At 35.7% G+C, this 141,872-nt stretch overlaps 13 protein-coding genes, 1 long non-coding RNA gene and 1 pseudogene across 20 annotated transcripts; 5 read left to right on the top strand and 10 right to left on the bottom strand.

Moving 5' to 3' along the window:
• Window positions 1–8,159: 8,159 nt before the first annotated feature.
• LOC127793038 (uncharacterized) lies at window positions 8,160–25,909 on the top strand. Of its 2 annotated transcripts, XM_052323801.1 has the most exons (7): window positions 8,166–8,677; window positions 18,513–18,660; window positions 23,665–23,856; window positions 24,243–24,371; window positions 24,726–24,895; window positions 25,195–25,325; window positions 25,629–25,909. In XM_052323801.1, exons 1-7 carry the CDS (start codon window positions 8,443–8,445, stop codon window positions 25,683–25,685), a joined length of 1,062 nt encoding a protein of 353 aa, XP_052179761.1. In that variant the 5' UTR covers window positions 8,166–8,442; the 3' UTR covers window positions 25,686–25,909. The 2 variants fall into 2 exon arrangements, with proteins under 2 accessions (XP_052179762.1, XP_052179761.1); XM_052323802.1 differs by lacking the exon at window positions 25,629–25,909 and having other exon boundaries at window positions 8,160–8,677; window positions 25,184–25,321.
• A 2,670-nt stretch (window positions 25,910–28,579) lies between these two features.
• Window positions 28,580–36,717, bottom strand: LOC127792918 (WPP domain-associated protein). 3 transcript variants are annotated; one of them, XM_052323581.1, is made up of 6 exons: window positions 36,451–36,717; window positions 33,995–36,284; window positions 33,107–33,233; window positions 31,203–31,304; window positions 29,282–29,357; window positions 28,580–28,968 (listed from the first exon to the last, which is right to left on the bottom strand). In XM_052323581.1, exons 2-5 carry the CDS (start codon window positions 36,262–36,264, stop codon window positions 29,286–29,288), a joined length of 2,571 nt encoding a protein of 856 aa, XP_052179541.1. In that variant the 5' UTR covers window positions 36,265–36,284; window positions 36,451–36,717; the 3' UTR covers window positions 28,580–28,968; window positions 29,282–29,285. The 3 variants fall into 3 exon arrangements, with proteins under 3 accessions (XP_052179541.1, XP_052179540.1, XP_052179542.1); XM_052323580.1 differs by having other exon boundaries at window positions 33,995–36,717; XM_052323582.1 differs by having other exon boundaries at window positions 28,580–28,963; window positions 33,995–36,717.
• Window positions 36,718–38,013: 1,296 nt separating this feature from the next.
• On the bottom strand, window positions 38,014–43,890 carry LOC127792919 (2-succinylbenzoate--CoA ligase, chloroplastic/peroxisomal). The gene is made up of 10 exons (XM_052323583.1): window positions 43,483–43,890; window positions 42,929–43,001; window positions 42,049–42,214; window positions 41,838–41,933; window positions 41,625–41,722; window positions 41,252–41,445; window positions 40,947–41,074; window positions 39,326–39,714; window positions 38,873–39,087; window positions 38,014–38,727 (listed from the first exon to the last, which is right to left on the bottom strand). Exons 1-10 carry the CDS (start codon window positions 43,680–43,682, stop codon window positions 38,598–38,600), a joined length of 1,689 nt encoding a protein of 562 aa, XP_052179543.1. The 5' UTR covers window positions 43,683–43,890; the 3' UTR covers window positions 38,014–38,597.
• Window positions 43,891–54,558: 10,668 nt separating this feature from the next.
• On the bottom strand, window positions 54,559–59,445 carry LOC127793167 (WPP domain-associated protein-like). The gene is made up of 3 exons (XM_052323953.1): window positions 58,991–59,445; window positions 58,084–58,210; window positions 54,559–55,097 (listed from the first exon to the last, which is right to left on the bottom strand). The coding sequence occupies exons 1-3, from the start codon at window positions 59,443–59,445 to the stop codon at window positions 54,663–54,665; spliced, it is 1,017 nt and encodes a 338-aa protein (XP_052179913.1). The 3' UTR covers window positions 54,559–54,662.
• Window positions 59,443–60,586, bottom strand: LOC127792920 (uncharacterized). The gene is made up of 2 exons (XM_052323584.1): window positions 60,301–60,586; window positions 59,443–60,134 (listed from the first exon to the last, which is right to left on the bottom strand). Exon 2 carries the CDS (start codon window positions 60,068–60,070, stop codon window positions 59,528–59,530), a length of 543 nt encoding a protein of 180 aa, XP_052179544.1. The 5' UTR covers window positions 60,071–60,134; window positions 60,301–60,586; the 3' UTR covers window positions 59,443–59,527.
• Window positions 60,587–62,267: 1,681 nt separating this feature from the next.
• On the bottom strand, window positions 62,268–67,940 carry LOC127792921 (2-succinylbenzoate--CoA ligase, chloroplastic/peroxisomal-like; annotated as a pseudogene).
• A 2,801-nt stretch (window positions 67,941–70,741) lies between these two features.
• Window positions 70,742–73,076, top strand: LOC127792770 (uncharacterized). Its single transcript, XM_052323347.1, has 2 exons — window positions 70,742–71,391; window positions 72,692–73,076. Exon 1 carries the CDS (start codon window positions 70,939–70,941, stop codon window positions 71,362–71,364), a length of 426 nt encoding a protein of 141 aa, XP_052179307.1. The 5' UTR covers window positions 70,742–70,938; the 3' UTR covers window positions 71,365–71,391; window positions 72,692–73,076.
• Window positions 72,543–75,171, bottom strand: LOC127792769 (probable mannitol dehydrogenase). The gene is made up of 5 exons (XM_052323346.1): window positions 74,962–75,171; window positions 74,190–74,303; window positions 73,486–74,002; window positions 73,189–73,348; window positions 72,543–72,966 (listed from the first exon to the last, which is right to left on the bottom strand). Exons 1-5 carry the CDS (start codon window positions 75,063–75,065, stop codon window positions 72,758–72,760), a joined length of 1,104 nt encoding a protein of 367 aa, XP_052179306.1. The 5' UTR covers window positions 75,066–75,171; the 3' UTR covers window positions 72,543–72,757.
• Window positions 75,172–78,008: 2,837 nt separating this feature from the next.
• LOC127792841 (ADP-ribosylation factor GTPase-activating protein AGD12-like) lies at window positions 78,009–88,128 on the bottom strand. Its single transcript, XM_052323456.1, has 9 exons — window positions 87,937–88,128; window positions 87,220–87,318; window positions 84,908–84,989; window positions 82,940–83,015; window positions 81,823–81,986; window positions 81,548–81,689; window positions 81,162–81,278; window positions 80,666–80,761; window positions 78,009–78,450 (listed from the first exon to the last, which is right to left on the bottom strand). Exons 2-9 carry the CDS (start codon window positions 87,257–87,259, stop codon window positions 78,172–78,174), a joined length of 996 nt encoding a protein of 331 aa, XP_052179416.1. The 5' UTR covers window positions 87,260–87,318; window positions 87,937–88,128; the 3' UTR covers window positions 78,009–78,171.
• Window positions 88,129–89,240: 1,112 nt separating this feature from the next.
• Window positions 89,241–94,003, bottom strand: LOC127793100 (ferredoxin--NADP reductase, root-type isozyme, chloroplastic-like). The gene is made up of 5 exons (XM_052323884.1): window positions 93,772–94,003; window positions 93,588–93,644; window positions 92,054–92,386; window positions 91,449–91,668; window positions 89,241–89,921 (listed from the first exon to the last, which is right to left on the bottom strand). Exons 1-5 carry the CDS (start codon window positions 93,793–93,795, stop codon window positions 89,422–89,424), a joined length of 1,134 nt encoding a protein of 377 aa, XP_052179844.1. The 5' UTR covers window positions 93,796–94,003; the 3' UTR covers window positions 89,241–89,421.
• A 4,504-nt stretch (window positions 94,004–98,507) lies between these two features.
• Window positions 98,508–112,036, top strand: LOC127792992 (nuclear transcription factor Y subunit A-7-like). 3 transcript variants are annotated; one of them, XM_052323718.1, is made up of 6 exons: window positions 98,508–98,644; window positions 101,437–101,499; window positions 110,078–110,220; window positions 111,044–111,145; window positions 111,267–111,419; window positions 111,618–112,036. In XM_052323718.1, exons 2-6 carry the CDS (start codon window positions 101,472–101,474, stop codon window positions 111,804–111,806), a joined length of 615 nt encoding a protein of 204 aa, XP_052179678.1. In that variant the 5' UTR covers window positions 98,508–98,644; window positions 101,437–101,471; the 3' UTR covers window positions 111,807–112,036. The 3 variants fall into 3 exon arrangements, with proteins under 3 accessions (XP_052179678.1, XP_052179676.1, XP_052179677.1); XM_052323716.1 differs by having other exon boundaries at window positions 98,519–98,644; window positions 111,255–111,419; XM_052323717.1 differs by lacking the exon at window positions 98,508–98,644 and adding an exon at window positions 98,803–98,970 and having other exon boundaries at window positions 111,255–111,419.
• Window positions 101,506–106,871, top strand: LOC127792994 (uncharacterized). Its single transcript, XR_008021252.1, has 2 exons — window positions 101,506–105,845; window positions 106,684–106,871. It is a non-coding gene; the product is annotated as an uncharacterized LOC127792994 (long non-coding RNA).
• Window positions 112,037–112,154: 118 nt separating the features above from the next.
• LOC127792993 (uncharacterized) lies at window positions 112,155–114,686 on the bottom strand. Its single transcript, XM_052323719.1, has 2 exons — window positions 114,432–114,686; window positions 112,155–112,598 (listed from the first exon to the last, which is right to left on the bottom strand). Exons 1-2 carry the CDS (start codon window positions 114,618–114,620, stop codon window positions 112,410–112,412), a joined length of 378 nt encoding a protein of 125 aa, XP_052179679.1. The 5' UTR covers window positions 114,621–114,686; the 3' UTR covers window positions 112,155–112,409.
• A 3,695-nt stretch (window positions 114,687–118,381) lies between these two features.
• On the top strand, window positions 118,382–135,761 carry LOC127793108 (homeobox-leucine zipper protein HOX32-like). Of its 2 annotated transcripts, XM_052323892.1 has the most exons (18): window positions 118,383–118,921; window positions 123,564–123,723; window positions 123,990–124,099; window positions 124,198–124,288; window positions 124,379–124,474; window positions 124,610–124,723; window positions 124,839–124,922; window positions 131,696–131,851; window positions 131,950–132,024; window positions 132,105–132,211; window positions 132,425–132,614; window positions 132,697–132,882; window positions 132,995–133,075; window positions 133,176–133,310; window positions 133,635–133,957; window positions 134,747–134,858; window positions 134,964–135,113; window positions 135,224–135,761. In XM_052323892.1, exons 1-18 carry the CDS (start codon window positions 118,728–118,730, stop codon window positions 135,368–135,370), a joined length of 2,511 nt encoding a protein of 836 aa, XP_052179852.1. In that variant the 5' UTR covers window positions 118,383–118,727; the 3' UTR covers window positions 135,371–135,761. The 2 variants fall into 2 exon arrangements, 1 of the variants encoding a protein (XP_052179852.1); XR_008021270.1 differs by lacking the exon at window positions 135,224–135,761 and having other exon boundaries at window positions 118,382–118,921; window positions 134,736–134,858; window positions 134,964–135,112.
• Window positions 135,762–136,669: 908 nt separating this feature from the next.
• LOC127792842 (protein IQ-DOMAIN 12) lies at window positions 136,670–139,087 on the bottom strand. The gene is made up of 6 exons (XM_052323457.1): window positions 138,912–139,087; window positions 138,505–138,710; window positions 138,114–138,398; window positions 137,774–138,004; window positions 137,533–137,664; window positions 136,670–137,436 (listed from the first exon to the last, which is right to left on the bottom strand). The coding sequence occupies exons 2-6, from the start codon at window positions 138,577–138,579 to the stop codon at window positions 136,957–136,959; spliced, it is 1,203 nt and encodes a 400-aa protein (XP_052179417.1). The 5' UTR covers window positions 138,580–138,710; window positions 138,912–139,087; the 3' UTR covers window positions 136,670–136,956.
• Window positions 139,088–141,872: the final 2,785 nt, after the last annotated feature.

Genomic DNA, 141,872 nt, shown 5'->3' with positions numbered 1-141,872 from the left:
TGTACAAATATATAATTGGGTCTTTTTCTCTTGAATTAAATCAATAATAATTCAGTATAATTACCAACAAGCTAGGTATCTTTACTTAAAATAATTTTATTTTATTATTTTATTTGAATATAAGACTAATTATGCGGAGGAGACGTAGAACTTAGACAAAATAAGAGTGCAGTGTAATCAAAGTGGGGTTGATAGATTAGAGATGTGGCCATGCAACTGCATTATTTTGATGTGATCGTTTACCAACTAAGCCTTTTAAAGTCCCTTTGTTTGGACTATGGACATAATGGACTCTCTTCTCCTTTTCTTTTCTGTGAAAATGATGTATCATGTTGTTGATGGGAACCTTTTATTTACATATAATTGAAATATTCAAATATTATATTATCTAATTTAATTGAGTTTCATATTTAGATGAGTAAATGAAATTAAGATTGTTTAATTTAATTTAAGAGAGAAAAATATACTAATGTGTCCAAATAAAAACTTTTAATTTCTTGATAATAAAAACTAGCAGTCATTACACATGATAACAGTTGGTAGTTTAGCAGTCTGAGAACTTTTTTGTGTTCCTTAGACTTGAATTCACATCTTAAATTCATTGTACTTATAGTATGACCTAGGCTGATAGTGATAATTAAAATGAACAATGAATGCAGATAGTATATTATTAAGGTTGTTCTCAACGTTGATGATTTCCCTTTGTTAAGCCAAAATTTTACCAAAACGACGAAAGAAACTACTCCAATGTAGCTCGCCATCTAAATAGTGAAGTCCAAAATCCTTGTCATTTTTAACAATTAATTATCGTTGTCCACCACAACTCTTGTCATCTCTTTCCAGAAGGTCATCATTGCAGCCATTGCCATCACCATTGTCAGTGTAATTGCAATTGTCACCTTTGAAGCACGAAGCTTTGTTAGAAAAGCCGAACACGATGAAGCACATTGTAATTGATTTGTCATTGAATTTGAAAATAGCTATTGAATCAGGCGATCAAACATGACAAAAAATAATAGACTCATAGTCGAAGAAGACGAAAAGTCACAATGAAAGAGGAGACGAACATATTTGGTGGAGATGATTAGTCACGACAAAACTCATGGAATGGCAACTTCCTCTTTTTTAAAGTATTGCTTTGTATTCCTATAAAAATAAAATCTCAATTTCACTTGATGGTTGTTTTTTCTAGTTGATCTCGGAGGAGCTGGTTTTTTTTGTTTTTTTTATTTCTGCAATTGCTTTGTGTTTTTTTTTTTTTTATTATTTGTAGTGCTTGATCTATCTTTGATGGAATTTGTTTTTTTGCTTGAGAACTGCTCTTTGTTGTGAAATTTGTATTTTTTTTTTATTTGCTTTCGTTGTAATTTGCGTTGTCTTTCCATAATTAGGAGATATCGCAAGTATTGCATGTATTAGGTTTTAGCCTCTTTTTTTTTTTTGGCCTCGGATGGAATATTTCGTTAGTTTTGTATTTTTTTGTCTTTCTCTTGTTCCATTAATATCTTAGTTGAAGTAAAATTTTTCCTTTTGCTTCAAAGAATTTGATTAAATGCTTTTGTAATTTAGTTTTATGTTATTGAAGATAAATATGATTTCATTTCTACATTTAAAATTTAGATTCTTACTCATTTCTCACGTGTTGATGCAATTTACGCAATCTGACCAATTGCCTTTTTATTGTCATGGAAGAGGATAATAATGAATGTTATTACATAAATTTGTTCAACGATGACCATAATATTTAAAATGAGTATGCAAATGTAACGACCACTTCATGCTAACCTAATTCATCATAAGCTAGCACTCAAAAAAAGATATGAACGAAAAATTTTAAATTTATTATTGTGACCACTAGAATACAGTCGTCAGAATATGATTATTGAAATATAATTTTTAATATATTAAAATTTTAAATTTATTATTATATAATTAATTTTAAAAAATTGTTAAATAATTTTATTTAAAAAATAGTAAATTGATTTTAAAAATATATTAAAATATAATGCAGTAATACTTATTATTAAATTATAAAATAAATATTAAATTTTTATAGTAATAAAAATTAGAAATAAGGCAACAAAAATTAGAATTAAAGTTTAGTAATTAATAAATAAAAAACGGAATCAAAGTAGAATAGGACGTGGTTTGAGTAAGCATAATTTTTTAAGTATAAAAAATAAATAATAAATTATTTATAATATAATAAATAATAAAATAAAAAATATAGTTGTCCAAAGAAATCTTATTATAGAGATGAGGTGAGATGAGATAATATATCTGTATGATGAGTTAAGAGAACAAAGAATAAAGGAGTAAAATTCATTTTCTCACTTCATTTTATTTTTTAGGATTAAAAGGTGAAATTTTTCATCCCGAAAGCTCCCGCAGTTAAGTCCCAAAATTTCTGTAAGGGGTTAAATCGCGGAATCCAATTATGAAATTTGAACACGAGATTATTCACTGACTATATAATAGCTAAATTCATGATTCTTTGAGACCAATACATATATGATTTCAACAGCTAAGTTATTATCATGGGAGCCACTCCACTCTACTCCATTGCTTGCCATGGATGCTGCCGAGTGTCAAGTGTCACATAATCTAATCCACTTGCAATTCAATATGGATAGATAGAGGCCCATTTATTTGGTTAGTTAAAGCGACGGATGAATAGAAAGTTAGGAACGTGGATGGGATTTTGACTACATTAATTGCCGTAGGTTCAATTCCCTGTTGCGTAGCTGCTCCTATAATGGAAGGCAGCCCTTGTGCACGCATTAAGAGATTCCAGACAAGCTCCATCCTTACCCTGCACATTCAAATATGAGTTTTATATTATTTTATTTTATTATCATCAATTAATATTTATTTAAAAATATAAATTAAATTATACCCTCTTCTTTAAAGTGGACTTTTTATTAATTCTTTAAATTTAAAGCAAAATAAAAGAATACAAAAATATAAGCAGATTTTATAATATTTAAACTAAAATATATAGTTGCATTATGTCTCTTCTCTTGAAGTATTTATTATCAAAAAATGAGATATAATTACTATTATCAGAGTATCTAAGATAGATTAATTAGTAGATGGACTGCATATTCATTGACTATTATGAAAACAAATAAGGAAAGAAAAAGATTGACAAATAGAGTTGAGGGAAGGTTAGTTTCTTGTAAGGTTGCCAATATGACTCTGTAAATTGGGTCGCACTAGAAGATCAAAGCATATATCAAACCTCCCTATCTTACAAGCTTAATTAATTTTTGGACCCTACTACATATATGGACGAGATGTATAACCTCAATGATTAACTCGAATTTTATCCGATAATGAATTCAATCAGACTTTATAAATTAGATTTCATCATCAATCATCGGGTTTCATCTTAAAACCTGACTAAGTTTGCTTCATGAAGCCCAATTGGAGCTTCATTCAGCGGCGACCATAAAAAATTAAGTAAGGACATTTTTGAATTTGGGCGCATTCGATCATTCTTTTGATAATCAAATTGTTTGTGTAAGTAACATTTTTTTTTAATTTTTCTTGCACCGGCAGTATAAACTCTATACTCAAATCTCTTGTGTTGACATAAAAAAATATATAGTCAATATTGTATCAATGCTTATATATAAAGGATTATATATATATATATTAACTGAATATTAGAAAAAACAGAGATTTACCAACATTTAATTTCTAATATGGGTGTTTTAATTCGTCTAGATCAGATCGAAATAAAAATGACACAAAATTTGAACTAAAGACCAAATCAAATAAGGGCAAAACAAAACCGAATCAAACTAATTAGGTCTGAGTCTAGGATAATCCTATTACCATGTTGCATTGTTTACTAGCTATTGTTTTTTGTAAGTAGTGTTTATTAAAATTAGTAAGATAAGACTTTATCAAGATAATTTATCTGTAAAATTCAAAATAATTATCTGAAAGGGGAAGAGATAAATTTATTTTAAAAATTTAAAATAATAAGTCATGTGACTTTTTTTCAAAAAATTTAACAAATATAATAAAAAATACTTTTGTTTGAAATATTTTTCATATTTTATATTTTTTAGTCTATAATTTAATTAACAAATATTATCTTATTATATACTAGAAAAAAAAATAAAAGATAGCATGAAATTGTCAAAATATACATATATATATTTTGTAAATAAGATATATTAACAGAAAAACTAAAAAGAGTCTACAACCACCAGAGGGGCAAAGCCCCAATAAAGCAAAATCTACAAAAAAAAAAAAAATAAAAAAATCGAGGCACAAAACCAAACAAAAAAAATATAGGGAAGGGACATAGATGAAAACAAAGCATCACGCCGACTCCTTAATCATTGCGCCAACTGCAACATCCACTTGATTGGCCTTTAGCTCTAGCAAGGGCATTTTTCTTCTTCCGCTAATGCTTAAACTGGGACTTGGACTTCACTGGGACGAGCTCTGAACTCGAAATCTCAAATCTATCATCGAAAGAATCATCTTCTGTCTCATTTTGATCCCTCCGACCCCTGTGTTCAACATCCATAGGCTTCTCGTCCACCATGACCTGACACCCCTGGGACTTGGACTTGCATGTTTGTTTTGTAATAAATAGATTTATTTTAACATATTGATTAGTAAGATTTAATGTTTTGTAGGTATTGATATATATTTGTGTGGAGAAATTTTGACACATATTTTGAAAATTATAATTATTAAGTTGTGATCTCAAAGCATTGATCAGTGATCGATTAGACATTTTATAACCTCGTATCATTGTTGAGTGATGCATGCCGAATGCACCAAATAATAAAAATTATTCTATCTATAATTAATAGTAATGATAAGTAAAGTTTGATTCTCATAGAGTAATCAATTAAATTTAATATCACAATATATCAATAAAAATAAAAGAAAATGCGAGGGGGGTTAATGATATAAATTAATTGATAAAAGAATAATTTAAAAGAAACATAATTGAGTAACAAAATTTAATTGGAGACAATATCAATTTAAATAAAATTACTCACGGTTACAAATTGATTAGTGATTTCTACTAGATATATTTTTCTATAGTCAAATATTTAATCAAAGAGTATCAACATGCGAGACAAATTTTACTTTCTTTGATTTAATTAACCTGGACCTAACATTCAAATTAATCATTATCAATAAATCAATTGGTATTAAGTGATTCTCATGAATTTACCAATATCATTACGAGCTAAGGAGAAGTTAAAGATGAATAATAATCTACAAGTATTAGATTATTTAATTTATTCTATGTTTCTCTTAAGTAGAGATGGCAAAATGGGCCCGGCCTGGGACCGGGCTAGGGCCAGCATTTTGCTGGCCCATTTAAGGCTGGGCCGATTTGGCCCGGCTTGCTTGGCCCGCTAATCGGCCACAAACCCCCTCTCAGCCTCGCCTCTCGCCCGCGCCCCTCGCTCTCGCCCTCGCTCGCCCTCTGTCTCGCCCTCGCCCGCACCCCTCGCTTTTGCCCTTGCTAGCCGTCGCCGTCGCCCTCGTCTCGCCGTCGTCCACGCCCCTTGCTCTTGCCCTCACTCGCCGCCCTCGCCCCTCAGTCGCCCTCGCTCCTCGCTCTCAGTCTCGCCCCTCGCCCTTTCTCGCTCACGCCGCCTGCCTCTGGGCTAAAAATGGTATAAAAAAAAGAAAAAAAAAAATTGGGCGGGCCCGGGCTAGGGCTAGCAATCTGCTGGCCCGTTTTTAAGAGGGCCGATTTGGCCCGGCCCACTTGGCCGCGGGCCACTTGGTGGCGGGCCGGGTTGACCCGGCCCGGCCCATTTGCCATCTCTACTCTTAAGTAAGCAACAGAAATTAAGATTATGATTGTTTTGCTTAATTGTTACTTCAACTGAATATCATAACAATTATGGATTATGAATTCAGTTTAGCTGTAGACCACACAATTTAATTATTTAATAAACCTTTTTAATCAATTAAATCATACAATCATTAATCATGAAATACAAATAAACACATATATTTGATTAAAAAAAATAAAATTAAAAACAGAATCTCACAAATTTACCAATCATTTTTAAATTTCTTGAATCAACTAAAAAATTTAACCAAATATAATGAAACAAAAAAATACAGAAATGTAACATATTAGACTACGTTATCTCTACTGCCTTTCAGTTCTCTAAAATAATAAAAATACATTTATTTTGTCATTTTTAAAAATACATTTTTGAAAACAAGAAACATTTTTGTAAAGAAAACCCAAAATAAAAAATATTATTTCACTTATTTTTAGTCAAAACAATTTTTAAATTCAAAACATAGAAAACACAATCCATTTTTCATGTTTTGAGTCTAAAAAAGAAAAAAAAATTCTTAAATTTTAAAAATAAAATTATATATTTATTTAAAATTTTAAAAATATAATATATCTATATTATAATTAAAAATATAGAATAACATATAAAATATTATTAAGTATATTATACATATTACATATAATAATATTTAATATAAATTATTACTCACATGTAATTTGTTATTTTATTTTAATAGTAAAATTTTATTAAAAAGAGTTAATTTTATTATTTAACAATTAAATTTATTAAATAAAATATCATAATTTTTTTAAAAAATTTAAAGTAAATGTATTTTTTAATTTTTTGTTTTAAGAAATAATTATTTAAAATGATAAAAAATATATATTTTTACTTTTTAAAAATTAGATTATCAAAATAAAAAATAAAAAATAAATTAAAAACTTAAAATTAAAAATTAAAAAGCCCTATCTTCCTATCCTTTGGTCCACGTTGCTGTGCGTCTCCGTCTCTCGCCGCTGTGCTGCGTCTTCTTCTGTTAATTCCGTCTCAAGCCCTCTTAATTCCCCTCCTTACAATATATATATATATATATATATACCATGCACCAAGCGCCTGCCCTATTCCTCCATTTATTATGCAAGCGGCGCTTCCTGGGCCTTCAGTTTCTTGCTTCAATTAGCCTTTAATTTTCACTTTATATTATAATATATAAGTGGGCCTCCAATATCTCTATGGGCATCTCCAAGTCCGGTGCGCCTCCAAGCATATATTATATATTATAAATCAATTCCAATTTTAATTTGATTTTCACGGCTTCTTCTTTATAATTGCTTTTCTTTGCTTGAATATATATTATAATATTATTATATATATAAAACAAACATGCTCATTAATTTTTTTTTAATTTAATAATAAGCAGGTCACATCCTTTAGTCTTCAAATTTCATTTTGCAATTGTAGCTTCTAAATCATTTTAAATTGTGTCAATTAATTTCCTTTACCTTTCTTACAAAAAGATATTTAATATATATAATTTATATAAATATATTTTTTAAGTAAAAGAAATAGTACAAAGAAAATTAAATAAAAAATGTATAACGATAAGGACAGTTTTTTATTTTTATTTTTAAACATAATTTATTAAACTTTGCCATTGTTGTCTTATATATATAAAAAATATCAGAAATGAGCATTATAAAATATAAAATATATTAAATAGAATAAATATAAGAAGAATAAAAATATAAAATTATGAATTTATATCACTATTCTTCTTTTTTATAATGCGACAAAAATCAAGAATAACAAAAAAAAAATTATTTAATTATCATCCCACGTGTAGATGTAGGAACAAAAATACTCCCAAACAATTTATAATTTATTTATCTACCATTTCTCATTTGTTTTAAAGGTTGATTATAAGAGGATAAGCTGTATATAATATTTAAATTTGAGGATAAGTTTATAAAATTTTAAGATAAAATATAACCCATTTAAAACTAAGATAAACTAAATACTTAAGTTGGATAAAATATCCATTCCCTCCGTACTAAATAATAATAATTAATTTTAAAAAATAAGGAGGAGCCGAAAGATTAATTTGCCCCTGCATAAACATTTGAGCAACTGATGGGTTTGACATTTTCATATAAGGATAAAGGAGTCTTTTTCAAATTTTGACCCCTTTTATTATTATTATTATTGTAATTATTAAACTATTTGTTTTAAAATAACAATTAACATTTAGCCATTATATATTAATGCAAATCTGAGGAAAGTCAAAATAGAGGATTTTGGGTTGGACTCATGATTTCCGCAAAATCAATTTGGCAAAAATATTGTATCATTATTCTTAAATTTTTTGATTTAGATTAACATCAAACGATAACTCGACGGTAGCGCCGATCAAGGCGCCGCCACGAACCACCGTCCACGCAACACCGGGCAGTCTCCACGCCAAAACAAACTTTTGATTCGCGCGAAGTGTATTCCGCCCCCCCAAAATCTCTCTGCTCTATCCCCACGATTATCATTTTTTATCAACTGTAGAGAGGGAAAACGAACCGCAGAGAGAGAGAGAGAGAGAGAGAGAGAGAGAGAGACGAAGCGTCTTGGGGGGTTTCCTGTTCTTGAAGCGATGGCGAGCAAGTACAAGAATGGCGAGATTTGGGGATTCGAGAAGGAAGGCTTGGCTAATGGTGGCTCTGAGCTCGACGATGATAAAGGCAGTGTGATTTTGGGTCTGGACGGCGGCGCCACCTCCACCGTCTGCGTGTGCCTCCCACTCCTCCGCGCTGTGCCGGACGCCGATCTCCCTCTTCCGATTCTCGCTCGCTCCGTCGCCGGTTGCTCCAACCACAACAGTGTTGGGGGTAACTGTTTTTTTATGTGCAAGTCAAATTGGTCAAGCACACACGCACGTATATATATGTATTTTTAGTATATTTCTTGTTGCCGTACGTTTCATTGATTAGAATCAGTGTTTCGGTCTCCAATCAGATGGGTTTCTGACAGGCCATGGCTTCACTTGGACTTGAATTGTGAATTGGTTTTGGTTGTATCCATTGCATTTTCTATCATGGTTTGAATGGATTTAAGCATACATCGTGTCTTCCAATTCTAACTTTTTGGTTTACTTTTTCCCCCTATAATACATTTGATTTATCAGAGACCACCATTGCTTGAAGCAATGACAATGGTTCACAAAAACTTGCAAAGTGAATTCATGTGGTAACTACTCCGTGCAATGATAAAGTCCTGTATTTGACAAGTCCTCTTGCCATTTCAAATTAATAGGATCCACCTCTAGGTATTGGTCTTCACTCTTCATACATGATAGACAAAACTCTTTAAAAGATATTTGCATTAATCTAACTTCTTGTTTTTTTGTCACCTCTGCTTTACCCACATAGATGATAAATTCAGAACAAAAAGCGCATCCCTAGTGCACGAGGTTTGCCCCATGATAAATACAAAATAATGACAAAGATTGCATATTGGCCGTGAAGTCCTCTTCCTTTGGTCCTGCCACTTATTATGTCTATTTTTAACCATGCTCATTCAAAGACAATATATATACACTGCATGAAATTCATACATGTATATACACATATATAAGTTTCAGATGATACTTCAATGGAAAATTTCATCCTAAAACACCCTTCTTCATTTCAATCTTGTGTTTGCCTCTATCTAGTTAACGAAAAGGCCTATGTCTTTAGCAAGCAATATCAATATGACGCAGCGTGTAGCGCGAGTGTAAAGAAAATACACAAAAATAAACGCTTGAAAGAACAAACTTCAATGGCCGAAGCTTGGCCTTCAAGAAGACGTAAAAACAAGACTGTTTTACTAAGAAAACCCAAATAGGTTACTTAAATTTGTATTGAGAAAAACTTGATTACAAACTCTAGATCTTAGGCATATTTATAGTATTTGGCTAGTCCAAATTCATTTAATATTTGTAAACAAAATCTAACTAAAATCCTAATAGAAATAAATTTTAAGTAAAAGTCAACTAGAATCCTAATAAAAATAAAACCCTAATCAAACATAAAGTAGAATTCTAAATCAAGTAGAAACATGAAGTAGAATCCTAAATCAAGTAGAATTCTAAAACTTAAGAAGTATTAAAATATTGTTCCGGTGTGGTCAGGTCGGCTTTGGGCCGGGTCTTGATTGGTGACCGCATCATTCACCTCCACATGAGAAGAATTTATCCTCGAATTATGATCTGGGTATGACAACTCAACATCCGGCAAATACAAAGAAAGATCAGCAACATTGAATGTTTTGGAAATACCTATATGATTAGGCAAATTCACAATATAAGTATTATCATCGATCTTCTTTGTAATCTTGTAAGGATCATACTTCTTTGGTTTGAACTTGTTCTGCTGTCCTGCTGGAATCTGTTCTTTCTTCAAGAATATCATGACTTCATCTCCAATCTCAAATACCTTGCGCTTCTTATGCTTGTTAGCTGCTACTTTGTACTTCTTATTCGCCTTGTGCAACTTTTGCTTGACATCTTCTTGAACTGCTTGAACGTGCTCGACTAAGTCACTAGCTGCAACACTGAAACATGGTACCTTTGGCAATTTTACCAAATCTAATGCATGATTAGGAACTTTCATGTATACAATGGAAAATGGTGATCTTCATGTTGAGCTATGCATGGCGTTGTTGTATGCAAATTCTGCTTGAGCGATCATTGTCTTGGCTTATCTTTGCAAACACTGCGAATCAGATTTTTCAAGGTACGATTCACCACCTTCGTCTGTCCATCAATCTGGGGATGTGTTGTGTTGCTGAAATTCAAAGATGAATCGAACATCCTCCACAAGGTAATCCAGAAGTGACTCAAGAACCTTGTATCATGATCCGAAGTAATAGTTTTAGGGACTCCATGTAGTTGAACAATCTCCTTGAAAAATAGTTTGGTTGTAGCTATTGCATCTGTCGTCTTCTTGCATGGAAGAAAGTGCGCCATTTTGGAAAATCTGTCAACCACTACAAAAACAGAATTCATACCTCGTTGGGTTCGCGACAGACCCAACACGAAGTCCATAGACAAATCTTCCCAAATAGCATTGGGAACAGGCAATGACATGTAGAGACCGGCGTTAGAAGATTGCCCTTTAGCTGTTTGACATATATAACATCTCGCCAAAATAATAGAAACATCTCTCCTTGCTCTTGGCCAATAATACCTTCCCATAACAGCTTCAATAGTCTTGTGTCTGCCAAGATGCCCTGCTAAGCCATCACCATGCAAATCCCGAATAATTTTCTCACGAAGGGATGTGCAAGGGATGCACAATTGATTTCCCTTCATGAGAAACCCATCATGCACATAGAAATCTCCTGACGGTTGTTGAGACATGCATTGTTTCCACACGTGTTTGAAATCATCGTCTGTAGCATATAATTCTTTCAAGCACTCAAACCCAACAATCTCAACACTAAGGGTCTTGATCAAATCCACACGCTTACTTAAAGCATCCGCCACTCGATTATGCTGTCCTGACTTATGCACAATTTTATATGGAAATTTATCAATAAAAGAAGACCATCTAGCATGCATATCACTCCTCAATTGCCTTTGGCTACTCAAGTACTTAAGAGCTTGGTGATCCGTGTAAAGAACAAATTCTTTGCCAATCAAGTAATGTTCCCATGTTTTAAGAGCCCTCACCACTACATAAAACTTCTTATCATAAGTAGACCAACTTTTTTCTGGCTTCGCACAACTTCTCACTGAAAAATGCAATTTGTCTCTTCTCTTGGGACAACACAACTTCTATACCCACTCCACTCGCATCACATTCAACTTCAAACTACTTGTCAAAGCTTGGCAAAACTAAGACAAGAGCGGTACATAACTTCTCTTTTATCAAGGTGAAACTTTGCTCTTATTCTTCATCCCAATGGAGCTTTCCTTTCTTTAAACACTCAGTAATTGGAGTCACAATACTACTAAAGTGTTTGATAAATCGCCTATAGAAAGTTGCTAACCCATGGAAACTCCGCACATCATTGACATTTTTAGGGGTTGGCCACTCTCTAATAGCTCACACTTTTTCCTCATCTACCTTTATGCCCTCTTTGCTTATAACAAAGCCCAAGAACAACAAGCTCTCACTCATAAAAGTGCACTTCTTCAAATTAGCATAAAGTTTGTTTTCCCTCAACACTCTCAACACATCCCGAATATGCCCCTCATGCTCATTAATAGACTTACTGTATATCAAAATATCATCAAAATACACCACAACGGATTTACCAATGAAAGGGCATAATACTTGATTCATTAGTCTCATGAATGTGCTTGGTGCATTGGTTAGTCCAAAGGGCATGACTAACCACTCAAACAACCCATCTCTTGTCTTGAAAGCTGTCTTCTACTCATCTCCAGGTCGAATTTTGATTTGATGATAACCACTTTTGAGATCAATTTTGGTAAAAGTCACAGCCCTATCAAGTTGATCAAGCATATCGTTGAGCCTAAGAATTGGAAATTTGTACCCAATAGTAATTTTGTTGATGGCTCTACTGTCAACAAACATTCTCCAACTCCCATATTTCTTTGGTGTCAATAATGCTAGCACTGCACATGGACTCATGCTAGTCTAAATGTGCCATTTTCTCAACAATTCCTCTACCTGCCCACGCAAAATCTCATTCTCCCTAGGACTCATCCTGTAGTGTGGTAGGTTAGGCAAGCTAGCACCAGGAACCAAGTCAATATGGTGTTGAATATCCCTCATAGGAGGTAGCTCATTAGGCAACTCCTCAGGAACCACATCATGAAATTCGTCCAACAATCCATGCACCTCCACTGGAATTTGATTCACCTTTAATGGCTCACTCACTCTCTCTCAAGTGAACCTCTTGAGTTTCCTTACACTCTCTCACAAACTCAATGTGCTTATGTGTAATGGTAAGAAATTTCGCCCCTCCACTTTAAAAGCTTTGGTTTGGTTCTTTTCTACTATGGGTAACAAAGTATAACGCACACATTTTTTCTCAGGCTGATATGTGTTCTTTCTATCCGAGTGCTTAACATCCACATTAAATTGCTAAGACCTCCCAAATAAAATATGGCAAGCATCCATATCAACAATATCACAATAGATTTCGTCGGAGTACTTACCAATAGAGAAAGGCATCCTGCAGCGTTCATCCACATGTATGCCACCAACTTCTTTGATCCATCAAATCATGTAAGGGCTTGGATGTTTTTCAGGAGTTAACTGTATCTTCGCCACCACATCTCTTCCTATGATGTTCTCCTCACTTCCATTATCAATAATAAACTCAAAAATTTTTCCTTTCACTGTACACCTCATGCAAAAAAGCCTATGCCGTTGAGTAGTATCTTCATTCTTTTAAGATAGCATTAACTTCCTCACTACACAAGTATACTCCCCATGTCCATAATCTTCTTCGTCATCCACCTTATCAGGCCCGCAATATACTTCCTCTTCAGCAACATCTTCCTCCTCCCTTTCTACAATGTTAACTGTTTTCCTCCTTGGGCAATCACTAGATCGATGCCAAACCTCATTACACTTGAAACATTTAAAAAAATTAGGCTTTGCATAAGGATTAGGGGATTTTGGAAGATTAGAAGTAGTACCTCGAATGTTTCCCCCCATTGTAGCCTTATTAGGGTTGACTATATGGGGTAGATTGGAGGGTTGCGCTCCCTAAACCGACTTGCCTTTATCAAAAGCTGCTTGTTTATTTTCATTCCCACTATATCGATGATAGTTGTCATTACGAGCTCTCTCACTTAACATTAACTCAGCCTTTAAAGCTAAGTTCCTTGCTTCTTGCACACTCAGAATCATCTGAACCCAATTTTATCATGAATAATAGGCTTCAATCCATTCAAGTAATGAGTTGCTTGTTGATTATCACTTTCTGACAATTGGTTTCTCTCCGCCAATTGCAAAAACTCAGAGGTATATTCGTTCACACTCTTCATTCCTTGTGCACATATTTGATAAGCTTCAAACGTATATTGTTCATAGTCAGGGGGTAAAAACCTACCTCTTAACAGCTGCTTCATTCGTCTCCATGTCTAAACTGGTTGTCGGCCTTCCCTCAATCTCGTCTCTCTCAATTTCTTCCAGCAAATAGATGCACCGTCCTTCAATCTGTAAGCCTAACTTTACTTGTCGTTCATCTAGGACCTCCATGTATTCGAAAAAAACGGCCAACCTTTGTGATCCAATCCAGAAATCCCTTAATATCAAGATCTCCACTAAAGGTAGGAATATCAACTTTTAGTTTATACTCATCGTTGCCCCAATGGTTGTGTTAATGCGCATTCCTCCTAACCCCTCTACCACCAGGGTTAGCTATTGTTCGACCAAAATCATCATCTTCATCGCTATCTTTAATCACTGGTCTTCTAGGATTACCAAGGACATGATTAATGTGTGATCTTCCCGCTCTGGCTTGATTCATCCCATTATTTAGGTTCCTGCCATTATCAACTCATAGTAAGGTGCCCAATTGGTTGCTGATTTGCTCCAATCGCTACTGGATGGTACGAGTTACTTTCTGTTGTTTTTCGATTGCTCTCCAAACCGTGGACAACACCTGATCATCGTCACGAGGCTGGTTGTTACTGTTACCTTCAAGATTGGCCATTTGATTGGTTGATTAACCATTTTGATACCACCTGACGCAGCGTGTAGCGCGAGTGTGAAGAAAGCACACCAAAATAAACTCTTGAAAGAACAAACTTCAATGGCCAAACCTTGGCTTTCAAGAAGGCGCAAAAACAAGACTGTTTTGCTAAGAAAACCCAAATAGGTTACTTAAATTTGTATTGAGAAAAAGTTGATTACAAACTCTAGATTCTAGGCATATTTATAGTATTTGGCTAATCCAAATCCATCTAATATTTGTAAATAAAATCCAATTAAAATCCTAATAGAAATAAATTCTAAGTAAAAGTCAACTAGAATCCTAATAAAAATAAAACCCTAATCAAACATGAAGTAAAATCCTAAATCAAGTAGAAACATGAAGTAGAATATTAAATCAAGTAGAATTTTAAAACTTAAGAAGTATTAAAATATTGTTCCGGCATGGTTGGGTCGGCTTTGGGCCGGGTCTTGATCGGTGACCGCATCACAATATGGCAAGTTGTATGAATTACGGTCACTTCTTGTCAACTTCTTTCTTTTTTGGTCCTATGTGGTCAGAATTGTTGACTCATCATTCTTTGAATATTTCTAGTTCCTTAGGAATTTGTGGGTTTATGAATGTCTTTAGTTTTAAATAAAAGAAATGTAAAAGCAGATATTAATTATGAATATCATGTAGAAAAAACATCATATGCATACAAAATGTAAAGGACCTCAAAATATGTGTCACCTCCTGAAAGGAGTTTTAGAATGACCTTATTGTGCATACTTTTCTTCTTTTTTCTCACAATTTTTTTTTCTCACATTTGAAAGTTATGATGGTAGCAAGGGCAACATTCTTTATCATGTAATAAAAGAATGATCTCAGTCAGCTTCTATACAAGTCATGCAGTGGAACTCTCATTGTTTCTCAGCTTATTGTTTATGTAATTAATTGCTTTTATGGAAGCATGCAGCTAATGGGACTTTGCTTTTCCCTCCTATACTAGGTGATAGAATTAAACTCTTGAGCTCCCTTCACACGCCCCCTACCCCACCCCACCTGCAAACACTCGTCCACTTCGGCCAATCCCTAGGAAATCGACTCTTGGTACTTCATGTAAGGACATTGAATTATGATTATTGAATCCATACATATGTGGACACCTTTACCTTGACATAGGAAATATGAAACCTGAATGTATTGAAAAAGAAAAAAGTTTTCATTTCATCACTCAAAAAGGTGTAATTTTAGCTTGACCTCAAGAAGGATAAAACCTTTGTTTTTTTCACCTTATCTTGTTCTATTCTCCTTTTCTCCCTTGTGGTGCTTTATTATCATTCCCTTCTTTTTCCCCCCTCTTGTTGGGGCCTGTGTTATTCTCCTAGAAATTTGAACTCCTTATTTGAGTATCAGAAAAAGCTGGACTTTGTAGTCATCATGTATTTGAAATTGGCTTTGCATTGGACCGTGTGTCTCATAATGGAAACAGTATAGACGCGAACATCATGTTGGGAGATAGAATGAGACACATGCTACTATGAAGGGTCCTACATTTTGTTTAGGACGTGAGTTATAAATATTAAGCATAATAAAATTATATTACCAATTTATTTTTAGAATTGCAGTACTAGAAAATATATTTATCATTTTAATGATTATAATACACATGCTACTATGCTAGTACAACTCTCCTATCAAACAGTCTTTCCAACTATTCACTTTCCAAATGTAAAACTGTCCTGATCTGCCTACTATGTATTTAGTTTATTATCTTTTAAGCAGCTGGTCCATAAGAGAGAAGAAACTTGTGGCATGTACATGGAAAATGTACAACTGTAGTCACACTTTATGAAGTTGGATCCTAAAAGTTTTCCTTGTTGGACCTTGTCTGCTTGCAGCACCTTACATTTGCATTGGAACCTGGGTGCAGTTGTACGTGGTCAAGGGTTATTGAATTGAGTCAATTAGACAAACTTGCATATTGCTGAAACTAAGAGACTGAGACTAAGGCCTGTGAGTTGAGCTGACTATGCAAGAGTAACTTTGCATAATTGACTTTTTTCTGCCACAAGTATCCATCAAAGTTCATATACTAAAATTTTTGCATGCTTCAGGGTGTGTTTTAGGGTTGCAAATGAGTGCTATTTATAAGCTAATCAATGTTTGACTTGATAAAAGCTCGTTCGAATTCATTCGTTAAGATAAATGTACTAAGTTTGAGCCTTTGAGTAAATGAGCTGAGTAAAACTTGACTCATTAAAGCTCATTAATAGGATCGATTAGTAGCTTGTGAACATACTCGATTAAAGGCTCGTGTATATGCTCAATTTGAAACTTGCGAATAAGCTTGTGAACAGGCTCATTTATAAATATATCAATAAATTTATTTATAATTTTGTAAACGTATTATTTAACATAAAATTATCAAACTTTAAATTTATTTTCTAATAGAGATGGTTTCGTCACTAAGCTAAAATTCCTTCCTTCTTCGTTTTCTCGAATCTTAGCCCTCTCCCTCACTGTTGACACAGTCAGTTGCCTTCGTCTCCACCACCTCCATTGACTCCGCCATCCTTCTTTGTCGCTGCCATCACTTTCATTGTCTCCACCATCCGCCGGCATTGCCACATTTGCCATCCACCATTGTTGTTGCTGTTGCTACCTCTACCATTCACCACCGTGCCATTGATGGTCCCTTTTCTTTTTTGCAGGTATATTTTCTCGAGTTTGAGCTTGGCTTACCAGAAGGTTCTCCTGAGCTCACTTGAGCTTGGCTTACTAGAAGCTTGTTGAGAGCTCAGCTTAGCTTGCCAAAAGCTAAACAAGCTACTTGTGAGCTAAGCTTGAGCCGAGCTCGAGCTCGACCTATGTAAATTGAGCTTGAGCTCGAACATAATTTTAAGCTCAATTCAAGCTCGAGTTCAATGTTTTTCTGCTCGGCTTAGCTCGATTGCATCCCTGGTGTGTTTATCCTGCTTGCAAGAATGTCAAACTTAGTCATAAAATAAAGGGTAAATTATATGAAACCCCCCTGTACTTAGGGTCATGTGCAACTTACCCCCCTATGATTTTGGTTGTACCAAAAAACCCCCTTGCACTTTCAAAATGTTACAATCAATCACAATTTGTTGTTATTTTACATAATTATATATAATAATCTACATACAAAATATATAATTCTACATACATAATTCTAATATATCAAAAAAAAAAAATTGCATTAATTAACCAATAAATTGCACAAAATTATGTAAAATAACAACAAATTATGACTGATTGCAACATTTTGAAAGTGCAAGGGATTTTTTTGATGCAATCGAAAGCACAGGGGGTAAGTTGCACATGACCCTAAGTGCAGGGGGGTTTCATATAATTTACCCTAAAATAAATTTTCTATATGATTATTTGTTGTGGATGTAGGAGAATTTCAGTCAGGTTCTTAGTTAATGCAATCCAAGATTTACATTTTTGGACATATCTAAGAAGTAAGAAATGTTTTGACATTTTTTTAGGATTACCCTCCCAAGATGCACTAGTCCAACATAGATACAGCTCTTTACTAGAAGTGTTTGTGCCGATTAAGTTATGTCTGTATGTCCTTTTTTTGGTTGTTGATATATCTTTTTGTATTAATTCTTTGTTTTCTGAACTTACTTTGCTTACTGATTTTATTCTGTCAGTGTCATAGATAAAAAGCCGCTTCAATAGCATAACTTTAACAGAACAAAACTTTGGAATAAGGTAAACCGAAATGATCTAATCAAGTTTGTATGAATGTTGCAACTACTAACTATTTTTTTTTTTTTAAATAAAGTTTTGTCTCCTTCAAACTGATTAGTCAGCTAATTATTTAATTAGATAACTTACCTGATTTTTCTTTTATTTTCAATTTCTTTTATGAAAATAAATAACTGTTCTCATCTCATTGCTTCAGATTTGCCTGCTTGTATGACTTTTTTACTATGAAATATATTTCCTTACAATTTGAGTTTAGAAGTTTTTAAGTCAGAAAACAACTGTAATGATGTTTAATCTTCTAAGCACACTTCATATTTACAGAAGCTGCAGCCAGGGATACATTAGAACAGGTTATTGCAGAAACCCTTCTAAAATCTGGTTCAAAGCGATCTGCTGTTCGAGCTGTTTGTTTAGGTGTATCTGGTGTTAACCATCCAAAGGACCAGGAAAGGATATTAAAGTGGCTAAGGTTTGTTACGTGGAAGTTGTGCCATGGTATTGTCTGCATATCATTTGTGCATATTTTGATTTAGGTGCTTGTTGCATAATGGTTCTGAACTTTCTAAACTGAATTAGTTGCAGTTCAGAGTGCAAAGACTTTATCTTATGGATGAGATTAAGACCTAACTGACTCTTGCCTATTCTTGCAGTTCTCAACTTTAACACCCAATGTCTGTTCTAGGTTGTTTGTTGACTAGTAGTTGTGTAAATACTAAATATTGATTTATTTTTCTGGATTTTTGACATTGACATTTCAAACCCTCCTTAGCTATTAAAAATGCATTTAATAAAACAAGTTATATAATTAGCAAATTAAAAATAAAAAATAAAAAAACAAGTTCTAGAATTTGCTTTTGAGAACAAGATCCCATTACAGACATTCATCTCTCTTTGTCTCCCACTTTTTTATAGCTGTACTGATAAATTCAGGATATTAAATATTTGGCTAGAAAGTTTTATTCATGCAGATCAAAATGTCACAGGGTCTCACTATGGCCATGGATGTAGATGGCTGGAGGTCTAGAATTCATGTAGTTAAACCTGCTAGTGGGATTGATTGTTGTAGAGAAAAATGTCACAGAAGGTTGTGATGCGAGTAACAATAAACCATTATTCACAATTTGAGTTGTTTGAGTTAGCAAAGGAATCCATGCTGGAAAATGAACGACATTATAGAATCATTGTCTGATTAGTATGATGAAAGTGCAAATTTGATTTTGGCTACAAGGATTTTACACAAATGATGTTGATGTTTATGTGTGTGTTCTTTGTTGGCAGTTTGCATTTCCTACCACTCTGCATTGGTGGGACAAGCATTTGGAAATGAAATTTTTTGTCATGATGATTATGAATTTAGGGTGTCTTGTACATCTGTGTGTCATAACCCAATCCCACATTGGTAGTCTATGGGAGGTGTTGGGTTTATGAATTGATCCTATGAACACATAAGTCACCTATAGTTAACATTTTAAGCTAGCTATGGTGTTATAAGTGGTATCAGAGCCTAGGTTCCTAGAGCATGACATTGATTAGTTCCTTTAGATTGATTCCTATGATAAATGGAGCAACCTTTAGTAGGGTCAGGATTGTGGTCATAAACCTGGGCATTCACACAATCGATTACTAAGGGCATTTAGTTATTCTTTCTGATTGATCCAGATGGCCTTTCTCCTTTTTATTAAATCATATTTGGTATGCAGTAGAATGGCATATTGTATGGTCTTATTAAAGGTACGATGAGTTCTAAGAGACATGCGGCTGCTAGGAGAACCACGATGAGACCTTGCACACATCCAACAACAGGTAGGAGAGCAGAAATTGTGCCTCCTAGGGACAAGGCAGTACCACCTCCTAAAGCCCAAACAATTATCATGGCTGAGTTCATGGAGGGAATGCAAGGCTGGGCCATAAATGCCCTAGCTTTATGAATGAATGAACAACAACGACAAGGGGGTCAACCTCATAAGGAGTTGCCTTCCATAGAGTAGGAATTGATTGAGCGTCCTCATTATAGGAGAGCGAAGGAGTAGAGGTAACCCTGTTAGAATTCTTGAAGCTCAACCCCCTTACTGTTCTAGGTTCAGATGTGCCTGAGGACCCTGAATGGTTTTTGGATGGGCAGAGAGGGTTTGCAGAGCTTTGGACTGTTCTAGCAGTGGGTTAGTGGAGTTGGCCAGTTTTAGATTTGAAGATATTGCTCATATGTAGTACAAATGTTTGCTAAGGGGAAGACTAGACAAATCATGTCCATTGACTTGGGAGTTCACTTTCATGGGATACTTTATAATAGAAAGCATGTGATATGGATGATCAAGGGAGCATAAGACTCTGGGGTAAACCCCCCTAAAATGACCATGTTTTCGTTTCACCTACCTATTGGGGTATGCCATCACTTGGTAAAGCATTGAACAAATGAGGATGAAGAGGTCCATGATGGGGTTGGTATACCTTTTATTAAGAGTTGTGGAATCACAGCCATTTGACACATGTTGCAGCAGAGGATTGTACTCGAATGTTGGAATAGCAGAAGATGGAGAATTGGGCAACCTGAGAACATAAGCAAGTTAGGATGTAGAAGTCACAGGAGGATTAGGTGGTGTGTTAAGGCTTGCGCCTTATTTGTAATTATTTCCCAAAAATAGGGATTTTTTAAGGTAATATTAATGATAAGGGTAAATTGCCCTTCGACCTCCTATAATTTTGGCCACTGACATGGAGATCCCTTGTGATTTAAAATATGGAGATCCCTATGGTTTATTTTTTTGCTCAGACACCCCTCCATTTCAAACAGTGTGAAATAAACTCAAGTTAAGTTAAATTAAATTAAATTAAAATTTAACTAAAATAAAAAAAATGCTGGTTGGGTTCTGAGAACCCATTGGGGACGACCACGACAAGACTTTTAGGGGCTTCATTAGCTCTTAAACAACCCCAAGAGTTCAACTTTTTCATTCTGTCCTTGACCATCTAAAAAATGTTAGAATTTATGCATGAGCTATAAAGGAGTTTAAATGCCTCAGGGGAGCTATGTTTCTGTTAGTCAAGTTTGGGTTTCGTGTGTGTGCGTGTGTGTGTGTGTGTGTGTGAGAGAGAGAGAGAGAGAGAGAGAGAGAGAGAGAGTTATATTCTTGACTTGAATTATTCTAAAATTTAAAACAGTGATAATTAAAAGAAACATGCACCTTATTTGGGCTGAAAAGATGATGTATAATATCTTGGTAGACTGAAACTAGTATTCTGAAATCTTGTTCATGGAATTCTTTCCTAGATATAGCTATACCTTTCCTGATGCAAATGCTTAAAATTTTTCAAATGATTGGCAGTTAGAATGGCAGTTTTTGGTGCCTTCAAGTTAAGATGTGTTTTCCATTATTGCAGCTTGACGAAACATATTATCTGATAGACTGGTACTGTAATCGCAATAATACATGATGGCATAGTATTTGTTGAAATATGCGAAGATAATATCTTAATCTATGACTAAGATAATGCTCACTTTTCCTATATTCTAGGAGGAGATAGAATCTCATCTACTCCTCTAAAAATTAGGAGATTTGTTTTATCCTTGTTGCTGTTTTTTTTGTTTGAATTTAAATTCCTAGTTTTTAGGATCTCTTGTTATTTAAACTCCTCGTGGAGTATCCAAGATTAATCAAGAAGTACGGTTTCTTTCAATCTTTCAATTCTTGTTTCATTCTCGCTGCTTTTTTGCTATTTTTATCATGGTATCAGAGCCTTCATTCTGCTCTTAGATCTCAGCCGAAGCCTTCATTGCACTCGTTTTTTTCTCTTCTTCAGTCAGCGTTTCACACATCTTGTGTTCATTCCGAGGCCTTTATTGCCTTCCCTTGATTCCTTAATCACCCAAGATGTCAGCAAGCTCGGATATTAATCCTGGTATTGCTACTGGAGAATCAGAACCGGATTCAGTCACCGATATACATGGAGGTGCGGTCAACTTCTCTGGAACCAGCGGTGGAGAGTTGTCCGGAATGCATATTTCCTATAGATTGGACGGTAGAAATTATCTCCAATAGGCGCAGTTCGTTCGAACCTTTCTCAAAGGGCGAGGAAAGCTAGGACACCTCACTGCCTCACCACCAAAGACCACTGATCCAGCCTTTCCGATTTGGGATATTGAAGATTCTCTTATCATGTCATGGCTGTGGAATGCCATGCAACCCGAGGTTAGTAAGAATTATATGTTCCTAGATTCGGCTAAAGCTATTTGGGACACCATTAAGCAAACGTATTCCAAGGTACAAGATGTATCGGTAATCTTTGATATCAAAACAAAGATTAATAGCACTCGACAAGCATCTTTAACAGTCACCGAGTATTTTAACAAGATGAATGGCCTTTGGTTAGAACTAGACCAATATCAGGAAATAAAGATGATATGCAGCGATGATGCAGCCACTCTTAGTCGGATTATTGAAAGAGATAGGATTGTTGAATTTCTTGCTGGGTTGAATGTTGAATTTGATCAAGTAAGGATTCAAATCCTTGGAAGGGAGAAGCTACCCTCCCTGAATGAGGTCTTCGCTGTGGTAAGAAGTGAAGAAAATCGAAGGGGAGTTATGCTCAGTGATGGAGGGACAGAAGGATCAGCTATGAGTGCCACAAAGAATTGGATATTAAAGGCTTTACAGATGCTGATTATGCAGGATCTATCAATGATAGAAGATCAACCACAGGATATTGTGTATTTCTAGGTGAGAATCTAGTGTCTTGGCGGAGTAAGAAACAGAGCATTGTGGCTAGATCAAGTGCAGAATCAGAATTTAGGGCTATGGCCCTTGAGATATGTGAATTGTTATGGCTAAAAATTATCCTAGAAGACTTGAAGATAAAAACACGAGGAGCAATTGAGTTGTCTTGTGATAACAAATCCGCTATAAGTATTGCTCATAACCTAGTTCAGCATGACAGGACAAAGCACATTGAAATAGACCGACACTTTATCAAAGAAAAATTGAATGCAGGAATAATCAATATTCCCCATGTTTCATCTGAGGAACAGGTAGCTGATATATTAACAAAAGGTTTGGCAGCAAAGAGGTTTGAGAATCTGATATGCAAGCTTGGGATGATAAATATTCATTCCCCAGCTTGAGGGGGAGTGTTGAAATATTCGAAGATAATATCTTAATCTATGACTAAGATAATGCTCACTTTTCCTATATTCTAGGAGGAGATAGAATCTCATCTACTCCTCTAAAAATTAGGAGATTTGTTTTATCCTTGTTGCTGTTTTTTTTGTTTGAATTTAAATTCCTAGTTTTTAGGATCTCTTGTTATTTAAACTCCTCGTGGAGTATCCAAGATTAATCAAGAAGTACGGTTTCTTTCAATCTTTCAATTCTTGTTTCATTCTTGCTGCTTCTTTGCTATTTTTATCAGTATTTTAGTTTCCAATGCCATATTTTGGCACCCACAACTAGTTCTGAATTTCCCAATATGACTTTCTCAGGGACATATTCCCAAGCCATGTAAAGGTATTTGTTCATAATGATGCTGTAGCAGCTTTGGCAAGTGGGACGTTTGGTAAACTTCATGGCTGCGTTTTAATTGCCGGTACAGGTTGCATTTCTTATGGATTCGCTGAAGATGGGCGTGAAGCTCATGCTGCAGGTGCTGGACCTATCTTAGGTGATTGGGGCAGGTAATATGAAGTATTCCGTTCTGAGAATGTTCAACATCTAGATGTGTTTTCTTTGTTTGTTTGGTGTTCTTTTCATTTAGTTGGAAATAGTCAAGGTGCAGTCTATTATTTTCTTTTGGCTGCTTCTGAGTGAGGTTTGCCAGAACTAGACTTACCTTCCTAGCAAGGCAAGCCTAGCTAGAAAAAATTGTCGTCTTCTTTTTTCTATATTGTTTTGTTGTTCTTTGTTTGGCAAGGTAATGTGACTATCCTGTTGATTACCTTGAGCAAATGAGTCTTGAATGTAATTACCGTACAAAATGGAAGAATGTTGTTAGTAGCTTTAAATGCACATGTAGGCAGTTATTGACGAACTTATGAACAATAACTGAATTTTATGCATGTAGTGGCTATGGAATTGCTGCACAGGCATTGACAGCAGTGATGAGGGCTCATGATGGTCGGGGTCCCCAAACAACACTTACTGAAAGCATTTTACAGAAGCTTGGTCTCCATTCTCCAGATGAACTTATTGGGTATCTCTCTCCTAAACTGTATAACTATCTGTATATTTAGACAAACCTCATAACTTTTTGATTGCTGCATGTACATCATATCTCTTTTGTTGTTACAAAACCTGAAGATCTGAAGACATCTTAATCTTGCTTCAGTATTTGCACAGAAACTGGGAGACTGTAACAAATATGAAAGAGAAAATGCTACATTGATTGAAATCCTTTTATTTCAAAAGACCAAATGACGGAAAAAGTGACCTCATTCCCATTTTAATGTTATCTGAACTGAAGGCCAGTAGTTGATGGCTTCAGAAACATAATTCAGTGGCTTTGATTGGATATTTTTTTTCATTTTTTCATCTTATTGGAATTTAGGTGGACCTACGCAGATCCATCTTGGGCACGCATTGCAGCACTTGCCCCAGTAGTGGTATCCTGCGCCGAAGCAGGGGATCATATAGCAAATAAGATTTTAAATGATGCAGTCCAAGAATTGGCTCTATCTGTGAAAGCAGTTGTTGAAAGGCTTTGCCTAGCAGGAGCAGGTACAACTATTTTTTACGTTTTCAAATTTAACACACTTATCCTTTCATAGTTGGCCAAGACATGGCAACGTGAATATTGACTTGAAATTCAAATTTTGGTGATATCAGAAAATTTAGGAACTTTGCGGTGGCCATTATCTTTAGGTCATTTTGTATCGTCTATAGTATGCTATTTAAGATGAACACTTGCAAATATTTATGCGTATAGAGTATGAAAAATACCCCTACCTGATGCGGTATGTTTCACGAGATGTTGCCACTTCAGGTTGCATACTAATGTATGTTTAGTTTAACTGCAGATGGAACTGGCTCTTTTCCAATTGTGATGGTTGGTGGTGTTCTCGAAGCTAACAAGAATCGGGATATAGGGAAAGAAGTTATTGACTGTATCCAGAAGACTTACCCCAAAGCTTGTCCAATTAAACCAAAGGTACCATTCTTTTTACCCTTTTTCGTATCCCTATTCACTGATCATCGCTCTCCCTTAAATTTGCCATTCTGGCTCTCCATTGTCTCATTCTATACTCTTTGCACAGCAAAAGCTGTAATCCTAAGTCCAACCTGTATTTTTCTATACATGCATTTAATCGATGTATATGCATGTGTTACACTTTTTGTTGGGTTCTATCAATTTTTGAACTGTCCAGATTTAGTAAATCTTATTTTCATACCCTCTGTTCTTCTTCTTCTTCCTTCAAATATTATTTTCTTAATGCTCTTTTTGATTCTTCAGGTGGAGCCTGCAGTCGGGGCGGCTCTTCTCAGTTGGCATGTTTTGATGAAAGAATAAGAAGGAAACAGAGCAGTAGAGGATCTGGAATGTGTTTAGAAGCATCCTAATGTGTAAATTCAACATAAACTAAACATATGTGCAGACAGATGATTCTAGCCCATTAATTAAAGCTTGGACCCATCTTTCTATGGATGTAACAGAGTTTGGACAAGTGCCGATTGTTGTGCTGAATAATAATAATAATAATTAAAGTTTGCTTTGTTGCTCCAAATTTTATTTTCTTCAGTTGTTCTTCGGTTTTCCTGAATTATATGCCTTTTTGTTGTCTTTAATCCGTATCATATCACAATTCATAAAAACACCAATAGTGCTAATTAACTAAAAGTTTGTGTCTTGTCAAAAGGACCGATCTCAAGCCAACACCGATGAGGCCTATTATCATGTCACGATTCATAACTACAAGAATCTCTATAGTCAATAACAATAAGATCAATGGATAAAAATCATGCCTAATTTGGTAAAGAACCTCTACTAGAATGTTGCAAGAAGCAATGAAAGTATGTATCTAATTAGGGGAAAAATAATAGGATGAACTTAAATAAAAGAACAAACCAAATAAAATGTCAAATAAAGTAAAAATTAAAAAGCACAGACAAAATAAAGAGAATGAAATTAAACCGAGAAATCCATGTCATAATGCTTGCAAGCGAAGTCAATCACAATGCTTCTTTTCATAATGAGGACACTTCAACCCAACACCAATCAAAAACCGAAGCTAACACCTAGAAAATAAATAACACATTACAAAAATATAGTGGCATATTCAATGTGCCTTCATAATCACTGTTAATATAATTAAAATAAAAAATATATATCTACATAAACAACAAATAATAGAATAATATCCGATCTTAAAATAAAAAAGACAAATGAAACATCTTTGTCATTATAATCATTAGACTTTGTTCCACGAGATTGGCTATAAATTTGAGTTCTCTAATTTTTTTCTAAATTTTATTTTGAAAAATTCAAGGATTTTTTGTAGTCAATTGCAATGTTTTGCCGGAATAACACTTTAAGTCAACATGGACAACTCAAAAAAAGAAACCAACATATTGAGTTAAATAGTGCAATTTCGGTACTAATAAGGATAAATAAGGAAAAGAATAAATCGACAGATATACAAAATAAAAATTAAATAAATATTAAATTTTAGGATATGTAGTATCTGATTATTTTTGAATAAAATTCTTAAGTGACAACTTGATAAAATTAATATTCTAACAACACAAACTAGATACAAGTGCAATTCCTTTGAAAGATCAAAGCATTACATCAATTACTAACAAAAGACAAACACACCCTAAGTAGAGACAAAACCATAAAAAAAAATAAAAAAATATGCAAATGAAAGAAAACTTGGAATCTGACATCCATCATAATTCAAAATGTCAGCCTTTATAGTCAAACAATGCTTTGCCATAAGAATGAATGGAGTCTGCATCCATGAGGAAAATTGAGGACATAACAAGACAGCATTTCAATTACAGTAAGAATTTAAAGGTAAATAACATGAGATAACAATGTTTCAAGCATCCAGGGTTGTGCCTCCCATCCAACAAAAGTACCTTTTCTGTCATGGATGGTGCGACAAAGAAGAGGACAATACTGGCCATTGGCCAAGATTTATAAATGATGAGGTTGGTGTGTTGCAAAATATATAAATTGGCCAACAACATTCAAAAAGCTATGAAACCTAATTTGGATTTTAAGCAAGGCAGGGAGTAGCAGGATAAGTGAAACATAAGGAGGAGAATTTTTCAAAATAATAAGCTAAAGGGGGCATCCTTAGGGGGTGAGTCCAGCTCTTGCTTTGTAAAAAGTTGTTCCATATCTTGATCGTATTACACTCATTTCACAAGGGAAAAACCCTTCCATTCAAAGTATTAAGTTTAAAAGTTTATTTTTTTTTTATAATTTACTTAAAAATAAATAACATAATAACAAACATTCATTCTAAGTAATCTTCACAGACATAGTGCAGAGATAAACGATGAGGTGATTAGTAAAGGGTATCGAAAGTTCGAATCCTTGTGGAGGCAGAGATTTTTTGCGGATCCTATTGCCCTTCTGGGGTCCCAGCCATGTGACGTAAAGGGGGGTCCATAGGGAGGGGAGTCATTTCCTTGAATGTCTATTATGAGTGTGTATAGATTATGATTGCATTTTGCCGAATTAACATGGGGTCCATCAAAGAGAAAAGTCACTCGTCCCTGAAAACTAATTAGGCATAAACCCCGAATTTTATTCAGGTCTAATCCTTTCTTCTTCTTTTTTTAATGTTGCTTTACTATCCAATTGAAGTGACTTTGTTCCTATATTATGTGCGATTAAGTAATAGAATAAAACGAAATAAAAATATTATATTTTTAGATAAAGTATATTTGTTATATATTATTTTAAATTTAAATAATTTTTATTAATTAATAATAAATTTACCTTATCCTCTCATACATTAGTAAAAACCAAAAAAGAGCCTTCTTTGAATTACACTTTTCAACTTCTTAATATGTTTTTAAACAAACTTTAATTGCTTTCGTTATATTCAGTTTTATTTGTTCTTTAATTTAATTCAAGTAAGAAAACTTTTCAATAAAATTAAAAGCTCCATTTCTAAGTTTATAAAATTTATAAACATTGTAATTCGTTATTTTCTTTACCAAAAAAGGTGTATTTAATAAAATAAAACACCACATGCTTTAAGTTCAACCACAATATGATTTTAATAATATGGTTATCAGAGTAAACTATCAGCTATATTTAAACAATACTAAAATTGATTAATTTTCAAATGTATCACCAAAATTGACAGCCATTTGTGCAACTGTTCACTGAGAATGCCCCTTCAGTTGCGGTTTTTGATGTAAATACTTAACAGTAGCGAACATGAATGAATCCAAAGAAAAATGACAATAATATAAGGGCACATCAAGCAAATAGGCATGTGAAATGTACCCCATGCTATTTACTATAGTAACAACATTTACATTTATATCTATGTAAAAGTGGAGTAAGAAAGGGCTGTAGAAGTGAAATAAACACTGATACTATCCTGTGGGGAGCTGCTGCATTGCTAATAAGCTTTGAACAAAAATACAAGAAATTCTATACAATGTGCCAAAAAGCAAGCTACGGCAAGGGACCTCTGCCAAGCTTTTCCAAGTAATTTGAACACCCCCCCCCCCAATTTTCTTCTAGAGCATAGGGTCCACCGGACTTTTAACACCGACTCATACCATCAGTCTGTAAAGATGGACAGGAGACTTGCAGGAAAGCTGGGCTGGATGTTCAAAAAAGTTAGAATATAGCTAGTGACTAAAAACAACAACAACAACATATTCAGCCTTTATCCCACTATGTGGCGTCGGCTACATGACTGGCAAAGAAAAAATTGACAGTCAGATAAAGCTTTGTTTTTTTAAGCTTTAATACAGGTAGAAACAAACAAAAATTGTTATGGTGCAGTCACTAAAAACATTCTCAGAAATATGATCTTTATGCATTATTCTGGGTATAACTGTTGTTGCACTGTATAACAGTGGCATTGACAACGTGTTAATTCCCATTAAACTGCATCGTAACAGCAACATTACCTTGTCAAATAGCTGATCCCTTTTGACAAGCTTCTCCACTTAATTCTCTTTTGACAAGCTTCAGGATCTCAATAATCTGCTACAATCAAGGGAAAGGCTAATTCATAATAGTTCTAACAACTTGGAATTATATGACAAGCCAGCATCGCATTTTTTGGAAAGGAAAATACTCCTTCCAGATGCAAAATGTAGCAGCACCAGAAAGCATGTGCATGGGATGTTGAGACATGCCCGTGTGGTCAATCACAGGAAAGTTAAGGTCTATAATTAAAAATGAAAAACCTGAAGACTAATAGTAAGGCATATAGTGAATTAAGAACTTGAAAAATGCACCATTAGCCAATTGTAGGAATAATGAGGTATAAGGTCAAACGATGAAGATACATATGCTTTATTTTTCATTCTGCAGTGACCACATATGATCATGGACGGAATTGCACCAGGGAACCAAAACCATGTTGATGGATATTCATTCTGTTTCAAAGATCTCAAATGACTGGAAACTTGTTTATGCGCCTAAGTAGGTAAATGGTGCAGCACATGAGCTGTGGCTTAATGGGCTTTAAGAGCCTCAGTCACAGGTAATCTTGAGGTAGATGAGTTACCAAGGAGAGAGAGTCAATAAAAAGATCTCGACAGATCCTTGGATGGATAGAAAATTTTCCCCCCTTCTTTTCTGTTTGTTTGTGGTTAGGTTTATCTTCCTGGTTGAATTATGGATGTTTTGGCTTTAATGAAACTCATTAAGCATATATGAAAAAGTAAAAATAACATGGATATATAAATGTCTTGAATGGCATCATTAAACCTCTCAAGTGTTGAGTTACACTGTAAGGAATCTAGAAATCATTCCAATTATTTTCATGGTGAGACTGCCCAAGATGTCACAAACTGGGGTCATATCAACACATTGTGCAACAACTTATGTCACAAATTGGGGTCATATCAACACATTGTGCAACAACTTTGAGAGGCCTACAACTTTGGCCTGTTAGCACCAAAATAGCAAACAATTGGTAGTTTCAAGTGTTAATTCCCCAGATACCACAGTTGTGTTGGCATATACCTCACAAAGATTTAGGAAGGAAACAAAACTTACCTGTGCATGCCCCCCCCCAGCGTTTAACAATTTTTGAAAGCTAACCTCCAGGAGATTTTTGTTGTTACTTTTTGATTCACTTAAGTATCTAAAGTAAAATTATATGCAGGCTACTGTTGGTATTCATTATTTATTAAGCAAATAGAGGATCACCAAAAATATCGATATTGATAGATTTAAAATAAATAACTAATAACTGAGTTAGTTAGAGCCTGCAGCCCCTCTAAGTCACAAGTTTTGATTTTTGCCAGGTAAGATATGGTGTCCTCTTGTGATGAAACTTTAAAAAATCCCCAGAGGGGGTCTTCTGGTGGATGATATCTCTGGAGACTGCTTAGTAACACTCTTCCCTCGTAGGAGTAGGCTAAAGGCTAGCCTAATCATAGAATTAAAAAATAACTAAATATCTTAGTATAGCAATAAACTTTAGCAATCCCGTTTGTCAAAGAAAATAAAGACTAGAAAGAGATGTAATATCCATATATAAATGATGTAATTATATAAATGAATTCTCTCACTTGTTGATCTAGAATCACATGGAGGAACCTGGAAACAGTGCTAATTGTTTACATGATGCAACTGTCCACAATGTTGCAAGAAATATCTGAACATATCAACAAGTTGTCTACATAGCTTCGGCTTTTGCTCTCCCCGAAAAATACAAAAATTACAAGTCTTAATCGCACTAAGTGGGGTCTTCCACACAATGTTGCAAGACATCAAAATACAGAGGCAAGAAATAACATATAGCATGCTACAAGATATCAAAACTAATATCTTAGAAAGGTAGGATTTAACTAATGAAAGAGAGATACAACTTACCCCTGGATAATGTCGTAAAATTGGTGAGTAATGGTCAAGAGCTATATATATCTTCTCAAGAAGGCTTAAAAGTGTATCCACTTCATCACCCAAAAGATCAACCTGAATCCAAAAGGATAAATCCTAGTTAGAAAATATAACAGCTCATTTTGTTTCAATAACACCACGAATAAATTAAATAAAAATGATAAAAGCCAATATTGGCCCAAGATGTGACACTTGAGGGACGCAAAAAACATGTAGTTTCAGGCTCTGCTAGGTTGAGTTGAAGGGATGTTTTTTACTCTATATTTATTGCACATACAGCTCACAAACCAAAAAATTACATAGGCAATAGATCTTCATTTAATTTGATTAAAATTAAATCTACACTGCCAAACAAATTATCATTTCACAGTTAGAAATGAAGACTATTTATCTTACAAATAAAACAATTATGCTAACCTTTGGATTTTCCAAATATTAAACTATAATTGTACTAAGTTGATTGATTTGAAGGGCCCATTGATCTCAAATATAGGAAAAACCTACTAAAGTACTGCCTTGCTCAATATGATAATCAGATAAAAGTTAATTTTTAATACAGGAAATTTTCCTAAGCAGCCAAAATACCCAGATTACAACTCAAGAAAACTTCCTAATCCAACTCAAATAAATAAATGAATAAACTTTTACTCAAGATAGAAATTCTAAAATTGAGCTCTTCAAACCATAGATTAACAATTAGTCCTCATGATCGATAAACAGAAATTCCAAGACCTAGATATGTTGTAAAATGGACACAACAAATATAACCATCATAAATTATTAAATATAATGGCATTCTCTAGGTAGATTGGCATGAGCTTGGCTTTCCAAATAGCTGTCAAGGACAAAACTATTCAAGGATGAGGGAACCACCATAGTACTTGTTCTGCATCAATTTGCCCTTTGGACTCCTAACTAGACATAGTACTGCTACATCTATCTTGAATAAAAATAGAATGAATGGTAGCCATAACTTCTCCAGTTGAGCCGGCCTGCAATTTCTCAATAATAAAAGTTGGGAGTTTTGGCAACGTCAATTCCAGTTCAATGATCAAAAATCATTGGCACACTGGTCAGGGTATCTTACAAGCAGCAGCAGCATCAACTTCAAACGGCAAGGCATCAATACAATTTCCTATATGGCGGATGATTTATAAGACTGACAGACCATATTATGGTGCAACCTTGTATGGCTATTATTAATTATCTAATGCCAGTAAAATCGTGCAAAAATCTTACACAATCAAGATGTAAATTGTATGTAGAAAATATTTGAAAGAACTATATTCTTTGTTTTTTTTATTGCTAGGTCATTATTTGTTCTTTCAATATATTCCTATTCACTTCCCAAGTAGTCTCTTTTTCTAATTTCAGTAGAAATTCATGACAACAACAAATGTTTCAGCAGATAAGTTGAGCAAGTTTTACAACTTTTTCCATTGCTGAGTACTTAAAGGAACATCTGCACACACACACACAAGTACTAAACAATAAAAGAAAAAAGGCAGAGGGTTATGGTTCAAATCAATACATTCTATACCACACGAAGAAAATTCTTATTTTGTCAGGTATGGGTCAACTTGTTCATGTACTTCTGCCTCTGAACCTTAAAGTAACTTTTTCCAAAAGGTAGAAAACCCATGTATAGATTTCTTATAATGGAAAAAGGCAAAAAGAAATAAAATAAAAAAAATGGAAGAAGCAAAACAAGAACTTTAATAACTAAAAAATGTATTCTTCCCTGTCTCTATTTGTCACAACAATTAGATGCAGCCACCTTGAAAAGGACGCCCCGGGGGGGGGGGGGGGGAGATGCTCAAAAACATTACCAAACATCAAATGGTTCCCAATATGAGCTTTTAAAGACAGATCATTACCTCAGCTTCAGCCGTTCGAAGATCAGCACATCTCCTTTCAAGCTTTTGTTTGTACAATAATTTTGTTCTTTTAAGTGTGCTAGTTTTCTGGATAAGAGAAATCAATTGATGAGTAGATTCCTCCAACCTGTAAAGGATCATGCACAATATATTCAGTTCAATAATGTAGTACCTATAAGTTCTAATGAAAAATAACTGGTATTTGAATGTACCCACATTGTCCTGACCAACAAAATATAATAACCCAGGAACATTCAGGTATAAGAAGTTCTAATTGATTAGTACTTCCCATACCATAACTACCATAACTTGTAGGCAAGAACCAAATGCAGCCAATAAGTAATAGTCATCCTGATGTCTCTATTTAATTAATTATTAGTCTGAATAATAAGCCTTCCTAGGCTCAAAATTAACTGCTCTCAAATGTCAAATAAATGAAGCTTGGAATTTCACCCATGGTCCCACAGCAAGGAAACAGGGATGGGAAAACAGTATCCACAGACCTATATCAAGGCCAGGTTTTATATAATCAACAAACTAGAGGGCAATTGACCTCCAACATCAGAAGCCATAAAAAAGAATATGGAGGCATGGCTCATGTATACACAAACCACATAGAACAAAATTGACAAATTAAGCTCTAAAAAGAACAAAATGAGCAAATAAGTGAATAAATTAGAGGCAACTAATGATTGGGGGTCCATGAAAGTAACACACTTATCACACTCGCTAAAAATAAATATTTGATAGCTAAATGGAATGTCGGGAGGGGAAATAAAGTTTGAGTAGAAGACCAAATATGCCAATATAGTTATTTGGGAAACAAGGCAGATTTATTTGGAAACCAAAGAACATAAAAATCAAAAGGATAACCATAACCATAATTACCTCAAATTATTCTTCTTGAAGCCCTCAGCCACTCGACATTCAAAATCAGAAAGTGCCCTTGAAATTCCAAGAATAAGATCAACTGCTACCTTCATTTGCTTCTGCAGTTCATTTTCTTTCACTTCAAGCGATAAGATGGCATTTTGCTTCTCTTGGATAACAGCAAGAAGCTTATTTCTCTGTTCATCAGCTTCACTTACCTTATTTGCCATCAGTTCTAGCTTTTGATTACCTACTTCAATTTGTTCCATCACATCTGCCAACTGACGCTTAACTAAATCCAATTCCTCACTTTCCTTGGCTAACATTGCTTCCTGGCTACCAACATGGTCTTTTAAATTCTTTATTTCAACTTTATCTACTTCTATTTGTTTCACTGCATCTGACAACTCACCCTTTATCAAGTCCAATTCCTTGGTTTTTTCAAGTACTTTTAGTTCAAGGGAAACTCGATTATCATTTTCATGTAAATAATCAGTGCTCAAGTCACTGATTTGTGACTGAGCATCCTTGACAGAATCCCTGAAAATAACTGCACAGAGCCCTTCCTTGATTAAGAACTCGATATCAAAATCATCAATTTCCCGCTTGCTACAAACTTCAGTGCCTTCAACAGCTTCTTTATACAGGATTTCATAAACCTCTTGCATTACAATAGATTGCATTTCTAACTCTTCAGCATTGTGAATGACCTGGTAAGTCAACTCCCGGAGAACACATTTATATACCTCCTCAGAGACTGTAGCTTGTATCTTTCCATCCTCCACAGCAGATTCAAGATTTCCTATCAACTTCAGCAAGGCTGCCTCCTGCAAAGAATGTTGCAAGATCTTCTCAGTAGCATCAGAAAGCTGTGATGATGTACACTTCAACTCCTTCCTCTTATCTGAAAGTGAGTCCATGAGTTGGCGATTTTCTAAGAGGAGGCTGTTGAGTCTGTCCTTCAGGCTGTCAATAGTTTCACAATTGTTGCTCAATGTTGATAGTTTTTCATTTTCCACAAGGATGCCATCCAATTTTGAGATGACCTCTGGGATCTTCCTTCTCAATATATCCAAGTCTTTATCCTTCCGAAATGGTAAAGAAGACCCCTTTTCTTTTAAGAATTCTCGCTTAAGACTAAAACACTCCTCAATCATTTGTAACACCTTAGATTCATGGTTCCTCTTCATTGTTGTTATCATATTATTAAAATAATTCACAATCTCGTCTTTTGACAAGTGCTTCAACTGGGCTGCCTCCCAGTTCTCAGGCATACCATTTTTAGACTCCTCAAATATACCATTTCCCTCCCAAAGTGAGGTTGAAGATGAAACATGATTGCTCAAACCCTTGCGGATAAAATGATCCATATCGTGAGACCCTGTTTCAGGATGAGAAAGTGACTTTAAGATAACATCTAACTCCTTCTTCAAATTTGAAACCTCATTAATCCTTTCAACCAAGTTTGTGCTTTGGCTACTGCAGATAATAGCATTTTGATCCCATAATTTCCCTTCAAACTCTTCGTGAAGACTCCTAACTGAACTTTGCATTACCATTGCTTCAATCTCTCCCTGAAACTCCTGCTCTTGCCAACATTCATGGAGTGACATCTTGGTCAATTTAACCATATCATCAACCTGTGTGCACATGGTATCCAGTGTCATTTTCAGAGTATCAAGCGTTTTATCTACACCTACAAAACTTTCAGATGCCTTCTCTTGCAAAATTCCACCCAAACCCAGCAATTCTGAACCAGAATTAATCCTCCTCATAGAGCTACACCCCTTTATGCTATCAATCTCTTTCTTGAGACTCTTAATCAGCCCCTTGGCGGCATTTCTTAAGCTGCCCAAAGATACCCTCATCTTATCATGCTCCGCTAATGCATCAGAAAAGATACCATAGGACCCATTTTCCTCACTTCTCAGCTCATGATACACAACCAGCGACCCTGATGACTCACTTTTATCATCACCCACCTGGCAAGACCGCAACACTTCCTTCAGTTTCACCACCTCCAATTCCTTCACAGCAATTTTCTCTGCCGCCACTTGTTCAACTGCTTTCATCACCCCCTTCATCACAGAGTCACCAACCATCCTCGAAATTGTCAACCGAACATTAATATCATCCAAATAAGAATCCAAATCCTGAAGAAGGTCATCACCCAAGTTCTCACTCTCCATCACAACACCATTGACCGGTACCTTTAGTCCATTACTACTTGAACTGACACAACCACCACCAACATCTCTCACGCCAACCGTAACCTCCGGAACCTCCATCTTCGTGTAATCTATATATCCTACAGATCGTGGAATTGCAAAACCCAACACTTAACAAAGAATAAAACAAATCTCAATTTTGAAAATACCAGGCAGGCAGTTTAAGTGAACTGTTACTTCAAATACATAAAAAAGCAGTAACAGGAAGATATAGTCGAAGTTCAAAACTGAAACACGAGAACTTACAGGTGAAGCAAAAGGTGAATTACTCTCTCTCTCTCTCTCTCTCTCTCAGGGGGAGCAACGGCAATGAAAAATTAACGGTCAAAAAGGGCGTCAAAATCCGGAAAAGACCGTTAAAATTTCAGGCTTAACTATGCCAGAGAAGCGCTGCTGCAACACTCTCTCTCTCTGTCTCGCTTTCCGTTTGGGTTTGGGTTTTTTAGGGTTTTGTGAGACGACAGACGAAAGAGAGGAGTGGATTTGCGGCACTGAACAAGGTTCAACGAGCGGGAGGCTCGGAATGACCAATTACCTTACGTAAGCCGGTTATTTACGGAAATTGCCAGTCTCGACTTTTGGAGGCTTCATCGACCTGAAAGGGTAAAACTGTAATTTGGCACAGTAAGTATATAAAGTTTGTTCGTATTTGCTAAATAAGTAGGTAATGGTGTTTGTCGTTTTAAAATGTTTGTTTCAGCTCAGCCACGTCTCCCGTATACGTACGGAACGGACGCCTTTAATTTATTCAACCAAAAATAAATCGGATTTTATTAAAAAAAAATCATCAAAAATAAATAGTTAATAAATTTAAATCATTATTTTTCTACGTCTATTTTTATTTAAATCATTAAATCATATATGTATGTGTGTGTGTGTGTGTGAATAGAACTTGGTTTAAGTATATAATGTTTATGTTGACAGCATGACTATGATTTAAATCTTTGAGAAATGTTAAAAAAAATAGTTTTAATATCTTATATTAAGAGTAAAAATGATTTATCATTTGATGTCTAATTAATGTCACACTGAAGTTGAAGTGATTTACTTTTGTTATTAACATTCACCAGTCACCACCCTTCCTTCAGTTTGAAGTAGATTAACAGAAAACCTAAATATTTGAAAAATAAATAAATAAATAATATAAGCAAGAAGTACTAGTTTTAAACATGAAGCCATCAACACATTAATTACTTTTTTGTCTATGGGCAATCATGCTAATCATGATTAGCCTAACCTTTATTTATTTATTTATTTTTTGAATTAATCAAGCTAGCGACGACCCTATAATAAAAAAGAAAAAAAGCCAATAATGATAGGAGAGAGAAGCTCTTAATAATTTACTAACCAAAAAGCATTAACCCTGTAGTATAACTTTCCAAAAGTATATGTTACTTTTAACCTGTAAATGACACTAGTGGGTGCCCACTTTGCTTTCTTACGCTGGCAACAAAGACAAGCAGGGCAATATTAGACATTTTACTTCATTCTTCAAGGCCAAGGCACCATTGGTGGTGGTTTAGTAGACACGGAGGACCCAAAGCACCACTGGTTTCCTAAGGCCATAAGTTCAAATCTAAGGATCATTGTCCTTGCATGAGTGGTGATTGCGGCTGGCCTTATTGTTCTTTACCACAATCACACACATGTAAGAGATCTTCCCAGTTACTTGTTAAACGCTCGGTTGGGGTCCTATGTACCCAAGTACATCTATGGCTCATTTGAGTCTCCCTGGACTAGACAACGGTTAGGTGCTGCAAAAGCTCCGTCCTAGCAGGTTACACCAATGGTTGCCCCTGGTTATTCCTTTTTACGTGGCAACGAAATTCCATTATGAAAAGAAAGAAACTTTCTGCTAAAGGAACAAAGCATCACTAGCTTCTCCATGAAGTATAAATTATTGACCCAACTGGAAGCTAAGGCTTCATTACAAACACATGAATGTAACTAAGATGCTTAATAAACATTTCAACATTACAAAGATCAAACTATGAGAGACAACCTTGTAGGCTCAGAAGTTCTTCTGAATCTTCCCTTGTGCTCGATAATGTTGTTAGCAGAGACATGGCTGTTCTACTTAATTTGCTGAGAACTCTCCCGAAGCTCAAGCTGTGCAAGCCTCCAGCTTTCTGTCTCGAGCCCCAGTAGCCTAACACAGTGGTGATATGTGCATTCGACTCATAGCTAATGGATTAGAATGTAAATTTGGTTCTCGGTGAAAAGATAACTCATAATGATTAATTCTCTTTAAATGAACTGTTTTGAACCTGACTCAAACCAAATTATGGTGGCCCTTTTGCCAACAACATCGCTTTAGACTTTTGCTTCCAATGCTCAGCTTTGCCTTTCATGCTTTAGGGTCTCCTACCTGCAGTCCTATTCTGCCAGTTAGGTTATAGATAGCTAGGCAATATTTTCATACTAGAAATAACTTCCCTTTTAATTTCATCTCTTATCAACTTCCCAGTTGTTGTCAATGGAAACTGCTTCTTCCACATAACAAAACTTTTGGGTATTTTAAACCTGAAAATAAAAAATAAATTATGGAATGCATGGGGTGTAGCATTATGACACAACTTCAAAAGAGTAAATCTATATGAAGATATGGATGGAATGGATATCTGAAGCAAAACATGCCCTTGAAATATACTTCAAATAGAATAAATACCCAGTTAAATGCTTTTGCCGACAAAATTGCTGCAGACTCTCACTGCATAGTGTTTGGTTCTTGTTTTCAGTTGAGTGATCAGAACATGAATCAAGCCATTTCCAATTATCTCTTAACCGAACACAAGCTACAACCTTCTCTGCCAACCGAGTGTCTGGAATTCCAAGCACAACGACACCCAAAACTCCTGGATGTTGTGATAGGATAGCCTCCACCTGAGTCACCAAGCAACTAGAAAAGCTCAGAAAAGTTCAGAGCAAAGTAATCAATTTAAGCTAATGTGAACCTCCTCTAAGTGAAGTAATGGACTCCTGAAAGTCATGAAATTCGTTTAGGGGGCCTTGCAAGTAATGTAGAGAGATGAAAATGTTCTTCATTTTATTTATTTACTTATTTTTTGTTATTTCTATTTGATAACAACAGCACAGAAACCTACAATATTCTTGTATATACCTCTTCAGGATAGACATTTTCCCCACCACTCTTGATTCGACCCTTTACACGCCCAATTAGCCACACATTGCCATAGTCATCAATCTGGCCAATGTCACCAGTGTCGAGCCAACCCTCATCCCTGGTATTAGATGCCTTTATTGGAATTTGGCCCCAGTAGCCAAGCATTACATGGGGGCCCCTAGTTAATATCCTTCCAACACACGAAAAATCTTCTGTGCTGATCTTTAATTCAATATGGGGTGCAGGCTTGCCAACACAGGCAGCTCCTGGTTGATGAACCAAACCGCACTTCATATCTCCAGTTCTGTTGAAGGTGTGGTTTGATTTATCACTTTTGGGGTCATAGAGGGTCAAAAAGGTTAATGAAGAACATGCCTCTGTCATCCCTTCAGTTTTGAAGTAAAGCAAGGGACAAGAGAAAGTCAGGACACATAACATTGGCACTTTGAAGAAAAATTTATGAAGGAATCATAAGAGGAAGCTTTGAAGTAAAATGCTTTCATAAAACATTAACTAAGTAGATCCATGTTTGTTCAAACTCTAGCTGATCTTTGGCACAGAATCTCAAGCCCAGCCAGTTAGAAATAAAAGCTTAATCTGAACACCTTCACTGCAACTCTTATTTTGGTTTCAAAACAAAAGTAAGTAATAATGGAAGGGGGAAAAGATCTAGAAAAACTACTGAAGAAGAAGTAGAAATGAAGCAAAGTGGTATAATTATTATTAGGCAAATTCTTCACATTGCGTATGTGCTACGTGAAACCACTCAAATAGTTGTCACATATAAAGCTGAAGCTTACTAAAATTTTCATCATTTTGACATGTTAACAGTTGACTGGTCTGTTTGAATTAGTATTATACAAGAATTAATGCCTAGAATTGGAAAATGACCAAGAGAAAAATAAATCTTTCTTGTTTACAAGAAAACAAATTTCAGCACATAACCCTGTATGCATGAAGGAAAAGATCTGAGGGAAATTAATTTCTTAAATAAAATAATTATGGTAGCTTCTAAATGAGAATATATTGTTTGAAATTATTTTCTCAAAAAAGGCAGTGTATTCTCATTAATTTTCCTTTCCCACAAATCAAATTCAGCCTATAATTTTGTCAATTTCCTGATTTGTTACTTTATGAAGCAATCATTTGCCTTCTCGTGGATCCATCCACACTGTCATTAATTTTGGTGAAGTTTGCCTAACTATATGGCTGCTTCAGCTTGACACCTAATAATGAACCAGTTTGTCAACCTTGTAGACAACTTCACGGAACCTAGATTTGACTGAAGAATCTTGCTCGTTTGCTGACATGGTCAAGGTTACAAAACCAACAAACTGATTGCAGAAGTCCATTCACCTACTTCTTTAAAAATATTACAATATGATGTTTATATAAAAACTAGTTGCAGGATTAAGTTCTTCAGTCTCCTTTATCATTCTTCCCTCAAACATCTCATTTAGTGTCACAGGTAAAATCATAATTCTTGTTCAATTCAGAAGGTATTCTGCATCAAATCTCTCAGGTAAAAAGATGTTTCAAGCTTCAAGAGTACTCATTTTGAGATGGTGTGAACTTGAAGATACACTTGAATGAACAAACAAAATAGAGAGAAGCATACCATAAGCCGAAAGAAGCTTGGCTCTTGGAAAAAATACGGTGACCTCTTTGATCAGCTCAACTGAGAGACTGCCACCTCCATTCAATATCTTACTCACAGTTTCTTTCGCTTTCCACGAGTCCTTCACCCTGAAAAAGTTTCAAACCACAAAGGGAGATGAAGTTAATTTGGCACACTAAAACACTGACTAATGTTAATTCTGATTGTAAAACACTTGTCTATTTTCTTTAACTTGAAAGAGAAAATGATTGTAAAACATCATCTACTTTTCAATCTCTTTGTACCATGAATTCTAAAAAAATTACCTGATTAAGGAAATAATGTCAGCCATTATTGCAGGAACAGTGATAAGGGAAGTCACATGAAATCGTTCTATGGTTTCAACTGCTAATTTAGCATCAAACTTGGGTATCAAGATATGGCAACCTCCCACCATTAGCATGGCTATGGCTGAAGATATACCTCCAATGTGAAACAATGGAGCAGTATGCAGATACACCTGCAACAAACAACAATACAATTTAAGTTATCAGCCCTTAACTTCATATTAGTAACTGACTTGTCAGCTTCTTATAATCTTGCTATTTTCAGCCTGATTCAGGTTTGCCGCCAGAACTGTAGCCGTCCTGTGATTTAGTATGAGAAAAGGACAATCATGGATCATGAAGAAAGGAGTACATCATCCTCACTGTAACCAACGATGGAAACTTTTGCCAGGGATTGTACAATCAAAGCTGAATGGCTTACGGTAACTCCTTTTGGCCTTCCCGTGGTTCCTATGGCCAAAAGATAACCAATTTGATATTGCGATCAGCTCAAGTCAACAAATAATTAACAACTATAGTTCCTCAAAATATTCATATTTAGCATCTTGTATATCTTCATATATACCTGATGTGAAACATATTATAACAGCACCCTCAGGAGCCCAAATGTAATTGAATGATAGAGATCTTAAAGGCTTCTTAAGTGTTTGAGTCGTCAGTACTGCAATACAGAAGAACAGCCATATTGTGACGATCAATAAAAGAATTAGATTCTGATAATGCATATTATGTTCTACATTTCTCACACAATATTTAGAATCCAATGGATTTCATACAAAATGTTTTTCTGCTGTCATAGGAAGGGGAATTCATGAGAACATGCCATCTCAGAAAAGGTATACTGTCTCTCTGAAGGTCTGAATACCAGTAACTAGAGCATTCGTCGGTCACCAGCATTACTGGGCTCACAACCTTCATTGCAAATGTTGCCTCCTCCAAGCTCTGCAAGTTGAGATGTACTATTATTATCATGCAATACATGTACGAACCGACAACTAAAAAAGATGGCTGCATTTTAGGATATGCTGAAGCAAACTGTATTTTGTTTTCCTTTATTCATAACAATTGTCAAAATGACATTCACTGTCTGAAAGAATTATATCATGCAATAACAGCATCTTGATTACATTCACCCAGAAATCAAAGATATAGTCAATTGCTTTATATCCCTCCATAATATTTGGTACAGGATTCACTTTTTCTTTTTCCCTCAGTGTCAAGGATTAACTTTAATCAATCATGAGAGGTAACCCAACCTAGAATAGGGACTGAATTTAAAAAATATGGATTAAGCTTAGGTAAAACTCAATGTCCCTACTGGATAAAGCTACGTAATGCAATTAAACTACTTAGGAGACCACAACTTAAATGTTCAGTGTACTTGTTGGGTACATTTTTTAATTATTGGAAATTGTATTACCTCCTATGAAGACTAAGCCCAGTGTTTTAGCTGATCAGTGGGCTTATAAGGAGTAAGGGGTGATCAAATTACTTGTCTCATTGCAATTTCTGGCACTTGGCTAATGAATTTTGGCATGTGATAAATTTCAAAAACAAACAGCATGCTAAATAAAGAAAAGAAAATTATGTCTAGCTAAATAGATAAACCAAATATATATAAAATGAAAAGATTTTCAGAGAATTTACTGAATATACCCATCTGTAGTTGAGAGGAGCAGCTATGCCTCCAACAAATGCAACTGCCAGCAACCACTCCAAATACAAATCACTGCCCACAAAACCAAATATAATAAGCACATATCTGACACATATATCTGTGATATTACAATGTGAAAGCACTAGAACCATGTAAAAAACTTTGATATCCAGAAGAACCATAAAAGAACTGATTAATTCATTCCACTAATCACCATGCTACATGAATAACTATTATTTTTTTTTTCTTTTTCTTCTCTTCTACTCAATTGGAGAATAGATGAAAACTATTTTTTGTGTTTTGACAACATTAACGTTAATAATTTTTTAAAAGTTCAAATTTACCTATGACTTTATCACAGTCAATCGTTTAGTTGAAAGGGTCTGATGATCATTTGCTGATTAATATCCTTCTATTCCATCTTTTTGATTGCTCTCTTTTTCCATCCCTTTCCAGCCTTATTTACATTCCCTTCCAATCTTTTCCATTTCACTCATCTTCACCAAATGAGGAATTTTAGATAGGAATGTAATGTGTGAGACAGAGGAGGAACCTATTGAGCGCACAGAGGGCGACAACATCGCCCTTTCGGAGTCCGAGTTCGAGTAAACCACCGGCGAGGCCCAGGACTCCTTCCACGAACTGCTCGCCGGTCTTTAGGAGTTCGCCTGAGATTGTGACGGAAGACTTTGGCCGGAGGGTGGCTAGGCGGCTCAGGCACTGGCAAATGTGGGCGTCGGAGTAATTTCCCATACGGGCAAGTTCCCCAAAAACCTGTAAACACTCTACGAGGAGGAAGCCATTGAAACAAAGAACTAAAGAAGCAAAGCTACTACGTGTATGTGTCTCTGTTTTTGGGTGTTTGAATTTTGACGACAGAGAGAGGGGGGGAGACGATTGCCCAAAAGGTGGAGTTGATGCCTTATCTTATCTCTCTCGCTCTCGCACTCTGATTGCAAGCGAAGTGAGACGAATAATATTTGCCATTTTCCACGATAAATTCTATTTTCAATGATACTTTTTGCTCTCCATAATTAATATAAATAAAATATTAAATTTTACTATTTATAATTACATTTATTATTTTCTACAATCATTTATATTCTAAACATACTCTCCAAACATCATTTTAATTCATTCCAAACATACTCTCCAAACATCATTTTAAGACATTCAACGCACGTCAAACTCTCTTCTTCTTCTTCTTCTGACCATTAGAATTATTTGTTATATTATTATAATTATAATTTTTGAATGTATATTAAGTTATTTGTAATAATATTTTATTTTAATATTTATTGTTAAATTTTATTTAATTTATGATAAAATATTATAAATTTAATATAAATTTTAAAAAAATAAAAATAAACATAATTTAACTCAAAAAAAATAAAATTAAAGCAACATTAATTAAAAAATATATAATATTAATTCATAGATTTGAAATAATTTATATATATTTATAATAATTTATATACAAAATTATTATATGAATGTATGTATATAGTTATAATATATATATATAATAGTATAGATATAATAGTATATAATAGCATCCATTCTCCCGAACCCATGGCTTCGGGAGAATGGATAGTATATATTCTATAGTATTATATAATATGTTATCTAATTGAATTAGGATTCGAGAGAATTGTATTCTCTCAAATTCATGAATTTAGAAAAAATAATTTTTTTTCAATTTATAGGTTCGGGAGAATTGATTTTTCCTGAATCCAAGAATTTGGGGTGCTTACCGAACCCCGAGATTCGAGGTATCCCCCAACCCCTGAACCCCGGGGTTCGTTTCAAGGCACCAAAGGGGTATTTTTTATTTTTTAATTAATTTTATTTTTTTAATTCATCCGTCGTGTATGTATATGTAAATTATGTGATTTGACTAGTAATAGATGTTGTAAATTGTGTTGTTTTTCGCCGAAACAAGGATACTCGTTATCTTCTTCGTCAAATTTTGCGTGAACATTTAAGAATAATAATCTTCCATTGCTGATAGTAACTGGTAATTGGCTATGACGAGGAGAACTGAGCTGAGTAATGTTTGATGTTGAATAACAGTGGTTGCGTAATATTCGATATTGAATAATAATGGCTATACGATGTTCAATTGTAGGTGATTAAAGTGGTTGTGGCGATGGTGGTCGAGAAAGTGAGTGCACGCGCTTGAAGAATAATAATAGATGGTTGAGCGTCAAATATTTAAATGAAAGATAAATATAAATTTTCATATAAAAATATTTTAAAAATATTAAAAATAAATTACGAAGAATAAAAAATATGATTACAAATAGAATTTCTCATCTCCACACGCCACCACTCCCACTTGGTTGAAAATTCGTCAATTTTACTTGACTTTTTAATTGAATCATAGGCACCTCACGTTTGACATTTGTGTGATACAGACCCACTACTTCTACATATCTTTTGGAAAATTTTATTTGTACCTAAGAGTTTATCGAAAATATTAATTTTATTTTTATTTTCAATCTTTTCAAATTGACTCCCATGTTCCAAAATTGAAACTTCCATGTGAATCCCTCCGATGAGAGAGAAACCTACCATCGTCGCTTGTATCGCCATTATCTTCACCTGTCTGTCACTGCATCCATGACAGACATAAGTAATAATATTAGTTTTTATTACACTTTCTTTGTAATAATTTTTGTATATTAATAATAATATGTGAAATAATATATGTTAAAAGATTGAAAAGTCTTCTAATATAGAGTGATATTACCAAAATTCTTGTGACTTTGCTTAGCTTCTAGCATTGCAAAAAGATGAACTATTAATTTCATATATAAAATTGCATTATTAGGATTTTGACTTCCAAGTTACTGTATTGTTTGGTAGATTTGTGGATTTTATCACCAAATAATTATGATAGAATTGAATGCAATTGAAGAAATTAGAACTAGTTGGATATTAATATTTTAATGTAATTATTATTAGCATTTAATATTACATCTTTGTTATTACCTCTGTTGACATATAATTTTTCCAGTATTATTTGCTACTTTTTTTATAGATAAAAAAAGTTTATCAGATTCGTAGTTTTTTTTTCTTATTTCAATTAAATTAATCATAATTAATACAATTAATAAATGACTTTATTTTCTAACTCAATAATCAAATATGGTACCTTAGAATTCCAAGAACCTATTAATTCAAATTAATATGTATGTGCACTACATAAGAATAAGAATAGAGTCCTTCTACAGGGCTAGACAGGTTGATAGACATGTTTACAAAATGGGGGGGTTAAAAGATTAAAATGCACTTACCCACATTATATTAGAAAAAGTGCAATGCAATATGGGCGAGGGCATTTTAATCTTTTAGTCTCATTCTGTAAGCCTATCTGTTAACATGTTTGGATCTCAAGAATTTTTCATAAGAACATAAGCAAAGGTTTAAGATACATTAACAAGAATAAGAGAATTGAATGCTATTAGCTTTGCAACATCTAGCATTATTGTGTGCTTTGTAGGATTTTGATTTCTTTTACTTTGTTCAACAGTTTGTAGAATTATTTTTTAATTTTTTTGTATCGTCTTATTTAGGAAACGTATAGTTTCGAAAATGAATATTTCGAAGTCCCTGATGAATGGCTAGTCACAGAAAATCGTGATGTGTGCAATGATGAAATCTCAGTAAAAGACATTTAAATTGTCTTGGAGGTTGGGATGAAGTTTAAGGATGTCAATGAATTGTTTGATTTTTATAAAAGATATGCTTATAATGTAAGCTTTTTAGTTAGAAAAAGAAATTCAAAAAATGGTGATGATGTCGTTGTGAGATATGTGGCATTTGAATGTAGTCGAGAAGGGGTAGTAGAGTTGGTAACACAAGCACTTCCTTAAGCCCCAACCAACAATCCAGACAGGCTGTAAAGCTAGGATAACATCTTGTTCAGATGTCAATAATGTTTGGCATATTAACAAAGTACATCTTGAATATAATCATAAAACAAGTCCGTCTAAATCCAGGATTTATCGATGCAATCGTGAAGTTAGTGTACATGTTAAATGGAGGCTTGAAGTAAATGATTTAGTTGGGATTCCCTTACACAAAAGTTTTAAGTTGGCTGTTGTTGAAGTTGATAGATACGACCAGTTAACATGCATAAAAAAAGATTGTCAAAACTATGTCGAAAAAGTGAGGCGACTACGACTTGGAGAATGAGATGTTGTGGCAATACAAGCCTACTTTTTGAAAATGCAAACAAGTTGTGTCAATTTCTATTTCAGTATGGATTTGGACGAGAAATGTTTGTTGAATAATATATTTTAGGTTGATAACAGGTGCATACAAGCGTATAAAGAGTTCGAAGATGTTGTAACATTTGATATGACGTACTTGACTAATAAGGACGACATGTCTTTCACCATTTTTGTCGGAGTGAATCACCATAGACAGTTAACCTTGCTCGGTTGTGGTCTATTGTCGAATGAGCATACGAAGACCTTTGTTTGGCTTTTTAGGACATGGTTTCAATGTATGCATGGTTAGGCTCCTAGTGGAATAATTATCAACCAGGACCATGCAAGCATCAATTGAAATTGTTTTTTCTGATACGAAATATAGATGGTGTTTATGGCATATGCTAAAGAAGTTACCTGAAAAATTTGGGAGTCATTCGTGTAAGGGATTGATACTTTTGGCAATACACATTCTAATGTATGATGCGTAATGTCAAGAAGAATTTGAGTATGGTTGGATTGCGATGGTTGATAGGTTTGATTTGCATGGGAACGACTGGCTATTTGGACTGGACTGTTCGAAAACAGAAGCTGTCGAGTTCCATGCTTCTTGAAAACTATTTTCTGAGTAGGGATGTTAACAACTCAACGTAGTGAGAGTATGAACACATTTTTTGATAGGTATGTTCATTCCAAAACTTTCTTTAAGCAATTTGTTAAACAATATGAGCGAGCACTTAGGAGTAAAGTTGAAAATGAGTTTTAAGCAGATTTAAAGTCATTCTCGCTAATGGTCCCATATGCTACTAACTATCCAGTTGAAAAATAATTTCAGGAAATGTACATGTAACGCCCTGTCTTCCCAGAATGCGCATTACCTCAAGATTTCGGGAATATTTTTTTTTTTCAACATCATACACACAACATAAGTCTCTCGATATACATACTCCCATCATATTCATTTCCCGACAATCCCGATTATACCTTCTCAGCATATCAAAATTTAAAAAATTAATAGACTAAGACAGGTATCATCAATCACATCAGTGGAAGCAAGGATCGAAACCTCAATGATATATAATCGATAAATTCCTTTCACAGTTAAATAACCAAATTGACGTTTCACATGAAAATATCAAAATATTACATAACCTCTGAACATCGTAATCATAGACAAAGATCTACCAAAACTAAACACAACAGCTACATCTCGAAGACATCATTTCCCTTGGCACCACTGCTTTCACCTAGAACGTTGAATATTCCAGAGACATAGTCCAAATTAGATGCTGAATCATTTAAATGAGAGTTCAAAAACATTTTCATACAGATATGAAAAATCATATATAAAACTGACAAATCCTAACATGCCCTAGCCTAAGAGAATTCCACATAACACTTAGCCCTAACCGGGGGAAATGCAATCTCTCAAAAGGCGACACGACCACATCAACCCATTGACAAACACAATCCTGCTTAAGAGGGACAATCTTGACATATGAACCCGAGAATCACCCCATTATCATGGTTAGGCATTACACTCCTACTCAAAAGCATTCCAAAACCCAACTCAACCCAACCCTAGCCCCAAGAGTATCACATCAGCACTATTCCCAGAATCGACGACACCTCAGTATTAATGCTATTGCTCAAAGGAACCTAGGGTGGTGTCCACTCTCAGCCCCGCCACTTGAGCCAACAACCGGGGTGGTGTCCACTCTCAGCCCCGCCACTTGAGTACCATAGGGTGAAGTTTGTCTCAGCTCCGTCCTAAGTAGGCCATATAGTATTAATCCTTGGCACGCATCCCGAGTGCTGTCACTCAAGGGCCACGTCACAGGTTAACAACACACGTCTCACGTGAACAACACATAACATGCTAATGCTGAAAATCATAACATGCATAGCATAAAATCAACATTTCAATGTATGCAATTTATTGTACGAGATTCAATACATGTGTAAATAATCGTTTGGACGAACCATCGCACGAACCCAGCCCCTCACGATAAATCAAAGTGATCAAGTAACAAGAATATGCACAAGAATTGGATTGAACAACTCAAGCTTTTCTGGTAGAACTATTCACCTTTAGACGCAACTTAAATTTTCTCAAAAAGCGCGATATGCCTCGATTTGCGTGCCCACCTCAAACTTTGCATGAGTCACTTCACCTCAAGCTTCAAGGCACCCTAAGCATCATATTTGTTCATAAAAAAATATCAATATCTATTTTCTCTAATTTTTTTCTTATTTCCCCTATGTTTCTCTTCAAAAATTCAAATAAATACCTACTCAAGGTTTTTCCTCAATTTTTCTTTACAATAATTCATAAATCAATATTCCTTGACTTATAGAATTTTTTGAAAATTTTCCTATACTTCCTCCTATTTTTCATAAGCCTTGTTTCCCTTGAAAATTACAAAATAACCATTTCCTCCAACATTTTTCAAAATTTTATTCCACCATAATTTCTAATTTATTTTTCTCAAAATAATAAAAAAAAATTCAAAAATACCTAAGCCTTCACACTCCCTCACGCGCAGGCGAGTGGTGCTGCTCGTGGCAGCCACGCGCGTATTGCACGTGCTCTTTCTTCTCCAGCAAGTTGGTCGCCGGTCGGCGCCAGAATCCTCCCCCGATCACACCAGCTGGAAGCTCTCTTCTAGTTAGGGGTGTGCATTCGGTTATAACCGAATCGAACCGCCTGATTTTAACTAACTGAACTGAACTGACCTTAAGCATATAACTGAACCGAACCAAACTGAAAATCTACACTAATCGAATTAACCGAAACCGAACTAACCGATTCTGAATTTGAGCTAACCGAACGAAAAATCGAATCGAAAGCCTACCCAAAAAATCAAACCGAACCTACACAAAAACCGACCTAATCAAAACCGAATGGCAAATAATTAACATTCTTTCATTCAACCTTGATTACCAGCAGCCAAATACGAAAACAACAATGTGTGACATCGAAGATTGAATGACAAAAAATGAACCAAAACTGGTGTTTTGAGAATGATATAAAAACACAAATTCTACACCAAGAGAACTTAGAAGAGGACTAACCGATTGACATCAATTCCACCCATCAAGGGAACAAGAAATGTAGGGATCATCACAGTAGTCTCCAATGCCAAGATATAATGCTGTAAGCACATCGCAATTGCCTTTCCTGTTGAAGGACATGAACAAACTTGAATCAGAAACAAATTAACAAATGAACAAACTAAATCTAAAACAAATTAACAAATGAACAAACGACAAATGAGAACAAACTGAATCTGAAACAAGTTAGGGTTAGGGTTTCGAAATCACTCACTCTCGGTCTCTTGAGAGAGAAGGGATGAAGGGGCGACGGCGAACGGACGAAGGGAAGGCAGCCGACGACAAAGGCAAGGTGAAGGGTAGTCGGTTAGGGTTCAGTTTGCTCTCGCCTTCGATGGGTGGGGGTTACTCGAGAGCTATCTGGCGGCTAATGCAAAGGGGCTGGGTGTTGGGGAGGGAGAAGCCGACGATGAGGGCGTTTGGGTTCGACGGCAATGGCGAGGTAAGGGTTAGCCAGTTAGGGTTTGGTTTACTCTCACCTTCGACGGGTAGGGGGTGACTCTCGAGCTATCTAGCGCAGAGCGTGCGATAGGTGTTGGGAGGGGGGGAGAAGACGACGGCGACGATGACGTTGACGAGGGCGTTTGGGTTCGATGGCAATGACAAGGTGAGGGTTAGCCGGTTAAGGACCTAGGGTTCGATGCTGTCGCCTTCGAATGGTGGGGGATGGGGGGCGACTCTCGGGCTATTGGGTGTGCAGGGCCTAAACAATGAACTTGGGTTGGAGGAGGGGGGCGCAGGGGTGTGTGTTGGGGGCTGAGAAGTGAGAACGGGTTGTCGGTTCGGTTATTTGGACCCAAATAACTGAACCGAACCAACTATCTGATTTTTTGTTAAATTGGTAACCGAAATCGAACCGACCGAACCGGTCGGTTCGGTTCGGTTAAATCGGTTTATCTGAATTTTTGAACACCCCTACTTCTAGTCGATCACGATGGCACCAACCCCTGGCCGAAACCACACTGGAAAACCCCTCGATCGAGCAGTTTCAGGTGTGGCGCGGTGGTCCGCCTCACTTTTCTGATCAGCCTTCGAAACACCCTTGAATCGGCTCGAAAACTCACGAAAATCTCCAGAAACTCTCCTCTCACCTCAAGGATCAAAAGCCCCTTATTAGCTTCCTTCGATTCGCCCTCAAACTCGAGAAATTTGATGCTTCAAAATCGGCCAAAACCCATTGCTATTTATAGGTCAAAATCGACCCCTACGTGGCTAATTTCCGACCATAGCTTCTCCCACACGCCTCCTGGACCATCCTTGGCCATGCTCTGACGAAGCTTGGCTGCCAAATCTCTGGATTTTCCAGCCAAAAATAGTAGCCAGATCTGCCATGCTTGGGCAGATTTTCGAAAATTACATTTTAACCCGTTTGAAATTTTCTTTTGCATTTTGGCCCTTATTCTCAAGCCCCTAATCTTCCCAACACCATCACCTAGACCCACAAGATTAGTAATTCTTATTTCACCCTTGAAACTTTCGAAAAATTACCGTTTTGACCTCCCTCGGGCAAATTTAGAAAATTGCACTTAGGCCCGACTGATTGTTTTGACCCTAAATCCACCCGATTTAACCTAAAATCACTTAAGGGTTGTTTTATACATAAAATATTAGTCCTTGACATGCTCTGTTGACTTTTCAGACGTCTCCTACGTCGATTCGATTTGCTCAGCCTAGTTGACAACTGTACCGAAAACTGTTCCTGATCCAATTTTTTTTTATCACCAAAAATCATGACTTATATTACTCGATGATACTATACCATTTTTCTTAATTATCTAGGGTCCTAGGTACTCCCTTCGGTTGATCCGGTGATCTATTTTATTATCAAACCCACTTTTCGGTATTTTAAACTTACCCAAATTAGGCGATGACCTCACACAGATATGGGATATTACAGTACACAATATCAAAGTTTAGGAAATTTCAAGAGGAATTTACTAGGAATGTGTACTATGAAGTTATATCTTCTAATGTGGGTTGTCTGATGACAAGGTATAATGTATGAGAAGATGTAATGCTCGACGAAGAAGTGAGGACAAAAATGTTTACAGTTTTATTTCAAAGAGAGACTCATGAGTTTGTTTGTAGTTGTCATTTATTCGAGTTTAGGGGAATAGTGTGTAAGCATGAGATATCAGTTTTGCTCCATAATGATGTCACTACACTTCCTGAGAAGTATATCCTCAGGGGTTAGATGAGATATATGAGTAGACGATACATGAGAGTTGTAGTTAATTACGATAGTTGGATACACTCATGCTCAAGTAAGATTTAACAAAATGTGTACTGCCTTTGCTAAGGTAGCAGACTTGGTGGCCAATGATAAAGACCAAGTTTGTGCGATCATGGAGTGGATCGAATTTCAAATAGCTCAGCTTTCCATCTCGCAATCCATACATGGTAGTGGAAGTAATCTCCATTCCCAATCAAGTACACAGGTGGCCCTTAATTCCTAAGCAACAGAACCTGTAGGAAACGGGAACATGTTGGATTCGAAATGCTCGAGAACTAAAGGAGCTCCGAAGAAATTACAGAAAAAATGTCCATTGGAGAAGAGTTCTAAGAAATTCAAGGTATGCCTTTATTGATAATTATTTGTTTTTGGAAAATGATAAATTTAATAATGACAATTGGTTGACGTACATGGAATTTTGAGGACAAATAGAGGCAAAATAAGGGTCCAAAGCAACGCACAACATAGTTCACTAGCTGGTGAAGACTCACAACCATCATAGGCCTCACATTCAGCCCAGTATCCCATATTTTGGCCAGATCAGTCATTGATAATTTCTTAATTATTATCAACATTTTAACTTAAATATTATATTGCAACCAAATCCATTAATGTAGAGTTATAAAATTAGAGGCATATGAAAATGCATATTTTTGTTGGATATTTTTTGTTTCAGCTGCAAAGGTAATCTCAAGCGTATATAAGAAGCAATTTCCAACCACCTAGAGCACCTTACATGCATCAACATATACACTATGCTCAACAACTATCACCATCCCCCCTGAGACCTACTTTATTTCCCAAACTTGTATTCACTGCTTCAGGTATTCCTACACTAGTTTCAGAAATATGTTGTTGTTTCAATATTATGGGAAGCTTACGCTATAATGTTTTGTTTCTGCCAGTACAATATTTTAATCAATACTTGCAGGAGGGCCAGGAGCGTGAGTTTTACAAATCTAAGGGTTAAGAGCCTTACTGGAATGGTGGTGTGAGGAAATTGAAAGCTAAGGATAATTGCAATGTCTTGCTCTTTCCTTAAATTATCGTCCTATTATCTATTTCTCTTACATTTTTCTCTGAACCGATGCTACAGTAGTGAACGATTTGATTTATGAGGTTTTCCTAATTCATAGTTACTTGATCTATATTCTATTTTTCAAAATCGTACTCTGGCCTTTAACCCACAATTAGGCCAATTTCTCCATATTTAAGCAACTATTGTAAGTAAATGAATCATAATTTGTTGATAGCAGTGGGACATTAGGAGATCTAAGCTTGATTACTTAAGCATCTTGATTATACCAATAGATGACATTACCTTTGGTTGGCAGCCTAATCTTAACCTGTGATTGGCATATGTGAGATAAGACCAAATTAAAGATGGAAAGGATGTTGGGAAATGGAAGGGAATGTTGTATAATATCCCTTCACTAGGATATTAGTAGTTCTAAATAGAATTATCAAGTTAATGTTTTATCACATTGTATATCATGCTGGAGGAACAGTGGCTAAATGAAAATTTTCTCAGAGCTTTCATGCCTTCCACTGACATGCTGGAGGAACAGTGGCCAAACTTATCTAAGGATTAGAACTCTTTCCACTGACATGTCTTCCGAAAATGCTCTTAGAGAATGTCATGTGCATGCTGGACATATATGGGCACAAATTTGATGGTCATGCCCCAACAAGTGTTAAACTCAAACACATCCAAGAATGAATTCATTTGTTTACTTTTTTTATGTTTCTCATTTGGATTCACAAGGGTATTTATTTAGCACTTAGTGCTTAGACACAGATGAAACATGCGCTGAAGAAAATTATTAGCTACATTAAGCTTTACTAAAACAAGTATACAGTTCAAGTGTAAATGTATTTCAATTGTTGATATAACTTGTCCATGAAATTCATGTTACAAGAATGATTTGCTCAACTTAAGCGTTGTAGTTGCTACACACAATGCTCAAGAAGCCACACAAATCAACCCTGAAACACTTATTGCAAAGTAAGAGGGACATGATAAGCATACCAAGGAATAAGCAATAACTAACATCTTACAACCATAGAAAAAAGGAGAGGATTAACAGTCATGCAATAACATTTCTATAAGATTATATAATACAACATGGAAATATTTCCAAGAAGGAAAAGGTCGGCAGCTCAAAACCATCAAGAACATGCGTTTCCTTTTCCCTTGTGAATCGTTAGATTGAGAGATATCTCCACATCTTCTTCTTCAAAAATGCGAGCAAGAAGTTTGAATACTTGAGCCATATCTTGTTTCATTTCCTTTGTGGCGGATGATTTGGCCAAAACAACACCACTTGATTCACCTTCGTCATACACCCCTCCACTTGCTTGTTCTCCAAAAGTGTCGGGTTTCTTTTGGGGGCATTCATCACCCCACTTGAAATATCCGCACTCAACACTACAACAAAAGAACATCCGTCCTTTGTTCACCGTGTTCTTCTCTACCTCCATCCATTTCACAAACCCCTGTCCACATGAAGGGCAATGTTGCTTTGTGGGACATCTCGATAAGTTGTGACCAGGACGTCTACAACTATGACAGATTCCTTTGTTCTTTCTCGTCATTGTAAGATTCTACAACGTCCACAATCATAGACAAACAATATTTCAGCAAGGAGTGTCATATTGTCGAAACATGTAAAATCAAAGCAACTAATCTTAAGTTACAATTATTTACTTCAGTAAGAAATGCTACTTTAAATTATTTAAGACTGTTTTCACATAAGCAATTTCAATCGTCTAAGTTAAGCACTTTGAAACCTCAAATTCAAGCAAAAATTTTTGAAAGAAATTAATCGCTACAATACATCAATTGCAATCAAGAATTACAGAGTCATTGATAACATCATCGGTCACAAAATTACAAAGTAATAGAAGAACACTTGGTTATAAGCAAAATGCTAGTTTAGCTGCAGTAGTTATGCTGGTGATTTTAGGGTTTTAAATTTGTCTCATTATCTTTAGACACACCTCTTTAAGTCCTAGTGTGATCCTTGGCATTCTTTGTCGAGTTTAAAAGATAAAAGAATTAGTAATATTATCACTTAACTTATTAGAATATCATTGAAACTCTTAAATAACACTTTGAATAGACTTGACTTTATAAAAAATTATAAATTATAATATCAATCATATCATATTTAATATCATAAATGAAACGACAAGATGAACAAAATGGATCAAACTCTAAATATCCTTTAAAATCTAGGGGCAATGTCCCTGGACCCTTATGTGTTAACATAAACACATGTTTTTCTCAACGAGTTCCTAGTAGTTTCTGAGGATTTCATCATGTAGAAACCAACCCATTCCCTTTTAACCTTATTTTACATGTTGGTTTGGTGTATTTGTCAGTTGTTTGTCCCTTTAATGATTTAACAGCAGTTGCATCTATAGTTATAACTTTGAATGGATATCTTAATAACTGCTAAATGTTACAACAATATCCATGTTCACATCAAAATTAGCACAATGTAACTGTGAAAAACAGCATATGCAACAAAAACACGAACTTCTTGTATTCAATCAATTCATCTCTTCCAGTGGACATCCAATGTAAAACCAAACCCTAGTTCGAGTAAACCCCAGCTCACACTCAACCTTGTGCAATCATTGCATAAAGAGAGTGCGATTCTCATTAAAGGCTCCTTGCTCGGGGGGAAGTTATCAAAAAAAGGAAAGGAGTAGAATTAGAGCACTTACAGGGCATCAGAAGGGTAAGTTTGTCCAAGATCATCAGTAGTTGGCGGGTAAGAGCAATGGTAGGTGGCGGGTGCAGTGGTTGGCGGTTTCCCTTTCTCTCTCAAGGCCTCGAAGGGTTGTGGGTTTCAATTTGGGGATTTCTGGGTCAGCGACGGTGGTGGGTGCAGGCGACGGTAGGTGGTGGGTACAGTGACGGGTTTCTCTTTCAAGGGCGACGGTGGTGCAAGCGGTGGTGACGGATTTCTCTTTCAAGGCCAAAGGGTTTCGTGTGGAAGTTTCAATTTGGGGATTTGAGAGTCAATTTGAAAAGGTTGAAAACAAAAATAAAAAGAGTAATGTTATTTATACATTATTTATATATATTTTGAGTTACACAATGTATATAAATAACATAAATATCCTTCGCCTCACTACATCTCACCGCCTTGAGTAAGGACATTTTAGACATTAACACATTATTATAATCTAAAGTGTACACAATAATGTACCAATAGAATTTTTTAAATAAAAATAATATTAATATTTTCAGTAAACCCTTAGGTACAAGCAGCATTTCCCATATCTTAAAAGGATAATGCTATTGGTATACTTTTATGTACACCTTAGGCTACACAAAGGTATATCAATGATAAAAAAATTCCTCATGAAGTGCATAGAAGCGCGTGAGACACATGTGAGGCGCAAGGTATTTTAATCTTTATACCCCTTGATGTAGCCCAAGATGTACAAATTTATTATACACTAGCATGATCCATCTTAAAACGAGTCATGTTATTTGTATAGAGGGGTTTACAGGTGAATGTTCTTACAATAAATTGGAGGACTTGTCGCGATAAATTCACGATATTCTCTCATCTCCTCTCCTCTCATCTCTCTCCCATTTCCCTTTCAGCAACCGCTTTTCTCTCTCTCTCTCTCTCTTTTCCCTTCCAGCATCGCCTCTCACAGCCGCCTCCGCGTCGTCGCCCGCGTACTGCCTTGCCCTCGCCGCCCACCGCTGCCTCAGACTTGTCACTTGACGCCCACCGTTGCATCCTCGCCTGCCCTCCCCGCTCACCGCCCGTCTCACCTTCGTCGCTCACAGCTTGCTGTATCCTCGCCTCTCGCGGCAACGGTCGGCCAGGCGATGATGCAACAGGTAGTAGCGGGCAACAAGTAGCGAGGGTGAGGGCGAGGGGAGCAACAAGCAGTCGTTGGCGAGCGGCAAGGGCGAGGCGGGCAGCGAGCGACGAGGGCGGCAGCAAAGAGCGACGAGGGCGAGGCGAGCGACAGTGGTAAGAGGTGAGGGCGAGGCGGGCTACTGGTCGATCAAGCAAAGATGTAGCGCAGGTGGCGAGCGACGGTGCTGGAGGGGGAAGGGGAGAGAGAGGAAAGAGTAGAGGAAGGGATAAAATGGTCATTGTGAGAAGAAAGGAATGGGCAAAATAGCCATTTAAATACCTGTAAGCACACTTGTAAAAGTCTTATATGTACAAATAACATTACTCTCTTAAAACTCCCTCAATATACCTACGTATATCGGAGGTGTCAAATCGCTAGCCTGCACAATTCCAACCCCCAAGGAAGATCGGGTCAATGCAACCCGAGACTAGCCCAACCTTTTTTTTTGTGTGCAAAAAATAGCATATGAGAGGAAAGATAAGTTTAAAAATTATAATATTTATTTTATAATTATTCATAATATGCAATGCAAAACAAGAACTTTAATAACTCAAAAATGTATTCTTCTCTGTCTCCATTTGTCACAACAATTAGATGCAGCCACCTTGAAGGGGGGGGGGGGGGGGGGGGGGGCGCTCAAAAACATTACCAAACATCAAATGGTTCCTAATATGAGCTTTTAAAGATAGATCATTACCTCAGCTTCAGCCATTTGAAGATCAGCACATCTCCTCTCAAGCTTTTGTTTGTCCAATAATTTTGTTCTTTTAACTGTGCTAGTTTTCTGAATAAGAGAAATCAATTGATGAGTAGATTCCTCCAACCTGTAAAGGATCATGCACAATATATTCAGTTCAATAATGTAGTACCTATAAGTTCTAATGAAAAATAACTTGTATTTGAATGTATCCATACTGTCCTGACCAACAAAATATAATAATCCAGGAACATTCAGGTATAAGAAGTTCTAATTGATTAGTACTTCCCATACCATAAACTTGTAGGCAAGAACCAAATGCAGCCAATAAGTAATAGTCATCCTGATGTCTCTATTTAATTAATTATTAGTCTGAATAATAAGCCTTAACCACATCCTAGGCTCTAAATCCACCCTTAACTGCTCTCAAATGTCAAATAAATGGAGCTTGGAATTTCACCCATGGTCCCACAGCAGGGAAACAGGCATGGGAAAACAGTATCCACAGACCTGTATCAAGGCCAGGTTTTATATAATCAACAAACTAGAGGGCAATTGACCTCCAACATCAGAAGCCATAAATAAGAATATGGAGGCATGGCTCAAGTAGACACAAACCACATGATACAAAATTGACAAATTAAGCTCTAAAAAGTACAAAACGAGCAAATAAGTGAATAAATTGGAAGCAACTAATGATTGAGGGTCAATGAAAGCAACTCACTTGTCACACTCGCTAAAAATAAATATTTGATAGCTAAATGGAATATCGGGAGGGGAAATAACGTGTGAGTGCAAGACCAAATATGCCGATATAGTTATTTGGGAAACAAGGCAGATTTATTTGGAAACCAAAGAATATAAAAATCAAAAGGATAACCATAACCATAACCATAACCATAATTACCTCAAATTATTCTTCTTGAAGCCCTCAGCCACTCGACATTCAAAATTAGAAAGGGCCCCTGAAATTCCAAGAACAAGATCAACTGCTACCTTCATTTGCTTCTGCAGTTCATTTTCTTTCACTTCAAGCAATAAGATGGCATTTTGCTTCTCTTGGATAACAGCAAGAAGCTTATTTCTCTGTTCATCACCTTCACTTACCTTATTTGCCATCAGTTCTAGCTTTTGATTCAATATGTTCATTTCAACTTTATCTATTTCAATTTCCACTAGTGCCCCCACCAACTCACTCTTTAATAAATCTAGATCATTTCTTCTTTTAGTTAACCACAAATCCTGCCTACTATTGTGGTCTTTCAAATTATTTATTTCAACTTTACCTACTTCAATTTGTTCCATCACATCTACCAACTGACGCTTAACTAAATCCAATTCCTCACTTCCCTTGGCTAACATTGCTTCCTGGCTACCAACATGGTCTTTTAAAGTCTTTATTTCAACTTTATCTACTTCTATTTGTTTCAATGCATCTGACAACTCACCCTTTATCAAGTCCAATTCCTTGGTTTTTTTCAAGTACTTTTAGTTCAAGGGAAACTCGATTTTCATTTTCCTCACTTCTTTTGGCTAACATTGCTTGCTGGCTACCAACATGGCCTTTTAAATTTTGTATTTCAACTTTATCTACTTCTATTTGGTTCACTGCATCTGACAACTCACCCTTTATCAAGTCCAATTCCTTGGTTTTTTCAAGTACTTTTAGTTCAAGGGAAACTCGATTATCATTTTCCTGTAAATAATCAGTGCTCAAGTCACTGATTTGTGACTGAGCATCCTTGACAGCCTCCCTGAAAATAACTGCACAGAGCCCTTCCTTGATTAAGAACTCATCCATATCAAAATCTTCAATTTCCCGCTTGCTACTAACTTCATAGGACCCATTTTCCTCACTTCTTAGCTCATGATACACAACCAGCGACCCTGATGACTCGCTTTTATCATCACCCACCTGGCAAGACCGCAACACTTCCTTCAGTTTCACCACCTCCAATTCCTTCACAGCAATTTTCTCTGCCGCCATTTGTTCAACTGCTTTCACCACCCCCTTCGTCACAGAGTCACCAACGCTGTGTAATCTATATATTCTACAGATCGTGGAATTGCAAAACCCAACGCTTAACAACGAATAAAACAAATCTCAATTTTGAAAATAACAGGCAGGCAGTTTAAGTGGACTGTTACTTCAAATACATAAAAAAGCAGTAACAGGAAGTTACAGTCGAAGTTCAAAAGTGAAACACGAGAACTTACAGGTGAAGCAAAAGGTGAATTACTCTCTCTCTCTCTCTCTCAGGAGGAGCAACGGCAATGAAAAATTAACGGTCAAAACTCAAAAGGGCGTCAAAATCCGGAAAAGACCGTTAAAACTTCAGGCTTTGACTACGCCAGAGAAGCGCTGCTGCAACACTCTCTCTCGCTTTCAGTTTGGGTTTTGGTTTTTTAGTGTTTGTGAGACGACAGACGAAAGAGAGGAGTGGGTTTGGGTGATTCCATGTCCCTGGAATCAGCCACGGGTGGTCTTATTTATCACACTGAAGTGATTTACTTCTGTTATTAACGTTCACCACCGTTCCTTCAGCTTGAAGTAATTTAACTGAAAAGTTAATTATTTGTAAAATAAATAAATAATAATATAAACAAGAAGCACTGATTTTAAAGTTGAAGCCAAGCCATCAACCCATTAATTATTATTTTGTGTATAGGCAATCATGCTAATCATGATTAGAGTCAACTTTTTTTTCTTTTTCTTTTGATTAATTAAGCTATTGATGATAATAAGAAAAAAAAAGTTAATAATAACAAAAGAAATACCCTCTTAATTATTTATTAGGATATTATTTATTAAAATGAGTAAGATAAAATTGTATTAAGATAATATTAAAATATTTTTCGAATCAAAATATTGAATGGTCAAGATAAAATTAAAAAATATTTCAAGATTTCTATAAAATTATTTATTAATTTTTTTAAAATTTACTTAGAAATATATTTTTTCTTTTTACATGTTTATTAATTACGTATGATAAATACTAATATAAAGATTTTTTTATCAAAATATTCTCATTATCAAATTCATTCAAAATTATTTATTAACATGATTAAAATTAACAAATAAAATATTTGGAGTCTCTATTTCAGTTTAGATATTTTAAAATATTTCTAAAATATTTGAGGCATGCTATTTTATTTGTTCTTTGTTCAAGTATCGTTGCAAGATCCACCTAAAAAATTCAAGAAAAAAGAACAAATAAAATAGTAGATTTTAAAAAATATTTCAATAAAGACTGCGGCGGAGGCAACAATAGCAGCAACACTCTACGGCGAAGGCAACGACGACAGGTGAAGTGGGCCGCGGAAGAGGCGACAACCAGAGGCAAAGTTAGTTGTAGTGGAGGCAACGACTGGAGGAAATAAAGGAAGTTGAACAGGAAAATAAGATGAATGGGAAAGGGAGATGTATAGGAAAAGAAGATGAACAGAAAAGAGATGAAAAGGAGATAACTTTACCTGCCACTAATTTTAACATCAAAACCCCTTTTTAAATAAACAAAAAGTAAAATAAAAATAATAATAAGAGGTAAAAGTATAAACCCTACACAAATAAACCTTATATCTATCGAATAATACTATTTTTTTGAAGATTTGTTTTTAAAGTCCTTGTAATGCCTGGCTTTTATTCAGAAGGGCATGCCATTGAAAGCCAATTCAAACTTTGGAGAGGAAAGGGTTTTGAGGCCAACTGCACCGACCTAACCTAGTATAACTTTCCACAAGTGTGTGTTGCTTTTAACCTGTAAATGACACTGGTGGGTGCCCTCTTTGCTTTCTTATGCTGGCAACAAGACAAGCAGGGCCATATTAGACATTTTACTTCATTCTTCAAGGCCAAGGCACCACTGGTGGTGGTCTAGTAGACATGGAGGACCCAAGGCAAGGCACCATTGGTTTCCTAAGGCCAAAAGTTCAAATCTAATGATCATTGTCCTTCCATGGGCGGTGATTGCGGCTGTTCTTTACCACCATCACACACATGTAAGAGATCTTAACAGTTACTTGTTAAACGCTAGGTTGGGGTCCAATGTACCTAAATACATCTATGGCGAATTTCTACTTATTCTAGTTGCCCCTGGTTATTCCTTTTACGTAGCAACAAAATTCTCTTATGAAAAGAAAGAAACTTTCTGCTAAATGAACAAAGCATCACTAGCTTCTCCATGAAGTATAAATTATTGACCCAACTAGAAGCTAAGGCTTCAATACAAACACATGAATGTAACTAAGATGCTCAATAACTTAAAACATTTCAACATTACAAAGATCAAACTATGAGAGACAACCTTGTACGCTCAGAAGTTCTGAATCTTCCCTTGTGCTCAATAATGTTGTTAGCTGAGACATGGCTGTTTTACTTAATTTGCTGAGAACTCTCCCGACGCTCAAGCTGTGCAAGCCTCCAGCTTTCTGCTCGAGCCCCAGCAGCCTAACACAGTGGTGATACGTGCATTCAACTCATAGCCAATGGATTAGAATGTAAATTTGGTTCTCGGTGAAAAGATAGCTCATAATGATTATTTCTCTTTAAATGAACTGTTTCGAACCTGACTCAAACCAAATTATGGTGGCCCTTTTGCCAACAACATCGCATTGGACTTTTGCTTTCAATGCACAGCTTCGCCTTTCATGCTTTAGGGTCTCCTTCTACCAGCAGTCCTATTCTGCCAGTTAGGTTATAGATTGCTAGGCAAGATTTTCATACTAGAAATAACTTCCCTTTTAATTTCATCTCTTATCAACTTCCCAGTTGTTGTCAACGGAAACTGATTCCTCCACATAACAAAACTTTTGGGTATTTTAAACCTGAAAAGAAAAAAAAAAATTATGGAATGCATGGGGTGTAGCATTATGACACAACATCAAAAGAGTAAATCTATACGAAGATATACATGGAATGGATGTCTGAAGCAAAACATGCCCTTGAAATATACTTCAAATAGAATAAGTACCCAGTTAAATGCTTTTCCTGACAAAATTGCTGCAGAGTCTCACTGCATAGTGTTTGGTTCTTGTTTTCAGTTGAGTGATCAGAACATGAATCAAGCCATTTCCAATTATCTCTTAACCGAACACGAGCTACAACCTTCTCTGCCAATCGAGTGTCTGGAATTCCAAGCACAACAACTCCCAAAACTCCTGGATGTTGTGATAGGATTGCCTCCACCTGAGTCACCAAGCAACTAGAAAAGCTCAGAAAAGTTCAGAGCAAAGTAATCAATTTAAGCTAATGTGAACCTCCTCTAAGTGAAGTAATGGACTCCTGAAAGTCATGAAATTCGTTTAGGGGGCCTTGCAAGTAATGTAGAGAGATGAAAATGTTCTTCATTTTATTTATTTACTTATTTTTTGTTATTTCTATTTGATAACAACAGCACAGAAACCTACAATATTCTTGTATATACCTCTTCAGGATAGACATTCTCCCCACCACTCTTGATTCGACCCTTTACACGCCCAATTAGCCACACATTGCCATAGTCATCAATCTGGCCAATGTCACCAGTGTCGAGCCAACCCTCATCCCTGGTATTAGATGCCTTTACTGGAATTTGGCCCCAGTAGCCAAGCATTACATGGGGGCCCCTAGTTAATATCCTTCCAACACGCGAAAAATCTTATGTGCTGATCTTTAATTCAATAACACACGCAGCTCCTGGTTGATGAACCAAACCACACTCATATCTCCAGTTCTGTTGAAGGTGTGGTCTGATTTATCACTTTTGGGGTTATAGAGGGTCAAAAAGGTTAATGAAGAACATGCCTCTGTCATCCCTTCAGTTTTGAAGTAAAGCCGGTAAGGGACAAGAGAAAGTCAGGACACATAACATTGGCATTTTGAAGAAAAATTTACGAAGGAATCATAAGACGAAGCTTTGAAGTAAAATGCTTTCATAAAACATTAACTAAGTAGATCCATGTTTGTTAAAACTCTAGCTGATCTTTGGCATAGAATCTCAAGCCCAGCCAGTTAGAAATAAAAACTTAATCTGAACACCTTCACTGCAACTCTTCCTTTGGTATCAAAACAAAAGTAAGTAATAATGGAAGGGGGAAAAGATCTAGAAAAACTACTAAAGAAGAAGAAGAAATGAAGCAAAGTGGTATAATTATTATTAGGAAAATTCTTCACAATGCGTATGTGCTACGTGAAACCACTCAAATAGTTGTCACATATAAAGCTGAGGCTTACTAAAATTTTCATCATTTTGACATGTTAACAGTTGACTGGTCTGTTTGAATTAGTATTATACAAGAATTAATGCCTAGAATTGGAAAATGACCAAGAGAAAAATTAATATTTCTTGTTTACAAGAAAACAAACTTCAGCACATAACCCTGTATGCATGAAGGAAAAGATCTGAGGGAAATTAATTTCTTAAATAAAATAATTATGGTAGGTTCTAAATGAGAATATACTGTTTGAAATTATTTTCTCAAAAAAGGCAGTGTATTCTCATTCATCTTTCCTTTCCCACAAATCAAATTCAGCCTATAATTTTGTCAATTTCCTGATTTGTTACTTTATGAAGCAATAATTTGCCTTCTTGTGGATCCATCCACACTGTCATTAATTTTGGTGAAGTTTGCCTAACTATATGGCTGCTTCAGCTTGACACCTAATAATGAACCAGTTTGTCAGCCTTGTAAACAAGTTCACGGAACCTAGATTTGACTGAAGAATCTTGCTCGTTTGCTGACATGGTCAAGCTTACAAAACCAACAAACTGATTGCAGAAGTCAATTCACATACTTCCTTAAAAAATTTTACAATATGATGTTTATATAAAAACTAGTTGCAGGATTAAATTCTTCAGTCTCCTTTATCATTCTTCCCTCAAAACATCTCATTTAGTGTCACAGGTAAAACCATAATTCTTGTTAAATTCAAAAGGCATTCTCCATCAAATCTCTCAGGTAAAAAGATGTTTCAAGCTTCAAGAGTACTCATTTTGAGATGGTGTGAACTTGAAGATACACTTGAATGAACAAACAAAATAGAGAGAAGCATACCATAAGCTGAAAGAAGCTTGGCTCTTTGAAAAAATACGGTGACCTCTTTGATCAGCTCAACTGAGAGACTGCCACCTCCATTTAATATCTTACCCACAGTTTCCTTTGCTTTCCACGAGTCCTTCACCCTGAAAAAGTTTCAAACCACAAAGGGAGATGAAGTTAATTTGGCACACTAAAACACTGACTAATGTTAATTCTGATTATTAAACACTTGCCTATTTTCTTTAACTTGAAAGAGAATGATTGTAAAATATCATCTACTTTTCAATCTCTTTGTACCATGAATTCTAAAAAAATTACCTGGTTAAGGAAATAATGTCAGCCATTATTGCAGGAACGGTGATAAGAGAAGTCACATGAAATCATTCTATGGTTTCAACTGCTAATTTAGCATCAAACTTGGGTATCAAGATATGGCAACCTCCCACCATTAGCATGGCCATGGCTGAAGATATACCTCCAATGTGAAACAAAGGAGCAGTATGCAGATACACCTGCAACAAACAACAATACAATTTAAGTGCTTATCCCTTAACTTCATATTAGTAACTGACTCGTCAGTTTCTTATAATCTTGCTATTTTAAGCCTGATTGAGGTTTGCCGCCAGAACTGTAGCCATCCTGTGATTTTGTATGAGAAAAGGACAATCATGGATCATGAAGAAAGGAGTATATCATCCTCACTGTAACCAATGATGGCAACTTTTGCTAGGGATTGTACAATCAAAGCAGAATAGCTTACGGTAACTCCTTTTGGCCTTCCCGTGGTTCCTATGGCCAAAAGATAACCAAATTGATATTGCGATCAGCTCAAGTCAACAAATGATTAACAACTATAGTTCCTCAAAATATTCATATTTAGCATCTTGTATATCTTCATATACACCTGATGTGAAACATATTATAACAGCACCCTCAGGAGCCCAAATGTAATTGAATGATAGAGATCTTAAAGGCTTCTTAAGTGTTTGAGTCGTTAGTACTGCAATAGAGAAGAACAGCCATATTGTGACCATCAATAAAAGAATTAGATTCTGATAATGCATACTATGTTCTACATTTCTCACACAATATTTAGAATCCAATGGATTTCATACAAAATGTTTTTCTGCTGTCATCTGAAGGGGAATTCATGAGAACATGCCATCTCAGAAAAGGTATACTGTCTCTCTGAAAGTCTGAATACCAGTAACTAGAGCATTCGTCAGTCACCAGCATTACTGGGCTCACAACCTTCATTGCAAATGTTGCCTCCTCCAAGCTCTGCAAGTTGAGATGTATTATTATCATGCAATACATGTACGAACCAACAACTTAAAAAAGATGGTTCCATTTTAGGATATGCTGAAGCAAACTGTATTTTGTTTTCCTTTATTCATAACAATTGTCTAAATGACATTCACCGTCCGAAAGTATGATATCATGCAATAACAGCATCTTGATTACAATCACCCAGAAATCAAAGATATAGTCAATTGCTTTATATCCCTCCATAATATTTGGTACAGGATTCACTTTTTCTTTTTCCCTCAGTGCCAAGGATTAACTTTAATCAATCATGAGAGGTAACTCAACCTAGAATAGGGACTGAATTGCAAAAATACGGATTAAGCTTAGGTAATTAGATTAAGCTACGTAATGCAATTAAGCTTCTTAGGAGACCACAACTTAAATGTTCAGTGTACTTGTTGGGTGCAATTTTTAATTATTGGAAATTGTATTACCTCCTATGAAGACTAAGCCCAATGTTTTAGCTGATCAGTGGGCTTATAAGGAGTAAGGGGTGATCAAATTACTTGTCTCATTGCAATTTTTGGCACTTGGCTAATGAATTTTGGCATGTGATAAATTTAAAAAAAAAACAGCATGCTATATAAAGAAAAGAAAATTATGTCCAGCTAAATAGATAAACCAAATATATATAAAATGAAAAGATTTTCAGAGAATTTACTGAATATACCCATCTGTAGTTGAGAGGAGCAGATATGCCTCCAACAAATGCAACTCCCAGCAACCACTCCAAATACAAATCACTGCCCACAAAACCAAATATCATAAGCACATATCTGACACGTATATCTGTGATATTCAATGTGAAAGCACTAGAACCATGTAAAAAACTTTGACATCCGGAAGAACCACAAAAGAACTGATTAATTCATTCCACTAATCACCATGTTACATGAATAACTATTTTTTTTTTTCTTTCTCTTCACTTCTACTCATTGCGAGAATGGATGAAAACTAATTTTTGTGTTTTGACAACATTAACGTTAATAATTTTTTAAAAGTTCAAATTTGCCTATGACTTTATCACACTCAATCTTTTCGTTGAAAGGGTCTAATGATCATTTGCTGATTAATATCCTTCTATTCCATCTTTTTGATTGCTCTCCTTTTCCATTCCTTTCCATCCTTACTTACATTCCCTTCCAATCTTTTCCATTTCACTCATCTTCACCAAATGAGGAATTTTAGCTAAGAATGTAATGTATGGGACAGAGGAGGAACCTATTGAGCGCACAGAGGGCGACAACATCGCCCTTTCGGAGTCCGAATTCGAGTAGCCCACCGACGAGGCCCAGAACTCCTTCGACGAACTGCTCGCCGGTCTTTAGGCGTTCCCCTGAGATTGTGACCGGAGACTAGGGCCGGAGGGTGGCTAGGCTGCTCATTCACTGGCAAATGTGGGCGTCGGAGTAATTTCCCATACGGGCAAGTTCCCCCAAAACCTGTAAACACTCTATGAGGAAGAAGCCATTGAAACAAAGAACTAAAGAAGCGAAGCTACTTCGTGTCTCTGTTTTTGGATATTTGAATTTGGCAGAGAGAGGGAGAGGGGGCAAAAGGAAAGGATAATGCGATTCAGTTGACATATTTTTATTGAGTAATGAAAACGTATAATTGTGTATCTTTTTATTATTTAATAAAAATATATTATCTAAACTAAAGACTAAATAAATAGCATTATTTAAGAGAAAAAGGTGACGTTAATCTCTTATCTCGTCTCTCTCTCACTCTCTAATTGCAAGGGAAGTGAGACCAATAATATTTGCCATTTTCCAGGTGCCACCACTTCCACTTGGTTGAAAATTTGTTAATTTTATTTGATATTTTAATTGAATCAACAGAATATCAATTGAATCAACTATTAGACTGTGTTCTTTTTACTTTTTAATTTTTAATTTTGAGTTTTAAATTTATTTTTAATTTTGTGTTTTGATAGTATATTTTTAGAAAATTGAAAACGTATTTTTTTATTATTTTAAAAAATTATTTCTCAAAACAAAAAATTAGAAAATGCGTTCTCTTTAAAATTTTGAAAATAATTTTTTAATGATATTTTATTCAATAAATTTGATTATTCAATAAATTATAAATATTTAATGTTAATATATTATTAAAAAATATACACATTTTAAAGTTAATGAATTTTGTAATATTTTTTTCATTACAATAATAAAATATGAATAAATAAATATGTTTTGAGTTTAGAGTTTATTTTGAATGAAAATACTCAAAACAATTTTTTATTGTTTTACGTTTTCTTTATATATATATTTTTTTTGTTTTCAAAAATATATTTTTAAAAATAACAAAGAGAATGCGTTTTCATTATTTTAGAAAATTAAAAACTAAAAATGACTTGAAAACAACAAGAAAAACGCAACCTTAATCTTTGACCCCGTTTGTTGCAGCTTAATTAAAGAAATTATAACTTCTATCTTCTTAGATTATAGCTTCTAAAACTTAGAATAAATTGTGAACCTGTTTGCTGCATCTTCTTAGAAGTTGTAGTTAAGTAGTTGTGGTGTTTGATACCATAAGCTGTAAATAACTTATTTTTGTATAATTGTCCATAATACCCTTAGTAGTTATAGAATGATAATTTAAAAATTAATTAGTGTATATGTATAAGTTTTAAGTGTTATAAAAAAAATAATTAAAATATAGAGAGAGAGGAAGATGACGAGAGAGAGGAAGAGATCTGAAAATTGAGATGACGGTGGAGAAGAAAAATCCATGATTGCGTAGACAAAAGGGAAATTCTTTGTTAAAAATAAGGGCAAAATTGTCATAAAAATATAATTATTTAAGCAGAAGTTGTAAAAGCTGGGGTATCCCCAGCTTTGAAAAAACCAACTTTTACCCCTTCTAAAAGCTAGTAGAAGCTATAAGTTAGAATTCTATAAATTAAAACAAACACTACATCCCAATTTTTTTGAAACTAGAAACTAAAAGTTACAACTTTTAAGCTGCAACAAACAGGCCCTTTGTGTTATTCAGATCCACTACTTCTACTTATATCTTAAAACATCCTCTATATATCTATGTATGTCGGAGGTGTCTAACCACTGGCCCGAATAGTTCTAATTGGGCAACGCCCCAAAAAAGATCGGGTCAATACGACCTAGGACTAACCCAACTTTTATTTTTTTTTTTTGTGCAAAAAATAACATATGAGAGAAAACATAAGTTTAAAAATTATAGTATTTATTTTATAATTATTCATAATATTATGTTTTTTGTTTTGGATAAATTTATCATACATTATTAATGTAAATATAGTTTGTTTTATATTTTGTCTCCTATTTACTCATGACCAGACAAAATCAAAGGCACATTAATTATAGAATTAATTGCATGAGATCGGTCGAAAATCACGTGACAAGTAACATTTAACTTTGCCTGACTCAAAAAATAAGAGAATTGTAACTTCATTGAAATTCTTGTCCATAAAATTAAATAAGAATACAAAATGATCTATCACATATAAAACATATATATATACTCATTTTTTCTTTAAGGTTATGTTTTTGCATTTCTTGAGCAAATCATAGTCGAGGTGTTAGCTCTTCAAATATTGTTCGAGGTGTTAGCTCTTCAAATATTGTTCGAATGAGTTCATATTATAGGACTACATTATGTTATAACTTCATTATTTCGACTCTTAATGGGTATAGAGTTTGAAGGTGAGGAAATGTGAGATGTTTAGTCTTAGTCTTAAAAAAATAAAATAACCCGTACCATCTTATTGAGTATGATTTAGGTGATAATTTAAATGAAATTATCAATATTTGAGATGATTAACTTAACTTAATTTTGACATATTCAAGATTTTATTTACACGGAATCCATCTTTTGCTTATTAAGTATATTAGTGTTGGTGTGTTTTTTATTTATTCATATATTAGTTTATTAATAAAAAGTAACAAGATTATGTTAATTTTAGATAAATATCGGATATTAAGTAATGTGTATTTTTACGTCATACAATTTTAATAAAACTCTATTTATTATATGATTTATTATAATCACATATAATTAGGGGAGTTAAAAGTTTATATGTAAAATGGGTCATTTTAAAATTTAGTATTCTTTAAATTTATTTTCTTATAAAAAAAAAAAAAGAATTAACCCACCTATAAACCTTTATAGACTTTGGTATTTGGTAACAATAGGGTGGTTTAGGCATGACCCCGTTGATTATTTGATTGGATCCACGTGTCAAATGGAAATAATTATTCAGAGGCAACTGTAGAAATGAAAAGGACTGATGAGGAACAGCAGATTTAGATCTCATTTCAGAGGACTACTCATCTATTCTACTCTACAGCTTTCCTAATCCTCCCTCCCTCCCTCCCTCTAATCCACACCTCTACAAACTACAAAGCAAAGCAAAGGAAAGCGCCCACTTTAATATATATACATACTTTACATATTCAAATCTAAATTAGAGAGAGAGAGAGAGAGAGAGAGAGGGAGAAGGAAGGAAGGCTTGATCACTGCAGCCTAGAGATTAATTGCCAGAAATTCTCAATGGAGAATTGGTGGCGATACGCCGTGGTATTCGCCCTCTACCTCCCCCTGATTGCGATTTTCGACGTCGGACCATCGCAAGGCAGAGATCTCCGCCCATCCGAGCATGGATTGGACTACCAGAACAACGCGACGACGAAGTCGCCGGAAATGCTATCCTTCTTCGGCGGAAAGTCGTCGTCGTCGGTGGCTCCGGGGTCTCCATTCCCGGAGGCGAAGAACGCCACCGATGACGAGTCGTGGTGGAAGGACGCCTCGGTCTCGGGCCGCGGCGGCGGAGGACGGAAGAGGAATCACGTGAGGGAGGCGTTGGTGGCGGCCACCGTGGCTTGCGGAGCGACAGGCGTTGCTTTACTCGTTGTCGCGGCGTTGCTTTTTGCCTATCGGTATCAAAAGCAAAAATCCACTGGAAGAACCAAACAGTGATGACTGACACTGCACATCCATTCTACGGTACTTTTTCTTTCTTTCTTTCCTTCCTTGCTCCTTTCACTTTGCGCAAAGTTTGTGTTGTCATGAATTTCATGCACTCGGCATCTTTTTTCGTGCCACTATAAGGAATCCAATCACAACGGTTTTTGACATTTTCTTAACAACAAAATAGATTCAACTATTACAAATTGGGCATAAAAATTGCTGCTAACATATGATTTTCTTATCACTGTTGATGGAGATGCACTTGGAACTTTAATCAACATATATTCGTGTCCAACAAACTAAGGAGAATTAGTTGGCTTAATCATTTGTATTAAGAAGATAAAGAATCTTCACGATAAGTGATAAGGCATCTTGTCAATGTGAATTACATGTATAAACTATATATATATATATATTAAGTGGGAGCCAGTGATGGATTGACTTGATGTTTAGTTAATGCCAACACTCAAAACGGATTCTTGTTGCGTAATCTGTTTTATGTTGTAAAAAGCACTTGGTCAAAAAATAGATATTTCTTCTTTATAAAAGGTATATAAAAATTTTGCTTTTCTTTTTTAATAATTAAATAGTATATGGGAACAAATTGTGAATGGGAGTTGATGAGTAGGAATTCAATGCCCCAACCACTAGACTGCCCAGATTGCATCTTATGTTGAACTTCTGGTGTACAATTATTGAATAACAACTCCAAAAAGGGACAAAAACTGTCCCAATTGGGATCCCGATTGGTTTAGATATATAATAAATTCATTAACCAGTTTAACCACATTACAAATCCAATCATTATTAGGTCGATTTTAAGTTTAATGGATTGGGTCACTTCTTGTACAGGCTCAAAAACTAATTCAATCACATTAGTTAGATTATACCATATTCTTGATACAAATCATTCTAGTAACGTTTATTGTGAATGCTCTGTTTACTGCCATATTGCTAATTAAATTAGGTTTGTGGTAATGCTAAGTAAACAGAGAATTCATTCTGGTGGTAGTTGAATACTCTGTTCACTGCATTATAGTGAATTTAGTAAAACATAAAAAGAGGGTGAAAAAAAACAAGGCTACAAAGAGGAAGGTGGTGGGAGTTAAAGCTAATGAACAAGAAAATATCAAGGCTGCTTTTGTCAAAACCTAACTAGGGTGTTCAGACAATAAAAGAAAAATATATTGACTTCTAATAGGGGGGCATGAGGATAGTCTACCCAACTGTTTATTACAACAAGTGCATAACTTTAAATAATAGTACAAGATATAATAGGTGACACCATAGCATCACCGTTACAAAAATTTTAATGAAAGTTTTTTGATTTGTGCAGCGCTGGCCTTGCAAATAACACACAAAAAAAAAATACATTATAGCTAAAAAATGAAATGGAATGAAACTAAGCTGATCCGAAGCCCAAGGTGTTAGCTACGTCGATGACAAAGCGGTAGCGAACTTGACCCTTTTCAAGTCTGGCCATGGCGGTGTTGACATAATCCATGGGAATGAGTTCAACAGCAGCAGTGATGTTGTGTTCCCCTGCAAAATCTAGCATTTCTTGCGTCTCCTTCAGCCCCCCGGCTGCACTTCCTGCTATCATTTTCCTTCCTGCCGTCCATTCCATCCATATATATATATACACATCACTTTCCCACAAATAGTATGTTGTTTCTTACTAAATTTGGTTACAAGTTATAAATTTCCCCTCTTTTTTTTTCTTTTTGCCTGTGTCAGTGTACATTTAGATAGAGAGAGTGAAGAAAGTTGAGAGTATTTATAGCGTTGAGGAATTAAAGAATTCACATTTAATTTTTAAAATTAAAAACTTACCCATGATAAGAGGAAAAACTTGCAATTCAGGAGGTCGCTCCAAGTCCGGAGCTCCTAAAAGAATTAACTTCCCGTCCCGTTTCAGAAGATCAACTAAAGGATTAATAGAATGAGGCGCAGATACCGTGTCGATGATGCCATCCAATGTGCCCATAGCAGCCTATACCACCACACCACATATACAAATTACAAACAAATACACGTATACTTACAACCAGTCCAAAAACTCGATCGAATAGAGAAGAAAAAAACCAACATATGTCGACATATGATCATATAACTAAAGACCTCACCCACCTTCATTTGATCTGAGTCTTTGCTAACTAAAAATGAGTCAGAACCCAGTAGACGAATCGCCTCCTCTTTCTTGCCAGGAGACGTACTGATCACCGTCACTTTCATCTGGAACGCCTTGGCGAACTTGACGGCCAAGTGGCCCAGTCCGCCGAGCCCAACCACGCCCACATGCTTCCCGGCCTCACTGAGCCCGAAGTATTTCATGGGGCTGTAGACTGTAATTCCGGCACAAAGCAACGGAGCGCCGCCTTCAGGCGGGAGAGCGTCAGGGAAACGGAGGGCAAACCGGTGGTTAACCACCATGATGTCGGAAAATCCGCCGTAGTTTTTGGGCTGGTCGGAGGTTGGAAATAGGGTGTATGTGTGGCTGGCTTTAGGGCAGTAAATCTCCAAGTCATCCTGGCAGTCTGGGCAGGCACCGCAAGTACCAACAATGGTGCCTACACCTGCTTTGTCTCCTACCTTGAATTTGTTCACTTTGCTGCCCACTTGGGTCACCACTCCCACTATCTCATGCCTACATATATATATATATATATATCATTTTAATTGTGTTACATATATAGATATCTCAAAATTCTACAATCAATCCAAATTAATTCTTCAGTAGTTAGGATGTTTCTAACTCTGTCATTTCTCTATAAATAGAGACCAAATGTGGAAGGATCATATCATTAAAGAAATGAGCACACACATATACATACCCGGGAACGATGGGGTAACTGGTAAGTCCTACCTCGTTCTTGATCATGTGCAAGTCAGAATGACAGATTCCACAATAGAGGATCTTCAGTGTAATGTCATTCTCTCCATTCACCCTGTAAACGTACAATATGCTTAATTTAATTAGTGGTGTATTAATCTTCACCCCTAAAAAATAATGTAAACACAGACTTTTTAGGACAGCTTTTAAATATTATTTAACATAATTATGATATCATATTCGTAGGAGGGTTTACAGGTGGATGTTCTCCTGATAAATTGGAGGATTTATTCCGAATTTCTCATCTCCTCTCTCTCCTTTTCCCTTCAGCACCACCTCTCACAACCTTCTTCTCGCCACCCGCCGCTACCTCGCACTCGCCCGCTGCATTCTCGCATGACCGACTGTCGCCACCCACCTCACCCTCGCCGCTCGCTGCATCCTCGCCTTTCGTCGCAGCAGTCAGCCAGGCGAGGATGCAGTGGGCGGTGGTGATCGGTCAGACAAAGATGCAGCACGGGCAGCAAGTGAGAGGTGGTGGATGACGAGAGAAAGGCTATGAGAGGTGGTGCTGGAGGGACAAGGGGAGAGAGATCAGAGAGGAGAGAAAGGGATAAAATGATCATTGTGAGAAGAGAAGAAGGGGCAAATTATAGCCATTTAAATCCTTGTAAAAAACAAATAGTATTATTCTATCATATATATCAGTATATATATATGATATCACAATATATATATATATATTTATATACTGAATTGGTTGTTGAGATTACCTTCTAGTGAAATGGAAAGGGGAAAGTATCCCAGAGTCGTCCCTAGCAGCCCATCCAAGGGCTTTCTGAGTTGGTTCATGCTCTTGTATGGCAACAGCTGCCATGTATAGAAAATTAACCGAGAAAATGTATAGAGAGAAGGGGAAGAGCAAAGAGAGATTAATATCGGTGGGTTTAGGTTTGTGTGTTTGGCAATTAAATTAATTAGTGCAGTTGGTTTGGCTTATATACACACACACATATATATAAATATATGTATGAGTTGTGAGGTAATTGGTGAGATCATCATCATATTGAAGACAAAGTCAGTCATCATGCTGGGCTACCTCTTCTCCAAGCAATGAATTCATCTGCAATTTATTTACCTTTATTATGTATGGCACATGTTTGTGAAGTCTACCAAAAACGACCATAGAATTGTCACCGCGACTTTTCTCATCATTGCATCAAATCGTTTCCAGCCTCCTTTTTGATAAAATATATTATATATTACAGTCCCAAAGTATAGTCTGATAGTCCTAACGATCTCATTTAGAACTTGCTCCGTCATAATTAAAGTATTGCTCTGAAATTAAAATCGAGGGTCACTGAATTTTTTTATTTAACTCTTTCACCGTATTCTGAACCCAATAGATGAAGGCGATTGTGATGAAGTATTACCCAAAGATATTATATATCACACATATATATATATGTAGTATTTGGTGAATATGCTTTTTATATGCTATTATTGCCTATATTTAATGAATTTATTTAATTTATACTTTAAATCACAATAAAATTTGTTTCTCATTGACTAAAAAAAAAAGAAATGTTACACAATAATAGTAATATTATCTTTTTAGTAATATATAATACAAGGTTGTCTTTCTTTATTTTATTTTTATTATTTTCAAGCTAAAATAGATGATTTTATAATGAGTTTCTCTTCTCGAGGGGCCTGCAATGCAATGGCTCATCTGATTTCATCCGTAACTTATCTCAGCTTCCACCTTCAAAGTTCAAACCTTTGGTTGTTTTGGTCAGTCAGTTGATTTTGTGGGTCAACAAATGTAATTTGTTGACATGGTCAGTGTGCCTGCCCCCCAAGTAATAAGCTTTCACTTTATTTAAATAATGGTATATGATTAAAAAAAATATACAGAATTTTATATTATTTTAATTAAAATTATATGATTTATTAATGATTATATATTGAAAAAAACAACTAATATATATATATATACACGGTGATTCATAATTATAAAGATGTCACTATTATTGAATCATTTTGATAGGATTTTTTTATATGGCATTATATGAGTTGTTTATCACTTAAAAATAGACTAAAAACAGAAAAGAAATGGCCTGCAATGTACAAATTTAAGTAATATATTTATTGGTATTTTATTTTTTGTTTAGTCAAATTTGTTTCTCAAACATACATTAAAAAATATATATATTTACTACAAAATTGCAATTAAGGAAAATAAATTGAAAAATGTTCAATAAAATTTTTCCAATTAAGTTTAAAATTTTAAATTAGTGTATTCAACTTTAGTGATGAGTACACCTTATCTAATTTAACGTAATTTATTATAATTATTACTTAATTAATAGTTTAATACTCATTTTTTTCTTCGTAAAATAAATCATTGCACCTATAATTTAACCGATTGAAAGAGAATCAATAGATTTTTTTTTGGGCATGATTCATCTTTCTTAAACACAGTATAAATCATGCGAAATCATATGAAACTACGTTGCACAAATTGTGCAAAACTAGAAAGATGAATTAATAAGTTAACTAGAGGATGCAAAAACAAAAGAGTATTTTTCATCCACAGCTCATTGACTCTCCCTTATTTTTATAAGATTTATAATTATTTTTTTAAAATATTACGTGACAATCACTCAAATCATGTCATGATAACATAAAAAATAACATTCAAAGCATCCTTTCAATTAAGTCTAATATACAATTTTTTATTGAGAGAGTCTATTATGCAATTATGATTTATCTATTTTTTTTTAACAAAACAAAAAAAAAATCACTCATTTTACAAAGAATACCCTAATTACTTCATATTTTACTCGCATGAAAATTTAAATTATAGATGTTATTTCAATAGCTGAACATCCTTTAAATATAAGGTAGATTTTCAAAGGCATTTAATTAGTTTAGTTATGATTTCAATTTTATTTTTTAATTTAAGAATGACATAGAAAAATAATTCATTTGGTAAGTTTTAAAAAGTATATTCAAGGCATTTATCTCAAACCTTTCAATTTTAAGTAAATATATATATATATATATTTATATATTTTAAACATGTCAAAAATTATTATCATACAAAATAAAAATCACATAAAAATAAAAGTGTCTTCAAAACCTTAACAACTTTCAATTCTAAAAATAACAAAAATAAAGAAAATAAGAACATCAAAATCATTTAGCACAAAAAAAGAAAAAGAAAAGAAAGAAAGAACACCAAAATCATAACTAAACAGATACACAATACATAAATGGTTGAGCTGGGGTACCATTCCTACATATGAGAGGCTATAACTATTGCAGCCATGTGAACAGTCAACAAAAAATCATACAACATCTCTTATCATTGAATAGAAACACAAACACTCAGCCAAGAAAAGAAACACAAACATAATTGATGCTTTAATTAACAGAAAACTGAAAAAGAAAAAAGACATTGCAAAAGATGCTTAGCAGGATCTAAAATAAAGATCCAAAAGGGTCGCCTTTGTCGTTAAAACTATATATATGTATGGCTGAATCAAAACTTGCAATAACATTATAATTAGCAATACAAAGAAGTGATCATTGTATTATTGGAGTTGCGTGAAATGCATGATTCATCTGCCTACTTACTAGTGATGAACATAAATCTGTAGTGCCATAAATCAAACTCAAGTTGATGTTAATTAAAGTAAGTTCACCTTTTCACAGTCTGTCATCGATCATCTGAATCTGTTAATTGATCTCTCGCTAGAGCTCCGGGAATAGAGAATTCGAGTCAGCCAACTGAAGACATTGTCGGCATCCAAAATAAGAATGAAAATAGTCAAAACTGGAATTGATCAATGAATAAATACAAAAAAAAAAGGGGGGGAGGCACTGTGTGCCAACAGTTTAGAATAAATGGCTCATACAACGTATTTTGGGTTTATTTTTCCATGTAAAGGAGAAGGGAGAACTATCTCTATATACAACTAGTCAACAGGTATCCACTCTAGTTCTAAATATAATTCACCAGATTCCACATTTTGGAGCTTCAGTGGTATTTCCTGTTTCACCTTGCCATCAACTATGTTTACGGTGCTATCTTCTATCAGCGCATTGTCATGAGATTTCAACCATTTTCCGATTTGCATGTTTGTAAACATTCCAGCATCACCAAATGCCATTGCAGAGGTTATCAGAGGTTGGATATCAATATCGGCTTCCCCCATTATGTCATCGGCTGAAAACGTGTCATGATCATACACTTGCTGCAATGTAGAAGGATTAGAAAGTATGTGAAAGACTAAGACCACACTGCACCTCAGAAGAAGGCACTAGTTTTCCATTTATGAGTGCTGAACCAATTGCTTCACAAGTCATGCTAATTATGCCCTAATAGTCTTGCTGTTTCTTACAATATCCTTTATTTTATCTAAAAATATGCGTGAAAACCCCCTCCATTTCTCTGGCATTATTAAGTATGTAAAGGTAACATGCTGGTTTAACCAAAAAAAAAAAGAGAGGTTAAAACACTGATGTCAAAATTCAGCAAAAATTATCAATAATACACGTATGAGTAGGGTTAGTTACAATCTCTGCAAATTCTCGAACTTCTCAACCAACATTACCTTTGAAATATGTGGGCAAAAAATAAAAGCGCATGTGCCTTTGCCACCTGTTATCATTTCTCATCCTGGTGTAAATGTTACCTAACAAACCTCGAAATGTATGTGCAACAGTTCAAAACCTCAAACAGTGAGTGGATTTTTTCAGCTTCTCCTTGACCAACGTGATTTATTCATTAATGTAACAACATATCAAGACTTAAATGCCAGTTAGGTGGGTCAGCTACATGGATTCTAGCCTACTAATCATCCCTATCTGTGGTAATATCTTCTGCAAGGCCATTACAACACATGTCAAAGAGTTTTCCTTAAATTTTTCTTGGTCTTCCTCTACCTATTTTACTAAAATCTTCTTCCTTTCCATCCACTATCAATATCCTTATGATCTTATCATATGACCAAACTATCTTTATCATGTCTCTGCATCTTACATTCAGTGGGAGCTACTCCAACATTATGAAATAGAATCTCATTTCTAATTCTATCTTGCTTTGTATGATCGCACATCTACCATAACATCCTTATCTTCATTGCACTCATATTTTGCTCATGTTGATGCTTTACTTCCCACCATTCCATGCCATACAAAAAAGCTGGAAACAAGAGCAAAGTAATAATTCTCCATGGAGAAACAAGAAATTCCACAACCATTGTTGTACATAAATTAAAAAAAAGAAATGAGGTTAACTAAGATCAAAATGTTACGACGGATGTGCAATCATATAAAAAAGGGGCAAAATTAGAAATAAGGTTATTTGTATCAAGATTTGAGTAATGCCCATTAAAGACAGATGCATAAATGTCATTAAAATGCTTTGCATAGAAATTCGTAGTTGAAGAGGCAAACAAAGAACAAAATAATTTATGTTAAATTAAATAATACTAATTGGAAAATTTGCGTTGAATGAACAGTCCAATAGTAAGGACCTTAAAGAAACTATGTTTTTCCTCTTTTCTTTTTTCTTCTCTTCTCCTATTCTATTGCATGAGCTTCAAATGTCAAATTAAAACAGTCAAGAGGTTGCCATTATTATAGATTCAGCTTCATAAACATCTTAGTGAAAATTGTGCAAAAATTGTCAATCAACATTTGTAGCAATTATCCTGTAAAATGTTGAGCTTCATTGAAAGCAGAAGAAAAATTCAAGGGTAAATGAGTTTCACCGCTAAAATTTGTTGATATTTTCATGGTGAAGGAACCTATCAGCTAGACTCCATATCATAATATTTATTAGGGAAAAGTATGCTTTGTATCTTACAAATATTTCTACTTCTACTTTCTTCATATCATTGGACATTTCCTGCTTCCTGTAAAAATTGTCCTTTGATCTGTCCATGATTCAGGCATGGTGTCAATTAACCTACAAATTCTGTCTTTTTCTTCCATATTATTGTACCTCCAGCCATCTCCATGACAATAATTACTTGAAGTTCATGTACAAGAGCTCTGCAGGTTTGAAAATTTATACTACAGTAACATAGCTGGGAATCTAGTGACTGAACATTAAATATGGTTTCAACTTCCAAATTCAGTTTGAGTTGAATCAGTAATCATGGTAGCATAGGATGAACATAATGATAGCCTTGTCATAATTATCCATGCCCTTTTCATCACTAAACATGAAAGCGAAAACACCAAGAAAGTAGGAATAGTTCTTTTCACATATACCCATAAAATCTAGTTCTGAATAGTTTGTGAGACCAAGTAGCATCCCATATATTAGACATCTTGATGAAACATTGAAGACTCAGAAGATTCATGTATAGTTGAATAAAATTAAAAAGAAAAGGCAGGAAGAAGGGAAAAGAGAAAAATCATTTATAACAATGATGAAGACACAGGAACAGATAAGCTTACCAGTTTTAGGATTCCATAGTCCTCAGGAACTGAAAGCAAGAGTTCCTCATTCCAGATTGGATTTAAGTTGCTCTTTACTATAGTTGTTTGGACCTTCTAAAACAATGAAATAAAGTTTCCAAAAGTAAGCAACACCTTCAATTTGTTTACATGATCATGCTGTACTTTAATTAAAAAAATCCAACTAACTATAGCCTATAAGTTACCCAAAAAATCAATTAAATCCAAGCATGTGTATGAGATGCCAAATCAGAAGCACCCTCAGACTTAAATTCTTTACCTAGAACTACATTTTAGTACAAACATTCACTTTTATTTTATTTTGTTCTGTAAAAAATCCTCTTCTATTTTAGTACAAAAATCTCATACTTTTTTATTTTTTTATATTTAAAAGATCCAGAACTGAAACTGAACAAGTAGCAAGATTTACAGGCATGTACCATGGATGTTGTTCATGCCTCAAGATTGAGCACTAGGGATCAATAAAGTAACTAACCTGATCCCCAAGAGTTAAGATAACGTAAGGATCACTTGACAGCATATCTCTGATAGCTAAATTTGTGCCTTTTACTACTGTGATTTTCAAATTTCCAATAAATTCCACCAAGCTATCCTGCCACCAGTTTCAACACCAAAAGAGGAACTAAAGTCAAATTATGCTGATTATTTTATTATGACTAAACAATTTACTTAGATTAAAATAGCAATAAATTTAATAAGAAACACCCATATAGGAAAACAATTTCATCAGAATGGAACAGAGACGGATCCATCGTTTGCATCTGATTAAGACACAGGATGCATAGCTATACTGGAGAGTGGAGATCAAGCATGTGCATCTAATATCACACAATTTTAAGTAAACAGGTTAACAAAATATACTGCTTTCTGTGATGAACTTGAACTTCGAAAGCTAGCCATTAGCTTCCTGGAGAAGGTTGCCTGGAGAGAAGATTTTTTAGCACCAGGAATTGATGAGATCCGCAAGCTAGGCTTCAAAAATTGTTGCAGCTCGTACTTAGACCTACAAAATCAAATCAAAGTCAAATCTTTAAATCAAGTAGGACAGAAGATACACATAAATACCCATCAAGATGACCACCATAAGAAATATAAAATAATAAAAACACAAAAAATCTTTGAAATTTTCATCCAACCTGATAAACTTTGCACGATCCTCATGACTAGAATCTGGCCCAGGTTTTGAGTACCCTTCAGGAATAAAAGCCTCATAAATGGAATTAGCAGAATCATTTCCTCCAACCTCAATCATTGCGTCAATCTGATCATCAGACCATTCATCTAATGAAACAGACAACACCTGCACAATTTACATTGATGATGCTAGAAAATTACAAGGAGACTAAGAGTGTAAGGAACCCAACAATAAGACAATTTAAACTTTCCAGTGAAATATATTATTGTCATCCATACTGGAGGTCAAACATTTGAAGTTAAACAGCCACAATGACAATCAACTAAATATGCAAATAAAAGCCCGTGTAGTATAGAAAAAGTTGGCAAAAATTCATTAATGGTACTTGATATTAGCCACCTTGGATAAGTTGGGAACATATTTTGTGTTTTAATCATTCATTTTCTTTTAGTACACACATAAAATAAGAATTGTGAAGAGTAGCTCTCCAAAATGTAAGCACCAACTACTTTTCAATGAGACTTCAACCTGTTAGGGTTGTAGACTAAACTCATGAATGTTGGATTAGTAACCCATTTTTATTAAGCGGAAGTTCTCTATGAAAAAATACAGTAAGTTAGACTTGGAACCTAACAAAATATTAATGATATAACAATAATACAATAAATCAGGTCCGGAGTGGGGGGGCACATGTTTGATTCATCCTTAACCATTTTTTCTTTTTAGGTGTATGTTTTTGATTCATCCTTAAAATAGTTTCTAGTTTTCCTAAAGTTTTCCAAAACAACATATGCAGACAAAAGCCTTCATTTAATACAATTCAGCAAATTTTTTTACCAACACCCTTAGAAGGATAATCAAAATGTGGCACCACATATGCAAACTAACATGTGATATCTAGTTATCTATTTTCTAGGAACATACATATGTCACTTTGGAACTATTCTTAAACTCATTCTATTCAAACACAACAAAATAAATGGGAAATGGAAATCGTTTTAATAAAAAAATCAAATTAAAAGGAGAATAGCATATGCATATTTTCAGTATCAACTTAGTCATGCCCCTATGCATTTCTTTCCAAATAGAGCAGGAAGGAGAATCTCCCAAGCAATAACCTTTGAGATACGGGTACCAAGGCTTCTATGCACGCTGCAGCATTTTAAGCATACGAACACCCCAATGTTGGCTGACCTGAAAATGCACATATATGATGACTCTTAAACATCCGCAAACATCCGCATGAAAATTACACAAGAAAAGTATGTTTTCTGTGGATCATCTTAAATTCAGTCATTCAAACCAGGAAATTAGATCTACATAATATGTTTAGCATATCAAGGGATATTTATCATGCCACTGATTCAGTGTTTTAAAAAGCGCTAAGCGAACTTCAACGTAGAAGGCCTGTGGAGTTTAAGCGCAAAGTGAAGCGCTTATAAATAAAATAAGGAGCATAAAATTTTATAAGCATAAAAAATATAAACTATTGAAAAAGAAATCATTAAAAAAAACTAAATAAGAATGAGGACTGCAAATTTAACAAAAGATGAAATACTATTTTTCATTTATATTTTATATCAGTTTACAAGTTCGTGCAACCATAGCAAAAAGCACATAAGGGACATATAAAATGATGCAATCTAGTCAAATGCTGGTCCTGATAGAACTTGGAAGGCAAACTAGTCTGAACTTTGGGTAGAAAGGATTTGAATATGATAAGGTTTTTTTTTTAATTTTTAATTTTTTCATTTTGTTGAGTCTTCTTTTGATTTTTGTAAAAGTTTGCAAAAAAAAAAAACCCATTCCACTTCACTAACAGAATTTACACAAAGGATCGGATGGAAGAATAAGGAAAAAAATCATCCCTAATTTACAAAATCCCAATTAATCAACCCCTAATTTATAGCAATCCCCAATCAATCAATCCCTAATTTACAAGAATCAAGAATCAATCATCAATCCCTAATTTAGGGCAATTTGGAATAAATCATCAATTTGTAATTTACGATAATTAGAAATAAATTAGCTACCCTTAATTTACACCTAATTACATGTTTCCTTCAAGATTTTTTGCTTGGTAAATACAGCTGAGTCTTCTTTTTTTTAAAAGTAAATGTATATATGATTTTATTTAGATCTTTCAAAAATCTGATAATAGCTTTTTCGAGGTAAGGTTTGCCAAAATTCAAAAAAAAAAAAATCCAACAATTCATATTCTTTGATAAAAAAAACCAAGTATATTTCTGAAGAGTGTTTTATTGCGCTTCGAAGCTTAGGGAAAAGCGCAACTTAAGCGCTTTTTAATCGCACTCAGCTAAAGTAGCTAAGTTTCACACAGAAAAAGCGCACTCAGCTAAAGTAGCTAAGTTTCACACAGAAAAAGCCCCAAGCATGCTGCACTTCGCACTTTGCGCTTTACACAGTGCACCTATTAACAAGATGGATGTCTATTACCTTTTAGCTATTAATGGCACAAAAGATCATGATATCAGAATATTCTGACAAATGTCTAATCTCTAAAGATGTTTGCTTCTATAGGAAAAGCATCACTATATATATGATGAGAAATCCACTCAGAAATTTTGAGAGAAGCCAATAGTGAGTCTCCAACTTCAAATATGCATTCAAATGAAACATTAGCAGGTTGCTCTCTTGTTAGTTGTTAGCAACCTGGTTCTCAATTATCACAAATGCCAAATATTTTGTGTTACTTCTGCAATAATTCTATACCCTAACTTATTTAAGTTACCATATTATTAACACATACAAAAGAGAATAAATAAGAGTTAATTTCTCTCTCCCACTTTTGACAATGCAACAAATTAATTCTTCGATTACATCACTACCTTTCAAATTGCATGCCTTTAAGTCTATAACAAAATAATCTTGACAGGATTCTAACTTAATAAAGAAATGTAAAGAATGGATTCAAATTGAGACCTTGAGAAAATATTGTTTATGAGAGAAGTATTGCATGAAACCATTTGAAATGTAAGGTATGCTACTATTATAAAACTATTAACAGGATTATCCTAGCGAGATAGAGAACCTAAAAGGATCAGGGTGGCAAAAATGGAACTTACGCCCATTTGGGGTCTGGAGCACCACAGTCAGCACAAGCACGATTATCACGTTGAAGCGATAGTTCTTTTAATCTTCTTCTACCTGCATGATTGCCATCCAGATATTCTACTTATTTAACCAGTTATTAAATAGGTCAAAAAAGCTTAGGTCTTAAAAGGGTGCAAGAATAATAAAAACCATGAATTACTTTTTGGAAATTATAGTCACATTGCCTCATGAAGTGCAACTCATGCAATAAAATGAAAATATTTTGAATGTGAAATTAAATCAATAGATAACAAATTTGCAGAGAAAATAAAGAGGGGAGTAACCCTATGGTTCTATTTTACTTATTCGGTCAAATCTCTCATGCCACTTTTGCTTCCTTATGAAACTTACAATATCCATCAAAATAAAATCAGGCAAAGAGCAATTAGGTTTGATAATTAAGCCAGCAATAACATCGTTTTAATTTGAATTCTTGTTTCCTTTTCTTCTCAATTCATCATAAAACTTTTTCTCTATTCAAGTATTAGGAAATTGAAATTTTACTCTCTTTTTTTATTCTGTTCTTGGATTTAGTAAGGCTCAAATCCAAGTGTGCAGTGAAGCTTCCTCATTGTGTGTTCTTTAGGGTTAGTTAGTGGAATGGTAAAGGCTGTTGTTTAAAAGCATAGGTTGTCAAGCTTGAGAAGTCAATTTCAATGTAGTGAGCATGGAAAGGATCAATGTAAACTATAGTATTGGTAGGATAGGTTGAATATTAGGCAGCCAATTTCGAAAACATTATCAACTTTTCACAATGCAAAATAAGTTGGAGCATTCAAAAACATAATTTACAATATAAATCCACATCACATTGCGGCCAAACATAATGCAGTTGCTGACATAAAATACAGCTGTGTGGAAAAATATGTGACAGTAACAGATTTTTAATTGTATCAGGGTGATAGAAAAGCATGAACTGAGCATTTGATGATCATGGCTACATTCATGTGTCTGACTACATATTTATGGAGATGAATAGATCAATTCAAGTTATATCAATCCATTAATCTCTCAACTTATTCCTTCCCTGAAACCAAGGTTGTTAAAATCGGGATTTTAAGTGGGATCGAAAAAGTGTCCATAAAATCGGATCGTAAAATCGAATCGTAAAATCGTAAGATTTTAGAGATAATTAAAAATACCCTTCAATTTTTGTAAATATATGTTTATAATAACATAATTTTGCAGAAAATAAGTTAATATCTTTTAATAACCTGATTATTTCTTATTATAGTTCAAAAGATGATACTTCTAAAATATAGTTCAAAAACTAGCAGATTGGTATAGGCAATTTAAAGGCAAAATATAGGTAATTTAGAGGTAAAATATAGCTTAAAATTCTTTAGAGGATTCTTTCAACGTCTTCCATTAGATTTATATTGCATTTTTTTCTTAATTTAACATTGATTAAATCAAGTAAAATCCCGATTTGGGGTTTGGTGATCCATTAATTAATTACTTGTTTGTCTTGATTTACTTATACAATCAATGTTAAATCAAGTAAAAATTATAATTTAAATCAAGTAAATTGGAACTTATGCAATTAATGTTAGATGCTATGTGACATTGGAACTTATACAATCAATGTTAAATCAAGTTTCAATTTAGAGACAAAATATAACAATTCATTGCATAAGTTCTAATATCAAATGTTATGTGACATTAAGACGTTGAAAAACATCCTCTAAATTGCAACTTAAATCAATGAAGGTCTTTGAATCGTAAAATCGTTTGGGGATCTCTGAAGCGTAAAATCGTAAAATCGTATATGTAAAATCGAGATTTTATAGGATTTTATCCCAAATTGGATTTTATATGGGATTTGAATCGTTTAGGGGTTTTCGAATCGTAAAATCGTACGCATAAAATCGGGATTTTAACAACAATGCCTGAAACTCTTATCATTTCTCTGTAGAAAGTTGAGTCTTACAACATTACCTAAAAATCGAGCAGGAATATAACAGACTTCTAGCATTCTAACATGGCATCAGAGTTTTTAATCCCGAACATGTGGAGTTCCAAATGTAGTGATAAGAATATAATATACACACCGTTAACTATTTACAAAGCTAGCGCTCAAGTAAAGCTCCCAACACATTACATTTACAGTAAAACTAAAGTTAGGGCTCAAATTCTCAGCTTTATCTCATAACTACCCTGCGGTATTGTCCAAATACATTTAGCAGAAAATGAAAATATAATGATTAACTCAAATAGGACAAAATCTTAAAACTACTGCTCTAGATACTAAGAGTCAGATTATCATCACTATAAAGGAGCATACCTGAAGATGGCTTCCCAAGCCCTGCCGAAGGTCTACTCATAGCTATTGAAAGCTACAATCATCCAACAAAGCTTTCTATTACCAGTATATGGCTTTAAGCTGAATCAACCACCAAAGAAAGGAAAAAAAGAAATCAGTAATCGTTTCAAAGAGAAAAGGAGAACAAAAATAAACCAAAAACAAAAGTTTGGGCAAAAAGATATTAAAAAAACAGAAAAATCTAGCCTAAGCACCAACTCCAAACATCCGAAATATAAAGCCAGGAAGAGAGAAGAGAATTCACACAGCTGTCCTGATGAAACCAACAAAACCCAGCAAGCAGTTAACAAAAGCTCCACATTCGCCTAATGCCTCCAAATTCAAGCTAAAAACGAGAATCAAAATCGGAGAAATGAAAAGAATGATGAACTAATCAATGCAAATCCATCACGCATCAACGCGAAAACCAATCGTATAACTAAGGCAAATTAATTACAAAAACGTCTTCCATGATGGCAACCGCATGTGCACTTGTTCATCGAATTGCGTTAAAAACGATTCAGTGTTGAACCAATGCATAATTTGTATTCATTGACAAAATCAATCCATTAATTTGAAACCAAAAACAAAAAAACAAAAATTCGTTAAACTTGATGAATGATGGCATAAATAATAGGGGGGGAAACAATCAAATCTGCCGAAACCGATGAATGATCGGTGTATAGTCGGTGGATTCACCAGATAAATTCATGGAATTCGAAGCTGAGCGAGAGACCGAACCAGCGAAGCTACAGAGAGATAAATTGGCTCTCCATGGAGAGGGAGGGAGAGAGAGGTGGCGACGTTAACAGAGTATTTCCTTGGTCCATTCTATTTGATTTGAACCATACCGATACCACCAACTGCATGCACATTTATTTTTCAGGTATAAATAATAATATTAATAATTTTTTTATAGTATTTTAACGTATTACCCTCGCTAGCATGCTCGAGGGTGATATTCTTTCATATTGTCCTTTTTTTTTTACAATAAAATATTTTGTACCAAATATAAAAATTTTATAAAAAATATGATAGTCAAGCAAACTTATTAATAATTAAAATTCATGTTTAATAAAATTATTACAAAAAAATTATTTTAAAACAATGCAATTTAAAAATATATATATCATAAATTTCTAATAATTATTACATAATAATACGTATAATAGATCACATCACACCACTACATAAAAAATAAAAAATTAATAAATAAATTCATTTTACAAATTATTTAATCTTAATAATAAATAACCCTAAGATTTGTATCTCTTTTTTTATGGTGTAAGATCATTTACCCACATTTGATCTGAAATCTAAATAACTATGTGTGATCAATACTTAGAAATAATCCTCCATGACAAGAGATTATCAGTTTGATCTGAAATCGAAATAATTATGTGTGATTGATAGTTAGAAGTAAGAATAATACTATTAGTACACCTTTGTGTACACTTTGGGCTACGCAAAGATGTATCAATGACAAAAAAATCCCTCATGAGACACATGAAAGCAAAAGGTATTTTAATTATAATACCCCTTTGTGTAGTCCAAGATGTACAAAAGTGATGTACATGTAGTATGATTCTAAAAATAATCCTCCATGACAAGAGATGATCAATATCGACAAGCATTCAACTCATAACAAATATGCTAAATTTATATCGAAAAATTCATGCATTAGCCATTTTAGAGTTGGGGTGAGACTATTAATAACACCATTTCCAATCCATTAAAGCCAACAACCCACCCTCCAATTTTGCATGGTTCAGTGAGGTAAGGCCGAGTATGTTACTTGGGTCCGTAAACTCAGAAGTTACACAAACTATATGCAATCTGCAATAAGTTGGCCCAGGAGCAGTTCTAACACAACCTTATATGTCTCCCAAGAAATTGATGATGCAGCTAAAATGCCAGAAGTGTGACTTAGAGAGATTAACAGACATCACTAAAATGGATGTACACCCATTAAGGCAGATGAAAAGTGGAGGACGAACTCAAGATTTTTCAAAAGGGAAACCTACCTGTATTAAATAGAAAACAATTCCTGATCCTAGTCCACCGCTAATAAAGATGTTCAGCAGCTTAATAGTAAACAATGGCCACATTACCCAAGAGTGAGAAATGCACCAATTCAATATGAAGTCAGGCATTATTGAGCTCTGAAGTAACAAAGACTAAGTATCAATAGACTTCAACATGCCATTGTTTGTTCTTCTTGAATTGAGAGAGCTTCTGGTCCCAGTCCTCCCCCCTCTGCTCCACAACCCTCTTCAATGTGTCCAGGATCCCGGGCATCATCCCCTTTAGACCGCAGAAATAAATGTGGGCCCCATTATCCAAGAGTTTGCAGATCTCATCGCTATATTCTTCAAGCTTGTCCTGAATGTACATTTTGCCTCCGCGTTTGTTCTTTTGTTCTCGACTTAGGGCAAGATCATACCGGAAGTTATCTGGGTAGTCCTGAAGATAATTGTTGAACTCATCGTGATAAAGGAGGCTGTCAGTGTTGGCCACCCCAAGAAACAGCCAAGCAAGGCCGCCAAACTTGTATTTAGGGACAGACTCCATGAACATTCGGCGGAGGTAGCCTCTGAATGGAGCCACACCCGTGCCAGTCGCAATCATAATGTGGGTGGCATTTGGGTCTTCTTCGGGTAACAGCATTATCTTCCCAGAAGGACCTGCCAGAATATTCTCACTCAATCAAGCGGATCAAGTTCTTGACCTTTTGATACCCAAAAAAAAAAACAAGAAGGAAAAACAAAAGCAATTAACCAAAAGAAACAGTGCAGTGGAAGCATGATTATCCTGATCACATAGGAAAATATGAAAACCAATCATGCTACTTCAAGTTTAGGCAACCTAATTTGAGATTGGAAACCAGAATTGACATGCTAACCATGCAAAAGCGGCTAATAGACCACATAAACAACTTTGTTGGTGCAAATAAGAGACTTAACAGGAAGGGAAGGCAAGGCCTAGCCCTAATTCTATGTCTAGCCAAGAAAAGATCAGATAGGTGGTGAAAGAAACTGTATTTCAGTTCCAGTGAGTTGTGTCACAATAACGCTCATGCTGAAAATTCAGATGAGATTCCACAGTAGAAAGATAACCAACAACGTGATTCCTCAAATCAAGTATCAATCCTACCATAACTTTGATGGGTCTGTCCTTTTAACTCAATTCAAAGAAAATTTGGCCCCATTGTATTCAACCATCTCATGTGGTAAGAGTGAAAAAAAAAAAAAAAGTGCAAATGCATGAAAGGAAACTGGTTGAGGAAGAACACATGGGATTACAGAATAAAAAGGTCATCCAATAATGGATCTCAGCTTTTAGTTAATTTAGTTAGCCTCTGCAACCTTCAGGATTAATAAATGCTGATGCAACGGCATCCATGCAATCTGGAAGAAACCCAAGAAAGAGCAACTCAATTTGCTTCTTGAAATCTCTTTTGAATATAACTGGACTTACGAGAGGGATAACGATGCTGATTTGAAAAAAGTCTAATTCATCAATATAAAGTTTAATTGATTGGTGGGATCTGAGGCAAACACAGTCGCACATTCCCTGTAACCAGTAATTAGCCATTTCACTAGTCTATTTTCTTACTTAAGTAGACTTGAGAATCTGAAAGAATTTTGTCCATATTTGAAATGCAATATAATCCTATTATTCCTATCATTCCTATCATAGCATCTAATGAACACCTATTCTTGTTAAAGTAAGAATCCTACAAATAGAAGATAATTCACCACACATTTGGTGTAATGTAATTAAATCTAACAAAAAGGCATCCCCAGTGCATGAGGGTCCCTGCTTGGTGATGTTTGGGAGGGTCAATCTGTATCCAACCTTCCCTTTGCTTTTTTGAAAATAGGCTATTTACTCAATTCGAACCCATGACCTTCCAATCACAATGGAGCAACCCTGCTGTTACTACCAAGGCTCATCCTAGTAGTTAAATCTAACAGATTATAAAATATAAGTAGAAAGAGTTTGTGCAAGATAATATTTTGTCTAGTGCTGGTAAAATAGTTCATTATGTTTTCAAGATTTTACTGATTGGTTGATTGCATTCAAGCTGTTAGATCTCAAACAGTTAACTGCATAGACAAAATATTTATTTGACAAGAATAGATAACATGGCTTCATTACAGGATTAAAGAATAACTGGATTCAGTGTCCTCTAAGTGGAAAAATTTTACCTGTGATTTTAATCTTATCTCCAGGCTTGGAATCACAGAGGAAATTGCTACATACTCCTTTCTTTGAAGGGTCTTCTTTGCCAGTCTCAGGATCATAATAGACAGCACGTCGAACACACAAACTGGCTGTCTTGCCATCAAAAGAGTCTCCATACCTGGTGGATGCAATTGAGTAAAGACGAACATTGTGAGGAGCCCCTGGTTTCTTTGGGTTCTCACCCTACAATGCAAAGAGAGCCTTATTTAGTACACTGTGCATCATTATATTAGTTGGCATGAAGAAGTTAATTTGAGCTTCAAAGGCATAGGGGTTTCACAGTCCATTTATATGGGACATGCTTCTCCGCTCTAGTAACAATGATTGCTACATAAAGGACAACCAAACCAAGTAAGAAAGGAAACAATTCCTTCCAAAGTTGATGTCCACAAGAAATCAGATCAATGACTATATAAATAAATAAAAAATGATCTATAAGAAACTAACCAGCAAGGTGAAAAGGGGCACTGTGGATAAATTTCTCACCCATCACAAATAACCATAAAATCCACCTTGCCAATGATGAATGTAATAACTGTAAAGAACAACCCATGAATTTACAACTTACAGGAGGAATCACACCATAACTCTGTCCTTCCCAATATGGAACATTGCCGCCATGATCAATTACAATATGACAAGTCTCTCCAGGAGCTTTAGGCCCTACAATCCTATCAACAGAAACAATAGTTGCTGCTGTATATGGTTCCTTGGGCTTGTATAAATTTAGCGGAGGCTCCTTGGCATCTTCAAGTGTTAAAGGTGAAACAGAAACCTTAGGTTTGGTTTCTTGTTGCACTGACATGGAAACTACATGCTGATTTCTTGATTGTGCACTCTTTGTTTTCAAATCCAGTCGGACAGAAACCCATGATTTATCACGAAAGCTTATATTATGTGCCTGCAACAAAAGTCAAATGACCTTGAGAACAATTTCCTAGAGTATAATATAAATGCTACCAGGAATATAAATTGAAAAGGAGATAATTGTTATAATACAAAAGGTAAGGAAATAATTAAAAGCACTCAATTTGATTTTGATGATATCACTCGTCCTCTTAGTAAAATGAAAAATTACTCAAAACAAGATATCATTCAACAAACAGGAGAATCAAAAGTTGACCCACACAGGGGTGAGGACATCAAAAATAATCTCTTAAATGAGACAGTATAAAATTTCCCTAATGCTGACCTGATTAAGGAATACGTACGCAGCATGCATCTTAAAGAGATCTCGAGCACAATTCAGCAATACAAATCAAACGAAAATTGGTCTAATTTTTGGCTAAGTAGATATCTTGAATTGTTGAAACGAACTGATAGGTGCTAAGTAAATAAATGACACTTGAGATTTCGAAAAGCAGGATAAATACGGTAGAGGGCAGACTTCAGTTCAAAAAATCTGCTCCAAGTTTATGAGTAGAAATTCCTAGAAAATTCTACTTTGATCCTCCTTAGAACATGAACCAGTTTTTTCAAGCTATAGAATTAGAAACTCCCAAGCACGCTGATCTCGAAAAAGTTTACACAGAATTTTGCAATTGGACAAAGTCACGGACACCAACTGGACAACATGGAGCAGGCATATAATCCCATCAACTATAAGCAACAATGCACAAGACATCTTTTTTTTTTAGCACGAGATATCTTTCATTGACTGGAAAATGAAGGTAGTAGGTACCACCCAATTATTTCATTTCAGTCCCACAGCTTCTCCATCCCCAGGAACTCCTAAAAACATCGGTTATCCCAATATCTATAATAAATGGTAAAGCATTCATACCACCCACATATAAAATCTCAAGAAAAGTGATTCACCGTCTTGTTATCATTTTGGAAGCAACTATGATGAACTTTAGAGAGAAGTGCTTTCGATCTTCCTTTTTAGTTTCTTATTTATTTATTTATTTGTCATCAAACAAGAGGATAATAAGACTTTTGGAAAGTACAAGAATTGCACAAAACTAGTGCAGCCCACAAGTAAATTTAAATAATGTATAGGTAATCAAAGTCGAGGTCACTGAGCAAAAACCAGGCTAAAACTTCTGGTTTCACAACACAAGTGCAAAAGCTAGTACTAAGATAAGAGGAATCTGAAGCACCTTAAGAACGGATCTCCGGAGAGACGAATCTCCACTGAGCGGGACAGCTACAGAGACCTGAAAAGGAAAATGAGACTTTGCTCAACAAACAAAACGATAGCTAATCCACTTCCCAAAACCGCAAACACAACCGGCGACGAAACACGAAGAGGGATCAGATCGAAATTGAAGAGGCGAATTTCACCTGAGAGACAGCCGAGTGAGCCATGTTGAGTATGATCGGATCGTGACGGCTTCAGCGTTCGGCTCCAAGATCAAATTACTCCCTGCTATCGCATGTATGCGCCTTTCTATATATAGAGAGAGAGAGAGAGAGGGCGATTGAGCCTTTGGAGGGTTGGAAGGGACAAGGGAACTGCAATCCGGACGCCTTGCCCTCCCTTTCTTCTCTTGCAGCTGCTGAGTATATTGATTGATTTATTATAGGAGGTGTCCTTTGGAGGTACCAATTTGCATAAGAAATATTTTAATTGGCCAATTAGGTGAGGATTGGATTGTAGATTGGAGTCACACTGATACCGACAAATTTTTTTGTTAAGTCAGCTGGAAGGTCTAGGCAGGCTCATGGGTTTGGGCTGCCAAGTTGGGCTCCATCCCTTCATTAACTGAGCCGTACTTAATTCAACCCAACCCACCACAATTATGGCCCAATGTGGGCTAGTCGAGTCGATCCGACTTATTTAATATCTCTAATTTTTGTGAGTTTTTCTTAGAAAATCATGTGAAATTTTTTTGATTATATCAAAGAACAAACCTAGGCCTTCTTCGTTCGCCGCAGCCACTACCAATTAACGAACAATCAAATAGCTTCAATCTAAACAATATAAGCCAAACGTGATAATGATTTTCGTCGTAATCATAGTCATTTTCTTCATTTTCGGTTTGATCCACCTCATGAATTCCTATTCTAGCCTCAAAATAAAACCACAAAAGATTTCAACATGTTTGTTTTTCCCAACCATCTCCGGGAACTCTTCGTCCTCCACGATGCCAACACGGACCAAGTTTTTATTGACACTCTTCCAATACTAGAGTTGGAACCAAACCTCGTTATTGGGTAAGTTAGAACCCATAGCCCAACTCAAGCATTAAGAGGGCATCGGCCAGGGCCTAGTCCATGATGCCGTCATGGAGAATGAAAAGCTCTTAGAACTAGCCATGAAATAAGGTTGTGTGATTGAAATCTTATGTTTTTCCATCAAAAGTATTAGATAGGACTATGAGGAGATGGACCAAGCTGAATATAATAAAGATAGCTATGATTTGTATAATAATCATTAGTACGTCTGAACTTATGTCATTTCGATTGAAGTCATTGGATCAACCATCGAGTGTCAACAAGGACAATGATGAAAGAATGAATTGACTCTGCCATTTATAGAGAAAATCAAGAAAATTAGAGCTCAAAATATAAAGATTTGAAATGCAATGAATCTGAAGTGAGAGAAAATCATGAAAATTGGAGCTCAAAAAGGAAAAGATTTGAAATGCAATGAATCTGAAAAAAAATAATAATAAAGTGCAATGAATCATCTTCATGAAGCAGAAGCGCGCATTAATTAAAAGTTCCAATTGGATTACAGAATAATGCAGTTACTGTCATTAGTAATGGTATTGGGGTAAATTTGAAATACCAGACAACAGATAGGGTGGCTTATAATAAATGGTGCAAATTTTTATAATCCAATACAATAAAACAATGTATATGCAAAATTACACCACACTATTTAATTATAATGATAAAAAATATACTTTTAATTTATGGTCTATTTTGGTTGAATCAAAGTCACTCATAAACATACCTTAATATTATTTATTTATATTTGACACCTTAAGAGAAATTCATAAAAATAAGTCACAGGTGTATAAAGTCATTGATGGCCAAGAGACTTAAGTTACATTAGCCAAGTAATTAATGTCAAATGACTAAGATCAAGAGACAACTAAGTAAATTCATCCGAGAATCTCTTTCGAGACCTTATTGAGTCATTCAATAATGCATGCGTTACTTGACCATTATTATTTAAGAGATTCACGTGGATAACCCAAATCCGCAAGTCTCTCTCCTAATCACATAAAAAACCCTTTCAAGAAACTATAAACCCTAATAAATTTTATCTCCAGAAGTTGTTTACGTGAGACCACGAAGAATAGAGACAATCTTATTTTCGATATCTTTTTTTACAAATTCAAAAAAGAGCCTAAAATACTCATCAATAATTGTGGCTCTTTCTCCACTTATAAGTCTCATCCCTCTTATAAATGAGAGACTTCTATTCTAGCAAATGTATACTCATAACCCTACTTGAACTATAACTCTACTTATTTTTTACATTCTACACTAATTCAAAGACTAATTTAAATATTGGAGAGCACGTGTGAAAAATCACCCACTCCCCTGACTAATTTCTTTCTCGTAAATCACCCGCTCTTTACAGGTTACTTGTTCCTTACACGTAAATCTTGATTGAGACATTTCATTGCAAAAAAGAAAAATTAAAGTTTTTATTTTTTTAGCTCATAATTTATTACAAAGTTTTTAAAGTTTTGAGTCACGTGCAAGGGATGCTTTCCCGGTGGACCACATGACATTTGTGGCTCAAATTTCTCCCATTTGTCCTGAGGGGCTGGCATGGTCCAATCCGTGGAGTTTGTATAGTAACTCAATTTAAATAAAAATGTAAATGATTTAATTTTTTTCAAAAATAAATTAAATTATTAAATCTAAAAAAAATTGACATCTGAATAAAAACTCAATTACAATGATAAAAAGAATATAAACAAAATAAAAAAATAAGAGTCCTATTATTTAACTTTTTTAAGTTATTCATCTTTTATTTGATATTAACTAAATATGATAATGCTCGAAATTAATCATAAGTATAAATGAGTGCTTCCACCAATATAGGAGCTAGAGAGCTCCTAAATGAGTCAAGAGCATGATACGGATTTTGATGTAGTTGCGGGGATGGGAATAACTAATGAATTGTGCTACTTTGCCCAAGAGGCTTATCAAATAAGGTTAATAAGATCAAAATGTTCTCGTCCAAAATACAAATTTACAAGCGATGTCATTGTTTTCACTTCTCTTCTCTTTCCTTTTCCATGGCCGCGATGCGATCGTCGACCGCTACTGCCATTGTCTCGTCGCCTCGCTGTTATCGCTTCGCCGACCGTCGTTACATCTTCTGATAGTTGGCAAGGCGAAGGTAGCGGCAGTCGGCGGGCGCATCACCACCATGGGAAGGAAGAGAAGAGAGAGATGAAGACAATGACATTTATTGTAAATTTGTATTTTGAGCGATGATATTTTAGTCTTTTTGATATTTTTCAATAAGCCTCTAAGGCAAAGTAGATTAAACCATAACTAATACATTATGTGCAAACAGAGTGAAAATGATAAATTGTGAGATATTAACTTTCTAGCACGCCAATCTATCAAATTAACCATTGTCATCTTCAACATTGTTTTTTAAATACTTATTCAATTCTGGCTTAACTTCCTCAACATCTTTTTGAGTTTTATGTCTTTTGAAAAGAGACACCATTAGTGGTCCAGGTTTATGCAAACTTAGCTCCACGTTTATGTCACTTGAGCTACTATTTTGAGCACTATTATTTGATCCACTAGGAGATCGATAAATTCAAATGCATGTACTCATCATACAAATAATTAAAAGCATGTCTCATCCATTCAACTACTTTCACCAAATATTTGATTAATGCCAAACTCCACATATTCAAATTTGTAACGACGATCGAGCACTATCAAGATAAAAAAACACCACATTGAATTTTTTAAGGTTCTCCCAATACTCGTGACACTCTTCTTTTATATTTTTTAGTTATGATAAAAATTCTAAATCAGTTGATACACATTGCTATTTCAACAGATAATCAGTATCACTTAACTCATAAAAATAAATATTAGATATGACATAAAATAAACCCGAATCATGTATGATGAGATCGTACAAATATTTCAATATTTTTGTTACTTGTTTATTTAACCTTTTCTCAATCTTTTTCATTAGATTTCCATACTCATGTTATCAATCTTGATAGTTATGACTTTTTCCATACTCCACTCAAGTAAACACTTTTTAATTGCTTATGTCTAGAAATTAAAGAAAAGTTAGAAAATTATTTTGTTCAATTTTCACTCATAGTCAATCAAGTGAGTTGTTAAATACATGTGGTTAATTCCTTACAAGAAAGTACATGTGTTTATATGAGGTAAATTCTTTTACAATTGTTTCTTTAGAAAAAAAATTAATTTCAATATTTATTCCACAAACCTCTCATACAATCTTATACAACCGTCTTTTAATTAGAAACATGAATCTCACTTGCACTTTGTTACGAAAGTATAGAAAACTTTAATCTTAAACATATTTAAATAGAAATTCATCAATAATTATTATAAATACTAAAATATTTTTAATAAACTCGATCAAAATTTCAACATGTCAAGTTAATAATCTTATGGTCTCTTGCTACTTTACCACCAAATAGTGTTGCTAATTAAGTTATTTTTTTTTTTTGATGACCCCAAGTGTTCAAACTTTGTTCTCCTAGTCTAGGAGGAGACCGGCTTTCTTCCCTAATTTGGTCTCGGGGTAAATCAGATGCGATCATAAACTTATACACTTTTAAATAGATAACTTATTAAATCTTACTAAAATAAAATATTTCTGTCTCCATGAAGAGGTAATCCCTTGTCAGGTCTCATCTTCACAAAGGCAATCATTTCAAAAAAATAACTTAATTACCTCCTGAATACGGTGCAAGTAAATTTATAACATCGCATGTTTTATATTAAAGACATACATATCATAAATATCGTGTTATGGATCCTTTAAACTTAATTAGGATCAGACGTTGTTGATGACGTGTAAGGTGGTGAATGGTCTCCGGAACACACACGGGAAGTATATACATTCAGACAAGGGGCTCATGTTGCCATCGGAGAGTACAGGACAAATAAGAAGGGAGAACGCATAGGAACATTTCAAACACAGTTGTCCGTCAATCCGTCAATCAAATTTCTCTACAAGGTAAGCTTGGAGGCTTGAAATTTCCACGAACCCTAGTTTTTTTTTCCCTTTTCGTTTCTTTTTTTTTTTCAGTGATGGTTCGGTTTTGCTTGCCTAGAAAATTTTTGGCTGCTAGAGAAGGAGATTGAAACTCTGCGTCTGTAGGCAAGACTAGCATCCTTGGGTTGAGTCTAGCCCTGTAACTGATTAAGGGGAAGGTTCAAACCCTCTGTTTTCTCAGTGACCAAGTAGAGGGGTTCTGTAATTTAAGTCAAGATTAGATTTTTTGCTTGCTTCGGATCCTTATATTGAACGGGGAGGTGGTGGCGTGCAGAAATGTGTGGAAGGTGTTTTCCCTGAAGTTGCTTGTGTGTGTGGTTTTCATTTGACTACATTTTCTAGTTTGGTCAACTACTCATAATCTTTTTTGAATTCATAGGATTTTGGAGGGTCAGTTTGATTTGTTCCATTTACAATTCTGGTAACTTTTTTTGGTTTGGTATTTCGGTGGTTGGTGAATGAATTGGGCAAAATTATTGCTTTCAAATCAACCGTAGGTGTTAACTTGCTCCATAAAGCACATAAGATTCTACGGGGATAATGTGGTTCTATGAATACTCTGGATTTAAAAGCGTCCCCATTTTTGTTTGCATATATTGTGCTGTCTTACACCACCTTTTTTTTAGGCTATATCATGCCATGTTTTTTCGCCTGAGTTTCACATCTGTGTTTCTTGCGGCATAATTTTGTGCTGACAAACCCCAAGGTGTAGCACAACTGGTAAGGAAGTGGCAAGAACACAGGGTTGACCTGGGTTCAAATTATGGGAACTGGCTGTTTACTTTACTCGGGGTCATGCCCACCATCTGCTTGGGTGGAGTCTTTCCCGGTGCAAGTGGATGAAGTGATTTGCATGGACCCATGGTGATTAGTAGGGCCGAAGGTTCAAACATCCCATGTTACCAAAAATAAATAAATAAGTACCATCTGCAGGTCTCTACCCCCCCTCCCCACCTAATTGGGTTCCTATCTACTTCTTAGAGGGTTGTCTTAGAAGATTATCCTTTAATTTCAAACTCAAAAGCGGGCACATGTCATGCATAGACAGACCAAGACTTGCATTCGCTTTCTTCCTTTTAGGATCAAATGAAAAATTTCTACTACTCTGTGCTTCCCCTTTCACACCCCCAAACTGTGCACAATACATATTATGACACTTCATTTTATAAACTGTTTCTCTCCCTCCCTTGCCTCTACATGTGAGCATGCATGTGTGTTACGAATCAACGACTAAATGCTTTTCATTTTTCTTTATGTGTTACATTTATTTGCTTAATTTTCTAGTTTCACTGTCTAGTCTTGCTATAGTGGCATCAAACAAGAACTGCATTGAAGTTTTAGTATCTTTCAATTTGTGGAGTAACTTTACCAAAAAATTTCTTACTGATTAGGGGAATCGGATACTTATAGTGTTTGAAACTTTTTACACGGTCCTTGATGGTTATAAGAATAATTTGATAGAGCTTTGCAGCTTGTTCAATGTGCCCATAGAGCAAGAGCTAGTGCCAGTTGGCTTACCTCTCCTTTTGTATGAGCACAGAGCCAGTCGGAGTTTTCACATTTTAACTTGGGCTTTTTCATCAGCTTAATCTTTTCTTGGTTATTTCTATTCAAATTCGTGTCACCAAATCATTGTTTCTTTTGTGGTTCACTAGTTTTTCTTCCCAGAGCAATAAGAAAAAAGTGAAAATTAAGACTTGCTGCCTGCTTAACCAAGAGTACTTGTTACTAAATTTTTCAATGGTGTCTACTTTGTGGAATTTTCAGTATGATTTCTCCTTTCCTGCCTCACTTGGAAATTTTTTTAACTTAAAAATTTCAAGTTCCAATCTTTTTAAAACAAAGTTTTCTCAAATATATATTAGGACTTTTTAATGGCACTTCTTTTTATATAAAATGTGAGTTATTTTATGTATAGTATCAATACATAATTATTATTTTTTTCCAGGTTGTATCCTAATATTTTTTAAAATAATCATGGTGGTGTGTCCGTGAGCGTCCATGTCCATGCTTCTTAGCCTTTTGGTTTGGAGATGTATTTATTCGACAAAAGTCATTCATCCATGGATTTTTCACGTCTTAAAACTCAATGAAATAATTTGTCCTTGAATAATTTCACAATGAGAGTTATGTTAAGAAGAGTAATAAGCAGGCAAGGATTGCTATTCATCTGATGTTCAATTGGCACCCAAGATTCATATAATCTCTGTGGTTTGGAAAGTAGGTACTATGAAAGAAAGAAGATTTCTAACTCCAAGATTGGTCATTTCTTTTAGGCTCAAACAGATACCTGTTTTTTCTTTGTAATCATTGCATGGTATTATTTCTGTTGTCCACGGGTTTGGTTAAATTTTTAGGCAGGTTAAGTTGCTCAAGGTAGTTGATACTTGATACTGACTCTCTCTCTCTCTCTCTCTCTCTTCTGTGGAGGTTAGGTTCTAAATGTTTTGGCTGTTGATTTTTTTTGCTTTTTCTTTCTATTACCAATTTTTTCCTCTTATATTATTTTTCATAATTTTCTGTGTTTGTTCTCTACCTGGATCCCATTCTGATTCTCTTGTTGCAGCATTTTATAATTTGTGTATATAACTTTTGATTTTTGTCATCTATCTGAAATTGGAAGTTTCACACTGTTATTCTAGTAAATATGGTGGATGCTCTGATGTAATGGACTAGCATGTTATAGGACTTTTGGAAGTGCTTCTTTAAACCGATGCTTTGATATAAAACTGAAGTGCTGTTTGTGCTTCCAGATCCGAGTTTGGACTTTTGTGCATGTAGAAGGATCATGACTTCTTCTGACAGTGATCTATCTGGTATGTTATTAATTCATTTTGTCAGATTCATCTGTTAAGTTAGCATAATCCATCTACATATTTATTTTTTGTTTTTTGGATGTTGTCCATTCCTGGAAGAGTATTGAATCATTATCTGGAATAGTGTTTTGTCATATTCATTACCATGTTCTTCAGAATTTTTACTAATTTAATCAGGATGGCATGGGCTTCTATAAGTGCTTTAAGACAAATCATACATATTTGTTGCTACTGGTTAAGATACTGGGTGCGATTTATGTAATCTGGTAGTGCGAATTATAACTTTGAAGGTTGTTTGGAAGGTTAAACTTTGATGGGTTTGGGGTCTGTCTAGAAAAGTTCGTCCTTTGTGGTGCTCAGTGGATAGTAGTATGGAATTAGTGGAATTATTATGTAGTTCATCCTTTGGTATTTGGAAGTATGAATATTAAGTACCATGCTTAGTGGTTTGGAATTATTGGAATTTGCTAGATGTGGATGCCATGCTAGAATTTCTTGAGAATCTCTGTTTGGTTCTACACCATGAAAAGCGAAAGAGACCTAGAGGTGGTGGTTATCAGAAGCAGGCTGTCTAGGGTAAGTCCTATGGGACTCTTTAGGCGAGACGAGGTGTTTCCTTGTGAAGAAATTAGGTTCTGGAAGCACCTTCTCATGTGAAATTTTCTGTTTGCTTGGAGCTCATGGGAAGATTCTCACTATTGAGAATTTGATTACACAAACCAATGTTGAATTGGCATTATATTTGTAAGCAAGATGGAGACTCCATTCATCTCTTTATCCAATGAGTGTTACTTGGAAGCTCTGGTAACTAATACTTATCCTGTTCAGGATGTATTGGATCTTTCCTAGAAGCATAGACAACATAATTGGATTAAAAAAAGTAGGGAATTGGAAGTAGTCTTTGGTTTAGGTTTCTTGTTATGTGAGGGTGGGAGGAACATGGATCTTTTGAAGGTTTTGAAATTTCAACTAATAAATGGGGCATTTTTTTTTTTCTGGCAGTTTTTCAGTTAGCCAACCCCACCTAGTGGGATTAAGGCTTGTGATTCTTGTTACTGTTGTCCAGTAGTTATGTTAATTGGGTGTTAGCTTTATGTCCCCCGACATTGTGCATTTTAAGATATTGTACGGTCTTAGGAGCCTACAAGTATGTGGTTCCATTTTAGCTTTTGTTTTAGTGTATGCATATAATAGACAGCTGTCTTGCTGCTGCTTGTTGTACATATAATCTTTTACCTATTAACTTGAATATTATTTTTGATCTATCAGATCAAGAAAAATTTGCAGACTATTTTTGGTGCTCAATCAGGTGAGAACATGTCATAGAATTGCATAGTTCACCTAATCCTGACTAACAAGCCAACAACAATAACATATCTAGCTTTTATCCCACTATGTGGGGTCGGCTACATGAATTCTAGACTTCCATGTATTTCTGTCTTTTGTCATATCTTCATTTAGGTTTATACACTTCATATCAAACTTTAATGTCTCTCCCAAAGTCTTCTTGGGTCTACCTCTTTTTTTGATTAAATGTTTCATTTCATCAACTCTCCTCACATGAGTGTCTTTTGGTCTCCTCCTCATGTGATCAAACCATCTTAGTCTATTCTCTCTCATCTTCTCCTCGATTGGCATTACTCCTACCTTATTACGAATAACCTCATTTCTAATTTTATCTTTTCTTGTATGACCGCATATCCATCTTAGCATCCTCATCTTCGCTATGCTCGTCTTTTGCTCATGCTGGTATTTGACTGCCCAACATTCTGAGCCATACAACAGGGCTGGTCTTATACCTGTCCTATAGAATTTTCCTTTCAGTTTTAATGAGACCTGACTAACAAGCCATTAGAGTTAAAACCACAACCTTGCCCTTCTTGCTAGTACTGTGACAACACTTTAACCTTTGAGGCACGTGTTGGTTTCTTGGAACCATGCAAAAGTGTTTATAAAATGTTTTAGGTTTCTCACAAATCCAAAATTGATTGTCGAAGTTGGAGAACAAAATAGAAGTAATTTCTATGCTAAACTTGTAGCTGCCTAGTTTGAGGAGACAATGAAAGCTCCTCCATAAATCTTGATATTCAATTTAGAATCTTGAATCTAACTGGAAAGTTAAATCTGAACTTTTTGTCTCTAAGTATGTGAATGTGTGAGGGTGAGCCTTGGTAGGAATGATAAAGTTGCTCCGATGACTGGAAGGTCCCGATGACTAGAAGGTCACAAGTTGTGGAAATAGGCTCTTCACCACCCCCCGGCCAAAAAAAAAAAAAAAAAAAGAGCAAGGAGAAGACTTTGTACAAATATGACCTTCCTCCAACCCTCACAAAGCAAGGAGCCTCGTACTTTGAGGACGCGCTTAAAGTATATTAATGGGTTTACTTTATAACTGGCATTCTTCAATTTTGTTACTTTGGACAAATGAGCTAAGGCTGGTGGGAACCATACAATCTCTTTGTATAGTAGAAGAACAAAAATTAAAATTTGCCAAAAAATTTCTCTTTGTAGCCGGCCACATTTTGATTCATGAGGGAGTAATTTTTTTTTTTGTAAATATAAGGGAGTAAATGTTAGGATAAGTCTTATATTCTATGTGTAAGTGTGGGATATATACTGTTTCCCAAGTCCTAGCCACTATGAATATAACTTGTTTACATGTTTGCCCATAATAGACAAATAAGTTAGTTAATTACCATCCATACATTGTATGGTTGTAATTATTCTCATAGAACAACTTGGATAAATCAAAGTGTAAACCATTAAGGGACAAGTTCTTTAATTTTTTAGGGTTTAAGCTTGCTTTTTTACTAGCAGTATTAATACCCCATATTGGCATGAGGTTGCCACGTAATTTAGATGAGTTTAAAATACCGAAAAGTTGGTTTGATAGTAAAATAAATCGTCAAATCGGTGACAGGGAATGCCTCAGAATTTAGATGTCTAAAGAAAAGGGTATGACATTGACGAGCATCTTGAGGCAAGATTTATGATGCCAAAAAGAATCGGATCAGAGACAGTTTTTGTTATAGCTATGATTCGACTCGAGAAACCAAATGATCGAAAGAGACTTCCGAGAAGTCAATGGGACCTGAGTAGGTTCATATTTAGCATGAGGAGCAACCTTAAGTGGTTTCGGGAAGAAACAGAGGTAATTTCGATCAAAACACGATCTTACGTATATTCGGGCCTAAATGTAATTTATTAATTTTAGTTGAGGGAGGTCGAAACGATGGTTTTTCTGAATCTTTGGGGGATGAAATGAAGGTTTTATATCTTGTGGGACTTAATGGAATTGTTGGATAACTCAGGTGCTTCAAGGAGAGGGCCAAAATGCAAAGGAAATTTTAAGGGGGCCAAAGTGTAAAATCTGAAACTTCTACACAAGGCATGGCCTATCTGATTGCCGCATGGCAGCCAAAAATCTGGTAATGGGACGACCGATCTCGTTAGAGCATGGCCACCTTCGTCCTAGGAAGCTTGTGGGCTACGCAAGGGTCGATGATTGGTCGAGAAATGACCGGATTTTGCCTGTGAATAGGCGATGGTTTTGGCCGAATATCGAGCATCAAGTTTCTCAAGTTTGAGGGTGATTCGAGGGAAGCCAATAAGGGGCTTTTGTTCCTTGAGTTAAGAGGGTAAGTTCTGGAAAGTTTGGGTCGATTTGGTATAGAATCGAGCGGGTTTTAAGCATCGTCGAAAAATGCAGAAGCTTGTCGGAGCCAAGGTTTAAAACGCTCAATCGAGGCACCTCCGATCACTATTTTGAGCATCCAAGGGGTGCCCTAGGATCGATTCAACTAGATCTTCGTGGGGGTGTCGTCGGATTAGCCATTGGGGGTCACCGATTGCTGAAGGAGACAACCGGAGAAGGTAAGAAAAATAAAAAAAAATAAAAAAATAGAAGAAAATTCTGGAAAAATTGAAAAATTATTTTCTGGATTTTGGTGGAGGAAAATTCTGGAAAATATTGGAGGAATTATTTATTTTGTAATTTTTGATGAAAAAAAGGAAATTATGAAAAATAGGAGAAAAATATGAAAAAATTCCAAAAATTAGTAATATTATTTTATGAATTATTATGGAAAAAAATTGAAAAAATACTTGAGCAGGCAGTTATTTTAGAATTTTTGAGAAAAAAATAGGGAGAAATTATGAGAAAATTATGGAAAAAATAGATATTGATATTCTTTTGAATGAATATGATGTCTAGGGATCGTTGAGGCTCGAGGTTGAGCATTAGTATGATTATTTGAAGACTGACATGAAAATCGAGGTTGGCACGAGAATCGATGTGGTCTAAGATACGTTCAATGTGAGAGTCCTTACCCCAAACTTGATTTACTGTGAGTGTTCTTTCTTAAAACTTGGTTTTATTTTGGATGGTTCGACCCAATACTTGATTTGTTTTATACAAACGGTTTGACCTGCGGTAAGTTAGTTTCATGTGGGAGGTTCGTCCCAAAATGTTTTATATATGTGCATTGAATTTTGTGCGATAAATTGTGTACATTGAAATGTTATTTTCATGATGCATCGAATCATGGTATCTGGCATTGATATGTTTGTGTGTTGTCCATGTGGGATGTGAGTTGTCAACCTGTGTTGTGGCACTTGAGTGATAACACTCGGGATGTGTGCCAAGGATTAATGCTACGTGACTTACTTGGGACGGGGTTGAGACGGACTTCACGCTATGGTACTCAAGTGGCGGGGTTGAGAGTAGACACCATTCCGGAAGTTGGCTCAAGTGGTGGGGTTGAGAGTGGACACCACCACAGGTTCCTTTGAGAAATAGCATTATTGCCTAGGTGGATGTCGGTTCCGGGGATAGTGTTGATCCTCTTGTGGCCAGGGTTGTGTTGAGATCCGGGATGCTTTCGAGTGTGAGCGTAATGCCTAACGTGATATAAGGGTGATACCCGGGTTCAAGTGTTGAGGTTGTCCCTCTTAAGCAGAATTGTGTTATGCCAATATGTCGATGTGGTTGTGTTGCCTTTGGAGAGATTGCATTTTTCCTGGTTAGGGTTAAGTGTTGTGTGGGATTTTCTTGGGCTGGGACATATTGGGATTTGTCGGTTTTATTCATGATTTTGCATATATTCATGAAAATGTTTTGAATTCTCGCTTAGATGATTCATCATCTAATTTGAAATTTGTCCTTGAAATATTCAAACGTTCCAGGTGAAAGTGGTAGCGCCAGAGGAAAGGAAGTTCTCAAGATGTAGCTGATAGCTATGTATTAGATCTTTTGTAGGTCTTTTATTATGTAAGAGATATTCAGCTATAGGTGTATTATTTTGATGATGTCATGTTAAACATTGATGATACGATTTCTATGTTATGAATAAATGAATTACGATTGTGTATTATCGAGGTTTCGATTTTGCTTTCGCATTCGTGATGATTATTTGTCTTAGCTTATTCATTTTAAGTTTGATATGCCGAAAAGGTAGAACGAGATTGTTGGGAATGATTTAGGTTGTGTGTATGTTGAAAAAAAAAAAAATATTAATGCACACTTGGGAATAGTGGGGTGCTACAAGTATTATGAGATTCAAACATTAGAACTGATAATAGATGCGATAGTGTTGATCTCATTTTCAATCTAGTTCTGTACACATCAAGCTAACACTCTAATCCAAAGAATTCTCTCAAAATGTGCATGATAAACCATCCTAGAGATTTAGAGATGAACTGCGGTAGTTTTGATTCTTTTGTATTGTCCAAAGTCTATTTGGCTGTACGAACTAAATTTAGAAGTGCTACTCTTAGGAAATATCTAGTCTCTCTATATATGCACTTAGTGCTCATACACGATCATTCTAAAATGCAAGTCATTAATCTCTAATTTAAGATTGCAACATGGCTCGGATAATGTGAAGAGAGAGAATAACAAGCCATATCATATACAATAATTAAATGTAATACAATGGCCTTAAGGCAAGGTTGTTAAAATCGGGATTTTAAGTGGGATCGATAAAGGGTCCATAAAATCGTATCGTAAAATCGAATCGTAAAATCGTAAGATTTTAGAGATAATTAAAAATACCCTTTAATTTTTGTAAATATATGTTTATAATAACATAATTTTGTAGAAAATGAATTAATATCATTTAATAACCTAATTATTCCTTATTATAATTCAAAATATGATATTTCCAAAATATAGCTCAAAAACTAGCAGGTTGGTATAGGCAATTTAAGGCAAAATATAGGTAATTTAGAGGTAAAATATAGCTTAAAATTCTTTAGAGGATGCTTCCAACGTCTTCTATTAGATTTAGATTGTAATTTTTTCTTGATTTAACATTGATTAAATCAAGTAATATCCTGATTTGGAGTTGGGTGGTCCATTAATTAATTACTTGTTTGTCTTGATTTACTTATGTAATCAATGTTAAATCAAGTAAAAATTATAATTTAAATCAAGTAAATTGGAACTTATGCAATTAATGTTAGATGCTATATGACATTGGAACTTATGCAATCAATGTTAAATCAAGTTCCAATTTAGAGGCAAAATATAACAATTCATTGCATAAGTTCCAATGTCAGATGCTATGTGACATTGAGACGTTGGAAGCATCCTCTAAATTACAACTTAAATTAATGGAGGTCTTTGAATCGTAAAATCGTTTGGGGATTTCTGAAGCGTAAAATCGTAAAATCGTACATGTAAAATCGAGATTTTATAAGATTTTATCCCAAATTGGATTTTACATGGGATTTGAATCGTTTGGGGGTCTTCGAATCGTAAAATCGTATGCATAAAATCGGGATTTTAACAACAATGTTAAGGACACATTTATTCTAGCAATATGATGGTCTGGTACTGGAAGTTGAATCGCTTTTCTTTTAATATCCCATTTATTATGAAGCTTATTACCCAAAAAAAAAAAATCAGATTTAGTAAGAACTATTTGGCACTTTCCTTGGTAATCAAGACATTAACAGGCAATTATGTAATTGATGTAAAGGCAGCAATGGATCTGTATGAGTAGATTTTGCGATGGGTTCAGGTTGTGGAAGTTTTTCAGGGAAGGTTTATTGTAAAGGCAGGGGAAGATTTTTATGAATTCTAAATGGAAAAGATGAGTTTTGGCTTTGATTTTTCACTATTTGCAGGTTTTTTTGCCTGGATAAATCATATGAATTCTTCAAAAACCAATTATTTTATGGTTTTATGGCTAAAGGGTGAGGGAAAAGTTTGGGTTTTGAGGTCGGAAAAGATAATTTATGATTGTAAACAATATCCAGTGAATAGCAACTGGAGTCTGTTGCAAAGGAGTAGAGGAAGACAATTGGAGCAGAAGATGAGGTCCCTCACCCTTTTCAGCGTTGAGCAATACTCACAGACTAAAAATAAAGGAGAAGCAAGTTCTGAGGGAGTATATCAAATTCCCACAAACTTGGATTCACTGAGGAGAAGAATTTCATTATTTATGTAGGGTACCCCTTCTTCTACTTCTATTGTGGCAATGGCTGCAAAACTAAGAAGAAACTTAAGTAAACTGGAACAAACCTAACGAACACTCCTAGACCTGACAACATTTATTTATTTATTTTTGGCTAATTTGACAAACATATCCAGGAGCTTCATGCATAACTTCCAAATTACCCCGAGCTGCTAAAAACACAAGGAAAATAATAGTATATGTGTCAACCACCATTCTGCTTGGCCAAATGTTAGAGAAAAAAGCTCTGAATTACCACACAAGATTATATGAAGCTAGGTGTTAGGATCCTAAGATCTGACAAGCAATTTCTCCTCAATAAACGGAAATTAGGGCAGAAGTTTGGGGGAGAATTGAGAGAAGAATGGAGGGAGAATAAAAGAACAGGAGGGAGCAAGAGAGAAGAATCGAGAGGGAGAGAAATTGAGAGTGATCGATCTGAAAATGACTGGATAATTCTCAATACTTCTCACTAGCTGGGTTAGTGTTTATATTCTAAGCCCAGACACAACTTGAAGTTGGCGCCAAGCCAACTACAAGGTACACTTCAAGCAGCAGCTTGAAGGTACAACTGCATACAACTGCCATACAAAATGAATAAGGAATCCCTTTATAGAACATGAGGGTTCCTGACACTAGGTGTGCATCATAAGATTTGTGATTGGCCCTGTTCGTTCTTTCCATGCACATTATTGGTGGTTCAAAAAGCTGAAAGCCCAAGATAGCAGGCTATCAGGTTTTATTTCTACCTTAGATTGAGTTTCAGTTTTACACATCGGTTCTTACTTAGGAATTATATCTTATGGTGTGGAAAGGTCTAGATGCCTCATAAACGTCATTTTTGTAATTTGCTTTTATTCATTGCAATGTTCTTCTTAACTGGTCCTTAATCAAGTCATGTTTGTGACAAATAACTTTACATACTTGGTTTGGCTATGATGCCAGAATCATGTGATTGTTTCATGGAGCTTATTCTATGTTTATTGAACATTACATGGGTTTAGCCCGCCATATTCTCAAACTTGATTTTGAAATTTTGGCGACCTTGCAATTGAATATTCTGAATTTTCTTTTCTTATCCTTTAACTGTATTGTTTTAATGCCTTTCGAGGGTCTTCCAGACAGTAATGAAGCTAGTGTGGAGCAAAATCACTCCGAAACTGCACCGGAGTCTTTATCTCCATTGACAGGGATGTCTCATCATGGCATTACTCCAACTGTACAATATGCGGCACCTCCACAACTTGGAGTAGGAAATACCATGGTATACTTTTAAGTAGCAATTGTTTATATTTAGGCCAGCAGTGAATATCACAGTTAGAATGAGTAATTATGATGAATGTTACTTTTCGATCTTTTCTTGTTTAATAACTTGCATTCATAGATTTCTTCTCGATTGGAAATATTTCGATTCTCTTTCACGTTAACGTTTTTCTCTGTTTAGAATTCTTTCCCTGAAGCGTTCCTCTTTGCCCCCGCTTTATGTTTGTTTTCTATCCATGGTGTTCCGGAACTGGTTAGAGACCATTGTCCAAATTCTGCAAAAGGGTATGATTTGTGAATATTTGTTAAGGAGCTCAATATACATGTAGGAAATCCAAGTTTATTCATGAAGAATTAAGGCTAATGGGCAAGAGCCCATCAATATTCTTGAAAGGTTTGGTCTAGGAAATTTGGTTATAATCCAGCAATTGGAAAATGTTGAGCTTTGACTCTTATCGGAGAAGAGAAAGCTGATCAATTGACTTAGGGCTGGTGGCACGCCATTCATAATCTCAGTTGACTTCTAAAATCACATTGACAAATACAAATCCATGCTAGATGCCCTTTATGATGCAACTCTTTAGTGTGGAAATAATGAGATAAAGTTTTAACACTAATTCACATGAAAAAATTTCACGAGATGGTGGTGAACTAATATAATTAATATGGACGTATTTCATGACATAATCGATATTATAAATAATCAACCTGTACAATATGAAAAAACAACTCTAAATATTGATTATTATTATTATTATTATTATTATTATTATTATGCTTTTCCATTTTTTTTTCCCTGATCTATCTAAGCATACATGTCCCAGGGGCAGGCAGGTTACCCGTATCCAGATCCTTATTATAGAAGCATCTTTGCGCCGTATGATACACAGCCATATCCTGCACAGCCTTATCCTACACAACCCATGGTACGGTGCCTTTCTTAATGCCTAATTAGGATTGTAAGGCACATTCCCCGCAATATTTCTTTTTAACACCCAGTGGAACTGAAGCATATTTGTCGCTAACTAAATTCAGGTTCACCTTCAGTTGATGGGAATGCAGCAAGCTGGTGTTCCCTTGCCATCAGGGGCAGTTGAGGAGCCTGTATTTGTAAATGCAAAGCAATATCATGGCATCTTGAGGCGCCGGCAATCTCGCGCAAAAGCTGAATCAGTGAACAAAGTTATCAAGTCTAGGAAGGTACTGCAGATTCATCCCTGGCTCCCACATACAATGCCTACTAAATTCATTATCAGGCTACTTAAAGAAAAGCTTTATTGATTCTAATTGTGATGCATTGGCTTCTTAGCAATTGCTTCCATCTGGTGTTCCCTTTTGCATTATGTTTTTTCGAGCATAGATTCTTTTTAAGTCTCACAGCTCAAGCTACTTTTGCAGCCATACTTGCATGAATCTCGGCATCTACATGCAGTAAGAAGAGCTCGAGGATGTGGTGGTCGATTCCTCAATTTGAAGAAGACCGAGAACCAACAAAAAGAGCGAGAGTCGTTAGGCGACCAATCACAATCGGATATCACCTCCACGAATGCTGACAAACATGATCTTGCTCCAGAAAATGTTTCCTGATGTTCTCAAACCACTCTGCATTTACGGCCACCAAACGAACAGTTTCCTAGCAATAGCCCACGCTTTCGGGTTATCAACATATTGCTGGCTTGAATGTCAGCTAGGTTTGTAATTTTAGCTCTTTGGGTAGAGTTGCTAAGTTATCGCTTATAGCTGTTGCTTTGCACCAGAATGCATTGATCTTGTTGATATTACCCAATAATTAACGGTCCTAATTTGATGTGGGTCAATTCAGCGTGCAACTTTGGATGCAGAATGCATGATTAAACGCCATGGAAATCAGTTATGCTTGCCTTGTTAAGCAACCATGGCCATCATCTTCTTCCCTAAGCAATATAAAATAAAACATTGATGAAGGGAAAAAAGATTTATGTATTGATGGTTTTCTTTTACCTTTCTTCTTCGATGTCTAGCTGCCATATCCTTGCTTTCTATGAGTCCGCGACAAAACGATTTACTCATTTGTTTGGCAACACATATATCATCTTTGAACTAATAAGGCGGGTTATGCTAAACAAGTAGCAATTAACAACAACTTACAAGCTAAAAAATATCTGTTCCAACCAAACCATAAATGGCAGATTTGATCACAAAAACAGCTACCTAAAGAATGGCAGAAAGGCCTTCCTTTTTGGGAGGTACTACTTTTCTGTTTCCAGGAAATGCGTTTCGAGAAACGTCTACCAGGGCCTTGAAGCTGTGTGGTTCATGCATAGAGAGCTCTGACAAAACTTTCCGGTTAAGCTGAATATTCTCCTTCATCAGCCCATGCATGAAGTTCCCGTAATTAACCTGGTAAAGAAGATGGACGTCAGTATCCAAGCCATGATGGAGCATGGTGTTCTTAGCTTACAGATTCAGAAGGTTACTTGTCAACCAAAAAGGAAGAAAGGACAAAAAGGAAATAGAACAAACAAACGAAAGAAACAAGGTTTATGCACAAGACATGTTTTCTATGGATTGACACGAGCTTCTGCTCACCATCTTCCTTGATAGCTCATGCACCAATAACTAAATACTCTTAGGCACCGTTTGATAGCATTTAGTTGGAAAGGAAAACATTTTTCAACTTGCATGAAAAACAAAAACCACCCCCCCCCCCCATTAGATGGAATTTTCCATGAAAAATAGGACAAAACAAGCTTTAATGGTTGTATTATGAAATTCAATTCTGTGAAAAATACAATGTGTCAAACAGCAAAGATAGAATTCAATTCCTCGGATATGACATTTTCCATGGAATTTTCATGCTATCAAACACACCTTTAGTAATCACAGTTCCTCTGTTCAATGTATTTAATTTATTTTTATTTCGTCCTTCACTACAAATGCACCTTAATACCAACCACCCTCCGTATTCTACTAAAATGTATAATGACTATAGCATGATTAACAATAAAAATTGAAGGTAGACACTTGTTATGGAGCCTCAGACCTGCCATCAAGTGGAACTCTCAAAAATTGAACCAATCCATGGACAAAAATAATTTAATCACCTATCACTGTGAGGAATAAATGGAGAAAACATTTGCAAAACTAGAAGAAAAAGCTACCCTAATTTACTTTTCCAATTGAATGGATGAAGACTGTTCCTCAACTATTTCACAGAAAAATAACCCCTCCATACATCATATAACTGACAGATTGCTGCTGATTAGTTTAAATGTGTCCAGTTCTGTGATATGAAGTCCTAAGACCAAGGATGAGATCATATTTTTAGGGATGAGGCATCCATGATTAAAATTTCTAGGCATGCGAGAACACACCTGAAGGACCAATAAAATCACCAAATTGCCACAGACCGTTCAAAAGAACAGGCCTAACTAACAGTCACCACAACCAACTAGGAAATATACCCCCTACTGTCTACAAAAATGCACATCAAAAGAATGTAAATCTAACAACCCGCATCATCCTAGTGAGCATGCAGGCATTAGGCAATACTATTGGTGCCATCTATATATCATATTGAATGCAAACAAGTAGAATACTAATGAGTGGAAAATATTATGGGAATAAAATAGCAACATACACAAAATCCTAGCCAGGATGTCAAGTGCCTCCCTTGCTAGAGGGTTGCGTCAAAAAGGGCGTTCAATATGAAATTTTGCCACATTGTTTTTCTTTTTGGCATGGATTTTATTGTCAATGCAATTTTTAAAAGTCAATTGACAATGCTATGCTTAGTTAGGCTACAGTGCACTTGATGATGATGCCGAAAGCAACGCGATTTGACAATTAGTCGGGCAATGTTAGGAAAACCTAAAATCTTTATGCAACGTCTCAAAACTAGCCACCAAATGCAAGGTGAAGCACATAATATCTGGAGAACTAGTTAAGGGTCATCAAACAGAATACACAACAACACAAAATAGTCAGCCACTGAGAAAAATTGCTAATCACCGAAACTGTAATCCAGGGGCTCAGTGAAGCGACTTAGGAAGTCGTAATAACTATAGATGCCAAATCACAGGGATTCATGCATGAAAAAAGAATGCACACTAACTGTTTGGCGAAAGTCCGATGCGAAACAAAAGCCACATATCAATGTAATCCAACTGTACGTGCAAAGACCCAAATCATAAACAGGGATTTTAGAGAAAGATGAGGGGCGATTGAAGTTACGCCGTGCAAGCGGGTGCCGGCGTTGATGCGTTCGATCCAGAGAGACCGCATGTCCCGCTTCTTGGTGCGGCGGTCTCTGTAGGAGTACTGAAGGGCCTTCTCGACCCTCTCTCTTGCAATTCTTATGCAGTTCTTCGCCCTTCCTCTGAACCCCTTTGCAAGCTTCAGTATCTCCTTCTTGTTCATCATCTTCTTCTTCTTCTTCTTTCTCTTCCCCTTCCTCTTCTCTGGTAAACCTTCCCTACTGCAGTTCGTGCCTTCTCCGCCCTTAATTCCACCTTCAGGTGGCGCTAGACCAGCCCAAAATCCAGTAAATCTGATAATTACAAGCCCAACCCAAGCCCAAGATCAAGCCCAGGGAAACTTCCAAAAATGACCCAAAAGTTCGTTCTTGACAGGAGAAAATCCTCCTATTAGACAATTAATTTCTTCTTCTAAACCCTTAGATTATTAATTTGTTTCATAAGGGTCTAAACACGTGTTGGGTGGTTGCAAACCTTTTATCTGGATGTGCAAGAAAGAATAATTAATATGGGTCGACAGCAGTTATAATCCTATCAATTAGCACAAATTATATATGTTTCTAATTAATATCTTTAGTAATAATATTATTATGTTAAATTAGATCTCTCATGCTTTAATTAATAGTACACATACCTGTTATTTTAAAATAAATAAATACGATGTTAGGATAGGTATAAGATATGCTTTTAATTTGCATGAACTTAATTTGGTTATTATATATATTTTTTGATGAAATATATATTATTCTTGTGATCCCTTGCTCGAAACTACTTAAGAGGGTTTTGACGAATAGAATTGGTATACTTGGATGTCACTCCTAATCAATAATCATAGCAATTATGGATTAATTCTATATATACATTTATATATATATATATATCAAACTTGCGGTTTTCCAATATCTATTCATATATATATATATATATACATATATATACGTCCTTATCATTTCATTGTCGACCCAACAACAAGCACCTCCAATATAACATTCCCATGCATATAGATTATGACAAGAGATGTAAAATGGAAGCAAAGGCAAGCAATTTCTATGCATGGTGCAGACGAACATATATACATGCATGCATGCATGGTGCATGGATATATAATATTGGGTCATTTTCTTCTCTATCAATGGTATTTTATAAATATTTAGCCGATATATATATATATAGCCATCAAGATATATATATATATATACTGGGTTAGATTAATTAATATTGAAGTGTTATTATTAACATTAATCAGAATCCTTTTCAAAATAAATCTTCTAATGGTGCCTAAGTCATTGTCATTGTGTTAGTAAATATATTTGAAAAGATGATAAAAATATAACTGACTCGAGCTTTTTGTTAATAAAATGAATGGGTGTCCCTATTAAAGTTTAAGCCAAATTACTCTAAATATAGAGAGTGTGTGTGTGAGAGAGAGCCTCCATTCAAGGCTTTTGGGACACTGACTTGTGTGGTGTGAGAGAGAGAGAGAGAGAGCCCCCATTCAAGGCTTTTGGAACACTGATTTGTGTGTGTGTGTTGGGGGGTAAGAGCCTCCATCCAAGGCTTTTGGGACACTGATTCTGGCATTGGCTTGGGATGGAAATTGGAAAGGGACTACTGATATGCCCACTTCCATTGAGTTTGCAAAATGATATGAATGTTGGGACATGCATATGCATGCCATGGTGGGCCTCTGCTCTGCTTTCCCATTAACTAAAAGCCTTCTCTTCTACATGGGAAGGTCAAATAATATTATATATATATATGCAAGGAAGAGGCGAATTACAAAAAGTTAATACATATATGTATAGCTTCATCATCACCTGTAATAATTGATACATTGTGCTTCCATATTTATCAGAATTTTCATACCCAAAAATAATAACAATAATACAAAACACTATATGAATTCATATTAATTTATCATTATTATTACATCATTATATCATCACTTCTTATATTAAAAAATTATAAGAATCCCATTTTTCTTAATTTTTTTTTACATCTATTCATAATAATGGACCAATAAATAGGTTCATATATATATATATTCATTTACTTGTTTACTAAAATAAATCTTAATTACTTATTTAAACTTAAAATAAATTTAAAAAAAAAAATCATGTTTAAAGAACTTAGATATAGACATGTTTTAAATATTTACCAAATAAATTAGTGAGAAATCCATTACCATCACAATTCATGATTTATGCATATAAGAGGCGGAAAGTGAAAGGAAAAAGTAAACAATATTAATTAAAGAATACGTAATGATTCTTTAAATTATTATTTTTTTAGTGTCAAAATGTCAAACCTTTTTGAAATCGAAGAATTCAATTCTCTCTCTCTCTCTCTCATAAGTGTAGGCAAGGTGGTGGTGGGTGGGAAGCACACTCCATTGTCAAAAACAAGGAGAGGTGGTTGGTGCATGTGGCATACATACAGACAGACAGACACATATAAATACACAATACCCACAGGGTGATATGAATACTAGGGTTTGGAGACTTAAAGACATATAGTTGTAGTTCACTTTGAAGGGTTTCTAAACTTAATTGCACCATTTTCAAATGGAATAGGTGTTTACCATTAGGGGGGCTAGGACAAAGATGTAGGTTCAATAATAAGTGCACTGTGGATGCAGTAAAGAGAATGCAAGCTTGATTTTAATTAAAACTTGAAGCCTGCTAGCTACTAGCTACTAGCTAGCTGCCTATATATTATATATATATATATATAGGAGGAGCTAATATTTAAACAACTCATCAACAAGCTTGAATTGAAGGGTGTGTGTGGAATTGAAGAAAAAATGAGAAAAAGTGGGGGAGTGGTGAGTGGTGAAGTGTGCAAAGTGCATTGCCATGATTTGGCACCCCATGCCTGAGGAGGTGGTTTGTGGCCACCAGCACGTCTGAGTCTGTCTAAGAGAGTAAACAAATCAAGGATGGATGGTTCCACAAGTTTGGGTTTGGATTTGGATTTGGGGTTTCAACCAATTTCAAATCTTATGTACATATATATTCTTATAAAAATATTACTTAGATAATTAATTTTAATTTTTAAAGTGACATCCTGTTTTAATATATTATTATATTAATACGAAATATGTTTCTTTCAACTTAACAGGATTGACAAGACCGTAAGAGTTTCTACAAGACTAGATAAATTGACAGACATACTTATAGAATGAGACTTAAAATATTAAAATGTCCTCACTCACATTACATTAGAAAAAATATAATGCAATGTGGGCGAGTACATTTTAGTCTTTTAACCCTTATCCTGTAAACTTGTCTATCAATTTTTTAGACTGTAATAGTAATAAAATGTTGTAGTTTGACAAAAATGACTGACACCTACAGACACTCCAATGTTGAAATTAATGAGAGTTAAAAGACAGTATGAATCTAACATATAATATAACATATCTGCACGTCTTAAAAGAATAATTTCCGTTAAAGTCATTTTTTTTATAATTTATTTTTTTAAATATATATTTAATAATTTAAATTTATTTATAGTTAATTGCTGACATAAGTTTCTAATGATAGCTTAGATAGTGACTGACATCTCATAACAAATATGATATTTTGTATTTAGATTTTTTCTCATGTTTAAATTTTTATCAAATTTTAATAATAATATATATTAATATAAGCTTTAAAATTAATTGATTACGGGGTTTAAATTATTTAATATAAAGTGTTTTTGAATTTACCCTAATGTATGCCATGCTAATTTTTATTAATAAAATTTGATAAAAAAAATATAAAAATAAAAATATAATAACTATAATGAAAAAATTTAAAATATTATAATAAATTTGTTTTGAAATATAAAATTTAAAAATTGACCATAAAATTTAACCCAAAAACAAAGAGAGAAGGAAATTACCGACATAACATTGAGTTTTCTTCTCTTCTATGCGGCTCCCGTCTGATACGTGCAAAATACAGTCTCTCTCTCTCTCTCTCTCTCTCTCTCTCTAACTTTCCTTGAATTTCTCGAAATTGGAGTACTTGACGAGAACCAGGGGGGACGCTGTTGAAGCCCTTATCGAACTAGAGTCTTTTCTTCACGAACTCTCCATCCATCTCCGTGAAAGAAAAGACCATAACAGGAACAAGGCGATGAGCGAGAGAGGAGGCTCTCCAGGAGGAGAGAGCCTGCCCGTCCGAGCGAAAGCCGCCATTTCAGTGTCGAAACAGTGAAGTTCCAGAAAAACCAGCTCCGTCCAAAGCAAAGATCTCTTTTTTTTAGGTTTTTTTTCTTTCCGCCAATGGCGCTTTCGAACAAGGAGATGGATTCCAGCAAGTACGTGAGGTATACGCCGGAGCAAGTGGAGGCCTTGGAGAGAGTCTACGCGGAATGCCCTAAGCCCAGTTCTATGAGGAGGCAACAGCTCGTTAGGGAATGCGCCGTTCTCTCCAACATTGACACTAAGCAGATTAAAGTCTGGTTTCAGAATCGCAGGTTTATAAACTCCTCTGATTTTGCCTTTATCTATCTATTTTAGACATGTAATTTGCACATTCTGTACTTCGGTTTGTGAACGGAAATTTTTATCTTATGCTTTCCCTTTTCTCCTTTCTCTTTTCTCTTGCATGTAGCTTGATCTAGGTTTGATGAAAATGAGGAATGAGAGATTGGTCTGGTGGATTTGGTCATCTTGTGTTTGTTTGTGCGAATGCTGAATTAGAAATCCGAAGATTTGTGGATGGGGTTTTTAGCATTACCTTTTATCATTTCTTTTTTGTATTAATGTTTAGATGAGATTTGAGGCGGAAGAAAATGAGGGATGAGATGTTGATTTGCTTGGTTTGTTCTTGTTTTTGGTAAAGTTTCTCACTGTTCACGGTCACTCAATCTTTTCCTATTTTTGGTTATTATTATGAGATATGGGCTTTACTTGAATTATTCTTCATTTTCCTTCAAAAGTGGTTTCCAGTTTGTTGGTTGAACTTCTAGTCTTTAGTCACTTTCATTGTAGACAAACTGGGTTCTTACAGAAGCAAAATTGCTTTCTTATGTTGTCATATACATCTTCAACTGCTTAGTCTGAGTAGTGTTTTGTCATGTTCTATAACGCTTTTTACTTGACCATTTCAGTTTGATAACTCCGAAGTTTCAGTTGGCAGTGGCAGTCTTATTGTGCCATTTAACTTTGTGTGGTTTTTCATCCATTCCTCTTGATTTCTGATGAGAACAAAGAACAAATTTGTTTTGTTTTGTTTTTTTTTTTTTTTATTTCTCTGGAAGTGCTCAGTCTTTAAATTGGCTTATGTCAATGTTAAGTGATTCTTGAAAGTGTTAAATGAAATGAAAAGATAATGACCAAAAAGTGTGTCCAAAGCATGAGGCTCCCCGTTTTGGAAGGATCACATTTGTACTTAACATTCCCCTTGCTTTCTTGCAAAATTGTTGTTTCCCTAACTCAAACTCATGACTTTCTAGTCTCAAAGTAGCAACCTTACTGTTGCTACCAAGGCTTGCCCTCAAAATAAAAAGATGATGACCATTAACCACTAATCAATTTGCTTTTGATCAACATTACTTGTTTTCTCTTTGTTTTGGTTTGGATTTCTTGGTTTACTTTTTGAGTGTACAATTTTCTCTTTAGATGTTTTTTATTGGCATATGTGGTTGCATGGATGTGAAACTAAGGCCCTATTCTCTTTGATGTTTTCAGGCTATTTTCAATTTTTCAAAACAATGAAAATGTGTTTACTTTCATATTTTCAAAAACGCATTTTCGAAAATATAAAAATTTTTTGTAAAGAAAACTCAAAACAACAAAAAGTCGTTTTGACTGTTTTAATTCAAAATTTTCAAAACGAGGAAAACAACAAAGACTACTCTCCTCTTCTCTCTCCAAGATGCAGATGCAACTCCTCTCTTCTCTTCCTTCTCTTTTTCTTCTCTCTTTTTTCTTCTCTTCTCTTCAAGGCTCAACCTTCGACCGCACCCGCCACTTCCATCATTGTCGTGAGCCGCGGTCGACCACCCCTCGTCATTCAACCGCCCATTGTCTTCTATCATTGACGTTGTTCGCTCCCCTTGCATTACGACCAGCAACCCAGATCTTCTTCCTTTGACTGCTAAACGACTATCGTCATCCACCTCCAGCCACTGCTGCCGTTCGAATTGCGGCCTCGCCTTGCCTCGCCTTCACTGGTTGTTTCTTCTTCCCCTTCGCTGTTCGTCTTTGATTCTCATCTGGGCCAACCATCGACAACCCACCTTGTGCCGATTGCCTCTTCGACCACGAATTGCAAGCTCTTCTTTTCAGGCTCTCCTTACAATAGTTCTTCTTCATGTCGTTCTTCTTTTTGCGATTTCTTCCTCTTGCGGCTCTTCCTCTTCAGGTTTAAGCCTTTGTACTTCTCGAATTAGGTATAGTTTTTTATTTTTGTTTCTAATTTGATGGTTTAATCTGGATATGTGGTGACCCCAAATAGGGTTTTAGATTTGGGGTTTCTAATTAGGGTTTCAATTTTGGAATTGGGATTTAATTTGACAGTTTAATTCCAAAATTAAACTGTTCCAATTTATGGAATAATCAAATTCATTGAATAAAATATTATAAAATAATTTTTCTCAAAATTCCAAAGTAAATGCATTTTCTAGTTTTCTATTTTGAGAAATAGTTTTTCAGAATGACAAAAAGAACTTGTTTTTAGCAATTTCAAAATAAACACTCAAAACACAAAACTGAAAATGAATTCAAAACTTAAAATTGAAAATTGAAACACAAAGAGAACAACCCCTAAGGTTTTTGGTACTTTATGTTACAAATTTGATTAGGAATTGCTTTGCCTTCAAGGATACATGTTTGATTGGGAATAATTCCAAGTTTTAACGTTTGAATTTATCGGCTGCCGACCCTAACTTGGTTAGCATAAGGTGCAATTGATGATGATGGCATCTGAATTTATAGATGGATCTCTGAAAATCAAATTTGAGATAGTGTAATATAGGAAATCACCCCAATCATTCTTTTGTATTTTTCAGATGTCCTAGTAAGTTGAATCATACTCTACATTTGAATAAGTCAAATTTTAATTAGCAAAAATATATATTTTTTATGAATGTTGAAGTTAATTTAGCTTTTTTTCTTGTAGATGCAATTCCAAATGTGATGAAAATGCTCTCTCTTACTATTGTTAGAGTTATGCCCCACAAGCCAATTATATTTTTATGTAATTGATCATACTTTACATTGGGATTCTTTATCTTTAATCAATTATTATTGCAAGGCATTATGTTTTATTTGTCATTGATGGTTGTCATCATTATTTATTGCAATCCATACTTGACAAAATCCATAGATCAAATAGACTTATGGAATATGGTCGTGTATAGAGATGACCATCATGAAACATATTCCTTATAAGCTTTGATCTTAAATGTTCTTAGTCATAGAGTTATTAGGAATGGACACTAATAACTCGGATAGACTAGCACATATGATGCATGCTCAATCAGGAGAATGTCTTGTTTCATGAACATTGGTGTGATGACACTAGTGCATATATGTGGATGCTTATTATAAGAATAAGTACACTGAACTGACCCGCTACAGAATTCCTAATGATTATTGTTTAATGTCGAATTGGAATTCTTGTATTGCAATTGTGCAGATTGATCCTTAAACTCGAGACATCATGGTAGTCTTATATTTGATTGGTTACACCTTGGTGTTTTTTGGGATTCTAATGGAGTTGTTAACAAACTGTCATTAGGCGTGACTTTGTTACATATGAAGGTTTGTGAATGTCGAAATATGATTCGTCACTTATCGTCGAGATGAGAGGATGTCCTATGTATTCCGATGATTTCATGACTGAGGAAATCATTGGCCAAGGTGAGGTGGAAATCAAAAGGTGTTTTGATTTCACCTATCAGGTCATAAATTTGGAATTGATACATAATTATTGAATGATTAGGGTTTCATCATAAAATCATACCCTAAATTCAATTGGGACATAGATCGATGAAAGAATTTTACTGCACGGTAATTGCAATTGAAAATGTCCGTGTTTTTTTCCATCATTGGCTAGGTATTCATGGCATGTTCTAGACATTAACCATGATATGTAGGGTATTAGAATTAATTTGATTAATTCTAAAACTATTAATTAAAGAGTTTAATTAATAAGCCCATGGGATGAGTTTAATTAAACTAATGAGTTGGGCCCTGATGTAACCCAAAATAGAATTGGCCCTACATCTAGTCTAATGATGGACCTAAGGGGTCACACACTTAGGTCAAGCCCATTCCACAATTAAAAATAAGGAGAGAAAGCCGGCCCAATGTGATTAAGGGCCGGACCTAAAGTGTTTAGGGTTTTCTATGGCGTGATTAGGGTTCTTGAACTCTATTTATGTGCCACTTAAGAAGCTGAAAATTGGAGAAGTAATTTCGGATTCTCTAAGCCGTCTAGGGTTGCTAGCACGGCCAAAGACGAAGTGGAAGGATTGATCATGTGGACTGACTTGGAGGAAATTGCGTTTGCGTCTTGACGGATTGAAATTGCACGGAATCGAAGCCGTACACGGTTGCGGTTCCTAACAACTATTGGTACCAGTGTTGATATTATTTGTTTTAGGCATTTAGTTCCGTTGGATGACTTGGTCTGTGGTTGGAATGATTCACCTTTGAGGTTATGCCCAACGCATCCAAATAGTTGTCCAATTTTTTCAGGTAAAAGCTCTTCTACAGCTAGAGCAAAGACTCCAACTTTGATTTGTGTTGCTGTGTAAGAGGATTTGTTATTTTGGATAGAGATGGCTAGAGGTCTAGAATTCATGTAACTGACCCTGCCTAGTGGGATTAAATTTTGTGATTGTTGTTGTTGTAAGAGGATTTGTTGTTTAAAGTTTATTTGTCTTAGAGATGTCTCCAAATTCAGGACTTTCATAAAACCCAGTTACCCAGTGTGCAGGGTTGACAAAGACATAAGGTGGCCTCTGCTTGCTTTCTGAAGTGTCCATGTTATTCGTTACTGTTCTGTCCTGCTTTATGTTTATTTGGGAAAATATACTAACTGCATCCTTGAGGAGTGTTTGTAAGCAGAAGACTTTTGACTTATATTTCACTTGTACTTCTTTGTAGATGTCGTGAAAAGCAGAGGAAGGAAGCATCTCATCTCCAAACAGTAAACAGAAAGCTGACTGCCATGAATAAGCTGCTAATGGAGGAGAATGACCGGTTGCAGAAGCAGGTCTCGCACTTGGTTTATGATAACGGATACATGCGACAGCAGCTGCAGAATGTAACCTCTCCAGCTTTGCCTGTGCTGTTGGTTATGTTTTCTTAAGCCTTCTTTTATGGTTTCCATTTTTCTTTTTATTGATAATAATAATTTTAAGTTTCAAATATTAGCAGTATTTAGTACTACTCTTATGGAACATTATATTCTAATGAATGGTCTTATGATCAAAGCAATCTCACTCCCGCTGCCGGGGGGGGGGGGGGGGGGGGCGCATGATATTCTAGTGAATGGTTTTGTGATCAAAGCAATCTCACTTATGATTACAGGTGTCCACAGCAACCACTGACACTAGCTGTGAGTCTGTTGGCATGAGCGGTCAGCATCAAAAGCAAAACCCAACTCAGCATCCACAGAAAGATGCTAACAGCCCAGCTGGGTAATGTTGTCTCTTAGAGCAACTTAAATATACTTTTCAGGACATCCTTGTTTTTCTTACCCTTGTACCTGATTCTGCTCTCCCTTTCTTGTTACTAGTCTTCTTGCACTAGCTGAGGAGACCCTGACAGCATTCCTTTCCAAGGCTACTGGAACTGCTGTCGAGTGGGTCCAGATGATTGGGATGAAGGTGCATTTTATATCTCTCTTGTTCATTTTTCTAATACTATTTATTTCAGTTTAGTTTCATAGTATAATATTCGGGTTGATTTCTTCACAGCCTGGTCCGGATTCTATTGGAATCGTTGCTGTTTCCCAGAACTGTAGTGGGATAGCAGCACGAGCCTGCGGTCTTGTGAGCCTAGAGCCCACGAAGGTTTTTTTCACTTTCTGGCTTTTGTTCTTTCTGTACTTTAAGTGGTAGATGCAATGTGCTAAGAAAGAAAAATTATTGTTCTGCCATTTAAAATTTCCTAAGTTTTGAGAGGGAGTAGGATTTATCCTGTTCCAGGTTGCTGAAATTCTCAAAAATCGAACTTCTTGGTATCGTGACTGCCGCTGTTTTGATGTATTGAGTGTAATCCCTACAGGAAATGGGGGGACAATAGAGCTCATGTACATGCAGGTTTGTTTTATTTGCATAAAAAATCATGTCTTGTTTCATCTATTATAAAATTTAAAAATCTTTACCTTCTATTTACTCATGCAACTATTTTGAATTTAAAATCCTTTCTTGTCAGACTTTTGCACCAACAACATTGGCAGCGGCTCGTGACTTTTGGACACTTAGATATACTACAAGTTTGGAAGATGGCAGTCTTGTGGTAACCCTCAAATTTAATTTATTATTTTTCTCCTTTTCCCATATTTGAGGTGAAACTAAATGTAGACTTGCACAAGTTAGTTGCTCTTTTGTCATTTTTTTGTTTTTTGTTTTCACAAAATACATCTTGGACCCAAAGCAAGGTCAGCAGTTTTTTCAAGGTGATACTTTTCTTTTTCCTTTCGATTTCTGTAGACAAATGTGTCCATCAGAGTATCAATGCAATTTTCTGTTCAAGTGGATGATACATGTCAGCTTCCCGAAGCGGACAATGGTTCTTGATTAACAATAAAATCGAGATGAAAGAAACTGAGGGGGAGAGAGAGAGAGAGAGAGAGAATGCAGTATTAAGGGAGAGGGAGGAGAGAGAGAGAGAGGAGAGATGGAGATCAAAAGATCCTCAAATATATTCCATATTGGTGGGAGAGAATTCAGCACTATATATAGCTGGATTTCCTAACCTCCCATGTGCTATAACCACCTACATGTGCATGAGAATGTACCTGCTGCTAATGCAACAACTAATTAAGTACAACCTCACAGCTAGCTACTATCATACTGTTTTATTTTACCCCTTTACTATCTCTAATTACAACAAGCTCCCCCTACAGGAGGTTAATACATGACAATACCCCCCCCCCCCCAATCAATATTTTCTTCTCCTCAAGAAGTACTGAGAAGGCTTGCCGCTTGTGGAAACTGATTGAGTAAATCTGGGATGTATTCCCAGGTATTATTATCGGAGTGTAGGCCTGACCATTTGACTAATACTTGAGTAATGGGGGCTCCATGCTTGTAGATCACTCTCTTATCCATAATAGCCCGAGGTTCTTTATGCTGGTCTTCACCTTGTAGAGAATTAGGCAGTGTGGAGCTGACTTGTTGATCGGCCACCGATTTCTTGAGAAGCGAAACATGAAACACCGGGTGAATGTTAGAATTCTCCAAAAGTTGTAGTTTGTAAGCCACACTGCCCACCCTTGCAGTTATGAGGAATGGACCATAGTACTTTGGTTGCAACTTTGAGATAGGTCATTGAGACAGGGATCTCAGATGCCTCGAGTGTAACTTCAAATATACACTTTCCCCTTCTTGAAACTCCCTGTTACTTCTCTTTCTATCCGCGAACTATTTCATTCGGTTCTTTGAATTGGCCAACTCGGTTTTGATCACTTGCAGAGCCTACTGCCTTTGCTGGAGGTAAGTATTTAGGGCTGCCACTGGTGATGTCTCTCCAACTGTTGGAAGTAAGGGTGGTTTGTAACCATAAAGGGCTTCAAAAGGAGACCTTTTGATGGCACTATGGTGGCTGGAATTGTACCACCACTGAGCTGTGGCCAGCCACTTATGCTAGGATTTTGGTTGCAGGAAGCATAGACACCTCAAGTACATTTCTAGACTTTGATTAACCCTTTTCGTTTGCCCATCAAATTCAAGATGGTAGGCGGTTGACATGTTCAGCTTGACCCCCAATAATCACATTAACTCTTTCCAAAGTAGGCTAGTAAAAATCTTATCCTTATTCGAAACTATGGCCTTGGGTGCCCCATGCAATGCCACTATGTTATCCATGAAGATCTTAGCAATTTCTCTGGCAATATAAGGATGAGACAACTCCATGAAGTGGCTGTACTTGGTGAATCGGTCCACAATTACTATAATACAATCCTTCCCTTCTGACCTTGGAAGTCCTTCAATGAAGTCCATGGAGATGCTCTCCCAAGGTCCCCCTGGAATGTCTAATTGCTGTAATAATCCCGGATAAGCCACATTTTCTGTTTTGCACCTCTTGCAAGTGTCACACCCCTTCACAAACTCCATAATATCCTTCTTTAATCCCGACCATTGAAAGAGTTGTCTCACTTTATGATAGGTATTGACAATTCCCGAATGTCCTCCCATAGGTGAATTATGCAAAGCTTCAATCACCTTGTGTTTGAGCTTTATGTCATTTCCCAAAACCATTCTTTCTTGGTACCTGATGATACCATTTACCAAAGTATACCCTGGTTTAGCAGTTGGGTTGACCACTAACTGTTGCAATAGTTCTTTAGCTACCCCGTCTGCTTCATAACTTGCACTAACCTCTTGGCACCAATCTGAAATCACCATAGTTAATGCAACTGCTTGGCCCCCTTTGAAACATTGCGACAAAGCATCTGCTGCCTTGTTCTCTTTCCTTTTTCTATACTGTATAGAATAGTCAAGCCCCATTAATTTTGTCATACCCTTTTGCTGCAAGTGAGTATGCAGCCGTTGTTGTAATAAAAATTTCAGACTTTCATGGTCTGTTTTAATCACAAATGTACCTCCTTCCAAATAGTGGCGCCATTTATCCATAGCCATTAATACAACCAACAATTCCTTCTCATAGATACTTAATCCTAGGTTGCTTAGGTGCCAATGCTTGGCTCAGGAAGGCTAAGGGTCTTCCTTCTTGAACCAAAACAACCCTACTCCACTAGCACATGCATTCGTTTCCAGTATGAAGGGTTTGCTGAAATCCGGCAAACCTAATGTTGGCACATTGCTGACAGCTTCCTTAAGGTCCACAAACGCCTTCTCTGCCTCTTGACTCTAGTGGAACCCATCATTCTTCAATAATTCGGTTAAGGGCCGGCTAATAATACCATAGTTTTTGACAAACTGACGGTAGTAACCAGTTAACCCCAGAAATCCCCGAAGTCCCTTTACATTGGTGGGTCGCGGCTAGTGTAACATAGCTGCCAGCCATTTTGCTAGGATCCATGCTCACCCCTGTTTTAGATATAATGTGGCCCAAGTATTCCACTTGCTCTTGAGCAAAGGCACATTTTGACTCTTTAATATACAATCGATTGAACCTAAGGACCTCAAAGGTGATTTTTTGGTGGTAAATGTGCTGATCAAAGGTAGGGTTCAAATATCCGGTTCATCAAGGACTGAAAAGTAGCTAGGGCATTAGTCAAACCGAGAGGCATTACAAGAAATTCATAATGTTCTTGATGGGTCTTGAAGGCCGTTTTGTGAATATCTTCGGGTTTCATTCAAATTTGATGATAACTCGACCTAAGATCTAATTTGGTAAACATAGTGGCATACTTAAGTTCATCAAGTAGGTTTCTACTATAGGTATTGGAAAATGGTAATGGAGTTTAGTTGACGGTAATCAACACAAAATCTCCATGAACCATCTTTCTTTTTAACAAGCAAAACGGGTGAAGCAAAGAGACTGTTGCTGGGTTGGATGAGCAATTTGCTTAACATATCTTTGATAAGTCGCTCAATCTCAGTTTTCTGTTTAGGGGGGTATCAATATGATCTTAGGCTCACAGGCTTGGCTTGGGGTTTCAGGTTAATCGAGTGATCAAAAGTTCTTTTGGGTGGAAGGGATTGGGGTTCGGCAAATAGGTCCTTATACTCAATCAAAAGTAGATTAAGAGAGTATAGTTCTTGTACCTTTCTTTGGCCGGATGTTTTACTGCTGCCACCACGTGTACCTCTCCTCCTTGTTAAGTGGTTTCTTCGGCACACTCCACTGCATGGAGGGAGAAGAGTTGAGCCACGTTTGGAAATAGACTCCTGAACATTCTTTGTAGCTGCTTACCTGAGATGATCTTACACACTCCCACCTCCGGATTGCCCGTTAGGACCTTTTTGCTGCCATCTTTTTCGAAAGTCACCTCCATTTTATTGAAATCGAAGCTAATTGGACTAACTCCCTTCATCCAATCCACTCCCAACACTACATCACAACCCCCCAACTTGAGCAATCTCAGATCTGTTGAAAAATTTTCTCCAACAGAAGCACTTACAGGACAACTGGCTCATCACCTTGTTGCCATTGGCAACTGTTACTGATAAGGGATGGGAAGGACTTACCTCACACCCAAGCCTTCTTGCCACAGCTTCATCCAAGAAGCTATGGGTACTCCCACTATCTATGAGAACCATGATCGGTTGACTGTTTACTCTTCCTTCCACCTTGATAACCTTACTATTGTTCACCCCTTTTAAGGCATGTAATGAGATCTCCCCTTGATCCTCCCCCTCATTTCCCGATAATTCTTCTCCTTCCTCAATATCCTCGTCTTCTCCTTCAACAATAACAGTTGCCTCTTACACTTATTATCCACGAAATACCTATCCCCACATTTTTAGCATGAACTAGCTACTCGCCTTTGCTCCATCAGCTTACCTCCAACAGAAGGAACAAGGTTGGTGGGAGGTAAGGCCAGGATGCCTCTACTCTAGGATCCTTCTTCTCTTGATGCTGATCTATTTACCGCCTGCCACTCTCCTGTTATCACCCCTCTCGCCTGATTCATCTGTTTTTTTATCATTGCCTCAATAATCATTTCCTATAATCTTACGCTTTCGCAGCCTGTTGTCATGAACCTAAGGTTCATAACGGGGTTGGATTGACAATCGGAAGAATCCGATTGAGTAGAACTTAGAACAGAAAGTTTAGAAGGATATTTGGACAGAAATGAGGGAAGGATGTAGAGAGAAATGAGGGAGAGAAGTAGAGAGAAAATGAGAGAGAATCAGATATTCAATTCAATAATTTTCAGCATACCCTCTTCTCTTATAATGAGCCTTTTTATAGGCCTTAGCTAGCTCCTTAACTAATTTCTAACAGCACCCATGTGCTCCTAACAAACACCCAAATATCTCCTAACAAACTAATATAACTAATTACATTATTGCCCTTCTAATTACCCTTAGGACATGACACCTGCTTCATCGTGTGTGGTTGTATCATCTTCATCATAGGCCTCACCTCATCCCCTAAGCCACTAATGAAGCTCGAAACCTAGGTTTTACGAAAACGGAAACGGAAACGCGAAAACGGCATTTTTTTAAAAAGGTAGGAAACGGAAACACAAGCTAAACTGTAAATTTAAAAAATATAGGGTTTTTTTTATAAATATAATTTTTAATATAAAAAATAAAAAAGATTTAAATATAAATAATAAACATAAATTTTATAATGTATTAAAAATATATATAGAAATATGTATAGAGAGAGAGACACATATATAAAATAATAAATATAACTTCACATATATATATATCTTGCATATATTGTTAACTTATATATATATATATATTAATACATAAATATACATACAGAGAGAGAAAGGAAATCAATTCACCAACATGGGTGTTCTGTATTCTAACTTTGGAACAAGTCACCAATGGAGAGAGAGAACCAATTCAAAGAATAATATCAATCTAACAGCTTTGGAAGAAGAAAGTAATTGCAGCAAGAAATCGAAGAAGAAATTGCTGGAGGAGAAGAAATTGCTGGGCAGCTCGCTGGAAACGCGTTTCTGGCTGGAAACGCGTTTCCAGCCACGTTTATTAAATTCTGAAATGGCCCGAAAGTTTTCAATAATTACACAAATGGCCCGAAAAACATTTCAGGGCCGTTTTTCTCGTTTCCGAAATGGGAAACGGTTCGGAAACGCCGAAATGGCGCCTCCGAGCCGTTTCCGTGCTTCACAGCTCGAAACATAGTACTCCTCAGATAACTGAGGATTGTGCACCATCATCATCGATCTCAGCTCCTCGAATTTCTACTGATAGACTTGGACCGTTCCCTCTTGTTTGAGTTTGTTAAACTCTTCGATTATATCCCTCATGTGTCTCCGAACCTCACACAGAGGTCTTCTACAAACACACTCCAAGGGCTTCCCTCTTTAACTGCGAGCCACTCCTGATACCAAGCATCTCCCATATCATTCAAGTAAGCAGAAGCCATGGTGATATTCTGTTGTTCTGGAATTTGATATAGGGAGAAGACTCGTTCACATCTTCGCGTCCACCACCTCGGATTCTCCCTTTCAAACAATGGAATCTCGAGCTTTAGCATGGGTTAATTCGGGTTGTGTCGATTAACCGGAGTTCCTTGTCTCCTTTCTCTTACATTCTCCCCCACCTGTGTCCGTATCAAACTTGAACTCGATGTTCCCACTGGCCAAGACTCGCACTCTGAGAAAAATGGGCTCCGTTCTTTCTCTTGGGGGAAACTCAGGAGAGAGTCTTATCGGTTGTTGATTGGCAAACATTCGTGCTATGCTCTACTTTGCTCGCGACTCTTCACCCTCCAACGTTCCATTACTTGGTCAATCTGGGAATCGACTCCTACTCCAATAGAGAGTTCGAGCGTTCTCACTCGGTTCTGCATCTTCGCTATTGTCGTCGTCACCTGTTGTAGCTGAGATTCTATTTGTTTCGTTCTTGTTCCGTTGGCCATGGTTATAATTCTTGTGAGTATCGATTGACGCCTAAGAGTGTTGCTCTGATACCAGAATTGTCAGCTTTCCGAAGTGGACAATGGTTCTCGATTAGCAATAAAATCGAGATGAAAGAAACTGAGGGGGAGAGAGAGAGAGAGAGAATGCAGAATTAAGGCAGAGGGATGAGAGAGATAGAGAGAAGGAGATCAAAAGATCCTCAAATATATTCCATATCCGTGGGAGAGAATTCAACACCATATATGGCTGGATTTCCTAACCTCCCATGTGCTGTAACCACCTACATGTGCATGAGAATGTACCTGCTGCTAATGCAGCAACTAATTAAGTACAACTCTCACAGCTAGCTACTATCATACTGTTTTATTTTACCCCTTTACTATCTCTAATTACAGCAAGCTCCCCCTACAGGAGGTTAATACATGACAATACATTCAAATGTGTGGAAATAAATTATGAAATAATAAATTGGTGATAACTGCCTTTTTATGTAAAGGTCACGTCTTTGATGGTTTCTGTTTGAAACTGGCAGATCTGTGAGAGGTCTTTGACTTCTTCTACTGGTGGGCCAGCAGCTCCTCCTGCCTCTTGTTTTGTAAGAGCTGAAAGGCTACCTAGTGGTTACCTAATACGGCCTTGTGAGGGTGGAAGCTCCATTGTTCACATCGTAGATCACGTTGATTTGGATGTAAGTTTGAAACCAAGCAGTGTTCTACAATTTATCTGTACTAGATTTTGGATGTCTTAATTTGCCATATTTCTTGAATCTACCTGTTGTCTGTTTAGGCCTGGAGTGTTCCTGAAGTTCTAAGACCACTCTATGAATCATCCAAATTTCTTGCACAAGGAATGACTATTGCAGTAAGAATTAGATGTTATATGGCAGTTCATAATTTAGTTCTTCGTGCCTTCCATTCTTAATGCTGTGAATCTTTATGCAGGCCTTGAGACACTTACGGCAACTTGCACAGGAAACCAGTGGAGAAATTCAGTACGTTGGGGGCCGCCAACCTGCTGTTTTAAGAACATTTAGTCAGAGATTGTGCAGGTAGGATCCAATCAATTAGTTTTGTCAAATTCTGCCTTGGGACCTGTTAAAATGAATTGAGTTAAACTGGACTCCATTTGCTTAACTTGTCTAAACCAGTCCCCACTGGGTTGGTAAAAGGTCTGATTTCAAGAAACTGCTGCAGTAATTCCCCCCCTCCCCCCAACTCCAGTTTGTTTCTTCCATCTGAAAATCATGGGAATTGTTTCTCAGGGGGTTTAATGATGCTATTAATGGGTTTGCCGATGATGGCTGGTCAATTATGGGTAGTGATGGTGCAGAAGATGTGACCATTTCCATAAACTCTTCTCCAAGCAAATTTCTTGGATCTCAGTTTAACACAGTGTCTGGGCTCCCAAGTTTTGGGGGAGTGTTATGTGCAAAGGCATCAATGCTTCTTCAGGTATTAAAGAACTGAAGTGTCCTTTACTACCCACTTTCCTCGACGGATGTTAATATTTACTAGTTCTCATGTGGTTGTTCAGAATGTTCCCCCTGCTTCAGTTGTTCGCTTCCTGAGGGAGCACCGCTCAGAGTGGGCTGACTTTGGGGTTGATGCTTACTCTGCTGCATGTCTTAAAAATCCCTTTACAGTTCCTTTTGCAAGACCTGGTTGCTTCCCTAGTGGTCAGGTTATATTGCCGCTTGCTCATACTGTTGAAAATGAAGAGGTAACAAGACGCCTACCTGCAACTGTCTAATTTTTACAATTATACTTGCTAGTAATTTAAGGCAACAGTTCTTTTTTTTTTATTATTATTCTTTATCTCTTTCTTAATGTAGTTCCTTGAGGTGGTTCGCCTGGAGGGTCATGCATTCTCTCCTGAAGACATAGCTTTGTCACATGATATGTTCTTATTGCAGGTTGGTCCAGCTGTTTATTGTATTTGTAAGTTTGGGATTGTTTCTGTATATTTTATTATGCTTTTCACTGATTATTTTGTTTTCAAATATATTTTGGCAGCTATGTAGTGGGGTTGATGAGAATGCAGCTGGTGCTTGTGCTCAGCTTGTGTTTGCACCTATTGATGAATCTTTTGCTGATGATGCTCCTTTGTTGCCTTCTGGTTTCCGTGTTATACCATTGGATCCCAAATCAGTTCAGTGACCTCCCTCTACTTAATTGTCATTTAGTAATATCTCCATTAGAGCATAAACCTGTTTGGGATATATATGCCTGGAGCATGAAATTGGAAAGTCCCGGAAAGTAATGCTGTCTATTACATAATACCATGCATTTTGGATGTTGCTCTTTCTCAAAATATTAAGTGTATTGTTCTCTTTGCAAGACAGCTACTCCTATGTGGCATTTTTTAACTGTTGTTTAGCTAGAACTTTATTACATAACTTAAGGAAGGCCCTTGGAGCAAGACCTTGTGGGTTATTTTCATCTTCTAATTGTGATAGTTGTCTGATTTTTTAGGATGGACCTATCGCAAATCTGACCTTGGATTTAGCTTCCACTCTTGAAGTGAGCCCTGGTGGATCACGCCCATCCAGTGAACCTGATTTGAACTGTTATCATAGATCGGTGCTGACTATTGCATTCCAATTCATTTTTGAAGACCACTTTCGGGACAATGTGGCTGCAATGGCTCGCCAGTATGTGCGTAGTGTAATGGGTTCAGTTCAAAGGGTTTCCATGGCTCTTGCTCCCTCCAGACTGAGTTCCCATTTAGGACCAAAACATCTGCCTGGGTCTCCTGAGGCTCTTACTTTGGCCAGGTGGATTTGCAGGAGCTACAGGTATGACTTATCTCATCAATGTTTAATACGCTCATTGCTTTCAAGCCTCCATAAAAAATACATGGTATCAAACAGTTACTTGGTTTTGAATAATAATGAGCCGTGTTTAATTAAATGAGACAGCAATCATCATGTGTAGATTTTTCTGTGAACTTGGATATGCTATCATTGTTTCTATAAATGGACAAGTAGGTGTCACGATCTAATCCTACAGCATCAATAGTTTGCTGGTCAGGTATTAGGTATAGTTCTTGGTTGCATGAGCTGGAGAGTTAACTTCAAGTAGCACTTCTGGGTGAGGACTTGTGGTGTTACAGTGGTATTTGAGCCAACCCAAGATCGCTATTGAGTGGATGCAGGCAAAAATGTGTTTGAAGCTGACCTGGATTAGACTGAAATATGAGATTTTTGGCTTGGTGAGGATGTGAGGTATAAAAGGAGGAGAGTTTTTACAAACCAGTCCTGCATCAGTAGTTTCTTAGGGAGGTATTGAGTATATTACATGATTCCGTGGATCCCAAGATTTAACTTTAGCTAGCTTTTTACCACTTCTAACACTGCAAACCCTCACCCAAAAGTGCTAGCTGAAGAAACTCCTAGGGTTCATGGAACCAAGTAATATGGCATCATTTCAACCTTTGTTTCGGGAATGGTGCTAGAAGGTTGGATGTCCGTACTGCAAGTTTGCAGGTCTAGGATTTGTTCATTGGAAAAGGAAAGTGTATCTGATTTTTTCTTTCTTTCTTCAACCTCTGATGCTTCTTGCTCACTGCCCAAGTTCTCTCTCAGAGTTCACACAGGGCAAGATCTCCTCCGAGTTGATACCCAAGCCAGTGATGCTGTCTTGAAACAACTTTGGCACCACTCTGATGCAATAATGTGCTGCACTGTGAAATTAAATGTAATTTCTCCTTTTGTATCTCTTACCTAGCAGGATTTGTCAAATTTTCTTTTGCTCTCTATAAAGAAGCTACTATGTGATGTATTTTCAAAATTACTATTGCAGGCATCTGCAGTTTTCACTTTCGCCAACCAGGCGGGGCTTGACATGCTTGAAACTACTCTTCTCGCCCTCCAAGACATAATGCTCGATAAAGTTCTTGATGAAGAGGGCCGAAAGATTCTACTCTCGGAATTCTCCAAGATCATGCAACAGGTACGACTTACATGTGTTCTTGGTTTTAGTTTAATTTGCCAATCAAACATGCCTACCAGTTCTCTCTCTCGTGATCATTAAAAACATCTAACTGTTAATTTCCGTTACAGGGATTTGCTTATTTGCCGGCAGGGGTATGCATATCGAGCATGGGGAGGCCAGTATCGTATGAGCAGGCTGCTGTATGGAAAGTTCTCAATGACGATGATTCAAATCACTGTCTGGCTTTCATGTTCATAAACTGGTCCTTTGTGTAAGGAATCATACTCACTCTCTGTAAGACTTATTAGCTCTAAGTTACATGTTCATCTTTGCTATGTTAAGAACTTAATAGACCCCCAACTAGCTAGATCATGGCAACACCCAGAATCTGTTGAAACTTATATAGTATGTGTGGTTCATTTTAGAGATGTTAAGCTTAATGGGAATGGTTTGAAATGCCTTGGGAAATCAATTGAATGGGCTTTTCAGTGTCGAAATGCCTTGCCACTGCTAGCTTTGTTGGCACTACTTCATAACCTACTGTTGTTGGTTTCTTTTGCTCATTTTCAGATCAGAGAACAGTAGCCAGTGCTCTACTGGCATTAACCATCATGCAATTCTTTTGTTAATTTGCTGAACACAACAAATAGATGTGAGCTCATCTGGGAAACCCAATTTGAAAGAGAAATCTATTTTGAATAGAGATAGGGATAGGGATAAAAGAAAAGAGACAACCCCATCTAAGGAGTTGCCTATAAGTAGGCCTCTCTATTCTGTGTGTCTATATATATATATATATATATAGAGAGAGAGAGAGAGAGATGACTCGATAATCAAAGTCACTATGAGTTATTGACAAATTATTTAGAGATGTAAATATTGAGAGTTTGTAATTCTTTTTACCTGTGCAAAAACTATGGAGTGCATTTATTCTGATATTTGTTGGATTGTAGATGTAGGTCTGTTGAGATTAGATTACCTTAAATTTTCGTGTCCTAAATTTTGTTGTTTTTTGTGCACGTATTTTATTGGATACCTACAAGTAACATGCTAAACCTAATTCCCTTTAATTGTAGCATGGCAGTTACAGTTACAGTTACAGTTGAGTTTTTGCAGTTTGGATCATTTGTGCGAAGCTTTTAATACAAGCCAATGGAGAAATGTAATGGTGAAGACATCCACTCTGCTTGCCTAGTGGTCTTAAAAAGCATTTATTATTTTATAAATCAACTAATTCAACTAAATTTGTCTAATTAGTGGGTATGTCGAGATAGATACCCACTGATTCTTTTTTAGTAGGTCAGATTGCCTTGTGATTTTGACTTAAACAAAAGGGGGGGAGTCAGAAATTAAAAATTTCTGGTTTGTGATTTTGAATTTAACATGAGAGAGAGAGAGAGAGAGAGAGAGAGAGATTGAGTGAGTAAACTCATGTCTATCCCTTTTTATCCAACTAAAGACAGTACCATGACATATATATTCTGTTAATCAATAAAAAGTTTAAGCATATTTTTTTTTTAAAGTTGTTTAATTTTTTTATTATTCTAATTTATAAAATTAAATTTACCAAGTGCCAGCCCATGTTCATTTGCATAACCTCTCAAATGCATTCCTTCTTCAATCTTGCAACTTAGAAGTAACTGTACACATCCTGAGTTTGATTTTCCCTCACCATCTCTAAAAGCAATGAAAAAACTCACCAATAATCAGATCAAACTCAAACCTTGCAAATCCCTTTGGACACACAGCATACCACATTCGGGAACCAAACGACATCTTTTAATTTGTTTTCGTTTTCTAAATAACGAAAACCGTAACCAGAAAGTGAAAAAACAAAGAGCTCTACCAACAAAATCTCTTGTCAATCTCGGAGGAGACTTTTAGTGCTCAGGCAGAGCCTATCAGTAGCGCCTCGCCTCCCATTTGTCCCGGCAAATTCACCATTGAAAGACGAGGATGAAGAGAGCCTGAGCTTATATGCAGAACTATAATCATCATAGGTGTCAAAAAGCCCGAGTCGTTGCCTTGGGGTGCTCATTGATCTTGCCTTTGCCTTGGCAGACTCTGTAGCAGCCATGTAAGTTGGAAAGACTGGAGAGTTTGGCAGAGAACTTTCGTCGCCAATCGGCTTCTGCTTTGCCTGACAAAATGATCTTCTGGGCAGTGTGAATTGGAAGCTCAATTCTTCCCCTGAATCGTGTTTAGATCCAGTTCTCAGTCTCAACATTTCTCTTCTTCTGCAAGAATTGGGTTCTGTCTTTGGCTCAAACTGGTTGCCCCATCTTCCATTTTCATTGTTGGGGATTGGTACTGTTTCCATTTTCTGATCACTTCTCCTCTCCTGGAAAACACAAGTTTGAAGCAGAAAATTCGAAAAGAGAAGCCGAAATGGCAATCAGAGGAGGGCTAAATTTGAAGGCCATTGAAGTGAAGTTACCCTAAGAGAAGCCGAGTATGTCTTCATGCGCTCTCTTTTGCCGATCGCCTCTTGCTTCTGTAACCATAAGGCTTGGATTTCCTCCTTTGCCAGGGCGCTGTAATCGCAGCTTTTATGGCTGTTGCTTCTGAGCTGCAAATGCAATGCAAAACAATTTGAAAAACAAGTCATTTGGAAGCATTAATTGATCCTTCACAAACTTATCACTTTCAACACCAACATCACCACCACCTACACCTACTTTGGTTTTCCTCTCTTCCAACTCCTCTTTCAAGCTGAGGAACTGTTTCCTTCTGCCATTTTTACCACTTTCATCGATGCTCGAATCTCTCTCTTGAAGGAATTGTGGTTTCATCTTCACACTGGTTGGCAAACACTTGAGTTTGGCGATTACTTGACGCCTCACAATCCGGCCTCGCACCATAGCTTGAAGCTTCACCAGTCCCCTTAGTGCCTTGAGCGCTTTCCTTGCCTGTTTCATCCACCCAACAAGAACTATTTCTTAGAAAAGTGTCTTTCTTTCTGTTTAAAACCGGGGACTACAATCAAACTGAGCTTTGAATCACACAAAAATGACTCACAAGATGAGCCCTGTAAGCAGCTTGAATCTTAATGGCAGCCGAATTGCGAGTCCTCTTTTCGTACTCCCGGTAAGATTGAGGAACGCCCGTGAGCTGAACAACCTCGGCTGCAGCCCGGGCAGCAGCCACAGCAGCCTCGGCTGCAGCTGCCGTGGCAATGGCGACAGCCACAGCATTCTTTCTCTGCTCTTCTCTTGCATCATGTATCACTCTCTGTGGTGCTGCAAGTGCGGGATACTGCTTCGGCTTCAGCCCTCCAAAAACCCATCTCCACCTCCTTGATTTCTAAACTTTCCGGAAAAATAAGGAGAGAGAAATGACAGAGATCTTCATTAACAAAAAAATAGTCAAGATCAGCTTACAAGAATGAAAAAAGAAAGTGAAAATCAACCTTTGCACCCTTTGGTTTTGGGTCAGAAACAAAGAGCCTCTTCACCAAACTGAACCAGCTTCTTTTCTTCCCCATTGAGAATTCATCTGTAAAGGGCCTCTTCTTCTACAAACTCATTCTTTGAACACAGCCATTAATAGAGAACTTTCTTGTTCATCCTTTTCTGAATGGCTTTACTTTAGCTTATATAGAGGTCCACATCATACCTGCCAAAAGGTGTTTAAGCCCACAAACATCATGAAAGGACATGAATTCATGAATCTAAACATGATGCATAACCTATCTCATCCATCAATGTTGAGCTGCTTTGAATGGAAAAAAAAAAACTGGGATGGTTTTCAGAGCAATCATAACATTCAAAATGATGAATTTATCCATTGATTATATATATATATATATATCCATACCTCATGGGCTTAACCCAGATTAATTAATTGGGAATTGGAAGTCTTCACCAAATGATGTATGATATGCCTAAAGGGGTCCTGTTTTCACGATCACATTTAGGACTGAGAGTGGAAGTTCCTGTAAAGAGGAAGGGCCTGATCTTTCATTTGTGTGGCTTGTCTCAGAACTCGCTCTGACTTGGGGGAGAGATCTTTTACATCAAGGGGGACCCTTATGCCCTCTTTCTTCGCCAACTGTCGTTTTCACCGTTGCCTCTCTTCATCAGCCTTAAATAAATCACTTCTAATATTGATTTTCATGTAAAAACTCAGTACTTGGTAGTTTTTAGTGCATGAGACTCCTCATTTTATAAGTTCATAGGAGAGTTATATTTATACGCAGTTTTTGCCTAACTACTTTATGCAAAGAAAATATTTTCACAATTATTGAACTCACGAGTTCCGATCACAAAGAAATATCCTTACCGTTGTTGCCAATCCTTGCCATCAATACCATTACAAAATAATTATACAAAAATTTCATGCTAAGTGGTGAAATAATTTTTTATTTTTTTTTATCACCATACTGACAATAATGAGTCGCGTCATTTTGTATAAAATTTTCCTTGCATGTGAGAGGTTTGAGTGTGGGAATTGTTGCATCCCAATTCAAACCACCAAAATCCTTGATGATCCAAGTCAAGAACAGCAGTGCAATCATTAATTTTTCTCCCCACCAAACAACTTCCTGATGTGTCAAGCATAGGAGGACTGGCACCCAAGAAAATTTAGGTAAAATATGGAGTGCTAGAATCTTGGGAATATTGGCTCATAGTCACTGTACATTAATACTAATATCTCATCATGATATATAGGACCCACAAGAGAAGAGGTCCCATTCCCCCTTGCGATAAGCCATGTGAAGCTGTGAACAGCATGCCTGGCTTTTGAATCTGCTCATCTTGTCCAAGCAATTGCTCCTCACAGCACAGCACTTCCATTCCCAATCATGGCCCAGCTCAAAGAAATCCACTAATGCCTACTCTCTCTCTCTCTCTCGCTTGCCCTAGCAACATCAGAGAGAGAGAGAGAAGAAAGCATTAAGTATGGCTTTTTGATTGCTGGGATGTGAAATGGCCTAAGAAAAGCTGCCATTGTACATAAAATAGTGCCTAACATATATTTTATGGTAACTCGGGACCATTTTATCATGGCTCTAAAATTGCTTTTAGTTTTGGGATCAAGTATGCATTTAGGTAATTCTATCGAGAAATATATAATTTTAAAATTTGTTTTAAAACGATCCAACTTTAAGAAACCCTAAATTTCAGAAAAATAGCTATGAGAATTCCCATTTTGTGAGGGATGGGAAGGTCATACTTGTCTCCATGCTTCCTCTTTATATATTACACAAATTTATATAGAAGAAATTATTCAAAATTTAAATTTGTGACATTATTTTCAATTAATGAGAATATTTATAGTCATTATCTTTTGTAAATTTATTGAATACACCTAATAATCCACAAATCACATACTAAATAAGTATACGAAAATCTCAACCCTTTCTTTGATACTAGGATTCTTAGAAAAAAATAATAATAATAACTTATCCGCAGGCATTATTTTACATTTTATTGACAAGAAGGATATAAAATGAGTGTAAATGAATGGAAAATAAACTCAAATAGATGGATGATGACACTTCTTTCAAACTAAAGATAAGGAAGTAGAAGTAAAGGAGCAGAAAGAGCAGCTGCATATGCATGTGATAATAGTTTGAGATCACTGTCACCATAATTGCACACACACCCTTCCATCAACGGCATTGCATTGCTTTCCTTATGCTATCATTGTTCATATCAAAAGTTGTTTCTCTAAAGGTTTCCTTTCCTTAGATTCTGCAACAGATTCCTATAATAAACATCACTTCTTTTATTTCAATGCTGGGTAAAAGGGGGCCATATGGGCTAATGCAAGCTCAAGAGGAAAGAAACTGGCCACCGAATGGCACCTAATCAAGCATGCAGTTTATTCAACCAGCAAGCGACATGATGAATGCTGGTGGTGCCATCCAATGTCGAAGAACCCAGAAAACTGGGAATTGGATGATGAACTGGCCGCTTCGGTTCAAAGTAAAAGACTAGTCGGTTGAACGGCTGAATCGGTTTGGTTCAAGCCGTTATTATTCTTTTGTATTTAATTAAAAAACAATTAAAGTCTATGCAAGAATAGCACTGTACCAAGTTTGTGATATATGTTATAAATAACTCTTTGACGATCTATTACTAATAATATTATCAGCTCATTTATTCTTAAAAACACATTCAATTATATATCAAATTTCACATAACTATCCATAACGCTCAAACTGGGGATGTTTTTATATCCATTTGAACAACTCAGGCTGTCTTGGGCTACCTTAGTGCTTATTTGTTTCTACGTAAGATGAAATATTAGATAGTGTATTTTGTCCTGTCCTGAAGCACCATGCTTCATTGAAGCTCTGACTTAGATAGTGTATTTTGTCCTGTCGTAAAGCACCATGCTTCATTGAAGCTCTGATAATGGTGGCAGAGTGCGAATCCCAGTCAATGTGGAGCTAATGGAACCCACCCCACGCCACAGAGGACGCCAAGAATCACACAAGCATTGAATTGAAGCGCCGTTGCCACAGTTGTAGGCTTTAATTGCTTCGTGCCACTGCCAGGGCATAATCATAGCCTTCCAAGTACAACAACTGCTTGCATCGTCCTTTCTTGTGGTTGATTTTATTTCTTTTGCATCGTCCTGTCTTGTGGTTGTGGTCTCGGTTTTCAATTATTTCTTTGTTTCCTGTTTTTTTATCAGTTATTTTAATTTGATTCAATTTATACGATTTTGAATGTAATTTTTTTAATTATCGATTAATTTAATTTATTAAGTTAATCGATCCATTCAATTCATTTTATTCTCAGTTTAATTTAATTAATTAATAAATTT

This window comes from Diospyros lotus, unplaced genomic scaffold (assembly GCF_014633365.1).
Source record: "Diospyros lotus cultivar Yz01 unplaced genomic scaffold, ASM1463336v1 superscaf1, whole genome shotgun sequence".
Classification (NCBI taxonomy): Eukaryota; Viridiplantae; Streptophyta; class Magnoliopsida; order Ericales; family Ebenaceae; genus Diospyros; species Diospyros lotus.
The sequence above is the reverse complement of the archived record's forward strand: the minus strand, read 5'-3'. Positions and strand labels throughout refer to the sequence as shown.

What these genes read in the sequence shown, in the direction of transcription:
- LOC127793038 (XM_052323801.1), top strand. Translation starts at nt 8,443, where the DNA reads ATGGCGAGCAAGTACAAGAATGGCGAGATTTGGGGATTCGAGAAGGAA. An exon ending in CAACCACAACAGTGTTGGGG is followed by an intron (nt 8,678 to 18,512) that starts GTAACTGTTTTT and finishes TCATATTTACAG; the next exon opens with AAGCTGCAGCCAGGGATACA. An exon ending in CTTGTCCAATTAAACCAAAG is followed by an intron (nt 25,326 to 25,628) that starts GTACCATTCTTT and finishes TTGATTCTTCAG; the next exon opens with GTGGAGCCTGCAGTCGGGGC.
- LOC127792918 (XM_052323580.1), bottom strand. Translation starts at nt 36,264, where the DNA reads ATGGAGGTTCCGGAGGTTACGGTTGGCGTGAGAGATGTTGGTGGTGGT. An exon ending in TTCGAACGGCTGAAGCTGAG is followed by an intron (nt 31,305 to 33,106) that starts GTAATGATCTGT and finishes TTTTGGATTCAG; the next exon opens with GTTGATCTTTTGGGTGATGA. An exon ending in TTTTACGACATTATCCAGGG is followed by an intron (nt 29,358 to 31,202) that starts GTAAGTTGTATC and finishes TGATTGTAGCAG; the next exon opens with ATTATTGAGATCCTGAAGCT.
- LOC127792919 (XM_052323583.1), bottom strand. Translation starts at nt 43,682, where the DNA reads ATGGGAAATTACTCCGACGCCCACATTTGCCAGTGCCTGAGCCGCCTA. An exon ending in TATAATATGTTTCACATCAG is followed by an intron (nt 41,723 to 41,837) that starts GTATATATGAAG and finishes TTTTGGCCATAG; the next exon opens with GAACCACGGGAAGGCCAAAA. An exon ending in TTGGTTACAGTGAGGATGAT is followed by an intron (nt 41,446 to 41,624) that starts GTACTCCTTTCT and finishes TGTTTGTTGCAG; the next exon opens with GTGTATCTGCATACTGCTCC.
- LOC127793167 (XM_052323953.1), bottom strand. Translation starts at nt 59,445, where the DNA reads ATGTTAGCCAAGGGAAGTGAGGAATTGGATTTAGTTAAGCGTCAGTTG. An exon ending in TTCAAGAAGAATAATTTGAG is followed by an intron (nt 58,211 to 58,990) that starts GTAATTATGGTT and finishes GATCCTTTACAG; the next exon opens with GTTGGAGGAATCTACTCATC. An exon ending in TTCAAATGGCTGAAGCTGAG is followed by an intron (nt 55,098 to 58,083) that starts GTAATGATCTAT and finishes TGGACGTTGTAG; the next exon opens with AATCTTACAATGACGAGAAA.
- LOC127792920 (XM_052323584.1), bottom strand. Translation starts at nt 60,070, where the DNA reads ATGGCGGCAGAGAAAATTGCTGTGAAGGAATTGGAGGTGGTGAAACTG.
- LOC127792770 (XM_052323347.1), top strand. Translation starts at nt 70,939, where the DNA reads ATGGAGAATTGGTGGCGATACGCCGTGGTATTCGCCCTCTACCTCCCC.
- LOC127792769 (XM_052323346.1), bottom strand. Translation starts at nt 75,065, where the DNA reads ATGGCAGCTGTTGCCATACAAGAGCATGAACCAACTCAGAAAGCCCTT. An exon ending in CCTTTCCATTTCACTAGAAG is followed by an intron (nt 74,304 to 74,961) that starts GTAATCTCAACA and finishes GTACGTTTACAG; the next exon opens with GGTGAATGGAGAGAATGACA. An exon ending in AGTTTTTCCTCTTATCATGG is followed by an intron (nt 72,967 to 73,188) that starts GTAAGTTTTTAA and finishes AATGGACGGCAG; the next exon opens with GAAGGAAAATGATAGCAGGA.
- LOC127792841 (XM_052323456.1), bottom strand. Translation starts at nt 87,259, where the DNA reads ATGAGTAGACCTTCGGCAGGGCTTGGGAAGCCATCTTCAG. An exon ending in GCTTGGGAAGCCATCTTCAG is followed by an intron (nt 84,990 to 87,219) that starts GTATGCTCCTTT and finishes GCAATCATGCAG; the next exon opens with GTAGAAGAAGATTAAAAGAA. An exon ending in TTGGTACCCGTATCTCAAAG is followed by an intron (nt 81,987 to 82,939) that starts GTTATTGCTTGG and finishes TAAATTGTGCAG; the next exon opens with GTGTTGTCTGTTTCATTAGA.
- LOC127793100 (XM_052323884.1), bottom strand. Translation starts at nt 93,795, where the DNA reads ATGGCTCACTCGGCTGTCTCTCAG. An exon ending in GTTATGGTGTGATTCCTCCT is followed by an intron (nt 91,669 to 92,053) that starts GTAAGTTGTAAA and finishes TTTGCATTGTAG; the next exon opens with GGTGAGAACCCAAAGAAACC. An exon ending in AGATAAGATTAAAATCACAG is followed by an intron (nt 89,922 to 91,448) that starts GTAAAATTTTTC and finishes ATATTCTGGCAG; the next exon opens with GTCCTTCTGGGAAGATAATG.
- LOC127792992 (XM_052323716.1), top strand. Translation starts at nt 101,472, where the DNA reads ATGACTTCTTCTGACAGTGATCTATCTG. An exon ending in CTTATCCTACACAACCCATG is followed by an intron (nt 111,146 to 111,254) that starts GTACGGTGCCTT and finishes AACTAAATTCAG; the next exon opens with GTTCACCTTCAGTTGATGGG. An exon ending in AAGTTATCAAGTCTAGGAAG is followed by an intron (nt 111,420 to 111,617) that starts GTACTGCAGATT and finishes CTACTTTTGCAG; the next exon opens with CCATACTTGCATGAATCTCG.
- LOC127792993 (XM_052323719.1), bottom strand. Translation starts at nt 114,620, where the DNA reads ATGATGAACAAGAAGGAGATACTGAAGCTTGCAAAGGGGTTCAGAGGA. An exon ending in CCGGCACCCGCTTGCACGGC is followed by an intron (nt 112,599 to 114,431) that starts GTAACTTCAATC and finishes CTTCTTTACCAG; the next exon opens with GTTAATTACGGGAACTTCAT.
- LOC127793108 (XM_052323892.1), top strand. Translation starts at nt 118,728, where the DNA reads ATGGCGCTTTCGAACAAGGAGATGGATTCCAGCAAGTACGTGAGGTAT. An exon ending in TGGAAGATGGCAGTCTTGTG is followed by an intron (nt 124,923 to 131,695) that starts GTAACCCTCAAA and finishes TGAAACTGGCAG; the next exon opens with ATCTGTGAGAGGTCTTTGAC. An exon ending in TACCATTGGATCCCAAATCA is followed by an intron (nt 133,311 to 133,634) that starts GTTCAGTGACCT and finishes CTGATTTTTTAG; the next exon opens with GATGGACCTATCGCAAATCT.
- LOC127792842 (XM_052323457.1), bottom strand. Translation starts at nt 138,579, where the DNA reads ATGGGGAAGAAAAGAAGCTGGTTCAGTTTGGTGAAGAGGCTCTTTGTT. An exon ending in CAAAACCAAAGGGTGCAAAG is followed by an intron (nt 138,399 to 138,504) that starts GTTGATTTTCAC and finishes CGGAAAGTTTAG; the next exon opens with AAATCAAGGAGGTGGAGATG. An exon ending in CTGCTTACAGGGCTCATCTT is followed by an intron (nt 138,005 to 138,113) that starts GTGAGTCATTTT and finishes TGGATGAAACAG; the next exon opens with GCAAGGAAAGCGCTCAAGGC.